Raw genomic sequence first — 142,691 nt, 5'->3', positions numbered from 1 at the left:
CATGCCTTACAGCTGGAGATTTCAATCACATTCTCTGGGGGGTTTGCTCATAGCTTGCTGGGAGGCCGGCTCAGAGCCTGGGGAGGGTGACGTTGGGACACAATGACACATGTCAGATGAAGGATGACAGAGATGCTCAAGGTAACCCTGTACTGTACAGAGAGACAAACCTTGGAAGCTTTTGTTATAAAGCTGGAGGGCAACAAAGAGGATGGTGGATAGTTTTCTGAACTAGCCTTGCACTTGCTCCGGAATAGGCTTGCTGGCCTGCAACTCTGGTTGCATGTGGCATGGGGGAGAACCCTTACTCAGTTGTCTCTCCAGCAGTGAACAATGATGCATAGAGTCATTTAATGTATCTTATTTTCTAGTCTTCTGCCTTTTTAGAGAATTCTTCTCAAAATGCTTTTACTATTATATTTCTTTCTTCCCTTTCTCTCCTTTTTCCAACACACTCCGCTGCTTACTGAAGCATAGACAAATTGAGCTGGAAGGGATCTCAAAAAAGAATCAAAGTTAATCTTCTGACTCGGAGCAGGCTCAGATTTCCCAGTGCCACTCCTGGGAGATGTCCAGCCTGTTCTTAGAGCTCTCCAGACTGTCTCCTGACAGTCCAGTCCTACTGCTTCATTATTCCTTACCATAAGAAATAGCTTCTTGGTATCTTACCTGAACTGTCCTTGGTTCATTTTACATCCACTTTTGTTACATCCACCACAGACTTGGAGAATAGATTTCTTCATCCCATTGCCATATCCATTTCTGTGCTTGAGTGCTTCTGTCGTATTTCTCTGTCAAGTTGTCTTATTCCTCAATAGTATAAACTGAACAACCTCAATTGCTGTAATTTTTGCTTGTAAAACAGATTTTCTTAAGCTCTCATCATTCTCATTGCTCTCTTCTGGGCTCATTAGTAGAGGAGGATGGACATCAAACTTTGGTTAGTTAAACTATGTTTGCATAAGAACTTAGCTAGCCTCCCTGGCTCAACAGAGAGTAGTAGACTGACAGTCCCAGTTCTGTCAGTTCTAGGTATTTTTATGGACAGTCTTGCCTTGAATCAGAAAAGAGATGTGTAAAAAATGCAGAGGAATTATGTGCACAACTGTGCAAAATTAGGAAAACCAGTTTTTGCTAGAACCAGCTTTGAATATCTTTGAGAATGCCCTATGTGTCAAATTTAGTTGAAATTGGCCAATGAGTTATAACTAATAAACAATATGTAGTGTATGGCATTGCAATAAATATTAATAAATCACAAAATTATTAATGGAGAGACTTGCACAAACATGTACTTACATGTAGAGCAGGATTGTGTAAGACTTGTTTTCTCAGGAAACCAGCCGATAAAGTAATGGATGGTTTGGAAAGAAAGACCTGAACCTTTTTAAACTTCCAAGAACTGTTTGCTTAAAAATAGACATTAGAAATGCTTTAAAAACATTTTTATCAAATATCTTTCTTATCTTGCCTATTCATACACCGGAAATTAGTGATTTATTTTTCAGGATTCCAGGTCACAGAATTCTAATTAGGAATTTTGAATACCGTTAGGTTAAAGGGATGTTTGCATCCAGAGCACTGGATGAAGCCCATCTTCAGTGTGGAATAGAATTGGCACCTACTAGAAGGAAATGAATGTATTGAAATCTAGTGCAAACCATTATAAGCAAAGCAGCTGGTGGTCTTGTTTCAGCAAATTCCATTAGCTTGCAAAATAGAAGGAGATCTGTCCAAAAATCCTTTTCACATTTTTTCTTGCCATCCACAAACAACTTCAAAAGCAGATTAAATTCAGTCTCCTTGGACCTGTCCACCACATTTCACTTTCATATTTTCCCGGAAAAAAATCCTACAACAAAATATGGAGATGATTGTTTCATTTTCTCAACCTGTCACTCACAGCGTTTGATCTGCCTGTTCAAAGTGCAGACAGTTGCAGTCAGCATGTTTCCATTACTGACAGGAGGAGAGCCTGGTCCAGACCATCTAGAACTTCTCCGATGGTGGGATTCAGAGCAAATGGAACATTTTGTTGTTTTCCATCTGTTGAGATGAGAAGAGTGATAGGCAGAGAAATAAATAAATAGAAGGAAACAAATTCTCTAATGGCCAAAACAAGATATTCTCATAAATCACAGAATACTTTGAGTTAGGGGAAACTGCTGAAGGTCATTTTGTCCAATCTTATGCTCAAATTCCTCATCAAACATATCTGAATTTTGATATACTAGATCTCACTGTTATATTCCTACACCGTTTGGTTTTTTTAAGATCTACTGAAGTCCCATGGGTAGCTTTCTTCTAAGTGCAGTTCTGCTTAAAGCATCTTACGTTCTTGATACTTCTCTTTATTGCAAATAGCAAGAAACAATCCTCAGATGCAAAGTTTGGATCTACATTCAGAATCATAATTGCAGGAAAAGTCTGCTATAGATGGAGCTAAAGTTGAGACTATATATCAATAATTTAGGAGTAAAATATTGCATTATGTGTCATTCCAGAATTTTGCATTATGTACCCAGTGAATTACGAACAGAGATAAAACTTTAAAGGAATCCAAAAAAGGAAGGAACGAAAAACCATCCAAAAATACCTAAGTCTGCCTTGTAAAGATACAGATTTGTTACTATCATAGAGATGTCGTAGTGCTTTTGGTTGAAATTAAACAGATTTATGCATTAAATTTTTTTTTTTTTTTAAACTAGGATCATTTGGAACATGCTGATGATAGAGACAGGTACCACATTTCTTAATGCACCTCAATCTTAATTTTCCTTCATGAGCCAAATAGTAAAATATATTTGTAAATTTACCAGTAATTCCTACTGTAAAATCAGAGTTCAAAGGTTTTATTCCAAAACAACAGCAAACTTTTTCTTATGAAACAAAGATTTTAGGGAAGTCTGTTTAACAACAACTCTGCTCTGAACTTGTGTACCTGGCACATGAATGGGGTGCATGTGAATTCATATATGGAGAGAAAAGCAAAGTCTGTAATTGGATTTGTTGTTTTGCAAGTGTGGTGGTCACAGACCTGATGACAGCTTGGCTGTACCTTAATCATAACTGAGAATAGGCACAGAGTGATCACGCTTCAATTTTTGATTTTTTAATGGCAAAATGTGTGAGTCACAAGCAGGACATGACCCCAGTGCTCAGGTACTGAACTGGCTTATGTGTGACTTTTTCTTACCTCATCCCTGCCTCCAGCTAGAGTCTTGCAGATCTGCTTATGTCCTATCAAAGTCAATAGGAAAGTTGTTCCTGAAAGCAGGCTTTTGCTCTTTCCTTTGTTTTGGGGGGTGGTGGAAGAGGAAGAGATCTGTAGCAGTGCCACTTCCAAGCTTTCTGGCACAGAAAACAGTTGCTGCATCACACCAGATACCATTTTGACTACTGCAAGGGAAAGGCGCATGCTGAAATCTGTTGCTGCCTTCTGGAGGCCAAATAAATCCGAGCAAAGACAGATAAATTAGAAATGCGACAACTGCATTCCCTGGCAAAAGGCTACTGTAGTTAAATGTGTAGAAGCAGTGGGCTTGGGGGCTGAAAAGGGGAGCCGCAATGAGAAGATGCAACCTGTAAAGGTCCATTACCCTTCCTTCTAGCCTCAGGTTGGCAGTGAATGAGACTTTAATTCTCCCATGCCTGCTGCAGAGTGCTTGTTCTTTGGCCATGTTACCACCTTGTTGTGCCTAGCACAGAAGCTGCTTCCTAACAGAAGATGCAGCGCTTGTTCCTCCTTTTCCCAGAGGATTAGTGGAGGCAAACTCTGTATGTCAAACCCACCTGTCCTAAATCTCATGCTCCACACCCAGGCCATTTTCTTGTGAGAGGGAAGTACCCACTTTGGCTTCCTTGAGCCAGAGCCCTAGTGTGTGAGACCGGCATCGGCACCATCTGATCATGGAGTCTGTGTAGAGCCCCCAACTCAGGTGTCTCTGCTATTGCCTTGGGCATGGCAGTTCCCTTGTTTTCCTTTTAGAGGCCCAAAATTGCTAAGGGCTTGGCACAGATGGGGAGTTGTGGTCATTGAAACAACTCAGGAGGTCTGGTTCCCAGCTTCTGCTTACAGCTCCCTGCCAGGGCCTCCAGCTGAGCTGCTGGTAGAGGGGAATGAAAAGCTGGAAGCCCAAGGTTTCCCAAGGCTCCTGCCCAGTAATTGTTCTGGCAAATGAAGCCTTGTCACTGAAATACACTTCCAGCCTCATGTCTGGAAAGATGGCAAGGCCCTTTTGCAATGTGCGGATCTCCCTCTCTCTCATATTATCCAGTCAGCATGTTTGGGGGCTCTATGCGTTAAACAGATTTATGTGTTTAATAATTATTAGTTTCAAAGATTTACAGTGCCCTGCTGCTGTTTCTGTGACTCTGCCTCCCCAGGGGGTTAAGAAAGTGAAAATCCTTCATCAAGGGAAAGGAAAAAATTAGAAACTTTAAATCTTCCATCATTTGGAAAATAGGTTGTGGTGAGAATAAACACACATCCTCTGAATGTCACTGTGCTAGGTGAGTGCGTGCATATATCTTGGGGTTGCACATTACACACGTGTTGAGGGAATGTGTAAAGGTCTGGATATGTTTATCTCCTCCCTCTTTGCTTTAAAAGAGACATTTAGACAAGTTAGGGGGCATAACAGGAACATAAAAGGAAGTTTTACAGCTGTTCTGCCACTGTTTTGTTGTGCAGTGATGATTTCATACAAAGAAGCAGCCCTCCTTTATCAAGAAGAAGGGAGTGGGATCTACCAAGAAGATACAGCTACTTCTAATACAGCCTAATTGTTTTATGTCGTCTTCAAAGCTGTCTCTTGGTCTGTGCTCATATCATCTCCAAAGCTGGCTCATGCCAGAGCAAGTCCCATTGTGTGAACTAGCCATTTTAGTCTCTTTTTCATGTAGAGTGTTTATAGTCACTATGAAAGCAAAAGGAAACACAAAGGGGAATTTGAGAACTGAAATGCTTGTACGTGAAGGTTATTAGCATACTTCTATCTGGATTTGGTGCAAAACCAATGCAGATTCTTTAGATAATAATACTAGAGACATGAGGAGTTTGGACTGCAATTTACAGAAACCGAATTTGAGTGACCCATTTTGAAATTACAGATTTGGAAAGCAAAATAAAACCACTTTTGATGACATAGTTATTTATAATAGTGAAAGCATTAATGAATTTTGTGCTAATGCTGATTGCCTACAAAAATTAGAGGTTGCCCAGTAGAACTTAAGAAGAAGTAGCATGAAACAGGAAAGTGTGTGATGCTTTTGGGAAGAGAAGATACAGGGAAAACGTATGTTGTGAAAGATGAGAATTACACAGTAAAGGGTGATATTTCCAGAGTTTCCTAAGGCCTTGGCATTTCCAGGGTCCCAGAATGATGACAGACGTGTAGGAAGCACCGAAGTTCCTGCTGTAAAACAAGTCCCAAAATCACAGGAATAATGGGGTTGTATGGAGAACGTAAGTGGAAGTACGAGAGCATAGCTCTCTTCTGGTAAATCGTTATGCAGAACTGCTCTTTAATTTGGAACTAACATTTGTGAGTGCTGAGAACATGAACTGCATGGTGAAATGGCAGAGCTCTGAGAGGCAAGCAAGCAAGCAAGCTATATGTCATTTGAACATTGAACTCTGGGCACATACATACCCCAGCTCACAGCCTCCACCTTCTCACAAGAAGTTTCTGTCTTCTTCCCACCCCTGACCTGAGTAGTGGCCTTGGTAGGAAGAACTGAGCTGTCTGCCCTGATTTGTACACCGAGGCATACAGACTGCAGTCTTGCTACCAGGCTCATACTGAAATTAAGGGGTCTGTGGAACAGGAGTTTATCTTGAAATTTGGCAGCACAGAGAGGTAAATAATATTTGAGTGAAGTTGTGAAGAGTTTGCCAAAATGCCCTCAGGGCCTTAGCAAATTGCAGCTTTTGAAGGACTAAGCTGCATTTTTTGCTTGTGATTTAATTTTAAGAAACCGTGTGGAAAAATCCCTTTGTAATTTGCCTTGCAACCTGAGGTTGCTAATTCAGATCTGATCAGCATGGTCAAGACAGACTTCCAAACTTTGGTTCATGCTCAGCTGTCTGGAGGAGCAGATAACAAACAACCTGCAAAACAGACCCTTTATATGCAGGAGATTGAGTACAGCATGCTTCAAGCTCACGAGTGTCAGTAACGCAGCATCTCTGCCACCTTTTCCTGCAGTAGCAGCTTCTGGTCTGGCATCAGTAAGTCCAAGGAGTGGCCATTGTCTGGTCTCTGGCTGGCAGCTGCAGGGGCACCCTGAGCCCCAACAGGCAAAGAAATTCAATTCCTACTTCTGGTGCAGATGAAGAAAAACCCCTCATGGACACTACAATAGATGAGTTCACTGTGTTGAGGGTGTTTAGCAGGGGCTGCGTACGAAGGTTTCACGTGGTACAAGTGGTTTGCAAGGTTCAGGGCTTCGTGTGTGCTGGTTACAGAAGAAAGCTGCTCTTATGTTTGAGTGATGAAGAATCTGGAGGGCTGTTTCTAAATTTGGAGTAATCTCTAATCTGACTGCAACCAGTTTGCTTTCCTACTGCAGTCATAGCAATGGGGTCTTGCACTCAGACAACCAACTCAAAGCAAGTTGGTGCTGTTGTACTGCGAGTACCTGACGTATTCTGTGCATAATTACAGAGAGTGACAAGCTTTCCCACACTACAGCCTCTTGCTTGTAACTGCAGGGGTATGCAGGACTGGAAAACCCCCTTTTCTCCTTCACCAGCTTTTACAAGTGTCAGTGCCCTGTTCTCATGTGAGCTGAACCCCTTCTTGCATCTGTTACATTTTAACACCTTTAAGGAGTAAAACATCACACCGTAGGGAGGTGCTCTGGTCTGAAATGGCCATTTGCTAAACTGTGTTTGCAATCCCAAGAAGAACAAGAGTGAGAAAAGGACAAATGGAGAAGAAAGTGTTTTCTATTAATGGCGGGGTGGTATGCATGTGTGTGGCAGTGAAGATGCGTTTGTGCACTAACATGCTTGAAGGTCTTCGTTGTGTCTGTTTGAATATTTGTATTTATTATGCTGGAGCTAAACATTTATTTTCTCCTGCTGCTGTTAGCTCTACTTGTGTTTTGTGCGTGCTTTGTGACATTAACATGCTTGGTGTCGAATGCATAGACACCTTTATGTGCCTACAGCCTTCAAGGGACATATGAGGACATAGGACTTTTCAGTATCTTACATATATGAAATTCTTGCTTCAATCTTTTTTTTTTCCTCTAAAGGATAATTTTTTTGTTTCCCACCCCCTTCCTGACTGGTGCTTATTGGCCAAAGGGGTTTCAACCCTCTGCAGCTGTAATCTGTCCTACTCATAGCAGACGCGTTCAGGAGAGTGGAGAAGGAGATGAATTGTTGTGTTACCATTGTTGGAGCCAGAGTGCTGCAGTCTGTGTCCCTGCCCTGGCTCCCAAATGAGTGGTGGACAGACTGATTTTTCTTCCAGACTGATTTCCAAAAGCCTCAAAATGCTGGGAGCAGAGGGGAGGAGATGCTTCTCGGCATAGTATTACTTAGGAAGAGCAGATTTTTGAGTCAGCTCCTCCTCTTGTGTTTTCATATCCTTTTTGACTTCAGTCCAGAGGTGCTATATCTGTGCCAGACACCCAGTTCCTTGGTAACCCAAGGGTGGCTTGGATCAGCCCCTCAGGGACAGTCTCCTGAGAGCCTGTCTTCTCGCACCTTTAAAACAGAAGGCAGTTTTTCATATGTGGTTGGAGGATGATCAGAATTGCCTTCTGGCTCAGCTGTGTGTGATGTGTACAGGACCCAATCTCAGTAAGACCTGGATTGAAAACTTGGCCCTGTTGAAGTCAGTGGGATTGTTTCACTTGAGTTACTTCATTGTTTCAACCCATCTCTGGCAAACACTGAAGATTTATAGTTGTCTTTTCAGCATACTCTTAACACATTTGCAACACACTTGTAGTAAGACTACTGTTTTATTATCATCCTTCTATAGTCAGTACAATTGTTCTACTTTTAAGATAACAAAAAGCTATGATTTAGTATTTTTAAATGGATTCAATTAAAATGGGAGTGTCGCATTATGGGCATTATGTCAAGATATGCTTAAAAGCATGTCGCTGCATTTATACGTTTCTGCATGTGAAATGCAACTTCATTCTTTCAGTCCCAAATAAGAACATGTAAGGAATATAAGGACAAACAATCATGTCTTCTCATAAGAATGGAGCTCTGTAGTATGTTTTTCAGCCTGCTAGGCTGACTTGAGAACAAGACAGTTGCTGTTTATGCAGAGTTCATTCATAGAAATGTAAAGGCACAATGAACAGCAAAGGAAGGGGACAGTGATAAACTGTCTGTGCCACTTAGGTGCTGCTGAATGAGTTTCTGCATCCTCAGCCTCTGTGAGAACCCAGGATCTCTGGCACTTGCCATTTACAGCACCATCTTGTATAGTGACCTGGTGACTCCATGCTGGAAGAGAGCACTCAGAGGATTAAAAAGGTCTCTCTTGGCTTCTTCTACCTTTCTTTGATAGCTTTGCATAGAAAAATGTACCTATACCTGAAGAGGATTAGCCTGCTATGTATCTGTATGGGTTATTACTCTGTCACTCTAGATGGAGAACTGCATGCCAGCAGTTTACTGAATTCTTCTGCCGGGCAGTTGTGACAGTGTTAAAAAGTAGGTCATTTGAATGCATTGCTGATAACAGTAATGGATTCGCACATCAGCTGGCTGCTCCATACACATGTAACCCCTGCCCAATGTCACCTCCAGAGTGGTTCACTCCCACGCAGTGCAATGTGCCATTTTGCTAATGCACATATGCATACTTTGCATTTCAAACTAAGGAGAGCTGAGAGCTTAGAAAATGCTAGTAATAGCTATTCCCTAGAAAAAAAAAATTTTAGAGCTGGATTCTGCCACCAGCCATTCAGGAAGGCTGCATGGCTGGGATATATGGATAATCAGGATTAGAACTTGTTTAAAAAGTTACATCTTGCAGGGAGGCTGTTGTTTTGTTTTGTTTTGTTTTGTTTTTTAAAAAAAAGAGTAAAAATAAAATAATCCCCCTCTTGCTATCTTTCTGAAGTACACACACTAGAGGATGCATGTTCAATAATGTCTGTAGTCTGCCCAGTCTCTGCGGCATCCTTTGGAGCATCTTTCTGTGTCCCAGCTGTGCTGCGGGGTGCGCTGGTGAGAGGGGGGTGCGCTGGTGAGAGGGGGGTGCGCTGGTGAGAGGGGGTGTGTGCTGGTGAGAGGGGGGTGCGCTGGTGAGAGGGGGGTGCGCTGGTGAGAGGGGGTGTGTGCTGGTGAGAGGGGAGTGCACTGGTGAGAGGGGGGGTGTGCTGGTGAGAGGGGGGTGTGCTGGTGAGAGGGGGGTGCGCTGGTGAGAGGGGGGGTGTGCTGGTGAGAGGGGAGTGCACTGGTGAGAGGGGGTGTGTGCTGGTGAGAGGGGAGTGCGCTGGTGAGAGGGGGGGTGTGCTGGTGAGAGGGGGTGTGTGCTGGTGAGAGGGGAGTGCGCTGGTGAGAGGGGGGGTGTGCTGGTGAGAGGGGGGGTGTGCTGGTGAGAGGGGGGTGCGCTGGTGAGAGGGGGGGTGTGCTGGTGAGAGGGGAGTGCACTGGTGAGAGGGGGTGTGTGCTGGTGAGAGGGGAGTGCGCTGGTGAGAGGGGGGGTGTGCTGGTGAGAGGGGGGGTGTGCTGGTGAGAGGGGGGTGCGCTGGTGAGAGGGGGGGTGTGCTGGTGAGAGGGGGGTGCGCTGGTGAGAGGGGGGTGCGCTGGTGAGAGGGGGGGTGTGCTGGTGAGAGGGGGGTGCGCTGGTGAGAGGGGGGTGTGCTGGTGAGAGGGGGGTGCGCTGGTGAGAGGGGGGGTGTGCTGGTGAGAGGGGGGGTGTGCTGGTGAGAGGGGGGGTGTGCTGGTGAGAGGGGGGTGTGGCTAACACTGAGCCATCTCCACTGTCAGCATGGGCTGAAGTGACTGGGATGCTCAGTGCCTGTGGGGTGCAGACTCTGTAATCAACAGCTCTGCATCACTTTGCATGAGTAGTTGTTTCTTTCTACTTTCAGGATAGCTTGAAACTAACTTCTGAAGGCTGAAATCTTAAGTACTATATATACTTTCTTCTGCTGTCCCCCAAACAGCCTAACGTGATGGTAACAACCAAGAGCAGCCAGGCGCCATGTGTTACATTTGCGTGTCCTGTTGGAGCTATAGTTGAGCCACAGGAAGCAGCAATAAGCCTCTGCCCATCCCAGGCAGCCTCTGCTCCTCGACAGGCAGCACTGAGTTAGGGAGCAACTGCAAATGCAGTTACGCTAGCAGATGAGAAAGGCAGCGGCAGAGCTCGGGCTAGGGAATTAGCATCATCATCTCGCTGCTGCATGTGGAGCAAGAGGTGTGACCAGAGATTAGTGGAGACATTTCTAGCCACTGCATTTGTTTTTAAACTGGAAGAAGAAAAACAAAGCCAAAGCAAGTCTAATCTCTTTTTAGAACCCACTTGTTCATGTAAAACACCAGGGCTGGGATACGTGTACTTTGAAGTGCAAGTTAGGAAAGCCTAAGAGGTGAGCTAAAAACCTGCCAAAATATGGTAGAGGCACAAAACACCGAGCTGATTGTTTTCTAATTGACTGTGCCAGGAAATGGAAGAGGGCATTACTGAGTCTGTAGAGCCATATCTTTCAGTAGTACTGCTGGATACTACAAAATCTTGCTCGATAGGTAGAAGTAGCCTGGTTAAGGTCACATACAGCCTCTGATTCGCCCCTAGTTGTGCTACAGTCAAGAATTGTGTGTGTCTCAGCTACTTAAAAATATTTTCTTGTTGGATTTGCTTTTCTTGTATAAAGATTCAGGAATTGCTGATGAGACCAAAACCTGCAGCTTTAGGCAGAATGTATCTGAAGAGTCAGTAGCGATACAGCACCACAGGCTGTTTCTGTGCATGCCTGTGGTAGGAGGTTAGCTTTTCTAGCACAGTGTAACGCAGCGAGTTGATGGAAAGCTGAGTGTGATGCAGGCTTGGCTAATTGGAGCACTCCTGGGAGGATGTGAATTGCACAGCTTCCATAATAAGTGGAGAGAAAAGATAGTTTACATCCCCTAATGTAACAGCGTCAGGACAAGATTAATAGCAGAACCACAGCAGTGGTGTCTATCAGACACTTCATTATTAAAAGGGACTGAGTTTTGCTAATGGTATTTTGCTGGTGATGGGTGCTGTGAGTCAGTAGGCAAAATGCCTTCCCTGGGTCTCCCCCAACTTTCTTATCACCAAAGCCCAAGCTTATAATGGATACATGAACACAGAGATTTTCCTGTTATGAGATACAATTAAATTGTGGTTCAGCTTCCAAACTACACTGGAAATAGAGTCATCTGAATGCACGATTGTCCATAGATCTTTTTATTCTGCCGTTGCTTTATACGGGGTCATCTCTGGAAAGTTAATGAAGAGTCATTAATTTGAGCTTAGGGAGATGGACTGGATTTGTGTAAACATGTCATTTTCCTTTGTGGTTTAAGCACACTATACACTCTGGACAGGTTCTCAGTGATATTAAGCTGTATCTCAGCCTAGAGAATGCTTGTGCAGACAACTTGGGCAGCACAAATTTGGAAAAGACTTAACTTTGTTGGCAATTGTTGCAGTGGAATGAGGTGGCAGGGAGTGTCACAAATCAGCATGCAGGCACCTGACTTGACTGAGGGGCCTTTGCTCTGAGAAGCATTGTAGGGTTAGAAACCAAGAGGTCATTTTTGCCATCATTTCAGATACTTGATAGAATACAAGCTGGTGTTGTTTACAACCACAGAGGGAAAAGACCTTTGAGTCCCCACTGCTCTAGGTAAAATGTATGCCTTTTTGCTACTGGTTTTGGGGAAAATCACAATCAGAAATTTCTTATGATCTGTGCTGGCAAAAAGTCTCTGCATTTTTCATCCTGTATCCTGTTTGCAGGAGGTGCGTTTTTGACACAATAGTAGTTGGGTTAACACTAGATAAGTGTCTCTAATCCCAGTGTGTGATAGGCAAAACCTAATCCCATAGTGGTGAAGTGAAAGTTAGTGCAAATTTAGATCAGTTTTGTATGTACATCTGTATCCCCTTCCTGGACAGATTTGTGTGTCTGTGGGCACTTGCACCCTCAGCTTCTGCAAGACATGGTGCTGACTGCCCAGATTCAACATCCTTACTGGCTCAAGAGCAACTCTCTTATTTCCAGGGTTTGATATGGTCATAGCTCTGATAAACTTGGAGGCCCCTTGTTGCTTTGTCTTGTCCTGTTGTAGAGGCTTGACATGCTCCAGTCTTGGCTTGAAAAGAAGCAGAAGGTGAACCTAGCAGTAACTGTTTCTGAACAAATCCCTGTAAATACTCTGTCGTTATGTGGGGAGAGTGCAATGCCAGTTCTGTGTTCTGTCTGGTAACTGAGGGGTGAAACTTTTGAAGCCAAAATTATAAAAAGCCCTGAGTCTGCCATAAACAATGTACATGCAATTGTCTGAAGAATTTTGCTCTGCAGTTACCATGATTACACACCTATGGAGCAAAGTCTGGGGGTGCTCTGGGCATGCAGACCTCTTTCCTCGTGGAGTCCATGTGTGCGTCCAAAGATGGTCACTTAACCACCTGCCTGGCCTGCTCCTCTGAGTTTGTTTGTTTCTTACAGCGATTCCCCGGGTCATCTTAGAGTGCTTGTAAACAGAGCATATCTCCTTCTCTCTCTCTTTTTTCTTTTTTTTCTTTTTTTTCTTTTTTTTTGTTAAATGGAGTTAACCACAATTCAACATTCGTATCATTCAAGCTCAATTAAAAGCACATACAAAAAAGTTCATGAATAGTCTGCTTCTAATGAAGAGGCATACTTTCATAACAGCCGATGTTCAAAGATACTTTTAACAACAAGAGTGAAGGATTTACGATGTAAGTATTTTAGTCATTAGAAAATTGGAATTGTTTCTTTGGAGAAAACAAACAGGCTTTGGGCTCTTCCTAAGAGCAGTATGAACTCAGCGGCTGGCAGCTAGTTAGCCCCCCTGCAGTATGAATTAATGATAAAACTGCTTTCGTTCAGAAGGGAATTTTATTGGGCAGGATGCCGGGTACCAACACAATGAGGTCTCCAGGCGCCCCTCCCTCTAGGGGTCTTCAATTACACTTCGTAATGAGCACTGTTTCATTAGTGAGGAAAGCAAAAGTCGGCACTAATTAAAATTAAATTAGGACACACTCAAGTTGTGTCACACAGTGTGCTGAGATATTAATAAAAAAGAAGCTGCCTCGAACATGCATGGACCAAAGGGTCAAGTGATAACAATTAAAATATTGGATGTGATGTCAATGCTGAATTTTTAACACTCCAGTTTTGGCTTTGTGTATGGAAAGATGATGTCTGGACTGGTTTCTGTAAGTTGGAAGAGGCAATGCATCTACATCTGTCAACATAATGTCTGACAGAACATTTTCCTAAAGCTTGCATACTTGCCAGAGTATTTCACAAGAACACATGCATGTGCACATGTGCCTGCAATCTGGTGTTCACGCACGCTGTTGAGCTGACGTGTGAAAATAAGATGTACATGTCACGTGAAAACCCTGCATAAACTCCTGCTGACATGCAAAAGGTGTCTTGCGTGAGCACTCATGTAGCGAAGCAGTGCATACATATGTATACCATGAGATGAGCATATATTTTTCTGTGTATATATTTCACATGAAGGTGGTATCTTCTAAGAACAACTGAGTTCCAGTCTCAGTTCTTGGCTCCCTTCCTGGGAGCACTAATACTCCATTCACCTTAATACTTGGGTGATGCTCTTGACAGTGATTCTCAGATATTTTGTAGATGCGCTGCCCTTAGGTTTAGAGCATTGCTAAGTTGCTTGGTTGGTTCCTTTTTTAAATTTTCCAGCTTTTACTTCTTTTGCTGTGCTATGCCTCGGTGCCTTCTGCTGTTGTTCCTTGTCACCCCAGTTGCGTAGTGCGCTTCCAGGAGTGCAGCACAGGCACCCACGCTGATCCTGCTCAGAGCCAGCGCAGGTCTGGCAGAGCACAGTCACCCCAGCTCCAGTTCTCCAGCTGCATCGGTCTGAGCCTGTAGCTAATTGTTCAGGTTAGTCGTTGTAAGCATTTTTGAGGCAAACATACTGCCCAATTTAACTGTGGTGTTTAATTAAGTTGGTTCCAAAGGCATTTGCCAAAATATTAAAATACATTTGACCTTCCAAATGGATTAAATAGACATGATGTTCAGCAAGGCAAATTACAGTGAACATCTGTACATTTTGTGTTTAAATATACACACGTGGAGCTTGCTGGGCTGGTGAATGGATATGGAATATTCAGCACATACAGATTGTAATCTGGAAAAGAATTTGTTCTTCTCAGTGAATATATTCTTGCACATTAGTAAAATTGTGGCCAAGGAACTTCACGCAGTGTGCATCTGTTTGCCTGTGTAATAATTACTGATGCTTGCTATATGGTACAGCAGTTGATCGTGCATGAGTCTTGGGTAGAAAATGAAGCAGAAATAACATCCTGGTGTTACATAAGAATCCTTGGAGGTTCAGGCATCTGACCAGAAGCCCACCCAAATGCCCACATCTGTATGAATGTATTTCAAAGAATGGACTAGGCCTCATGACTGGAACATCTGTCTTTTTGTGCGTAAGTCCTCTTTCCTAAGTGTTAAGACAGTTGGTTCCTTTAAGCTTGCTGCTTCCTTAAATACCTGCTGCCCTTTCTGGTTGTTTCCTATTGTGGCAACTTCAAAGAAAGCTCTTCTGAGGTAAAACTGGCAAATATTTAGGGCCCAGCACTGAAAACTGGCTGCTTACATTTCCTTAATATGTATTTACAAGACAGATCATGAAGCCTGTAAATATGTGTTATAATAAAAACATCCCTAATGTGTAACTGAATGCTCTGCCATAACCATTCCACACGGGCTGTTACTCTCTGTGAGGGCAATAACCTGCGTTGCAATGATTTCCTAGTGTCTGGCTTAACAAAGACCCTGACTTCACTAGGTCATTTATTTACAATTCTATAAATGCTCTACCTTTTTAGTACAGACAAAACATGCGGGTTTGGATCTTGTGGGGGTTTTGTTTCTTTTCTGGTTGTATTTAGTTATAATGACATACATTTATACTGTGCTTTCCATTCAGGAGGCAGAGATATAGCTCAGATAAAATGCGTGTGACTTCACCTCCAACACATAAGTTGCTCAGAGGTGGAGCACAGCATCTGCTGAATGCTACACACAGACCATTTCAAAGAGTTTTAAGAGATGCTTAAAATCTCTTGGTCTGCCCAGAAAATCTGAGCTAACAATCCAGTTGTTGAAAGTGAGTGTTAAATCTGCTAAGCAGAGCACTGGTCACCTAGGGAAAGATGCAAAGGGGAAAAGGAATCAAACAGAACATTTGAGCATTCCTTAGCACCTTAGCTTTCCTCGATGCCTCCAGTCATATGAGACCTAATTCTGATCAGCTTTGAGGCACAACAGTCTGTGAGGCTAATGGTTTTTGCTCAGCACTTCAAACTATTATTTAACTCTTTTTAAAATTTGTACATGCCTGGAGTCAAGTACCAGCCCCAGTGCTACTAAGATGAATCCCAGGCTGCAGACTACGAGCATTATAAAGATCAACAGTCCTGAGATAAAGTAGTTAGCAATAAGAAGGCACAGAGACCTCAGTGTGGTTGGTCGCCTTAAAGGAAGTGAGCTTGGAAGGTCTCAGACTTCCACATCCCAAAATCTGTGGAGAGACCAGCCTGGTATTAGCAATCTCGGGAGATAACCCCCCGAGAGGAGCCCAGCAGTCCCAGGTAGATCTATCCCATGAAGGTGGCAGCACATGCCAGAGACCTGCTGCTCCTGTTACCTGCAGCATGCAGTGGATGGCTGAGATTTCAGTCTATAGAGCCAGCAGCCTGGTGCTAAAGCTATAAGAAAAAAAAAAAAAAAAAAAAAGGGGGGGGGGGGAGAGCGTGCTCTTCCTGAATACATTTCTAGTCACCGTTACTCCTTGTCCTTTCAATCTGCACTTAGGAAATGTACAAGCAGGCTGACTGTGGGTAAGTAGGCAGTACACCAACATGCACACACAGCACTATTATACTGGCATGCCTTGTACGGTCATTTTCTTGCTAGTTCCTCTTGCCTTTCACTTAACTTGCTGGGGATTGCAAAGGAACACCCTTCTGTATTTGCTTATATTGAATCACTGGATGATACAGATCTTTGCTCTGTTACCTAAGACTGCCTGGTCCCATTCAGGAGCAGAGCTGTTTCTTTTTGTTGTACAGAGGTACTTGCTTTTGCCTGCTGCAGCCCTTTCTCAATGGTGAATGGAGAGTGAGTGTGTGTGTGTGTGTGTGTGTGTGAGCGAGCTTTACAAATCCCCTTATACACACCCCTTTGGCAACCTCTTTTATGAAATTTTTATTAGTATGTTCAGCAATGTGCATGTCCTCAGGAATAACAAACAGCATAGAGAGAATATATAGCCACTCAAATGGTCCAGGGGCTTCAGAAGGGAGGTGAACAATGCTACTTTAAATATTGCAGGATGGTTTACAACCCTGAGGGAGGAGGTGTGGGGGAGGAGAGGGGAAGAGCAGATGGGCACAGTGTCCATTTAAGGTGGTCTGGCACAATTATTGGTCAGCAACAATGTGATTTATATTTGGAGGCTCCTTCCAGCCCCAGTTTTTCTCCTGGGTGTGCATATATGTCTGTCTCGGAAAATGTTACCTTGGATTTCAGAGGGTTCTCCAGCTAAGCTGCACCATAGTGAGTAGGTTTAAAGACTGACAGAACATTTCAGTGATCGTTTTCTTTAGACCAGATGGATGCCTGACATGGCTGACGTGCCCTGTGTTAGGGGGCTGACATGGCAGATAATGCTGCCTGCCTTAGCTGCAGTAAGCCAGACTCAAATCACAAGATGTGTGCCTGTCACGGGGATCTGCTGAGCTCAAAACCTCTGGTAGGACCTGAAAAACATTCAGAAACATCACTGGCCATTATCCCAGACACCAGACTGGCTCCAGGTTGTTCAACATGGGGAATGAAAATCCTACGTTATTCTGGGCTTTTGCCTACAGGAACTTTGGAACCCCACAAGATCCCTGCATTGACTGAAGGCCTCGGTGTCAGAGTAATCCTTAACAAAGAGCCTCATACTGCAGGGTTCTTACTGTGTGCAGTTTCTGCCCTGTCAGTGGGAACTGAGGGTGCTCTTGCATCAGGGTTCGAGCTGGGGAGGTTATGCTCATTCTGGCAGCCTGGCTTGGAAAGAAATCATTACACACTGCTGTTTGTGTATACCCAAATCATATTTGTGCATTCCTTCCTCCATTTTGAGGGCAGGAGCTCTAAGGCTGGTGCGCACAGAGCTGTTAGTTTCCTTGGGAGAAAAGGGACCTGCTATCTACAGCAATACAGGTATCTCTCTACAGTTAGGGCCTCACTTGTCTGCTAGGTAAATTTTGCTGAATAAGATTGTATTTATATTTGCCAGTTCTCCTCCCCAAGTGACTCATTAAATCACATTAATCCTTCCATTCCAGTCAGTTCTTCTACTAAAATCCATGTTTTCCTGTAACTTGCTCCTCATAATCAGCCCATAAGCCTGTGCTCCCGTCTGAGGTAGAGGACGTTTAGCCCAGTGGTCAGCAAATGGAGTTTATAGACTAGCAACAGGTAGGTCTTCTTGGCTTCAGTTTTCACTCACTCTGTGATCTCCTGAGAGGGGTGACTTTTTGATTTTTTTTTTTTGCCTCAGTTTCCCCATCTGCAAAACTGTTTATTGCACTGCAGGCTTAATGCAGTAAGGTCATTGAGGAAGCTGATACATAAAGGCTGAGGAAGAGCATTTATACTCATATGAACCTTTATATTGGTAACAAAATCAGCCTCATTCCCCTGGTTTACTACCAACAGTGATATCAGACTCTATAATAAACTGCCTGTGTAAGAGTTCTGGTTTATGTGCTTGCACTAGGATGGTTCTGTTAATTGTCATGGCAGCATGGTGCAATATTACATAAGAGCACTAGAGGTGAACTGGTTTTTTAACTTCAGGGTTTTCAGGTGTGTGTTGTGTATGGAGAGACAAGCAATGATTGGTCAATGACATATGGAAGCACCAGTATTTGTGAGATGTTAATCTTAATTTTAAGTGTGAGAAGATAGTATATTATCTTTAGCTTTTCATGATGCTACAAGAATACAAAAGGAACATGATATGCTGAACAGAGACTGTGAACTTATTGGGTCAGGAACCATCACTTTTTACAATGTATGCAGTATCTCTAGCATGGTGATGAGTCCCTGAGATTATTAAGCATTCCATCAGAAAAATGTAATTATTATCACCAAAGATTTGCCTCTGTGATGAGATTTGCAAAGAACAGTCTGGTGTTTTAGGGATATACAGGCAAAATATTCAACAGTTGGCTGTCTGCTGCTTGGAAACCCAATTTCATCCTATGTGTTGACTTGCTTCAGCTGTTCTGGGGTCCTGAGGCCTGTGACAGGAAGGGCTGTATGACCTTACTCAGTTTTCTGATGTCTGGGGCATACAGACACAATTAATCCAATGGAGTTTTAAGGATATGGCCAGGCATGTACAGTACCCAGCCACTAGTCAAAATGGGTGTGACCCAACAGGATGCTGGAAAACCGCCTGACACACTTGGCAAGTGATGTAATCCTCCATTCTCAGGAGGAAATTCTTTATTGAACCCCTCTAGCAATGAACTTTTGGCCTGAAGCTGGAGTTTGGATTGCACAAGCTCAATAAATGCATAATTATAAATACCAGAGACACACCAAGCCCCCCCACCCCCTACAAGTAAGACCTGTTTCAGAAGTCAGGAAGAAGCAAACATCTAGGTAGTGAACCCATTGCAGGAGCCAGCTGCTCTGAAGGAAAGCAGCCTCTGCTCAGGGTGTGGGCCCTGCAGGAGATGGCTCCTGCCCAAGAAAGTGTCATCGGTCATCCTGGGCATCATGGCAGCCAATCAAGCCAGCAAAGCCATCAAACTTTCAGCCTCCTCCTCCTCAGGTCTTGCTGCTTTGAATTGGCTGCTTGACAAGTGTGTGGTAATTCTGCTTTTACCTGAAGTCATTGCCTAATTTAGAGTTTGTTTGCAGCTTTGCCATTTAGGAGCCAGAGCTGGATGGGAAGCCCACGGCTATTGGGCTTTCTCTGATGTGGCAGATGGTATCATGCAGAGGGGGAGAATCTCAACTTTCATAAAACATCAGTCTCCAATCTTTTTTTTCCCTTCCTCTCTTCTTAAATTAGAGTGACTACAATGCAATGCAGAGATACCAGAACCACTTTGATGGTAGAAATCTACCTGCAGCAGCATGAAATTCAGCATTGGTAGACCTACCTCACTCCAAGGGAAGGATGCAGAGTTCGTGGTCCAGTGACACTTCCACACCTGTAATACAGTGCTTTGAGTGGCAGCAGAAAGCAACGGGAGGGTCCCTCAGGCATGAATCCTTACTAGGTGATTTCAGGGCAAACTGCATTTATGATGTTCCAGGCTAAGTGTATATGTGCCCACCAGTTCCAAAATGAACACTCTGATTTTCAGTCTTACGACTTGAACTGTCAGTGTTTCACACAGATCTGTGCTGAATGGGGTGAGGCTGGGATGGACAAAAATTGTTTACATCTTCATTTCAACTATGATGGTGTGGGGTGGTAGAGGAAGAGTCATCGCTCTTCTTGAGAAGCTGAAGATGTTGGTTTTGTGGGGTTAACCAAAACCATGTTAACTGTAGCTCTGCCTACATGTAAGGCTTCTGCACAAACCTCGGCTAGTTTGAATGATGGCTTGCTGAGCCTTTCATGTATAGGGTGGATCCAGCAGTGAAATAAGCAAATTAAAAGGCTGTTGAACGAAGAGTTAGGAGTGGAACCAGAGATGGCATATTCAGTCCTTTCTGTAGGCCAGGAAGACCTGTCCAGCCTGCTCACTGCAATTATTAGATTACCAGAAGAACTCAACACCCTTTGGAAAAGTCTGCTGTACATCTAACTGCAAACATTAGAATTGACTGTCATTGATCAGAATCAGGCAGGGGCAAAAGCCAAATACGGCTACTCATATGTTAGGTGGGAGAGTGGGATTGCCCCAAAGCTGCGATGCCCTGTGCAGCAACACCATGTTTGGAAAGCATTATGAGAAAGTAGTGTGGGGTGTGCACAGGTGTGTTTGTGCACATGTACATGCATTTTAGGGTTAGCAAATGGAAATGTTTTCATTTCTACCTGAATATGGATTTAACCTCCTGCTTTAACATACCTACTACATGACTGTTTCAAAACTCTACAACCCATGACAGGGTTAGCCAGGGCACCTTAGTGATGATCTAGGTGTGAGGGGCTTTACTATGGCTATTTAATGTTCTCATCATGTTTCTTGAAGCTCCAAAAGCTAGTAGAAGAGGTTGTGGAATAGTCTGAACGTTCCCCCGCAGCACGCAGCAGATCATAGTACAGCTATGATGCTTTTTGCTATTATAGCAGGAACAGCAGAGTAGTTCTATTATGGAGATTTATTTAGTGTGATCTTCAGATGTATGTGTATTAAACAAATGTGACCAAATAATTTGTCACTGCATGTGTGCAGTTTGCTTATTTTGTTAATCCTATATAGGAAAGGGAAATGAAACATTTTTGTGACCATTTTAACCATGTTGTTTTATAACCCTCCCAATGTTCTTTTCCTTCAAATTCTGTAAAGTGATTCCCTTTGCCAGTCTTTTTTTCTTTTTGAAGACTGCTGGTCATGTAACCTTCTGTTTCCTTTTGTTCTGCCTGTGGACGTCAGTTTGTTTTGGCACTTTCAGCAATTGTGAAACTTGAAATTAAGCTAAGATTTTTATATATGCTAAATTAGTTGCATCAGTTCAACATAATATTTGTTTTAGCTGTGATTATATTACAGTATTATAATATCAAGGTAGAGTTTATTACGGTGTATTATTGCAGTTAGTAAACAATGCTATGCGGTGTAATTGTTATATCATTATGACTGTTTCAAGGATCTACCAATGTTTGTACTAGAAAACGAGATTTCAAGGGTTTATAATTCATCCATTACATATTGCCTGAAGGTGGAACTTAACATAGTATGATGTACCAGTATTGGGGAAATCCCTGCTCTCTTTGTACTATCCACTGGATTGAGGCCTATCATGCTTGGAGGAAGATCTAACCTCCTAGAGCTACGTCTGTGGAAGCTTATCTTTATGGGTAGGAATCCGTGCCAATCCCTGCAACTGAAGCTAGATATTTATTCTCTCCAGCTTCTAATAAACTTCTTTTTCTTTTTTGATTTGCCATCCAATTGTCTCATTTTACACTTCCAGAGGAAGGGAGTGATAGAGGAAGAAAGCGGGAGATGTTTAAGAAAGGAATTTTTTCACAGACAGCAAAGAGATGAGAAATTCCTGGATATGAAGTCCCTGTCCCAAACTGCTATCTGGTCCTGGACAGTCAATGTTTATTCTTTATTTTCCAGAGGGAGGAAGGTATGATGTACTAGAATTAGTCATACTCCTATCTCCCTAACCCTAGGGTGTGTTCTGGGGAGCATTCTCCTGCCTTAACCCCAGGGAACCCAAATGGTGTATCTGTAGGAGATTTTGAGTTTTCTTTTCACAGATTGTCCTCTAGAAGACTATCTTTTTCTCCTCCTCCTTAGAGCCTCTTCTCATTTTAGTTAAGATGAGGCTATCTATATCAACATCAATCTTTGCCCCTTGATAAGGGAGCCTAAACCCACTGTTCCTTTCTTGATGCCTGTCACCATCATGATATCAGATCCATGTTTGGGGTATTTGAGTATGGGTGCGTACATATATTTATTACTGCTGAAATGCTTACAAAGAACCAGATGCAATCATGAAAACAGACAGTGAGTCATAGAGGACACGAGTGAGCAATGAGACTCCTGATGCAAGGTGCTGATGTCAGTGTTGCAAATGCCGTGATCCAGAGACAGTGTGCTGCATGCACTGGGGAGCTCTGTGCTGGAGGTGCCCATTAGTCCAGGGAGGTGAAGGGAGCTATGGTCCGTTTGTGCAGAGGCACTAGAGGTGAGGTGGACCTGTGAGTTAGCAGTGGTATGTCCTGCAAACCTGTTAAGATAGTGATAGTAATAGTAATGATGATGATACTTAGCAGCATTCACAGTGGAAGTATTTCAGGGAGATCTGCTATGAATTGCTTACTCATGCTATGTATTGTGCGTGTGTGTTCATATGCAGGTGAGAGTGTAAATCCAGGCACAAAAACTAGAGACATATCTTTTCCCCACTCCAAAGCAGAAGGCAACAAGGCTAAGATTCCAGAACAGGAGCAAAACGAACAAGCTTTCTGGCCTGCGGTGGACCCTGGGAGAAGCAAGCTCTGCACCTCCTTGCGAGTGCAGGAGTAGGGAGGGCCAGTATGTGTAGGGGTGAGCTGAAACCAGCTCTTCCCAGGTTGATTCAGGGCAGTCTTTTCATGACTCTCCTTTCACCCATCCTCCTTCCCACAGGTTTCATGTGGGAGGGTGAAACCCAGCTTTGCCGTCAGAACATCGTCAAATTAGTAATTGGCAATTCAATAAATAATCTGCAATAATAGGAACAAGTGCTAGGGGGAGCAGAAGAGCTATTGGTAGGACACCATCATTTAAACAGTAGGTGTTGCTGGTGGCTTGCTGCAGTGGTTAGTAAAAAGTCTTTGAATCTATAAAACGTAGAACTAGATGCATTTAAAAGAGATGTGAATGTGTTTTCAAGCTTCCCGGGTGATTGACCGTGTCTCGTAGAATTCTACCTAATCAGTTGCACTTACCTTCAGTTATAATAGGCTGTGTTCTCTGTAGCACTGGTCTCTGTAGGAAGCAACACAGTGTAACGGATTAACTCAGAGAGTTATTCACTCTCTAGTCTAATGCCGCTGCCTCTTGGGTGAAATACAAAAGTTAGTTAACCAACAAGACTTCACAGCAGAGTTTGGGAGGGGCATGAAATGCTGAGATTTTATATCAGCTGTCCCAGTCAAATCTGGAATAATTCTGCCAGCTGTCAATGGAATTGTTTGATTTACACCCATGTACAAAATCTAGCCTTAAAAATGTCTCCAGCAGAAACTAGTTCAAAATGTTAACAATAATCTGGCCAGAAAATGGAGTCTAAGGCAATTTCTGCTGGGAATGTAGTTCACAGATGTATTTAAGCCAGCTGCATACAGTGGTTTGGACTCACATATGTATCTGGGTTGCACTCACAGGAGAGAGGATAGTATACGTATAAGCTATACTACTACACTGAAAAGCATTATGGAACCCCAAAGCAGACAGGACAAAGCCTTCCTATCTCATCCCAACACCATGTGAGACTTGCCTGTACTCACCCAAGAGTCATTCTCCTTTGCTGGTCTGGCTGGTTTTACCACAATAGTGCTATGATACTAGCAATTTGATTATGGTGCAAGTGGGGGATTATTAAGAATTTAAGTTTCCTGTGGTTATGATTCTGTGTGCCGAATTACTTTGATATTACTAGATCTGTCTATAGAAATGACATTTTAATATTAAAATTTTGGCAACGCTTGTTTTTTCCTCTTCTTTAGGAAGAGTTCCTTCTACTGCAGTCTATCATTGGTTTGTTGCCTAGGAGCTTGCTGAAGAGAAGTACTAGGTCTCTCCTCTTGTCTGGAAGATAATTCTTCTTCATTCTGCCAAGTGCCTTTTCTTTTCTCTTTCAAATGGCTCTCAGTACCATTCACCTTATTCTTCTTTTCCTTCTGTGTGCTAATATCTACCTGTTGCTTCAGTAATCACTACCATGTTGATAGTACGTTGTAGATTTGTCTTCATGTGAATATTTATTCTGTTGCAAAGCACTGCATAGCAATAGAGCATTCATTCATTTAATGGATGTATAAGGTACCTCTTCAGCACTGTCCTTTTAGCACGTCACAGATCTGAAAGCAAAGCTGCTCCACTCAAACATTGAGGCTGGACAAGTAGAGACCAGTGTATGGCAAAATCAAATGTAAAACCCATTAGACAAATCTTCCCTCAGTAAAAGTCCGGCAAAGTGGAGGCTGAGAGAAATTCTATAAATACACCAGGACAGGAGGAAAAAGGGAGGTAAATGCCCGGGAGGGAGAACAACTGCTTAAACTAAAGGCAACATTGGCACAGAAACAAATGGGTATCCTCTAGCCAATAGTAACTTTAGGCTGGTAATTAGAAGGTTCCTAACCATCACAGGAGAGAGATTCTGGAGCAGATTCCCAGCAAAAAGTGATGCTTTTTTGCTGTTGTGTTTTTTGTTGTTTTTTTTTTTTTTTTTTTTTTTTTTTTCTGTGAGCTGAGTTTAAGACAGAATGCAGTAGGCTGGCATGTAGGGTTATATTATCTGATGTACAGGCTGTGCTTGCACATGTCCTTCCTCCTGTGCCCCTGGAGCTCCCAGTGAGTGGAAGGGTGGGGGAGAGAATAGCATGCAAGTAAATGTTAGCATCTACACAGTGTGAGTTCATCCAGAGTGTTTTCATCCTTCTCTTCCTTCCTTGGGCTGTAGGAGAGGAAGTAGCTCTCTCTTCAGTCCTTGTGGCACAAATGATCTGTCCCAGAACCGTGATTCCTGGTGTAAAGGCCTGAAGATATGAGGAGGCAGAAAAACTCACCTTGGGGAGTCTGTCCCTCTACAAAGGATTGTGGAGTGGTCCTCCCTAGCACTGGAGAAGACAGGCCTGGACCAGAATGTCAGAATGTTTTGCAGCCTGTCAACTCTATGTCTGAGTTCTGTAGCATGAACCTATTTTCAATAGTATCTCACTGAATCTGAATCACTTCTGCTGCTAATGTACAACAGGCAGATGCGTATTCTCACACCCACTGATCACCTGTGATTCTGTTTTTCTCTTTAGTAATTGTGCAAGTCACCTGATAATTCAGCTAAAAGCCCTTACGAGACATTACATAATGTCCTCAGAGAAACCCTGTCTGCTGTAACATTGGATAGATTATTATGTAAAACTTTCTCTCTTTTTCTCAGTTGTTTGTTTTTGGGTGGGGAGTCAGGCTGGATTTCCACTTGGCTGAATCTAAAAGGTTTCAGGTTTACACTGGATTGCTCCACTATTTTATTAATCTCTGGAGACTGTGCTGGAATTGGCCTTAGCATCACAAGTGAAATGAGTTTGGCAGGGTGCTCTGGAGTCTAGGCAGCACACCTGGCCATGATCTGAGGTGCAATTCAGCTCAAGTGGTAACACTTACTCAAGAAAGCCCCCAGCTCTAATGTGATGATTTAATTAGCATCACTGGACTAGCTCCATGGGATAAAACCTTCCCTCAGTACTCCCTCAGGACTGCAGAGCTTTCTGTGTGCACAAGTAATGCTGAGGGGATCGTGCATTGCTTGCAAACATGGGCAGGAGAGCTGTGGGCAGGCCTCTGCTGAGCTGGGTGAGGACAGAGAGGCAGATCCCAGCTTCCACTGAAACCTCTGTCTGTGGCTGTTGAAGGATTGAGCAGAAGGACTGGTTCCCTTACTTTTCCCTTTTTTGCTCAAGACCTGGAGGCCCTGTCTGCCTGGTGGCCCATGGGTGACATCAAGCTCCTGTGGAGGTCTGAAGGAAGGTTAGAAGTTAACAACTAGAGCAGTGAGGCATCCAGCCATCCCTCAGCATCCTGCTTCTGTCTGCATCTTGAAAAATCTCCATCCCCAGCTGCTAGGGTGGAGGGGAGCAAGCAGACCTCTGCTAGCAGTTTCCCCCAGCTGAGACAGCAGCAGAGTGACCAGGCGTTAACAGCCATTGTCACCACCACTTCATTGTGTGAGTGCTGGAGGAGCTGATTCATTTCTGTGGATCTCCAGCCCTTCATTCTTACACTGGTGTCCTGTCTACTGCCTGGCATCCAGTGCAGCATAGTTCCTTGTCTGTCCCAGCAGAGACCAGGAGCTTGTCAGGACTGTGGTTTAGGCAGCATTTTTTTAAGGGAGTGGATAGGAGACCAGGGGTGAGAGCAGTGAGGTGATGTCCTGGGCAGAGGACATGCCAAGGGACTCTGCTCCCTGAGCCCCAGCAGGGTGTTCACACAAGGGAGGGGGAAACCGCACCAAAACTCAGGTCAATAGATCTCATCGAGAACTGTTTTCTGTTCTGTCCAGAAGTTCTGAATGGAAATGCATTCTCTGAAACACTGCTTTTGGCTGGATATTTCAAAGCAGAATGAAAAATTTCGTTTCAGCTCAAAGTATTTGCTTTGAACTGAGATTTTGAGAGAACTTTTTCTCTCCAAAACTGAGATTAAAGAAAATAATCAACTGCAGAAGAATTTCAGTTGAACAATTTATCAAAAAGTGCAAAATATTAGTTAAAAAAATTCCTCTATTGAGGGGGAGAAAAAACCCAATTACTTTTAACAGCTACATTTTTAAAAGGGAAATTTTTCCATTCAGAAAAATATCAAACAGCTCTATCAAAACTGTGTTTCCTTCTGCTTGTTCACTTTTCTCCCCCCCCCCCGCAATTTGGGACATCCTGTAACAACTGAGAATCCAGAAAGTCTTTTTTTCCCCCAAAGGTTTGCAAACCTCCTTGATGAACAAGCTTCAGGCTTGTCATGAAACCTGAACCCAAGGAAGGTTTCCTGGCTTCAACTTTCAGTCTGATGTTGCACATGGCTCTGGCTCAGAGGATTGCTTTAGTACTGGAGCAGGGATGGGAAATCCACTTGTGCAGAGGAAAAAAAAGATGGAAAGTGTATGGATTGCAGTGTGGAAAATCCAGCTGCAGGGCAGCCTCTCTGTCCATGCTCCTAAACCCCGGGGCTGGTGTTATGCTGCAGTTCTCACCAGCTTTGGCAGCTGAGCTGGATCGCTGTGGACCACCTTAAATGTTTTCCATGCCAGCTGAGCACAGAAAGCTGCTGAAATGGGTCTCTGCTGTGTAGTGCGCACTCTCTCTTAGCAATGCCCTCATGGTGACTCAGTCCCATTCCCCGCTTCTTTTAACCCACAGCAGGTCAAGAGTTTAACAAAGTGACTGGGGCTGGGAGCCAAGTCCCCAGAGTTGCAATCTGCAGCCAGCATGCCAGCATCTGGAAAGCGTTTGTGACCAATAAAAAATGAATGTGCAGACTCCGCCAAAGCAGCAATCATTTGGCATCTCAAGCCCAGATCTTTACAAGATGATTCTTCTGAGGCTTGGAAAGGCTTGCCTTAGTGTTTTCTAATAAAAACAGTCCTGGGCTGGGCCAATAGTCGGGTGAATAGTGCTATGCATCGCCACATGGGAGACAGCCAGCCGGGAATGGGAAGACGTTGCTGGAGTCTAACCTCTTGGGCTGGCTGGGGCTGGCAGCCTCATGCCTTGTGCCATGCTCTCGCTCAGGCTAGTGACAGGGCACTGTGGGTGCTAAAACAGCTGCCATTCGGAGCACACTCTGACCTTGGTCTGTTTTACCTGGTGCCACAGGATTCTTGAGGAAGGGCATGCAGAGGAGCGAAGGGTAGAAAATACCCGACTATTAAGGCATGAAGCTCTTGTCAGAACTGCCTTAGACTAAACCCATGGATAAAGCAGTTTCCAGTATCTGGCAGTCACTTTTCCAGCTAGTGCAGATTAAATGTGCCAGGCTGTCTCTGGAGGGTACAGTTCCATTCCCACCTTTTTGTCAGTTCCTGACTGCGAGAGATCGGTGGAATTGTAGGGAGCAGCTCCTAGGCTTTCTCAGCTACAGGTAACAGTATATGTCCATGTCCAGCCTTGAAGAGACCAAAGAGAAGAGGTTTGGTGTATGTATGTGCTTGGTATCTTGGACTGGGCTGAGCCTGCTAAGGGCATTCAGAAAATGGGAAAGAGAAACCTAACATGTGAATGCTGCCATTGATCGCCCTTGCCAGCAGCTAGCTCATACTGCTGTTGTTGAGCACATCCAAGAGTCCTTCCCATTGTTTTCAAGCTCTGGCCCTAAGGATGTGTTGAACTCTGCACCCTGCTCCTCCTTGTAATGCTCAGTGGGATGGGTTTGTCCGTATGCATGTTCCTTCCCTCAGCTGGATTCCTTCCTTTCTATTGCTTTATCTCTTCTCTGGAGTGACCATGACTGGCAGTCATGTACAAGCCTCTAGAGCTGTTTGGACTCCATCACCACATACCCGGAATTCCACTGTAAGGAAGCAAACACAAATGAGTGGAAGCTTAGTAATTGTCTTGCAAGCTGCCAGAGTATTTTTTGCTGGAGTTAGATGGATGTTGTTCCTATAGTGTCATCCTTTTGACCACAGAATCAGTACAGTGCCATGGCTAAAGCAGTGCAGCTGGGGTGCAAGAAACCCCACAGCTAAATCCCAACTCTGAAGATAATGAAAAGAAACTCACAGTAGGTTGTTCCCCTGATTCTGGGCATGATTTGCAGAGGGACTGCCACCACAGAAGAGGAAGCTAGCATCTAACCTGCAGGATTAGTCCAGATACAATCCAGATGCCCCAGCTTCCTGCATTTGATCTTGCCTTTGAGGGGCATCAAAACTGATGATTGGGAGGATGTTGGGAGGATGAGGAATCCCGTAAGTGAAAGAATTTTATTTTATTAGTTTACATTTCAAAGTGCAGATATTTGAAGTGAGGTCCTCTGGGACTGCCAGGGCAATGCATAACACCCATTTTACTAAGTTTGGTTTTGACTCAGCACCGTTTGTTCTCACCTCAGTCCTGCTTGCATTAGGAGAATGAGATGGAGTTAGCCAGTGTCAGCTACTGCATGTCAGTATGCGGCTTCTTATGTTCCCAAAGGGTAGGTTAGGGTAGCTGACCCAGGGTAGGTAAAAACAGCATCATTTGAAGAAATGTTACTGGTTTGGGTGAACCTACAGCATTGCTAAAATTCCCCCTTGTGTTGCTAGTCTTGGCAGGAATAACAAAACAAAACCAACCTTTCCCCCCAACTCACTTTTGCTTTGAGTTTGTGTCACACATGCAAAATCCTTCCAAAGGAGACTCTGCCAAATCCACTTTATTTGCCCTGGTTTGGAAACTTTCGGTTGGACAAAGTTGGCTTTCAAAGTTGAGTGACTCTTGGCCAAAACCGGCCTGAGTTCAAATCTCAGAACAAAGAGAAATCCAGATGCATATTTAGTTTTGCTTCAGGACACTTCTTAGAACCCCAAAGTTGTCACTTAGTTCTGCTGTCAGTTAAAAATCAGTCCTTGGGAGATGGCTGGTTCATGACAGCCATGTTCTCCAGAAATGCCAGTTCTTTTTCCTTTTGTTACTTTTCATGCTGTTTTTTATGAGAGGTGCCTTATTAGCCCTAGTAAGAGATTATTTAGAGCTTGCAAAATACGTCTTGTGACTACTCAGCACTTTCCATGCATCCCTGAACACCGCTTCTATTTCCTCTTGATGGACATGGCCTGGTCTCTTTGCTTCTGTAGTCCATGCAGCAGTTTCCTCACAGCATTAAAAATGTTGCACTTCCTACAGATGCTTAGATACGCTGTACTGGGGTTGTGTTAACCCTAGCAGTGCTGCACCACTGACGGGGCCTGGTGAGCCTCCCAGTGATAAGAAGCTGCTTTGTTAACAGAACAGGCTAAAGCCCCAGCTGCCCCTGGGGGGTGGTGAGGCGCTACAGGGGCAGATCCATAATGAAAGAACAAGGAGGTGTGTAGGGCTGTGGCATGTCCTGAGCACCTGGGCAGTGCAGCTAGCATTGGTTGGATGCTGCATCTGTAGGATGGCAGCTGGAAGGATGGAGGTGTAGAGGGTTGCAGAGACAGATGACAGTCTAGACAGCCGCGGGATGCAGGAGAGCTGTGCGGTAATGCAGAACGTACGTGTCAGGAGGGAGGTACTGTGCATGCTGGTGAGCCACAAGCAGATAGTGTGCATGCATCACAAAGTGACAGTGATACCTGAATGAGACAGCTCTTCTTGTGATGTTTCTGGGGCTGGAAATCTTTCACCATTTTGATTTCCAGTGGTTTAAGATCATTACCCTTTTGCACACAAGCTGCTGTCTGAGTGGTCACAGAATACTTCTGTTGTTTATCCTTAAACATGTTCAAACAAAGGCTGCTGCATTATATCTAAGCATTCTCCAGGGTTGTTGCACTGTTTTCCTCTTCTCTGCCTCTATGACAGTGAAGGGTTAAATCCCACTTTTCCCATGTGCCTGCTGATGAACTGTGAATATGTAGCTAGGACCTGTTTTCACGCATAGGTCCCTTTCTATAATCCAATCTTCTTCTCCACTGTGGCACAGACCTGGAGGCTCTTCTGCAGCCTAGTATGGCAGGTCTGCTGCTATAGGATAAGAAGCAGTGGGTTTATTTACATAATCACATATGCAAATAAGCCAAATCAGGGTCCAGCTTTGGTTTTACTGGGACTATGACCATGGGCTGAGAGCAAAAGGATTTGAAAGGGTGGTTTTCTTCTCTTGAGCTCTTGGGAAAAAGAGCATACCCTCAGAAAAGTACTGCTGTTACCAGACATGTACAGCCCAATGGGCATAAATTATTAATTGTGCAAAACCACCTGATAACCCATCCCATGCAAATATACCCTTACCCTTTAGGCCTACATCATCTGTTCCCTCTACTGTAAGTGTGGACTGCATCCTTATGCAGGAAATGAAAGAAACTCCATCTCCGAGGAACAAAGGGAATTCATCTCTTCATCTGGTGGAACATTTAAAAGATGTTAAGAGCAGCAACAGCCTCACACCTGTGGCATACCAGATGAGCACTGGTGGAGACACATGGGGAGGTCATTTCAATGTGTGCCCTTAAAAAGGCTACAGAGAATAAATCAGAGCACGTCAGTGTCTGTCAGGACTCAGAACAAGGACTCCAAACATTTGTGCTTCTACTTGGTTCAGTTTCTTTTGGTCCTGTATATTACCTCCGTCCTGCTGGGATGCTGGCCAGCCTGGTGAGGGCTTCAGGAAAGCTCCCAGAGTGCCACAAGCGAACGGTGTGAGCCATCCATGACATATTCATTGATCAGTTCAGTGATCTTGCTTCCAGCAGTGACCCGTGTAGGGGTTCCCAAGGAAAACTTCAAAATGAATGAGGCTAATGAGTTATCTGTTAAGGCAGTATCTGTTCTTGACTTGTGAGGATAGGACAGGTACCAGCAGCATTGCCTGTTTTAGCCTGGCTGATGGAGTGCTCTAAAGATCTAATGAACAAATGATTGAAAGATGCTGTCTTTAATCAAATTTCTTTAATCCTTAAAAAAAAAAAAAAACAGAGTAAGCTATAGTGCAACAGTGGGACTGGAGGTACACTGGATGTGTTAATTAAACACTGAATAAAAAACAATGACCTTTTGTCAATTTTAAGTGGTTTGCCTTTAGAATTCCACTGACTCTAAGGGAATGTGTTGTTGTACCTGAGTGATCCACTCTTGCTTGAACATACATGGAACTTTCCAATTGCTTTGAAGGTTTAGATGAGGGAAAATATGGCCAGGTGCCCTAGCTAAATGCCATGGATTAAGAAAAAAAAAAAACTCAAGAGATGCAGTAGTTGGGTGCTGTTGACTCTTATGTTCATTACAAATTCTGATGGCATGAGGTATAATGGGGTATTCAGAGGTAGGTAGAGCTGTGTCTTTAGCTTTAGGCGTTCTCCTCAGTGAGGGAAAAATATTTTGATCTATGTCTGCTAAACAGCTTCATCATCCTGGAGTTTATAGCTGCAGACTCTAGGCTGCTCTAGGGGCGCAGTGCAGTGGCCCTTGTCATACCCTGCTACCTGGAGGTTGGCAGAGCTCTGTAAATAGCTACTGCCACATACACAATGCCAAGAGCTCACAAAGTGAATGAAAAAGTGCCAAATGGATTGCTTTGGTGGTGTTAGGAGATTCCCTCTGACATCTAGTTAAGTCACCTCTGCAGTCTTTACCCCTGGAGCAACACAAAGTTGCCACAGATAGGATCAGAGCTGGCTCATTAGGAGTGTGTAAGCTGTTCCTGCCCGACTGTGCCCTGACTCTGCCTTCCTTGCACACTCCATTGTACCCAGCAGGTCTCTCAGTTCTTCTAAATCAGTACCTACTGCAGGGGTACTAACAGCATCATCTATAGTATGAGGACATCTCAGAAGAGCAAAGAACCAAAACTCTCATGGTTCTTCTAAGAATTAGCTAGTACCGAAGAGAAATACATCTTCTCTGCATTCCTGAGATTACTGTTGATGTAGGTAGTAACGAAGCTGTGTCCACGTTTTGCATCTGTAATGCTTACACAGCAATAGTGTTAAGGCTATGGCATGTTCTGAGGCTTACTCCCAAATGGAGCTGAGCTTAGGAAACAGTGCTACGGTTAGTGCTTGATCTGAGTCCAGACTCCAAAGACCAAGAGATAGGCACTTACTACTGAGATGCGTTGAATTTGTACAGCATTTTGCAGCACCAGTGCACACTTGGTAGAACTAGTTAAGTCAGGGTGTGTTCTGCTTGAATTGGTGCATCACAGACAAGAAACTAGTACAATCTCTTCTTGTCAATGAGTGGATAAACTCAGGTGGTAGCTACTGCCACCACTGCCTTTCTTCAGCAAGCCTGTTAGCAGCTGAGGCAGGAAAAGTAGGGGATTAAGGGAGGACTAGTGGCTTTTTTTCTTGAAAGGTGAGCTTTTGAAAGCTAAACTGAGTTTGCATGTCAGGCAGAAACTGGGTGTGCCTGACACAGCCTCTCCTGTGGTCTCATGGAGAGTCTGGGGCTGGAAGGCTGGGGCTGCAGCAGCTTTTAAAAGTGCTCATCCCTGTAATTCGATTCTGTGTTTTGCTTCTACAGTCAGTAAGGATGTCTTTGCCATCTCTTGATCCTTATCCCAATGATAAGCCTGACCTGGACCACAGGTGTCACCCATCATCCAGTTTCTCAGTTCTGACCAAATCCACGTTGGGTGGGATGGGAGGCACACTGGCCAGCCCTGCTTTTACATGCAGAGAATCTTGCAAGTGTGAGTGTGTGTATTTATAGGGAGGCAGATGTAAACCACATTTGTCCTGTGTTTCTGGCAAAGAGAGAGCGTGAAATATTTGTGACCCGAGTCATTGGCTTTCCTGCCATTTGTATAAAAATTTCCAGATGTGATTGTTGATGCCTCACCTGGGACCAATTAAAGAAAGAAGGAATATCCAGAACCAACTGTGTTCATGTGGATACATGACTTGTTTGTGTGTGTGCGTGCATGTGCGCATCTCAGTGCAATGTGTGTGTTTTAAAGTAAAGCAGAATTTCAGTTCAAAGAACTTGTATTCTCTCCTTCCAGGGCCTTCCTTTTGTCTACATGATCTCTTCCTCCTCAGACTGCCCCTGTCCCACAAACCAGGATCAGTTTGGATTCCTCAGACACTTTCTTTCCTCATATTCATCCTCACACCTTTTCTGTTATACCTCCCAATAGCTGCTGTGGCTCACCTTGGTCACAGTGCTCTTCCATGCAGGTATGGAAAATTTCCTGGAGAAGGTGGCTCTTGAATGCTATAAACTTCTAGAAAGACAGTGTGAAATCCCTAGTAACACAACAGCAGCTAACCAAAACAGGGTCCAGCGCAACATTTGGACTGCTCACCACTAAGTGAGCCCTGTTCTCTGGTCTGCCTCCTGTCCTCGCTTTTCTCACCTATTATTTCAGCTGCCAGTCTGCTGGGTCCATATTAGACTCTGCCTGGAGATGAAACTCCTGTCTCTCCCCTTCCAGGCTGTGTCCATAAAAACTTTCTCCTGATGACCCATTTTGTCTCCATTTTCTTCACTCTGCTAATGACTGGAAACTTCTATCCCTCTTGCTTCTTTTCTCTTGAGTTTCTCCAAACATTCTTTGTCCCTCCCCAACGTCCTCCCTGAGTGTATTTACCAAGCTACCTCCCTGCCTTAGTCATACTCTGCTGGAAAGCAAATCTCATGTCATCCAATCTTCTTCCCTTCTCTTATTGTTGTTTTTGCAAGGGGAGTTCAAACAAACAAACACCCCCCCACCCCCACCCCCTAACATCTGGTGCCTTTCAGGAGCCTTAAACTCATGGCCAGAATGAGTGTGTGGAAGGAAGGACAGGATGGGAATCCAGCTAGCTTGCAAAAACTAGGCATGGACCCAAAGACGCAGACTTATTCTAATTTAAAGTAACCAAGAAAAAAATTTGTACTTTTCTGATTAGCAGTCATCCCCTTTAGCCATGATCAAACCCATTTTCTGTACATCCCATCATGCCTGCTGGTGTCACCCACTTTGCTGTGTGGGCACAAGGCCTTCCCTGTGCAAGCATTTATTCTAAAAGGGGAAGAATGCAGAGTCCCATCTGCATCAGGATTCATTGGACAAAAGGTCTGGAACCAGAACTGTTGCTGGAGGGGCTGTTCCTGTGTAACTTCAAACCTAGCGTGGCAAGTATCAGGTCCAAAGTGAACTTTGCTTTCTTCTGTCTCATTTTTTAGCATTCCTCAAGTGGATTTGGATATGTTTATGCTTCTTTTCAACACAGGATAATTAAAATACAATTGTGAATGCTGGTTTATGTTTTACATAGTCATTTGTTCATTAACAAGACGTTTCCAGGGTAGTTATGTTTTAGCTCTAGACTTTCAGGTAGGATTTTATTCCTCTAGCAACAGCTATTCATAGCTAGACTAGAATTGACAGTCTTATTAGATGACGTGTTAAAACAGGACTATAACTCTTGTAGATTTATCTTTTCTATGTCTGTTGGGGAGAGAGATACATGTGCTCTAACCAGCTGATTATAGTCTTTCTAAAGGGGTTATTTTTATTTCCATGAAATAGAGTGAAGGGAAATTATTCAGTGTATTGCTGTGCCCTGGAAAATATCTTTAACAGTTAAATTTGTTCTGCTTCATTTTTTATGATTTCAAAAGGGACAAACACATTCAGAAAATAAGGACATGGCTGTCATTTGCACAGTGAAGCTTTTAGGTGTCCATATGTATAGTGGTATTGTTCTCTTTTTGAAGTTCTAGCTGGCATGGGTGTAAACCTCTCAGATTTTCCCCATAGGTTTGCTGACACCACCAACCCTTGACACAGTCAACTTTCTGCAGTACGGCTAGATTGCTGTATTGTGGGTGTCCAGTGCTCCATCTGCCTAGTATTGAGTCTCCCACTCTCCTCCTGTGTTGCAAGCAAGCAAATAAATACAGTGCTCTAATATTACCCTAACTGCTGTTTCCTTGCAAACAGTCCAGCTGCCTGGGCTTTATACCAGACTGCACCATGAGGTGTGCTACATACAGCTAGTCCTGGAGAGGAAGGGTAAAGACAAACTGAAGCGATGAGTTTAACAATGAGTCAGCCAGGTTATCTCAGCTTCCTGCATGGTGCCAAAATTTCCCCGAGTTGGCTCTTTGATGCTTGGGCTCTTTGTCTTTAACTGTAGGAAGACCACAGCGGTAGTTTTCACCCTTCCACGTGCTACGAGCAGTGGCCTCTCAAAAGAGGGGGTGGGAAAGCAGTGCCCAAGGGCAAGTGCGGGAGGAATGAGGGTGGGCAGCTGGGAGCCAGGGGGATGGGACACCGGCTGCTCTTGGTGCAGAAAGCACTGCAGTGGCCCCAGGGCAGCACAGGAAGACTGGGGTTAGAGGGAAGCTGTCTAAAAAAGATCAAATGGAAGATAGAAGTGGATGAAGAAGATTCATGGCTGTATTAGAGCAGGGGAGCAGAGTGCTAATATACTGGTGGCACGATCAGGTATCTGGCAGGGTTTGTTTGCAGCCAGGCCAAGCTGAATATTCTGCTGCAGAAATGATTCCTTGCTTTGCAGGGGAATTGCTGCCAAGTCCCTTCCTCTTCTGGCTCCCAGGTCTGGGTGTCTTGCTCAAGTCATGGGGCTTCCAACCAGTTTCCTGGCCGCTGCAGACTAAGGTGGTGCCAGTACTTCTAAAAACAGCCTGTGCTCTCTTCTCCTCCTCTTCACTTTGGTGAATTCGTGCCTCCTCCCTTTCAAGCAATGCTTATTCAGCTTTCCTTGCTAGATTCTCGCCTGCTCTAGAGCATACTGAGCCCTGACCTGAGGAGTGAGTAGGTAATGCAGGAGGGGCAGTTTTAGGAAATATTCAGCCTTCCCTGCTATTACAAGACAGGTCTGACTGCTTTGGGCTGCTTTCTACCTTCAGCACTTGCTTCTTTGTCCCAGCAATGTTTAAATGAACTCTTCTAAAGCTTTGGGGTTTTTTTCTCCTATCTGAAGGGAAACTTGGATTGTTGAGGATCTGGCCCAGTTCCTGGGCTGTGCTTTAAAATTAAGGACTGGGGTGCAAAGACTCCCCCAGGTACATAGCACTGATGGCTGCCGGTACAGAGGGTGTTAGAGCAAGGGAAGCTGCATGGTGGCTGCACACAGGAAAGGGCTTATGCCCCCCTGCAGCCGGACCATCAGTGGCCTCTTCCCCAAGACGAGCAGAGCTATTGCACTGGGGCAGCGAAGGTCGCGGGGGCCCTCCGGGCTGGTGGGAGGAAGGGGGTTCACCTCTCCCTCCCAGGGGATGCCTGACCTGAGGTAGGCGCTGGCCAGGAGGGAGCCGGGCTCAGGGGCAGGCTGCCGCAGGAGGCAGGGATGGTGCTGGGGGCTGGCGTGAGCTCTTTCAGCAAGACAGTGCCCGTCTGGGGCGGGGGGCGGGGGGGAGGCCTGTGGGTGAGGAGGAGAGGCGGGGGGTGCCTAAGGCAAGTGGCTGTCCGCCTTGTCTTGTATGTCAGGCTTCATTAGATGTGGCTGGCGCTGGGGTGAAGGCCTCCACGCTGCGAGGGGTGGGGTCTGGCTGGAGGGGCAGAGCCAGGCCCTCCTTTTATGTGCTGCTGAAAAGTGGCCTTTGTTATGGGGTTTGCAGGCTTTGTCCTCTCCTGGAAGCGGTGCCCCTTTCTCCGGGCTTCAGCCCCCGAGAGAGGTGAGCAACCCTGTCTTTTTGAGTCAGATCTGAGCTCTGCCTTGCGCCTGTGCTTGGGTGTCGAACTGACCCCCTGAGGGTCGAGAGAAGCATTTTTCCTGCTAGTTTGGAGTTGTTAATTTGAAACTGCATTTGGCGAGGATCCAGCAAGGTGTTAAGCTACTTTCAGTCAGGACTCCCCCCCAACTCCCTCCCCTGTTTCTTCAACCCTTTGTGAAAGGGTTAGAAGAACAACTGGAGATAGAAACTCAAATAAAATCTGCTGTTCCGGGCTTTTCTGCAAATGTGTCCCCCTCAGCTTGAGTGATCTGCAGTCAGCGATTTCCCATAGAGGTTTCCATCTTAAGGTTTTGTCATGATAGTATTAATCTTGAGCAACATAACAGACTGGGAGTATGCAGCCCTTAGTTGACTTTATGGACCCTCCTGAGCTCAGGGATGGATAATTGTCCAGTCCCCACAAACTGCATACCAAAATCTTCCTGTGTCAGAGCCGCAAGGTGTAATATCCCACAAGCCAGAGAGCTCAGTGGGTGGGAATGCAAAAGGTGGGTGTTCCAGGGAGCGCTTTTCAGACAGTGGGTTCCAGGGGTCTTGCCTCTTTACTGTGGGGTAGAGCTGGACTGAACGTGTCCAAGGATGTGCAGTGGTATTGCTGGAGGCTTGGGGTGCCCAGTGGGCCTTGTACCCCTACAGCCCTCTTGCTGTAAGTTATCTGAGCTATGCATGAACTGCTTTTGGAGCATGTGCTGCTTGGAAGTGCCACAGTTTATCTGCTTATGCTCTAGTGTATATGTTGCTGCATGCAGTAGATGCTTTATTTTCAAAGCTGTGGAGAAGATAAACCCCTTCAGGTCACTTTTGGAACATAACCTGCATGGTGGCACAAAATACTGGGACTCAAGGCTGAAGCAGGGAACCAACCCTTCCTAAGGCTTCCCATGCTGGCCATCCACACTCACCAGGGCAGCACCGGAACAGCTACCTGCAGCCTCCAGAGAGGAGTTGGTAGGTTGCTGTCATCTTGCCTGTTGCACCTGCACACATTGGTCCCTATGCTATGCTCTTCGGAAGGTTTTCAAGCATAATTTTAGCTTGTCCAAGGCCAGGTAACAAAAGGGCAATGAAAGAATTTTCAGATGACAGTTGGTTTTATGATATTTACCATGTTTTTTCATTGCTTTGGTTAAATAATTTTCAGAGTACAGTAGCTAGAGTGCTCGCTATCAGTCTTAGGCAATGGGTCTTTAATATGATCTATCCCTCCTGTGGTGCCTTTGGGAATCTGGGAATGATGATTTCTTCTCTGTAGACTAATGCTCTCATTGCCCTGGGCATGCATAAAGGTTTGGCACTGCAGGGGTTAAATAGCTTGAGAAGGGTGGAGGATTCTTCAGCCAAACCCAAACCGATTGCACCTGGTTTGCTCAACCTGTGTGTAAATGACACCATGGTCTTCCCACCCCCACCCCAGCAAATGCCACAGGGGCTGCCAAGGTATACGTGCAGGTAGGGCTGTGCGAGCAGGTGTGGGGCCTGCAGCGGTAGGAGGCTCCTCGCCCCAGCCCGGGAGCAGCCGTGCCAGTCACACGCACACAGGAGCCTTGTAAACTGTAATCGCCATAAGCCACTGAAATGACAGGGAGTCAAAGTAAAACGTCCCTTTTGTTAAAATTTGCAGCCTCCTGTTAAACATACATGTCGATTACTGACAGGTCTGTTCCTCTCGAGCAGGAAAGTGCAAATTTTGCTAAGCGTGGGTTGGGCAGCCTGCTCAGGCCGTGGGTGGCTCTGACTGCTCTATCTCTGTGCACTGCACGTGGCTTGGAGTTCCAGCCAGGCTGGTCTACGCAAGACCCGCTCCTGCTTTTGCTCAGCTGTCTCTCTGGGACAGTGCTAGCTGAACATGTGGAAGAATTGGAAGCAAGGAGGTTGCTCATTCATGTGAGCATTGTTTTGCTGTCCTTAGGGAGGTAATGAAGCATTTGGGGCCCTAGACTCAGGACTTGGAATTTAGTCTTTGGGTATTTAGAGGAATTTAGAGTCATAGGGAATTGCTAAGGAGGCCATGAATTCCTCACAGGAAACTAGTCTGGAAGTGTGTTCTGGGAAACTGCTTCTTTTAGTGTGGGTGCCTCATGTAGCTCTGAAAATTATCACTATCGTGCAGTAGAGAGGATGAAATTGTTCACATTTATTCTTTCTTCCCCCACCCTGACTCCAGCCAGAGTCAGTCCTTCCTTCTCCAGTCCATGCACACAAAGACAATTGTCACTGGGGTCATCCTGCTCCACAGTAGCCCATGGTTTTTTACATGTCAGCCAAGAAATTGTTCATTTCTTGCCTCTGTGTCCACCATTAAGACCTAGGATAAATCTGTGGCTGTAAATGATGCTGTTCTGCTGATTTCAGGAAAGCCCTACTGCGCTCCAGTGCAGGGGGTTTGGACCAGAGCTCCTGAAGGCTGACCTGCATATGGGTTTTCTTTGGCATTGTATAAAGGCTCTGAGGTGAGTGGTAAGGGCTGAGGAGATTCCATGTTGTGGCCCAGCTGGCGTGTGCAGCCACAAATAATAATTAATTGGCTCTTTAAGAAGTCTTGCAAACTTTTTTTTTTGTCTGTCTGTCTTAAGCTCCTTTTAATTAACTTCAGTCATGTCCCAACACATCATCTTGGCTGAATCATAGACCTCACTGTGCCAGTTTTTCACATTCCTGAAATACACAGGCCGCCAGTGTTGCGAATGCAGCTCGGAGACAACGGCTCAGAGGAAGTCGGGCAGCTCTCCTGGAACTCAGAAATTTTCAGGAACTGTTGTGACATCGAGAGGCTAAGCAGACCAGCCTCTTTGCTTCAGATTCCCGTGCTGCCCAATTCCCAGCAGTGTTGCTGCCTTGCACTTTACCCACTGACTCAAGGAGCAGCAATTGTAGCAGGCACCTGTGTACAAGCATCTTTGTTCCTTTAGAAAGCACCTTTATTCGGGTTACAGTGCTTGGGGCATACAGCCCTTTTTTCCCCCATTCAAGAGCTTGTTTCTTTGTCACACTTCTTATTGCAAAGGGTCAGCTTTCAAGATCGTAGGGCATGTTAACAAGATACTCAGGCATACTTAGTCACCAAACAGAGTCTGTGTGGCAACAGGACAAACTTTTGTGACTCTTCATTAGAAAGCTTCAAGTCTGGTCTAAGGACTGTTTCCTAAGGAATTTGGGGTTCAGGGGTGTCTCTACTGCATTATAACCTGGCTGGGCTCTCACCAACACTGGTGGAAATAATCCCAGTTTTTCTGTTGACTCAAAACTGTATCAACACTTGTCCCTTGGTCTATGTGTTTTGAGCTGGGGACTTCTGTATTTGATAACTTGGAATCAATTTTAGCACCTCATTTAACAATATGTTTAATTTACTGAAAGAAAGGAGGCCTTATTGTAATCTCTTGGTACTTGTTTAGAGAGTGCAGCTTTGATAACACAGTTGTCCAACTAGGGAAAAAAAAAATGTATTAATATTCAGTGGTTAAAAACTGAAGCCCAATAAATTTATGGGAGAAAGAGGGTGCAGCATTACAATGGTGAGGATCTTCATTCATTTGAATAATGTACCACTGTATTCTTCATTCCTATTTTTTAAATCAAGTTTGGAAGTAGTCTCAAAATAATGAACATATTTTTTTAAAAAGGAATTTATTCAGGATATGCCTGTGCTCCATGCTGAGGAATAAATGATTACAGTTCACCTTCTGCCCTTAATGAGATAGGAAACAGGGTGTTGGGATAGCAGCTTCAGGTGGTGTGCCCCCAGGCTGCAGGTGAGGAGCCATGAGTTGCCCAGAAACCTTTTTTTCAGCAATGGTTATGTTTCCATAGCAGCTTCAGGATGACTGCTCAGAGATTGTTGCTGTGACATGGACAGTGGTAGCATGTTGGATCGTTATGGTGGTGAATTTTGAATAGGTGTGAGTAAAACGCATGTGAGAGCTGAGAAATAGCAAAGACGAAAAAGTGCCTCAACCTTTTGCGAAAAGGATATGAAACCCAGGAAAGGTAATTACAAGCAAGCACCAGGTTGGAGCACAGGAGCAACACCTGGATTGCTGGGGACTGTACAGAAGCTCTAAAGACATAAGCACATTGCAAATGGATAAGAAGTAGGAGCAGCATTTGATAATGAACAATAGTAAAACAAAACTACCCCTCATGAATTCATCATTCATGTGGAACTCAAGTTAATTCGTTCTGCATCTGGTATATGACACTTTGCTACATGTACAGACTCTGACCTAGCTGCACCAGCCACTAATATGATGTGGAAGTTGCTTGTGTTGGGGAGAAAACTTTTTAGTAGTCAAATAACAAAACATACTGACAGTGAAAAGGAGAGAGTGAGAACTTCATTAACTGTTAGGGGTGACACTCAACTCTGTTGTCTGTTCAGGAATTAGGTGTCTGCTGAGGCACAAAGGATTTGGGTCTTTCCAGTTCCAGCCTTAAGGAAAGACCAAGTATGCTACAGTGGGTAAGTTAAGGAACATACTTCCTCTGACATACTTTAGTTCTAACTACTTGGCTTTAAGGATCCTGTTAATCACTGCTTCCCAGTGTCCCAGAGAGAACACTGCCATGATCTGGGTGCTACCAGACCTGAGGCACCAGTTGCAGAGAAAACTGCAACCTAGGGTGGCTTGGACCCCAAAAGAGGGGCATTTCAGAAGGCTGGCATGCCAAAAGTGCACATCTGTAACAAGAGCGATAAAAAAACCCGTCATGGATGTTATGATGGTATTTTTCCTGAAATTCTTCCTCTTGTGAATAGTAAACACTGGTTTCTAAAGCACTTACTGGGCACCTGTCCCGGAAGAAGTGCTCAAACAGCAAAATTGAAGTGTGCTGTCAGAGTGAGAGAGCCAGACTTGGCCTTGAGCCACTGACAGTCTGTTTAATTCACTGAGTGAGGTGCAGGAGGATAAAGGAAAACAGAGTCACTGGTGATTAGAAATGATGAAAACAACTATCAGGACCTGCTCAGAAAGATCCATTGGTAGGTAGCATGTCTTTTCTCTGAGTAGAGGCAAGGCTTTAGAAGATCACTGAGTATGCGTAAACAAATCATATGGTGATGTAATATTTTCAGCTATGAATGTCTTTCAACAGACCATTTTTGCCTAGGAAAACTATGAATCTTCAAGTGCTGATAGTAAGACTGTTTGTCCTGAGGACCTGGTGTCATACATATGTTTATAAGCAAAAATATGTGCATGTTTGTAGCAGCTCATACACTACCCATCACTGCTTTTTGCAAGTGAAGGAGTTAATATAGTTCTCCTTCACACCAGGTGAAGACCCCATGCCTCTCACTGATGCAGGAAGAGAAAAAGTTCCTTGTATAAAAGTTTGGGATTACATAATGTGAAAAGTAACTAGTGGTAGGGAAAAAAGAAAACGGCTCAGATAGCAGCACTCAAAACTGTGGTCTGCTGACTAGCCACTAGTTGCCTTCGGAGAGCTGACAGGGCAGCTACTGGCTTGCTGACCTCTTCCATCAAGCCTCTTCCATAAAATAGTTATTTGCTTTGCTTCCCTGTGTTCCCCATGGCTGTAGCTCCCATAGGGATTCCCCAGCAATGTGTGTGTATGCTGTGACTCACCGTACAGAAAAGGCTGGGAAGCTCTGCTTTCCAGTGTTATTCTGTCTGCTTCCATCTCGGAAGGGTGGTTCTCGGATGTTCTGCATGGTTGTGTACCCGGCATTTTCAGCCCACGTTTCCAGTTCCAACGGACTTCAAAAGAGGAAGATACTCCCATTAATGTTTTGCATGATAACAAGTTAGGCAAGCATCATTTTTGGAGGCAGTTGATGGAAGACTGGTTACTGCCAGTGCCAAGTGGGTGTCTTAGTTGAGACTATCAAATGATGTCTGTTGTATTAAACGCTTTGTTGGATTTCCTGCTTGGAAAGTGATGCATGTGCCAGACAGACAGTTTTCTGTTTTGGCATTAAAGCCATCTTGGCGCCCAGTGCAAACTGTTTATTTTAAAAGCTTAATTTTAAATATAGTTTTGGAACACATTTGGAAATGTCTGCAAATCAACAGTAACAGAGAAGAGACTAGAGCATCATTTCCTTAACTCCTGTGTCCTTTTGAAACACCTTAATCTGCTTTGCTTTATGTGAGCTGCTTCTGGTTTGTGTGTGATTTATTTGCACATTGTTTCTTGCTGAATTGGACAGTAGCTGAAAGACAGGTAGGAACTGAGAGCACAAAAGAACTAATGCACAGCAACACTTAAAGTCCTTTTAGTATAATTTAACCCTTTCTTGCAATCTAGCACTGGTGGAAGGAGAACATATTCCATCTTGCCGAGCAGTCAACAGAAATAGCCTGTGTTAGGATCTTGAAGGGCACTCTCCAGTCTGCTGCAAAGCCAGTGGACATGCTGACATGTAGTGCCATTAATTTCCACCTAGCAGAAAGGTTCTTTAGAGTGCCAAGCGTGACGCCAGAATACAAAACACTTCATTCATCAAAGCCATAAGTAAGAAACTCTGTGTTTTTGGTTTTAGAAGTAACTTTTGTACATTTATGACTTTTTCCACATTAAACATCATTTATGGTTTGGAAATTGTTCAGGCAAGAGGCATGTGGTTTCTGCTCCCGAATATCAGCAGCAGTTTTGCTAGGTTCAGTCTCTATTTTATGTTGACGTTTTTTTGGCTTTTCATTTATCTTTTGGGTGGACTTCTTTGGAGCAAGCTACCTCAAGGAGAACCCATAACAACCATTTTTCTAAATGAAGACTAAGTGATCTGCTTAAGGTGAAGAAGATGACACTGGTATAGGGAATTTGGGTTTGGAGCCAGACTTCTGCAAAGTACCTGGTGAAGAAATACTTTTTCTGGGATGTTCCCTCATCAGAGCAATTGCTGGAACAAATTGAGAAGTAGGAATTTCACACCTGGACTTTGAGACATGAGTTGATAGGTTTTTCCATAGGCAACGTGAGAAGTTATGGAGTAGCTGTTGAATTTTCGGCTAATTCTATTCATGCTGAATAAACGGTAAAGGCCTGATGCAAGATCTTGGTTTATGATATAGGAAATCCATTTTACAAATTTTACTGAGATTTCAAGGACCTCCTTTTGCAGGCCTTTCTCTGCATAAGTGCCATATTTCAAGTGAGAGTGGATGGAATTACGTAAATATGTTCTCTGTGTGTATCAAAGCAGAGGAGACTGTATGGGTTGGATGTGCTTTTGTTCCTGCAGCATTTTGGATTCTAGTACTAATTCTTTCTTTAGCTGACCAGGCAGGAGAGGATTTAGAAACGAGTGCTGGTTTTTGCCTTTCTGTATTCAGTACTCTGTATGAGAAGAGCAAAGTTTCTTTCCACTGCCTAAATGCTCTGCGAGGGCCCAGTTCTGGTCCGTGCTCAGTCCAATTACTTCATTGACTTACTCATGACAAATAAATCCTGTGGGGTGTCTGAATGCAGTGATGGGTATTGCAGTGCACAATATTTGAGAGGTGCTAAAAGCTCTCAATGCCTTTGTGATTCTGGGGTTTGTAAGAATGTAAAAATTGCCCTGCTGGGCCACACCACTGGGCTGGTTCCATTCAGCCAAGGGTTTTGTCTCTGGCAGTGGTAGAAGGAGATGCTATTTTGAGGCAGCTTTCAAGTCTGGCCACTGCCAGGGCTATATTCACCTTAGACTCCCCAGACACCGACTTACAGCTGTCCTGAGGAGCACTTGCTGTCTTCTCCCCAGAATCTCTGCTCTGGACCTCTGTGCTCCACCTGCCCCCAAGGATTAGAGACCCATTTTCTGTGAGGAAACAAGTGCCATCGGGTGGGATTCATCCTGCAGATCTAGCAGTGCAGAAGGAACCCCTGCCATCCTTTCCTGAGGTGTGCTATCAAGAAAAATAGCACTGAATAGAAGTCTTGTTTCACTTCCTGAATAAGGAATGGATAAAGACATGCCCTGCAATGTGTTAGGGGAGTTTCTTTCACTCTTTGGCCCTTTGCTTCATGGCCCAGCCACTTTTGGTGCTGGGTACCTCTGTCTGTCTCTTCTCTGGTGTGGTGATCTTTGACACTGAAGTTTGCAAAGGTTCCCTCCAGCAATAGCCCATGTAAAGTTCTCTGGAGCACAGAAAATAATGCCTAGTGCCTCTGGAATTTGGAATAGAAACCCACTTGGAGGGGAAGGGTGTTGCTGGTATATTTTCACATTTGTTTCCTCTTTCATGTTTGATTGTATTCTTCCATTACCTGACCATGTTTATCTGTCTGTATTGGGCAAATAGCAGTGCTAAATTTCAAGAAGAGAAAACAAATTCTTTGTTTTGTTTCATTTCCCTTGCTTGCCTAAAACTTTTTGCATGTGCCTCCTTTGTATCCCAGCTGCTTCTGCAAGTCTAATATGCCTCTATTTCTAAACCGGGTTTCTGGTTCCTGGTGCCCTGGGCTAGGGGCTTGGAGCGCTTGTCTCTGGCGTCCCATAGCAGGACAGTGTGTAACAGTGGGTTTCATTTCCGGCCTCCCCAGGTCAGGACCACAAGCCTACGCTTGGTGGTGCAAGCTCTCCTAGCTCCATCTGCAGCTTGATTTGTGATGGTTTCCCAATAATGGGAAGAGATGATGAAAGCAAAGAAAGACACACAGATGGGGAAAGATATCTCCGGGCTGCCAGGGCAGCTGTTTGAGATCTCTGAATCAGATGGAGACAGAACTCCACCACCCTCAGCTTCCCCACCCTCAAACAAGCCATCTCCCATGTGCAACGCAAAACCAGCCCCACCCCAGCCGTGCCATTTTAGCTAATGGCCTAGTTAATAAACAGCAAATTCCATGGGTAATCCTGTCAAAAGCCTTCCTGACGTCCCCATTGATAATATTAATCACAAAGTGCTCCCCTGATCATCTGATTAATACCAGAAGAATTCTACTTGATTGGATCATTAGTTGAGGGAAAATGTAGGAAAGGCAAATATTCCAGGGAAAATCAGGCTTTAGACGAGGGGGACAAAGGACAAGGGAAAGGTCACAAGTGTTTTGTAAAGTTTTTCACCTGATGGAGAGGGAGAGGTTTGTGATCATCCTCCACTCTCTGACAACAAGGGTATGCATGTCCCAGCCTTTCTTTGCTTGATATTCATTCATACTATATTGACATGAACAGCTACAAGTCAAGCATTTTCGAAGGGTTGGAGACTTTCAGTGTAAAGTCCCAAGGGCAGAGACCCATGTAATTGTTTCCTTGAAAAGTCTGGCAAGATCAAATTAGTGCAATTTGGGATCTTGGCACACCACTGATAGCAGAGGGAGGAGCAGAGTTTCTTTCTCTATCTTCACCCTACCGTGCCCCTTCCCTGGAAAAGCCAGGATAGTAGTTTGGAGGCTGGGTAAGAAATCCAGTGTTTTCAGAAGGATACTGGGCAGCTGCTCTTATCCTTTCCTACTCTTTACAGAACTGTGGTTCTTAGTTATCTTATGTTGAGATAAGTGACAGCTATTCATGCTTCTCAGGCTGCCTGCAGATCCAGGCAGGCATCACAAAATTCCTTACACATGGGCTTTTAACTATTTATCACCCCACAGGCTTCTAGACATGATTGATACAGAAGACGAGTAGAGCAGTTCTTCAACCCTGTCTTCTGATGCTGGCTTTGATACCTGTGGTGCCAGAATCCTTGTTTCTTTGTCACTGTGAAGTACAGCAAGGTTTGCCAATGCAGATATGGTCAGAACAAGAGCAAACCAACATTTGGGAACACCTGAGAGGTTTTAGTTGTGTGTGTCACCCTGGCAGCTCCCTAAAACTGGAATCTGCTTTACTGACCAGAGCAAGTATTAACGGGAAAAAGATGTGTGGAGGATAGAAAAGAACAGGTTTTTGGAGCTGGATATGATTAGCTCATGTGTGTGAATACTTGATGGGAGGGAATAGAGGATGGAGCCAAACTCTTAGTGATTTCTAGTGTAAGGGTGTTTGAACATTGGAACAGGTTGCCCAGAGAGGGTGTGGAGTGTCCATCCGCGGAGATAATTCAAAACACAACTGGACATGTCCCAGGCAACCTGCTGTAGTTGATTCTGCCTTGAGAAAAGGTATTGGACTAGGTGATCCCCAGAGGTGCCTCCAACCTCAGCGATTCTTTGATTCTGTAACTACACTTGCAAAATACCTGTTAGAGGGTAGTTGCGATAAGATGGCTTGGGAGGTGAGAAGAGAAGTTCTCATAGATCCCTGAAAGTATCCCAGTTAAAAACAACCCTACATATTTTTTTTTAAGTTGTTATTTTCCAGGTTGTGGGGGAACATAACCTGCAGACTAATTGATAACCACAACCACAAATGAGGAAAGGTGTGAACTACAGTACCGCAGCAAAACCAGTAGAAAGAAGACATTTTTAAGCTGTCTCAGTTATTTGAGACAATCTGGCATGTAGCTACGCTTCAGTCCCTGCCCCCAAAGTGTGGGGCTATGCCATTCTTTGCTAAGATAGCAAGCTTGGCATTTGCTGTAAGGTATGAGAAGAGGATCTAGGAGGTCTAGAAGAGAACTGAGAGAGCCTGAGGCTCTTAAACAAGAATGAAGGAGAAATGTGATAACATCATGAAGTAGTAAAGGGCTGGAGGGACAATACAAGAAGAATGGGTATAATTTGTTCTGCATATCCAGGGTATATAGGACAAAATGCCAAGGTTTTTAACTACAGCAAGACATTAGGAAAAAAGTCTTTATAGCTGTAAAGCAAATGAAGCCCTGAAATAAAGTGCAAAGGTGTCTGTGGTGTCTGTGAAGGAAGTGCTTAAAACACAATAAAAAAATTCAGTGAAGGATGGCAGACTGAGCTGACCTGCCTTGGAGCAAGCAGATGGACGGACCAGAAGGTCCCTTTCTGTCCTCAGTTTCTGTGACTCCCTGGACAATGAGAACTAAAATGCAGCTGAGAGCTTGCCTGTAAAAAGAGGCTCCTCTTTCCTTCACTTAGAATCTAACTCAGAGGGGAAAGTAACAGAGATCTATTCTACCCTGTGGTTTTCTTACCTTTAGACCTTCTCAAAACATGACATGTACCGTCTTGTTTGACTTTTCACATCTCATGATGTCACCAAGTTCAGAGTTAGTACTGAGTCTAGCTCCCCTCTTTGCAGAGAAGTTCAATACCAGAATTGGCCTTTTTGTTGTGCTGAATGCTGGTTGTTCTCCTTCCCAGTTGATAGTCTTCCTAGAAGACCTGTGCACGGAGTAGTTTGAAGGCCAGCAATCATGTAACTTGCTGATAATGTCAGCCTTGGTAAAAATGTCATTATACACTATGGTGGCTCCTAACACAGAGCAACTCCTGAGGAGAGGGAGTATGACGGAAAGGCAGGCAATCTGCCTGGAGTGAGAGAGGCAACCACTGCTTGTTAACTGATCTTGTGGGAGGAGGGGAAGTAAATTAATAAAAATAATAAAAGATCATAATGCAGAGTAATTTGGGCATCAATTCCTGTACAAGAAGCATCTCTAATCCAGTGAAGGACTTTCAATCCCGATCTGACACATTCACAGGGAATTCCCCATGAAATATGTCATATTCCCCTCCTGTTTGCGCCTTCCCACACCCCATCCCAGACCACAGATAACATTTAGGCATGCTCTGAGTAAGCACAAAGGACTGGATCCCACTGGTAAAGCAGGCAGTTGGGGAGATGAAGTTGCTTGCTTTGAAATGTCTTCTCCAGAACCTTCCTGGCTTCAAAACTGGTGCTGGGAATTCACTGGCAGCTGAGCAGGGATTTTCAGGCTTTCACTGGGTTCTAAGTGGGGAAACCAAAATCCCTGCAGAAAAGACGTGTCCAAGCTCCTCTGAGGCTCCAGGTCATAGTACCTTTTCAGACTGTCTCCCATTTGTCCCTTAGTGGAGGGCACTGGCCTCTGCTGTCTTATGCTTTTTGCAGCCAGTGATTTAGAGGGGGCTTCTCAAATGTGGGCTAGTGTCATGCTGCCCTGAAGAGTCAAAGCCCTATAACGTGCTGAGAGAGCAGACTCTGCAGTCCTGGCATTTCTTTATATTCCAGCCCACAACCATTCCCTTTCTCAGAAACCTAACCACTTTGTCTCCTTTATTCCCTCCCTCTCAGCTCCCTGGACACGTCTACTGACATGAGATGTCTCAGCCAAGGATTTTGAGCCAAGATATGAGGGAAATGGTTTAACCAGATGTGTGCCCATGCCTGCAACACTGAACTTTGAGATGCTGATATTTTGAAAGTTTGCCATCTCCCCTGCCTCCCAGCAGCAAGGTGAGCAATGGGTGGGACAGCAGCATATCCAGAAAAACACCTCTTTTTCAAGGGGAAAGAGAGGAGGTTATAATTCGACTGTAAAAATTTGCTGCAGGCTGAAAACTTGGCAAACAAAAGCTTAGCTTAGGAGTGATTTAAAAGGAAGCAACAAAAAAGCATAAAATAAATCAGGGCAGTCATTTTGGGTGGAGATGAGGGTCCAGAGCTTAAAGATCATTCTTTAGTGGAGGAGGAGAAGGAACGGCTCAAGACATAGTTGCATTTGGCTCTTAGCCCTACTATAAGTAAGCCTTTCAAAGCCAGGAGAACAAACTGAACACATGTCCAGTCCCTGGCCTCTCCCTTCACCCATTTGTCAGAGGAAAGCAAGGTCCTATGTACTCTTAAAGCAGGGTGGATGCAGATATGGTGGCATTAACTGAATTCCTCCTATTGCCACTTTCTAAATATGGATTTCTGTGTACCTTAAATTGTAAAAGCACATAAAGTCACTAAGGCTTAACTGGCCTAAGAGATGAAGAGGGGCGTCTGTTGCTTTCAGCATTACAGATCTCCTCAGGCCCCTCCTGCTCTGTGCCATACCACATCTGCTGTTCAGGATCTGTGCCCTGCTCCTGCCTTCAGCATTGCACACTGCCACTCCTTAACAAGCTGAAGAGTTGAACAAGAGGATGACCACTCCTTGCAGCCCTTGCATGGGCTGACTCTTCCACAGTCCCAGGCTCACAAAGCTAAGGAAGAGGGAGGAGCTGGCATAGCAGCAAAGACCACGAACATGGAACGTACCTCTAGAGGGAAGGCTTTTCTAGACCTTTACCTGATATGCACAGCACACATGGATGGCAGCACAGTTGGCACAGGCCTTGAGAAAAGGCCCAGGCAGTTACCGTGTCTTTTGTCACGTCCAGACCTCTGGGCCTCTGCAGCCTGTGTGCCCATACGTAATTACATGGCAGGCTCCTTTTGTAATGCTGTCACTGTGTGATCTTCCTGATGGCTTGGAGCCTCAGAAGAAAGTATAATGCTGGCATTTTAGACAAACCCCTCAGCCTACTGAATTGCCTATCCAGTTGGAAATACAGAAAAATACTTCACAGTGAGAGTGGGTTAAGCACTGGAACAGGTAGCCCAGCAAGTGTATGACAGCTCCAACTTTGGAGATTTTCAGAACTCAATTGGATAAGGCCTAGAGCAACCTGACATAGCTTTGCTAACTCTCCTTATTGCTATGCACACTTCTATAATAGCCATCCCCTTGGCTGCCTGATGGGGTGCTTTGACTGTAGTGGGTACCAAAGAACAAAAGGCTAAATGAATGATCAAAGGCTTGTAGATGTAAAGGACCCTTTCTGAAATTTTCCCTCCCACTGCATGGCGCATACATGTTCAGTTTCGCCAGCTTAAGTGACATGGGCAGTTGGTTTAGATGGGATGTTACCTAATTCTGCTCAGAACAGGCCTCCTATGAAGGGCAGCACAGCTTAAACCTTTCTGGCTTTTGTAACAGGCTTCATAGTTTGCTTGCACGTATTTTTTTATGTGTTCACAGATCCTCCCTTCAAGCACCTCAAGGCTGTTGAAGAACTTAGTGCTCTCTAGCAGCAGACAGTGCCAGGCTTTGCTTCATATAAAAGAAATGCACTTTAATGCTGTCTTTTCTCCAGGTTTAATGAGGCAGGTACAGCCAGATAATACAGAAACTTTTAGGCCTAGGTCTGTGTGTTAAAAAGGCTTGGAGAAGCTTTGCTTTGTGCTTCTGGCACTGTTGTTTCTGCAGTATTGAGAGATCTCTTATATATATATACTGGTATACTGCATCATTTGAGATCAGGTTGTCAAAGCATCACCTTTCTGAATATCTTGGTAGAGTCAACTCTACTGAGATGTTGAAGAAGGCTGTTCAAAAGATCCTGTTAAAGGGAAAGCAGGCTCATCTTTTAGTCTGCTCTTACGTTCCAGTGCTGATGCTTTCACATATTGTCATTTCTAGGGAAGACTGAAGCCTCTGAGCATGGAATCCAGCCCATCCTCTAGCTCACCAAGTGCAGCAAAAACATTTACGGACTGATCTTCTACAGCTCCTCTCAAGCACTAGAATTTCCAGGTCTATATGTTTTCAGGGCACAAGCAACCCCAGGAAAGCTGCTTTTCAAAAGGTATGTAATCTCTTGTTTAGACTGCAAAAACTGAAAAGGGAAAAAAAAAATAATTTAAAATTACCTTTGGCATCAAAACAAAGCAAGTCTTTCTTTTCCTTAAGCTTTAACTGTGCCTTGCACAAAAAAAAATGAACACGTAAAAATGACAACAAAATGTGGATGAAGGTAAAGGCAAGGTACTGGCGTTGGAGATAAGGTTAAATCAGAGCCCAGCAAAAAGAACATGGTAGTGGAAGAAGTTTAACAAGTTCGTTTTATGTGCCACTGTGTCATGCTTCCCTTTGTTGCTCAAGAATGTTGCTTCACTGGTTCCTAGGGTGTGAAAGGGCCATGCTGCTGGGAGGATGTGCCCCACAGACCATGCATGAGCCGCTGTTGGGCTACCTGACGCCGACAGAAAGGGTGATCCGTCTGAAAATTGTTGTTTTACTTGTATTACAGTTTTGCTACGGACCAGGAACTGGTCTGGACTTTGTGGTCAGAGGTCTTCTGTAGTATGATAGTTTGCAGAACAGTACTCTATAGGGTGAAAGTGTAATGAGAGTAGGCAGGTACTCCAACCAAATCAAGGGAAGTTAGTATGCCTCTGTAGAAAGTATTCACAGTGGCCAGGAGGCTTGGGAGATACCCATCTTGTAAGGAGTTCATGAGATTAAGCTAAATGCTTTCTAAAATAATGGAGATCCCTCTCACCTTTGCTGCCTTCAAAGGAAAGAGGCAGGACAAAGCACTCATAGAATGTGTTGTGCTTGCACTTAGAAAGCAAAGCACAGGAGGAGCCTGACAGACCTTGTCGGGAAGAGTAGAGTGCACTGTGAGTGCGTGACAAGCCCTGGCATATATTCACCTCACCACTGCTATCAGTGGCTTGAAGCCAGGCTGGGTCAGAGTTTACACCAAGGACTGACATCTCTCCCTCCTGTCAGTTTTTGTACACATCCTAAACTGCTATTGCACAATCTGGTGTGAGTGGCACGCTCTGCTCAGGAGAGACCTGAGACTGGAAGAGCAGGCTACATCTGTCTGTTGGGCAGGACTGCAATGCACTGCTAGAGACATCTGAGCCTGTTTGCTTTCCTTCCCCTCCTCCAGTTCCCACCTGAACCCCGAGCCCTGAAACAAAAGACTCCCACTAAAAGCAAAGAAGTAGCTGTAGTGGAAGATTCCCTAGTTGCTGCCCACATGTCAACTGCTGCTGCAGGCTGTGGCTTGTGTGATGACAGCAATGATTCAATTAAGTGATTTTTGAATCCTTCCTCTTATGGCAGAAAGTCCTTTGTGTGGACACTCTTAAAGCAGTTAGAGTGGCCAGGAACTGATCGACTGTAAATTTGTAAAAGAAAAGGAGGTGGAACTCTGCTTCACTTCTCTTTTTCTGTCTGTTGTCTCTATCTAGATGCATAGCCAGGCAGTTTGATGACAGTGCCCAGCTGGTTTTTAGCTCTGCCCCTCTGGGGGAAAAAAAAGAGAAAAAGTGATCAGCCTCCTTCACCATTTGTTCTGCCCTTGGTGATCTCAAAGCCTGCTCCAGAGCACATCTTTGTGAGCTCCAAGGCTGTTCGTTGAAACTGCCCCTTCTACCCATTCCAACCTAAAAGACACTTCATAAGCCTTGTAAAGGACCACACTTTACATGTGGAGGACTCAGAAAAGCCAGGGTATGACTCCTGTAACAGCTGTAACTCTCAACTTTTTGCACGCATATTATTTTTAGCTAATATAGATGGTGTTAACATTAATGCCTTAACCCTTGAGGAAGCTAGCTAATTTCCAGGTCGATATGACCAGGGAGCTGGCTAATTTCCAGTGTTTTGGAGCCAAGAAGTGCAATGCCAGGGTGTTTCTGGCTGCTGGTGTTCCTGAGTGGAGCACATCTGGGTCTGCACTTCATCCTGGGCTTCCTCCCACCGTCTGCCACCCCACCATCCTCTCTCTACTTGTGCCGTGGCCCAAGTGTCTTTAATGGCAGGGCTACAAGTTAGCAAGACACAGCTGCATGTCGTGGTACCGCCAGCCAAACTTAGAAGGGGACAAACTGGCAGCTTATTAACTTACAAGGCTGGTGGCTTGAGAGACAACCACCTTGGCCTTGGAGTTTTGCGTGAGTAAGATGTAGCAAAAAACTGACAGCATCAACCATGCACCTACTATTGTTACTGAAAAGTGGCTCTAACTAGGAAAAGGCTGTGGCAAGCGGGCAAAAGAGGAAAAGGGAGGGGGGATTTCAAACGCCACAGCCCAGAGAAAGAAAACCCTGCGTTCGTGCTTGCGTCAGTAGCCTGTCTGTGTGCTGACCCCAGGCTCACCTGAGCCTTGGCAAAGCTCTCCTTTGTTCTGTGTTGGCGTTCAGAATCCAGAGTTATCCCACAGCCACTTTGTGACCCATTCCACCCAGACAGCCTGCCCATGATTGCTTCATAAAGCAAGACCCAGGAATCAAAAACAGAGCATGTTTCCTGAGCAGAGATGGAAAACAGCTGTGCTGGAAAAAAGGAGGGGTTTGCTGGCTGAGCAGTGGAAAATACAGATCAAGGCCTGGTTGTGCAATCTTCCCTGGCTGGCCTTTGGCTGCTATTGTGGCAAGGGGACCAGCTGGAGTTGGTAGGAGGCTGCTGCCGGGCGATGGGGGTAGCAAGAGCTTCTGGTGACAAGGCTAGAAACCCAGAGCTTAGTTCTGCACGTTTTCTGCACGTTTTACAGATGCCTGGGAGGCTGATAAGTGACATCTGGTGATGCTGCTCTCTCCAAGTGTCCTGTGGTCAGATCTGTCTGGCCAGTCCCAGATGGCATTTGAAAGGCCAGGCCTGTTACTCTAAAGGCGCACAGATCTGTAGGGTTACAGAGAAGCAGCATCTGCCCAGGTGTGGAGCTTGATTCCTGCCTAGTGCTCATAAAGTGCTCGCTGTGCGGCCACAGCCAGGGGATGTGGTTATGTAGTCTGGCCAGGTTCCTGCGTCTGAATCCTCGGTGCCCGTACTGGGGAGTAGGTGCACACCAAACAACTAGACAGTGCACACACATGCGGTGCAGGGAGGCTGACCAAAAACTCTTAGAACTAGCATCTGCCACCACCGTCCTCTGAAATCAAGGGAAGGCTAGGAAGGCTACATCACGTTTTTACTAGCCTTAAGTGCTGCTTGCTTCAGGTCAGACTTATGGAAGTGTTCTTGATTTTTATCAAATTCAAAACCTCTAACCAAAAATAAATGAAGCGGCTGAGTCTGAATCCAGAGGGAAGGGGTGCAGGATTCTGTCTGGATTTTTAAATCTAATTATTATGTACAAGGAGAGGATGGACAAGGACAGAGAGGGAGAATTAGGCCTTTTGCTTCAGAGCCAAATTATCAAACAAAAGTTACCCTCTGCTGCTGAGAGAGCCCTGCAACATCTCTCCCGGTACTCTCTGTAACTAAGCAAGAAGCTAAGGTAAGGGGCAAAATGGTGAGAAGGCAGAAAGCAAAGGAAGTAGGCAGGACCATCAATCACATCCTAGGCTGATACATACCAGCTACATTGGCTTCTCTTCTTAGCACCTGGAACAGCAGAAGACAGTATGATGAATGTTTTTCACTCTACAGTATTGGAGCTATGGATGCACTGTAATTGCAGGGAGATCGTGCTTTTTTACAACTGGCTCAGCCTACCAAGCTGAAACATATGGATTCAGACCTTGCTCTGCAGCAGTTTCCAATAGTGTTCATCACTAAGACAGCACAACTGCAGAGGAAAAAAAAAAACAAAACAACAAAACCGATCACTGCTACAGAGCCCATGAGGGAAAGAAGGAAGATGCGGTGTGGTGACCTGTAGGAGGGAGGAAACTGCAGAATTGCAACAAAAGCAGTGCCCAGAGAAGTTGTAGAGGGAAGCAATTTTGGTCCAATTAGTAAACTTTGGCATATTTTTGCCGTCTGTGACAAGTTTTGTAAATCCAGGTACCTCAAGGTGAGGGGTAAGATGGGTGTTGGCTTCAGATGCTGTAAGAAGAGAGTCTTAGTGAAATGAACACCAAGAAACAGTGGTGTTACCAGAAGCACACTGTGCCCTGGAGCAAACAGTAATGTGCAGGGATGGATGAAAGCAGCATTACATTTGCAGTCTAGGGGCTGGCCTCCCAACCAGATGCAACCACTGCATTGTTTGCTTCCTGCCATAAAGGATCCAATAGTCCTGAGTTGGGAGCTGAAGAGTATATATACACCACATGGAAGGAGTGAGGGACTGAATGGCTCTGCTGACAGCAGCCAGACTCTCCTGTGGGAACCCCTTCAGTTGGATTCTCAAGATGCAGCTTACAGGGGGCTGCAGGAGGTGGCTCCCACTGTGCAAGAAAAGAACAAGACAAAGAAAAATGAGTTTTGCTAAGGCAAATGCACTAGCTTTAGCTATTATAAGCCGGGTCACACTAAACTTGGCACACAGCAGGCTTCGCACAAGTGCACAGTAAAATCAATTTGCTTAAACCTGGGCAACTTTGTAGTGCATCCAGACAAACAAAACCCAGCTAGATACATAAAATTAATAGTTGGTAACAGCTTCAGCCTTTGAAAGCTGTTGAAAATTTAGCATTACTTGCAGATAAAATCTCCAGTGCTTCGAAGTTTATTTTCAATACAAAACAGGACAAAGGCCTATTTTAGAAATAATTTTAAAAGTGAGGTGCTAGTCTTTTGGCTTTTACTGACCTGAAATTATTATTTTTAAAAAAACCCGTCCTTCCCTTTTAACTTCTTAATGTGATATCAGTCATCAGAGTTCTCATGAAACAAACGAGCATTCGGCATCTGTATCTACTCAGCAGGGTCCAAATGGGACCTCAAGCAGAGACTGAAACAAAATTTCATTTAAAAAAAATTATGTTTGTTCCCATAGAAAAGTTCCAGTTTTGATCAATTTATATTGCCCCTAGAAAAGCAAAACCCAAACCTATCATTCAAAGGTTTGACCTGATGTCTGACTGCTCTTCAAGAGGGAGAAGTGTAATAGAGAGAAAGCAAGTGTAGGTTTGGGAGAAAAGTCCTACCAATAAATAGGGGCAATGAAAGCAGAGGGAAAAAAGTACAAATTCCCAGGCATTCCAGACATATCTGGTATCCTTTACATCCTGCGCGCTGCACTTCAGTTGTACATATTTCAGTGTTCCACCGCAGAGGCAGCTGCATTTCAGTTGTGAGTTATTATATGAAGAGTTTTGTATAGTTGTCACAGGATCTTATGAGATGAAAAGGAGCTGACCACGGCAAAGAAAGTAAAATAGAACATGCAATCTATTAACTATGCTGGAAACCACTTATGCCACAGAGAAATTGGTGCCAAGAAGCAAGAACTTCCAGAAGAAATTAGAAATAAAGGGGAAAAAAAAGGAAAAGTCACTGGTAGCTGGGAGAAGAGGACAGGCTCATTACCACATCTGAGCTGCTGAAAAACAGTCCCTGGTTTTCTGTAGCTCTTCATCTGTTTTTCTGTTCATTTTTGTCCTTCTCTTTAACCTTGCTGGGTAAAACACATCTCCAAGGACAAATAAAAATGATTTTCTTACCAGTGCTGCTGACTTTGCAACCTGTCAGAAAACTGACTAAACTTGAAGCTCCTTCAGTCAGTCACTTTAAAATATAGTCAGCATTGTGTTTAAAAAAAAAAAAGGGGGGGGGGGGAGAAAAAAAAAAAAAAAATATTAATTCTACACCAGGGTTACTCTGCTGCATATTAAGGCATTCCAACAGGCTCTGGGAGAAACAGCAAAACTGTGGTGATGAGTAGTGTGCAAAGGGAGACATTGCAAAATACTAGGCTTGGCTCCTGCATTGTGGTGAAGATACTTAGTTTGTCTCCATTAAATAGGTATTTTATTGAAGGATCCTTAGATCCAAAAAGCTGGCCTAGGAACCAGAAAACACTATTAAGAACCGAGGTCAAGGAAATGTTAATTAATTTTTCTAGGGTCACACTTAACCTGCCCAAGGAAAAATGTCTGGATCTTAACATTTGAGTGGTTGGAATCTGCAGTGGGTGCTTTTGTCATTAGTTACAGTCATCTTCTCTGGAAGCATTTCCCCTTTTTACCTGCACCACAGGTGGATGGAGAACCATAATTTCTTTTAGGAAACTTTTCCGCCTCAGCTGCTTCTCTGCTCCTCAGAGATGTGCCCAGGGAGTTAGACTTACAGCCCAAATAGACTGAAGGGATTTATGGATTGGCATGTCCAGCTACCATCTACTGTCCCTGGCAAACACTGCTTTCATACTGGGGTTAGGACAAAGCAAGGGTAACTTGTCAAAAACAGCCCTGAATTGCTCAGGGTCACACAACAAAAAAGGTGAAATTAGGATTCCTCCATTATCCATGGCCTGCACATTTACTGTATGCCAGACTGGCCCATGCAATTCATTCTTTCTTATATTCTAACAAGGGTCAGATTTTGGCTTATGAGCAAAGTGCTTAGGTGCATAAAATGATAAGTAGTGTGTGGCTCTTTAGGCTGGGAGTGGGGGGTGTGTCTGCTTGGTGAAGTAGGTGGTTTGGATCCCTGGGCAAGAATAAATGAGGGAGGAAAAAACATGGAGATAGCTATAGGAACAAGGTGAACTCTAGAGCAAAAGATGTAATTTTTCAATCAAGCTTTTAATGAAAAGATCATAAAATAACAGTTTCTCATCACTGTACATTAAGACTGCAAATTTCTGAATGCTGAGATCATATTATAATTTCTGTATCTTTTCATATGACACTTGAGTTGAAGCCACAACTATGTGTGGCTCTGACCTGAATTCAAGCTCTTGAAGGAAATGAACAGAACATTGCAGCAGGAATGTCGGCCTTTCCCTTGCCCTTCCCTCCTCTCCCCCTCCCCAGGAAACATCCAGGGCTCCTAGGCTGACTGATAGTTAAGGCTTAAAATTAAAAATGAGAGAGATGCAACATCCCTTTTTCAGTTGTATTTAAAATACTAAAATAAAACAGGGAAAAATATCCAGCCAGCCAGAACAAGATCCTCTCCTCACAGAAAAGTTATCCCCAGCCAGTCAAAACTCCTGTGGAAGTTAGAGCAACAGCTGTGCTAGGTGCTCTGATTGATAACTCGTGAATGAGAAAGTTTAAAAAGTTCCACTCCTCAGGGAAAGTGAGCACTGTGAAATGTGTCCCCTAACTGCCAACAAATGTAGCATGAAGTATTCTGTTTTAGACCTTCCCTACTGCATCCCACAGGTTCTGCTCTGTTCAAAAACCACTGATCCACTGACCCCTATTCAACATGGGGCTTCAAAAGGCTTAGGAAAATTGGGGCAGGAGGGGAAGAAGAGGATGGTGGTAGGAGACAACTGGAAAAAAAAATGCACTTCTAGCTCTAAACTTATGTTTCAGCATTTTTGAGTCCAGTTAGTTACAACAAGGAAAGCAGAATAAATAGCAATTCTATTGTGGCACAGAGATGAACGAGTACTGAAATGAAGACTTCTGACTAGGAGGTCCAGCTAGGACTCTTACAGTAGAGCTGGAACTGCCTCACAAGGGGTCCCAAATTTTTTCCTTTTTACAAGGAAAGCAGCAAATTTATTGAGTCTGATGGGGAATCATCAAAGGTGAAATTTCTTACCCTACTTTGAAAAAAAAGCAAAATACAAGGAGTGGAAACGGGCTGAGAATCAGCTACTGATTGCCTGCTTGTCTCCTGCATAAAGTACCAAGGGACTTAAAACACTGCAACAAGCTACTTTCAGCTATTGAAAGCAACCCACAGATTTTTCAAGAATATGGCCGGTTCTGGAGTGCAAGAGTAAGCTCATGAAAAGAAAGGGGTTTACAATAAATTTGCTGATGTCGAGCAAATCCTTAGGTTTAAACAAAAACTAAGAAAAAATGCTAGAAGTCTATTTAATTATTCCAGAATTACAGCTCAGAGCTCATTTAGATTTTAAACTCTTACTTAAACAAATGTTTATTCAATCATGCCGTCTCAATGATGAGCATTTCTACTGTCTGGGGAGAGCTAAATGTTTACTATCTAGAGCCTCTCAAACCCATTTAAAATGTAGGGAGATTTTGTCTCTTTGTTTTTTATTTGCTTTTCCCTTAACTCCAGCACAGCTGATTGGAAAGGTTTCTGAATTTGGCAAATATCCAGAAATCAATAAACATCCTTTCTTCATGCTAATTTTTAAGGCTGTAGCAGGTCCATAACTGTTAACTCCATCAATACTGGAACAAGAGGCTTTGTGAAGCACAGCTCTTCCCAGGGACTCTAACCACCTTACACTACAGGGAATCCGATGCGTCAGCATAGCTTGCAAGGCCCATCACAAGATGGCACAGAGGCTGTTGGGTTTGGCACAAAGCTTCCTCTAGTTTTCTTAGGCATCGACTCCCTACTCGAGATCCTTACTGCTACCACAGGGAACAGTAAGTGGGGGATGAGGGGAACTTTAGCAAAGGAGCAATGTCCTGTCCTTCAGGGAGGACAATAGACTTGTCTCAGTCACAAGCTGCAATCGGAAGCACACAGCAGTTCCTCTGATGACTTTTACCTTCTCCGGGTTTTGCCAGCAGTCACCTTGGAATTTGTTTTGTTTCACTGAGTGCACTGGATGTTTCCCTGGTCAAGACCCATACTCCTGCTTTTCAGAACTGAAGCGACACGGTAAAATACTGCTAACCCAGACTTTGAACCTGCACTGCTTGAAAACAATGCTTTCCACACACACGAGAGAGAGGAAAAAAAAAACAAAAACCAAAACAGGAATCTTAAAAGAGTGACACTGTAAATGGAAACATTTAAATACAGCAAAACATAAATTCCTCTTCTATGCAAAGCTACAAAAGTCCAGTCTTTGTATTGTCTTCACAGGTTATGGTTTATGGCTATGCTGAGAGTCTCTGAGATTCTTTTTTTTTTTTTTTTAATATATTTTTTTCATTTTTTTGAAATCCTGTAGAGAAGACCCTGCGGACACATCTTTGTGTTTGCAACTTTCTGAATTACATTGCAAAACTGTGCATACAGAATCTGAGAAATAAATACATTCATTACTGCACATACATATTGATACAAAAACAACACTGTCAAATAGTGTTTGCACCATCTTTGTTAGATATTAAGACCAGGCAAAATTAATATTTCATTTTCCATCAGCCCCCCCTCAAATGTTTGAGGTGGCTTTGGTGTAGAAGGTAAAAGCTACAAAGGGTCAAGACTAATGACGGGGAGCTTTTTTTTAAACCTGTTTTTTTTGGCTTCAGCGGTATTTTAGCAAACCATCTTCATTGGTCATCTTTAGACTGTTCTAACATGCAAATCAAGCTTAGGTTTCCATCTAGAAAGCCTTAGGAGTTTTGGTTGGGCTCTTTGCACATGACTGTAAGGTCTGGAGTGAATCAATCCAGCTGTTTAATTAAAAGGTGGCTCAGATGCTCTGAACAGCACAGCTCAGGCCCCAGCACAGCTCCAAACAGGAGGCAGCTGGGCGCCCATGCTCTCATCCTCACGCCAGACCATTAAAGCTACCCAAGTCACCGCAGGGAGATCAGCCACCTCTGCCACAGCCTCTGCCCGGCGCAGAGGAGCGGTTCAGAGTTGTGCGTGCTTTTCCATGTCAGCAGCCACAAAGCCTCACAGAAGCTGCATGTCAATAGCTCTTTGGTGTCTTCTGTGATCTTTGTGGCTCCTGATAACTCCCCCAAATGCACAGAGCTGGGCTTTTGGGGTTTTTGCCAGGAAATTGTTTTTGGAGGTTTTTCAATAAAGGATCAGAAAACAGCTCAGCCCAGCTCCCCATGCCTAACGTTGAGGAGATGTACTGGGCATAGCAGCTCCCACCATCTTCTGACAACATCCTTCTCTATCTCTAGAGCTTCTTGCGTCTCTTTCTTTAACCTCTTATTACCCTCAGACTCCTCTGAGGACGAGGTAGGCTGGAATGCCTCCGCAATAGTGCCTGGGTCTCACTCCCAGCAATATCTCTGATGGGTTGAAGACAAAAAAAAAAAATCTACATGCCATATTTCTAATTGCCCTCCCTCGCCCCACCCTCCCCAAGCTGGAATGCAGGCTGGGACATGGACCTCCCCTCCCAAGCTGGGGAACGCTGCGTAGCCTTCAGAGACAAACCAATGGAAAAAGCAAAGATTAATTTTGACTGGCCCCTAGATCTGTTGAGGTCTGAAACTGTAAAAGTTTATGTAAACAATGAGATAAATATATTAGTACTTTTCTGAGCCAAGTGAGGTTCCATACTCATTCAAATGTGCTTTGGTTTAAAAAATAGTTTTGTGAATTTGGGTATGAGCTTCTTTATTCTTTTATACAACTTTTGCTATTTTATCTTTTTTTTTTTCCTGTTATTCCGAAAACATTCTGGAACTAAGTGACTAAAGCATATACTTAAGCTGCCTGGCCTCTTTTTTTTTTTTATTTTTGTTTTTTTTGTTTGTTTTTAAATTGTTTTATTCCTCTTGAGGCTCTTTGTGTATTTAAAAAAAAATTAAAATAAAATAAACAAAAAACAAAAAAATGCAACTCCCTCCCCCCCACCCTAAAACTCTTAAAATCTTAAATATGAAACTAGTGTTTTGCTTTCTCATTAAAATACAGAAAAATGTTTGATACAATACTATGTCGTACAAATGCAGTTGAGTGTTTAGGCCCCAAGCAGGCCTGAAACAGTCCCTGAAGTTTTGAGTATTATTAGTTATTCATTATTACTGTCACAATTTGGAAAATGTTGTTTATACTCAATCTATGGAACACAACTTTACACAGCTACTTGAAAAAAGAACAAAATTTCCTTTTGTACAATACTCTTGCTGTACACAGACTTTATGTCGTATTGTTTAAGTGCTGGGGAAGGGATGAAATAAAAAAAAAAAAAGACGCTCCGAAAAAAAATGTTTAAAAATAGCATTGGGTCCTGAAACTTCAACAAGATTCTCAAGGCTTAAGAAACAAATGAACAGGGGGCCTGGGGCGGGAGAGGCTACATCACCCACACGCAATTATAAAAATGGAATTAAGTGAGGGGGAGCAGGTTATTTGCCTGCTGAGGAGCTCACGGCTTCCTCGTGCCTTGGGCTGCTCTGTGGCTTGGCTCAGTCAGTCACAGCTTGAGCTGCTGTCCCAAGGGTGGCTTCTGCACAGCCACCCGCCTGCTGTCCCCATCACTGGCTGTGTGCCACAACGGTGGCGGACCCATCTCAGCAAACTGCAGGGCCACAGGCAAATGGGGGAAACCTGCATCCAAAACCCACAGGGGGGGACGGGGCTCATCCCTGGCCGTGCCCTTCTCACTAAGGGAGCTAAAAATTGTTTTGAAAATCTGGACTTGATGGGTCCTTAGCCAGCTGACAGCAAGGGGAGCCTGCTCTGGCTGCAGCCTAAGCCAGTGTGGGCTTGAGCTCAGCTTTGGGATGGTTGGAGGGAAGGTAAAGGCACGGTGAAAGTGCCTAGGAACTCATCTTGCACGGCTGTCCCTGGGCCCTGCTGAGACTTGCTCTGAGAAAAAGGTAGATGGCAAGGCCTTCCCTGTCCTCCCCAAAGACTATTTTGGGGACATTCTAAGGGGAGTTTGGCAAGGAATCAAGGAGAAAAGTATTCAATATATATTCAAAATGTGGAAGTGCTAAAGACACTAAAAACCCACCTAACACCCACCCCCCCAAAAAAAAGAAAACAGCGCATCTCAGCACAATTAGAAAAAAACCAAAAGTCCATGCTCCCCTCTCACGCTCCACAGCTCGAAGGTGTCTGGGAGCAAGCAGACAATGGCACTGGGAGAAGCACACTGGAGCGAGACCGGCGAGAGGGGCGAGCGTGTTCCCTGTAACGTGACACCAGGCCAAGGCTCAGCGCCTTTGGGTTGTCTATTGCTTGGAGCCTGGATTCCAGTTTCCTCAGTTCAATCAATTGACCCAAAAACTTCTTATGGACTAGTCTACCTTAACAAAAAAACAAACCAACAAAAACAAAAAAAAACAAACAAAAAAATCCCAATAGAAAATGAAGCTTATATATTTTTGTTTTAGTCGAACATGCTCACTTTTTTCTTTTTTTTTTTTGGTCGAAACGTAAAAAAATTGGTTTTGTTTTTTAAAAAAGACAAAATGTGAGGTTTGGTAAACCTTACGCATAGTGACTATACTGGTTTGAGTGGAAAAAAAAAAAAAAAGAAAAAACACAAGTGTAAACCTTAATTCAGAAGGGATGATTCTACTGGCTGTGAATTTTTACCACCACAGTCACGGGAGGCTTGAAATAAGCCATAGCTTTCCACAAGGTCACGCCAACAAAGTCAAGGGGGCCAAGAATCGGTGGGCTAAGTTCTCTGTCTTCTCTCCTAAACCAATAGCAGCTGTTGGCTGTGATGTCTTATGCAGATGTTGCGAGAACATTTTGTTTCTTTTTCTTTTCATTTTTCTTTTTTTTTTTTTTTTGTGTGCGTGTGTTAAATTGTCTAAAAGGGAGGATATGAAACACTTTGGTTTGCTTTTTCCTCCTCTCCCCCACCTTATTGCACTCTGGATTCTAGTAAATTATAGGCTGCTATGCCCTCACCCTCTGTCCTGCCAGGTGTTTACAGACTGACCCAGATGTGCTGGGGGAGTGGAAGATGAGGGGGACATTTTCCCCTCCCCATAGTATCCAGATTCAATAAACAAAGCTGGAAAGGGCCCAAAAAGCTCAGAGAAGTTTTCTTCTTTTATCTAAAAGTGACTACAAACAGCCAAGAGACTGCGAATGAGCCAGTCCAAGCAGCCAGCACAGCCTCTGGCTCAATGTATTTTTTGCTTTGTCTTTGGCCAAGCTTTGCTTTAATATTTCTCTAGCTGACTTTTGATGGAAGGACAGGGTGGTAAAAATCCCTTAACTTTAATTTAGCCTCTACTTTTATACATTTAATTACTTACAATAAGAGAAAAAAAATGCCTAATCTTTCACTAACCATCTTATTGTTCTCATGAATTCAAGAGGTAGCAAAGGTAACAAGTCTGTCCACACAGACTCGCTCTTTAGTGAGGGAGGAAAGCTAAAAACATACACACACACAAAAAATAAAATAAAAAATAATAAAAAAGTACCTAAGGAACTTGTAGCAAGTCCAGCCTACATCAAACCCCCTCCCCACCCACCCACCCTAGAATTAACCTCAGACCTTCCAGTTCAAACATTCACATAAACGTTACAATGGTTTTTCCTTTAATAAAACAAGTACCTCTAAGCAAAGAATATTCATACGAAACTACTAGAAAAGTAAAGACGACCCCCTGCTCACTGAAAGAAATTCCCAGGGCATCCAGTCCCTGTTCAGTCATGGGTAAGGCAGAAGAGGTTTGTGTGTTTTGTGGGAAAAGGTGGCGTGTGGTTACGTGTGCCAAGGATAAAGATCAAAACCAAAAGAGAGAGAGAGAGATGGTGAGGGAGGCATCACCATTTCTTTAAGTGAAGTATTGGGCTGGCGCACACTTAGGTAGACTGCTCTCCCCACCATCACCAGCCCAGGAGAAGGGTGGTGGGTTCCACCACTGCTGTGGCTTTCCCACAGTATCTGAAGGGGCTGCCAACCCTGTGAGATGGTCCACAGACACAGCTTCTGCGCTTGTGAATTCAACTCTATGTTTTTTCACAGCTACTTAGGCCACTGAAAAGGTGTACTATTTTAATGGCAAGAAATGCCCCTGCTGAGTTTGGTTTTAAGAGAGCTGAGTAGGGTGACAGTAACATAAAGGAAAGAGGCAGGGAGGGGGGATCCAGCAGAGGCTGAAAGTTCCCCATGGTCCCCCTACCTGCTCCAGATAATCAATATGGCAATGAAGTCAATGTGAGCAAAAAGAAGTGGCATTTCTTGCCAGATCACCAAGATTTGGAGGGAGAGTTGGACTAAATGCATCAGCTTGGCTGTGGACCTTTCTTTTTTTAAAAAAAGGGAAAAAAGGAACTTTTTTTTTTTTAAATGTTAAAGCTACATTTGTTTAGGCCTCCCATGACTGAACAGAGTATGGGGAGTTGCCCCCTTTTTTCTTTTTTTTCTTTTTTCTTTTTTTTTTAAGCAGCAAGTCTACAGAAAGGTAAATCACTGCGGATGGGCTCGAAGCTCATTCTGGAGTCTTTGGCTTATGTGGGAGAGGTATGCATTCGCAGGTGGCTGATCAGATTGCGCTGCTGGGTGAATTTCCCACCACACAGTTGACATTCGTAAGGTTTTTCTCCTGAGTGGACACGCATATGCTCTGTCAGTCGGTACTGCCGGGTAAAGCGCATCCCGCATTCCTCGCAAGCAAAGGGCTTGAGCCCTAAGTGGCTGCGCATGTGCCGTGTCATGGTGCCCCTCTGCGTGAACATCTTGCCACAGATGTTGCAAGGGAAGGGCCGCGTCAGCCAGTGAGTCTTCTCATGCTGCCGCAGCGTGGCTGGATCCTTGTAGCTCTTCTCACACACTGAACACTTGAAGGGTCGGGACTCCGCGGCATAGGACTGGTTGGGGTTGGACAAATCCTCGGCTTCATCCTTGCCGCCGTACGTGCCTTCCTCCTTGATGTAAAGGTCTTCCTCGGTGTGCGTCTCCACATGGGCATTGAGCTGCTCGGAGCTGGGGAAGCCTTTGCCACAGGGAATACAGACATACAGGTTGTCACCGTAGGCCACTGGCTCAAACCCCTCCTGCCGGTAGACATAGTTGGCACTAGTATGCCCACCACTCTCGCTCTCACTCTGGCCACTGTCGTCACTGTTCTCCTTACCATTTTCCACCTCCTCCTTACACGGGTAGGGTAGGTCTGCACCATAGGCCCCAGCCAGACTCCGCTCCACAGACTTGGACAAGGGACCCAGCAAGATACCATTGGGCAGCCCTTCGCCCTCGTCCCTATCTTTGCCCCCCTCCTTTCGGTCAAAGGCGTTGTCTTTCTTGATCCACTCCTTCTTGCGGGACGAGTGCCGAAGGCCCTTGCGCTGGCTGCTCTCCGTCAATGAGTGGTGGCACTCTTCACTCAGATCCATCTCCATGGGGTCGCTGCTGTCCGCCATGCTGTGAGGGGCTCCGACTCCAGACTCGTCAAACGATGAGGCACTGTTGGCTGCGGGGGCTGAGGCAGATTGGGGAGAGCCATGCTGGCTTTCACTGTGCTGCGTGTCATCGTGGGAGGCTGCAACAGGGAGCGACGGGCTTTTTTTGGACAGGTCGAGGCCTAGCTCCTGATCACCGGTGCTCCCATTTGCACTGCTGCCCCCACCGCCATTCTTACTGGCTCCCCTGCTTAAGGAGTGACAGTTCTCTTGGTTGGAGCTGCTGATGAAGACCTCGTCATCAGAAAGCTTTCCCTTTGACAGCTCCTTTGAGTGCGAGCCCTTCAGCCCCTCATTTGACCCTGAATAGCGAGCTTGGATGACCGAAGCAGTGGAAAGTCTCTGACTCCTGGCAGATCTCCCAACACCAAGGCCACCGGCCTTGCCAGCAAAGGACTTGCCGTTCCGCTTCAGCTTCTTTCTGCAGAGAGCTGCCAGGTCGTGCAGTTGGAGGTAGCTTGCTGCGGTGAGGAGAGCATTAAAGTTCTGTTCACCGGGCTGGTCAGTCGTTAAGAGCTTACCAGTATAAATAAAGTCCAAGATCTGCCGGAACACGGTGGGGTTCACCATGTCCGTGTCTAAGTTAATCAGGTTGTCATGCAGGACAAGGGATTTGAAATACATGCTGCTGGCTGCCAGGATGTTCTTATGGGCACGAAACAGGGCATTTTCTACCACAATGATCACATCACAGAGGAAACCTTTGGCTCGTTGCTGGTTCAGCTGCAGTAGCAGTTGTTTGGCATGATTTGGCAGTTCCATCTCCACCTTCTCTTCCTTTCACCTTCACCTTACCACCTGCAAAACAGGAGGATGAGAGGTGTGAACCTGCTGTTTCCACTTGAACAGGTCTACATTTAATAGACTGGCTTAACACGGTACAATCTATGTTAGGCTTGACACTGACTAAGGAGCTCTGGGTACATTCAGCCCTGCAAGCTGTGATCCTGCTTGGAATACAGAGAGAAGTATTTCTCATGCGAAGATTTGATTCAAGTCTCAAAAATGAGATTTGTAAATATGTTTTTACAAAAGCAATCGTCGTTGGATGGAATTACTATTCAAAAGATAATAGCAGGAAAACAATAGCTAGGTACAGGGGAAAGCATTTTCCCTCTTCTGACACAAATCTGAAGGGAGTATGAGGAGCAAAAAAAAAGAGAAGAAAAAAAGCGCATCTACTTCACTGCCATTTACATATCTGAGCATGTAAAATAATTATCATAAGCTGCAGCTTCCCTGCTTTAACATATAGTTTGGTTTTTGGCTCTTACATGTTGAAATCTTAAAACACCCAGCTGTTCTGAGGTTGAGAAAATGGCATGTAGCAACTAAATCCATTGAAGATGGAATTAATCACACTGAGGTGTGAATGGGAAATCTCCTTAAGAGTATGAAAGGCTGCTTTAAAAACCACCCCCCTGCAATGTCCACATCCCAGTCCATTTACATGAAGGGCTAGAATCAACCCTGAACTGGCTGAAATTCAGGATGATGAGCTAGCTAAATGCCACCAAATGTATTCAACAATCTGAAACTATTTTCTTAAATTAATTCTGACCTGCCTTTTGTTTTGAAGGGATGTTGTTTAAACTGATAGACTCAAGTAATCATGTCAAGTCTCTCTACCTTGAAGTACTGGGAAAAGATGAAAATTGTGGTTACCTCTGTGTAGTTTATGTATTTCACAAACAATATTCACTACGTATTTTAGTTTAGATATTTATATTGACTTTTCCAGTACTATGGACTGTAAAAAATACGTAGTTTGAGGCGTATCAGAACTAATTGCAGTTGCACATTTGGTAGGTATGACAATACCTAAAAACTAGAACTTAAATCAGGGGCTGCATTCAGGAATCCAAGATCAATTTTTAAACCTTTTTTCTTGAGTTTTTTGTTTGAAAGTGCCAACTACTACTTGTAAGGGGCATTTATCTGTTAAAGTAGATTTTAAATAGTTTCTGAGGTTCAAATGTAAGAATTAAATATCAAACATACAACAGCCACCTTTAGCCTTCCACTTCCTTCCTTCCTTACCCAAGTTCACTGTGGTATTGAAACAGATTTGTCTTACTGAAGGAGAGGCAGGCCATAAGTCCATAGAAATTAAAAGCTTAAATTCTCTCTTAAAATCATCATTAGTTAATGTTTTTATTGCTTGTGAGTCCCTTTATCACATTCCATCCCATCAGATTTCAAATGATGAAGCATTAGACTGTATTATCTTCCCTCTGTGTCAAGTATATGTGTATATAAGAAAAAGAACTAAGGAGTGATGCTGTCAATATTAAAAAGAACCTCCTTCAAAACTTATTCTTACTAACTGGCAATAAATAGAAAGATTTAATTTGGCAGAAAGGTGATAAATTTACATCATCCATTTCTGCACAACAAAAAGACTTTGCGTTATGAAAAAAGCTACCAAAAAGTAAACAAATGCAATTTTTTCTTCAATGCTGATGCTTGACTAGCCTGGTACTTATACTTTTACCAACAGATCTGCCAAGCAGGTGCCTCCCTTCTTCAACAGGACACATTTCTTCAACTGGTTAGCTGGTCAGCCTGGTACTTGGATATGCATTTGGTAGAATTTTGTGGCCCCTGTTCTGTGCACCAGCACCTAATTTTGCATCCACACAGATATCAGTGGCTTGTCGCCTTGACCCACAGCTAAAATGGCTGCTCTGCTTTTCTGTTCTATATTGTTTTAGTAATGGATGGGACACAAGAAGACGGTGGAGCTACCACTGTGCCTTTTTATGCACATGAATGTTGTTCCCAGAGGTGACTGGCTTTAGAATGGGTGGCAGCCAAAAGGAGGAAATACAGGCTTGCCATGGTGCTAGCCAGTTATTTCTTCTCCATCTATAGTATTTCTGTCATAGAAATTCACCCTGCAGCATCACAAAAACGTGATAAGAGACAGGGATTACCACCACTGAACAGTGTTGAGCACTTTAAAAACAAGTTTTGCTGTAATTAGTTACATCAGAGTTGCAGCATGCAGGCAATGTGTCTGGTTCTAGTGGCTTGCTTCCAGAATTGCTGATTAAGAGGAAGAAGCAACAGCACAGAGGCACCAAATACTCACTTTTATCTAGCCAGGCCAGTAAAAGCACTTACTTCTGGGTCACTGAGATATATTGATAGGGAAGGACAAAAACATGGCTTGCAATGTAACACAGCATCTATATATAAATGCATCCTGCTCAAGAATAAGCAAGAGACAGACTACTGCGACGCTATTTCACTACAAACATAATGGTGCTTCTCCATGCATAGAACACACAAAATCCCTGGATACAATTTTGAAGTGTTCCATAAAGGACAAATATGGGAAAGGAAACAGCAGTCGGTATTTTTCGCCTAAACAGACTAATAAAAAAAAAGTATGTTACTGAAGTAAAAGCAAACTTATTTCCTATTCATGTGGCACTTGAAGCAGAGGTCTAGAAATCTCTGTATACGTGTTTGTCTAAGCCTTTGCAAGAGTCAAGGCTTGCTGCAGCTAGTAAAGGGAAATATTTTTAGATTTTTCTTTTTTTTTTTCTTTCTGCCTTAAATGATATTGAAACCAGGTAATGAGCCTGCAGGGAAAGCCCTGAAAACAGGGGTAGAATTATAGTTCTGCTTTTTACTGACCTTCATGAGGAAGATAATGTTATTATTAAACCTCAGTAGGTTCTGCAGCATAAAAATTAGCATAGTACAAGTTGTTTAAATTACCTCTATTTATCTCACATGTCAAATTTTACGGAAGTATTCATGTTCGGTAGGACATAAGTATACAGTAGGTTATTACCTTTAGTAGATTTTAAAAGCAGTGGTCAGGTTTAAGCACTATAACACTGCGTATCGAACTTGAATTTGTTAGCTGAAGTCTAACATGGATTTAGCAACCCCAACAAAATGAATGTAATGGAACAAGGCAGCAAAACCTTCAGCCAAGTTTACAGCCTCGTGTTTAAAATTTTGGCAGAATTGCCCACTGAGGGCTTTTACCAGGACAGCAACACGGGTCAGGGGAACACACCTTTGACTGACGTACCTTTGTTGACAAAAGCTTTATAGCATCAACCTGGCTAGTTTATCTTGTAGCAGTCCTAAACAAAAACAAATCTATTCCAGATATTTTCCAGAGCTGACCAGTTACAAACCCTTCTTCAGCAATGATGCATTTCAGAGGTAGAGGAAGAGGGGTGTGTTGGAAAACTTGTTAGCAAAAGACAAGCAGGCATTATTCCTTAATCTATGGCATTCCTAAAATCTCACTTCTAGCTGAAAGCATGGGACCAAATACAGCTATGAGGTTAAGTCCGGTATAAAAGTTAGCAGATCATCCGAAACAAATGGCAGGTGCAGCCTTACAGAGGCCTTGCTATCCATTAGTTTGCAGAGACTGGCTCTTTAACAAACCCTGAACGTTTGGATAACATCACTGCCACCAATAGTAACAACAAAAACCCCATAAAACCTTGGAAAATCACAGTGGTTTATGTTTCTTGTATCTCAGCATCATTTTTAAGAACCGTTCCTTTTCTGTTTTCTGCCAAAAGATAGAAAATACATACTCCCAGTTCAGAGGAGCCCTGGCTCAGAAAAGCCTCAGATGCTCTTCCAGTAAAAAAGCCCCAAATCCCAGACCTCAAGAATATGTAGATGTCTCACTGGGGCCACAGTCTTTTATAACTGAATTTGGTGTGCAACATTTCACTTCTTTGCATTTAAAACAGGATCACAGAAGGCTTTGGACAAATAGCATTAGAGATGGGGCTTTTTTTCAGATTCAGGTTGCTTCCTAGTCATTTAAGACACATAGTTTTCAGAGCAATTGAACCTGCTCAAATATTCTTGTGCAAGTACAGAATGAAGCAAGACTGAGGCTCTCCACTACCTCCACCATATCCATGACACTGAGACACAGCACATGCAAAGACATGAAAAATACAGGGCACAAATCACAGAATACAGTAATGCTGCAAGCAGATGCCACACATCAAACAAAGCTTCGCAAGCTAAAAGCCGATAGCGTTTTCATAAGCAATACTGCCCAAAGGAGCTGAGTAACTGTGAGCTGCTGTGCCCAGCCTGGGGCACACTGTGATCCCCTGGGCATGAAGACTGTGCAGAACACACAGACTGCTCCAGGAGCTGTGCTGCTCTCACTACAAAGCAGGAAAAACTTAATTTTCTCTCAATTTCCACAAAGACTCTGAATGTCACAGAAAATTAGATTGCCCAAGTACAGGAGAAGAGGAATCCCTTCACCCCTTTAAATAGTATAAAATCTACATATTCACTACAGATTTGATTCTCTTTAATATCACTAAATCTCTTCCTCAAAGTAATTGCTTGAATGAATGCTAAATGTGTTATCTTAGCAACCTCTGGCAGGAGATGCTATTTGATTTCATCTTTGAGTAATAGATTGCAGCATATGAATATTGTTTACCTTTTAAGAAGCAACACCAGTGAAGCAAAGAATCAATCAAAAACAGATCTAAGGAATCACTCATTTCACGTAGAGGATTTGTGGATGGATGAGAAGGCTAGACACCGAGCACCTGAACAGTGAGCTAACAGTACTGCAGATAAAAACCAACAAACAGATTAGATGTGATGTATCAAATTAGATGCTGTTAAAGCATTAGCCTACTGTGCATGTTATAATAACACCTAAAAAAGATAATGGCCTGCTTACTTATTTCTCCACCTTCCCAAGCAGTTGTGCTGCACTGAGCAGACACTGCAGCAGTGAGCGTGGGGAAGAACAAGACAAAATTAAACCAATTGTTTCCTGCATTGCTCTTTCCCATCAATTTACTTCTGACATTAAAAATGCTGTGTCCAGCTGCTACTGGATCTGGGTGAAACTGAAACAGATGACTTCTGCACCCTTCAGTTTCAGATGAACTAACTTTTTTAGAGCATTTGGGAGACACTGGGAAGAGAGCTTTCCTGTTGCTCACTGGCTCCTCTGATCGTCCTCTCCCCACATCCCAACAGAACCTGTTTCCAGGACTCTCCCAAGGTATCAAGTGGGCTTTCATGGCCGCTAACCTTCGCCCCAGGAGCTGCAGTTGGCAGGTCATTAGCCCATGCCTTGTAAAGGTATTCACATTCCAGAGCAGCAGAGGCACAGGGAGGAATGCAGGAACTGTGTTAGCCCAAATGGTTCCCTATCCCCAGCCCCTGTGAGCAGGCAGACAGCAGAACTCGGAAGCAGAGGCAAGAACATGCATTTTCATCATTGGCAGTGGAGCAGCAAAAGCTCTGTGAAGTGGGCTCAAGCAGAAAACAGGATGCAGCACCCTTGTTTTTCGCACAGGAGTATCTCTCACTTCAAAATAGGTAAGACCAGAATGCCGAGTTACTTGGGGAGAGATCTGTGGAGCTGGGGAAGGGAGAGAAAGCGACATGCAGGACAGAGCAGGATGTGCGGCTGATGTTGCAGGTGTGTACATGGAAAGGAGAAGGAGAATGGACAATCATTTTGCAGAGGATACCACATCAGCAAACTTAAAAGTGGCCCTTGTTTAGTTTGTTACATTCCAATCAGTGCCAGGCCGAGCTGCCCTCCCAGGTCCCTGAAGCAGCTCCTGCAGGACTCCGGCAGAAAGGGTATAGCTTTGCTTATGGACACAAGCACCAGTTCGGTACCTCTGTGCGGCAACATTTGGACATTAGGAACATGGGCAATACACCCTCAACTGCTACCAGCTCCTGGCTCAAAAAGGAGAGAAGAAAAAGAGTCAGATGATTTCCCAGTCCCTTCTCTTTCCTGTTCTAGAATAACAAGGAGAGCCTGACATGGCTAGGACCTTCTCTACTGCATGGCAAACTGCCCAGAGAAGGGGAATCTCCATGGGTGCAAAGGGTAGGGGCCCTGTGTATATGAAAGCACTAACATCAGGAGAGCAAAGTGATTTCCAGTCAGTGCAAGGCTGCAGCAAAGCAGGAACACCTTGCTATACAAGCTGAGACTACGAGCAGTAGAATGCAGATTAACCACTTGGTTGCCGCTTACCATGCCAGGTACATTGGGCTAAAGGCACCTCCATCCAGTGCTGCCCGACGTGCCAGGTACATCCCATGATGTTCCATTGAAATCACAACAGGCCATCAATAGAACGTGGCTGCACGGATGCAGAATGGAGAACCAGCAGGGACGCTGTTAAATGCAATTAAAAAACTGCAATCAAAATTGAAACGTACATTTTAAAACGGCCACCTGCCTTAAATATGTAACTACTAGAACAACCTCCCCTCCACCCATCTCCCCAGAACTGCTGAACTGTGACGGAAGGCCTCTGCAAGTTTCTTGATGACTCTCTCTGGCCACCTCCATTCAGGACTCCCAACAGCACTGAGCTTCAGGGGGACCAGTCCATATATATCCAAGAGCAGCAGATCCCAGGATGTCCGAACCAGCTTAATTCTGCCCAGAAACTAAATACCACCATTTAGAAATGCCTCAACAATTAGAAACGTCTGGCGCCAGAGCTTCATGGTCTCATTCCCCACACAGTACAAGGCAGTGGAAGAAACACTTAAATGATGATCCTCTGTGTTGTCCCCATTTTCCTGTCCCTCTTCCCAAGCCTTTGAAATCCTGCTCTTCTAGAGATGTTATGGCATTGAGTCAGGCTGGATCCTTTGGCCTTTGTTACGTATGTGGTGCAAGACAGGAAAGGAAAATGGTGTATACCCTCTCCTATTTACAATGATGCTTAACTGATAATTTAATCTACATTCTCGGAGACTTGAGATCAAGCTGATTCATGGTGAATGGCCGTTAGTATAAGAGTCACAAAACGTAAGATCTGTAATTCCACCCTTCCCCGCCCAAAGGAAAAAGCAAATCTTTTCCATGTCAGGGAAAGGCACGTCCCACAGATACACTCAGCTTGTCAAGCCTAGGGTATCCTCTGCAGTGTGTATCCTCCCCCCAGAGTTCCTGTAATCACCTCCACAGGATTATCAAGGAGGACAGTCTTAGGGTAGATGCTAAGCACAGGTCCCTTTCCGCCCTTCTACGCTTTCTAAGTGGTGATGCTGCCCCAGTGAAAAAAAAGTCAAAAAACCACACAAAAACACAGAACAGAAATAAGCCTGCGACCTCACAGGAATTTAAAATAGGTTTATAGACCCTCATGGCAAAGTTAAACTTCTGCATAGCTCTTGTCACATTGATAGCAGCATGTCTCCAGCTGTGCTTCTGGAGATAGAAATCTTACATTTTAAAAAGTTAGAAGAATACTGATTATCATTTCAACCTTCAAAGATAAGAGGCCAAATGAAAAAGACTTACAATAATTAACGTAATTGGATGAGAGACAATGTAAAGGAGGACACTGGCCTGGGAAATAGAAAGTGCCTTTGCGAAAAAGACACTGAATGTAAGGAGATAGTTATTCATTCTTCCTGGACATCTGCTGGGCTCAGGCCCAGGACAGTGTTCCCATCATTCCCACCTGCATGCTTTATCCCGACAATTCTGTAACTAAATCCCTTTCACACTGAACTAATAGGTCTTTTGTATTCAGATCGCCCTGTTTTGACTGCTATAGACTGAAGATTTTTAAATCTTGTCAATACAATGAAGAAGTGAAATGTAAGCAAGTGTTTGCTTACTGACCTGGGCTCTGCTGAGCCAAGAGCATTTGCTGAACTAGTCTGAACGGACCACTGCCAGCACGAACAGGCCAACCCACATTTAAATAACATGCAACTTTAAGCATAACGGGCTGGAGCCCCAGGGATTTGGAGCTCCCCCCTCTCCAAGAGATCACACACTCTAGACTGCATATGAGCAACATACTAATGGCTGCATCTGCCAGCATCAGGACAACACGCAGCAATACTCAGTTTAAGAGAGGCTGAATGCTTCATAAAGGTATTTATCGGACAGCAGCTCAAATGCAGATTTACACTCAGATTACAACAATTTGCTTCTTGCTCCTGTGAAGCACGAAACTCTTCTCCATATTTGTATTTCCCCTCTAGGCCAGAGATTAGCAGAGTACTGCTTAAAACAAAGGTGTTTCCTACTGTTAGAACATCACACTGCAGTCAGAAATGAAGCTTCCTGCCAATTCTTAAACAGAGCCCTTGTATATTATACATTTATTTTCACTGCTGACATGGAGGGAGCCTAAGACTACCCAAACCCTTTAGTGGGAGGAGAATGTGAGAGGCATGGACATTGCAGATCTTGTCAAGCAGAGGCAGGCACTAAAAATTCCTGCATATCTGCAGAGCACAGTTGATCTCAGGAACACAGCAGTGGCACAAAATAAATAAAGCCTCAGAACCTAGTGAGCAGCAATAGATGTTGGGCTCTTCTGCAGCCCTGCAAACAACTGAGCAAGCTCCGTTCCAACTGGACCTGCAATGCAAGTAGTAAAGGCAGCTCTGATGTCCCATGCTAATATAACGATTCTTTATTGCACTAAAATACCCACATATTCAGTGGAGTAGCTCAACCCATACAGGAGGAAGGATGCTCATCCACCAGTTAAGGCCCCTTTGGTATGCAGAATTCCTCTTGTTTCCCAGCTACCTTTGAGCCTTGATGTACAGAATTCTCTCTTTACAATGCAAGAATTTAGGACATGACTAAAGGATTGTTGCGACCTCCCAGCTAATCCTAGAGAGTGTTGACAGAATCAACAAACCTACGAATTACATGGAGCAAGAAGATGCTTCTGGTCCTAAAAACTTGGGCCCTGTTCTTCAGTATAGTAGACCACAGATGGCCAGGGGTGCACAGGGTGGCAGCTTCGTGCTGAGCACTGCTCTGGGGCCAAAAGCACACAGCATGGTGAAAAAGAAACGTCATGACCCTTTTCCAACCGACAGATTTACAGCACCCTCCCAGTTGCAGCACTGCTTTAGGGCTCTGAGTCACCACAGGTACAAGCTGATAGCCTGGTTGTGAAATGCAGCAATACTGGAGCAAATGCATGGCCCTTTCAACTGTCACTGCAACGGGGGAGGGATCTCCAGGAGAGGGATGAGGCAGAGCAGACGGCTGGGAGTGTTAAATCCACTGGTGACTGTGACTCAGACACCTTAGTTACAGGGTTTGTTAGAGCAAACAAGGCCTCAGAGTACTGGGAGAAGTGGGAGAGGGCTTGATAAAGATCCTTGCAACTGGCCTGCTTATTTTTATTTCTTGTGTGGACTCAGCAAACTTTTCTGCAGATACAAGCAGTTTGCAGAGGAGCAACTGCATACAGAATACTGGTAATATCATGAACTTGTTGCAATAGTTAACACTGAGCCCCATACTGAGGGGTGCAGGAAGGACATGGGTAGTAACAGCCTTGGACCAAAATGTCATCTCTCTCACCACATGCCAGATACCAGTGGGCACAGAAACAAACTTCGCTATCTCATTTTCTTCTACAAGACCAAATCTCATTCCCTTATCTCATCCATACCTACAGATGCAGCAGCAACAGTTCTCCTTAACATAAATAAAACAATGCCTTAAATACAGCACTTTTTGCACGTTATCCAGCATTTTTATTTTATTCTCCCCAAGAACTGTCCAGATACTCTGTCCTGTACTTCCCAGAGAAATCTTTGTCTCTAAGCTTCTAAAGACTTTAGTGAAGTCTTTCAAGCAAACCACTGTTTAAAAGTTGGTCCTGGCGGTATCAAGTATCAAGACTGCCAAACATCCCTCCAAATTGTATGCTTAACTGAACACCCTGAACCCTCATATATTTGGTTCTTTGCAACTACCAAAAAGTTCTTCTGCAAGTCTGAGCTTGGCAAATGAGAGGATGCCAGAAAGTCACTGTTGCTTGTAAAAGCAGAAGGCCTAACAGACTCAAAGTTTTGCAAACTGTCTGCATTGTATCCAAATCTATCCAAGTTGATGATAACCTAAGGGGAAAGCAGGGTTTACTCATTTTCAAAATTCTTTGTTTCCTTGGCTGCCTTCTCCTCAACCACTACTTCTCATTTTGACTGTTTCATTCCCCTGTCTTCTTCACTTAAGACTTCCTTTAAACTCAACTCACAGGCTACAAGGGTCACTCCACATATGCTTCCAAAATCCACCTCTTCCCAGCAAGACTCCCATCCTGCCATCCTTATCCTGCAGCACTGCACAACAGTGGTGCAGGGCTGCAGATATCTCATGTGCATTTGGCCAGCCTTCTCTGTCAGACAGTTGCTCAGCTTTGGGGATTACAGCCCCAGGCACGTTATGAAAGGCAGCCCAGCAAGGTCATGGGGTGTTGAAAACTTTGCTACAATCCAAAGCACAGGATCTTCCTCCTTTCCTTCCCTACACACTATTCTTGTCAAGGTCAAGGATTTTCTGGCAGTCCTCAAAACACACAAATTACAGGCTCTTGTCATAAATCAAGACTTAAAATATCTCTCCATTTAAAAAAAGCGGAAGGAGAAGAGCAATACAGAGGGGAAGGTACTTTTGCCGAAGATTTGGTTTTGAAAAGGGAATTAGCAGCCTATGCATGTGCTGTACCCTGTAATCTGAAAGCTCCTCAGGACAGGACCCCTAGAAGCATTTTATACTGAACATATATACACCCCAGAGCAAAAGAACCCGCGGCTCCCCGCATCCGTTCCAGTCTGCTCAGCTTCTCCTAAATCAACACTGCCAGAAGGCAAGACAGCACTATAACAAATTAGCACCACTCACAATTTGTTGAAGTTGCTGTTCTATTGTTTGTTTATTTAAAACACGCGCGCACGCACACACACACACACACACACACACAAACCTCTCAAACTTGCTCTCTGCTGCCATCACCCAAACTCCAGATTTGTAGTCTCAGAGAGAGGCAAGCAAGGGCGGTGGATTAAACCCACACAGAGCAACAGTCACTGCACTGGGACTCTGCTTGGATTGTGCTCTTTCACTACAAGCAGAATGCCCACACTGTTCCAGCCTGGAAGATCACGGTGTCGAAATCCGTATTTCGGCACTTGACTAGGAAAGTGTCGTTAAGAAAAAGAGCCACAGGCTTGAACGGACACAGCACTAATAAAACTCTTAGTGGTAATGCTATTTATGAACATCCAAGGGATAATCTGCACCCCTTATCAGCCCACAAGATTATAAGATACTTAAAATAGGAAACATGCCTTACTTCATAAAGCAATGTATAAGTTTACAAAGCACAATATTAGCGGTAATAAATAATTGTCAAAGTCAAGCAAAGAGGTGGCTATAAAACCTGAAAAAGTACTGCTGTTCTCATTTCATTCTAAGCTTTGGGTGGTAATACTGTAGGCTGACTGGTTGTTCTGACTTGGTTTACTCTTACGCACCAACCTGCTTTTACTGTAAGAGATTATTTGGGAAATGTGCTATGCCTTTATTTACACTGGAGAAATTAATGTTTTATCATGAGGTGATCACAGCAAGGGTGATTTTAAAGAGCTGTAGTAGATTCTTATCCTTCCACCAAATACAGTCTAATTTGCCAGCATGCATCAGTGTGCTAGCAATGATTCCTTTACACAGCATTTCTATCTGTAGGCACTTACTGAACACAGAGCACCCTGCTATCTGAGCAATTGCTCACCAGTTGCATCATGTAGCCTACAGAGACAGCTTCTCTTTCATTTCTCTTGGATGATACAACACAAAGCTCTGGGCTGCTGCAGACATAGTTTAAAGGACAGTAAAATCAGCATCATCACCTGAAATCCTTACATGCTTTCATTTAGTTATTTTTTTCATTTTAAGATAATTTTTTCTGGTTTATGAATGCTCTAAACATTTGCATCTTCTGGCTACTGTGTCATGTGCTGACAGATAGCTGCATCATCCAAAGCATCTCTGGTAGCCTGGGCTGAGCATGGTTTTGGTTTCTGGACAGATGAACACTAGATACCACAGTCACCTCCACCACTCTAACAACAATTAAGGAAATTACTATATTTTATACTCAGATTGAGACCTTTGCATGGAACTCTGGGGGTGCCAGAACAATTACAGTTTTATTCTTCAGATAACCCATAGTTTATCAAATATTTAAATAAAGTTTAATTACTTTAGAAGCTACTCACTTTACATTTGTCACCTAAGGAAATTGCTAAGCAATTTGTGCATTTATTTCCTGTCAGAAAAATGTCTCAAAGAGCACAGCAGAACGGATTAGCCTCCTTCTTTCAGCACTATTAAAACCATCTCATTGGTAATTATTCTTCTCAAGATGGGTGTGGGGGAGTGAAAAGCTGGAGCAGCTTCTATTTATAGAAGATAACCTTGGGAAAAACAGGAGGTACCAGAGAAACAGGCATGAGGGGTGAAGTTGTGACAGTACTGAAACTAGCAGGAGACACAGGTGTACCAGGTGTCTGTGCCAGAGAGCTCTGAGAACACAAATGTGGCCGCACCTCCTGCAAGATTTAGGCTTGGCTGGCAGGTTTCATAGGCACTCAGATGAGAATTCACAGAGACATATTTAAAAGCTTGAGCAAGAGTTAAAAAAAAAACACGCTAAAAGGCTATTTTAAAAGTCTGCTGGATCACTTCCCATAGAGCTCTCCCCTCTCAGCAAGGAAAGCGGTTAACGAAAAAACAAAAAAACAAACAGAACCAAAACAGAAAAACCAAAACAGCCAGAGAGACTGAAACCTCTGTTACACAGATGAAACAACTCAGCAGTTTTATAGCTACATAAATAGGATCAGAATCTGGCCAAAGGAGTAATACATGTACAAACTACTGCTAACAGCCACAACAAACACTGATCCTACACCTTGGACTGGAAGGAAAAAATAAAATTCTTAGATCCTTACCACTTCCAGCAGAGCCCACTAATATAACAGCATCAAGAGACTTCCAGATGATGCCAGAAGTACGTTTAGTGAGGGTATGTTTGGACTAAAACCTCTCTCTCAGCCTTGTGCATTCCCAAACAGCTGTATCTCGTATCTAGCATCTAACTGCTTTCAGTCCCTGGCCCTTGGCTGCATATTATTCAGCCACACACAGTTCTGTCACAGAGAAGGGCTGAATAAATTGTAGCATTGTTATGCCACAGTGCAGGTGCTCCTGAACATGCACATCCAGGGGCTCATGAACTTGTGAAGAGATAGGCTGCCTTATCAGTCATAGGGATGTTCTGATGCCATCCAGCTTTCTCTGACCCATCAAGTCAGTCCATCTAGAATTAATCTATTCCCTTCTCCAGGCATTTTCTTGGCAGGCACCTCACTCAAATAATGTGTTTTAACAGCAGGAAAACCACCCCAAAATCCAAAACTGAACAGTCAACTCCTGTAAAGAACCTGAATTAATGGCATAGGTGGCATCCTTCTTACCACGAGGTATCCTCCATCATGGATGCTAACATGGCTTTCACACACCTTCCTTCTCTGCTACCACAGTGTAAGAAGCCTGACAATCCCAAATCCCCAGACCCTTCCAGGACCAGTCACTGCACACACAGACCCATTCCAGACAATTAAAGTCTTATAACAGGGTATGTAATGTAAAAGCCCGTTTAATCTTGTGCAGGCAAGAAATAGCAGGGACCTGTCTGTAAAAAAATTAAAAAGTATATAGTAATTCATCAAATTGATTTAATACAGCCAGCTGCATGTGAGAATGCTGGCCCAGGCAGAAATAGTCCCTACAGTATGCATTTGCTTACAAATAGGCAAGGTGCTTTGGCACAGCTACTGCATCCTTTGAAAAAGTCGGTTTTGACATGTTGGGAAAGGACTTGTATTTTCCAGCTGCTCTCTAAGCAGGAGGTAATTCGGTGAACACACCCAAGACCTGCAGCAGACACCACTCTAAAATTTGTCTTCATTATGTTCTAATTTTCACACAACTTTCTATTATTTGCAATAGCCAGGGAAAAAAAGTGCTGATTAAATTTTTCATGTTTCTAAAAACAGAGGAAAGGTCATGAAAACACTGTTACACATGATTTGTTCTTTTTCTAGCAATAGCCAGAGAGTGCTGGGCCAGGTTTTACCGCTCACATTTTCCCTGTTATTCTCAAGCCAATAAATCAAATATGGGTGTTGGGTTTGGTGGGTTTCAAAACAAAAGGTGTGCTGGAAAGGGGGATTTCTGTGGGGGTTTTTAAAGAGAGTTTAGTGTCTTTAATGAATATTTAGTGAAATTACTGAGAAAATAAATTGTACTTTGCCAATATCACAAATATTACTTCTTCCCTCTAGAAGAGACTGTATGTCACAGAGATATTCAAAGCTTCAGACAGGACTAACAACTAGTGCTGAAATTTACTGATGTGCCCAGAAATGACCAGTGAGTTTGGGTCCTTCAGTGGAATGAATGGCACAGCAGAAATTCTCGGTCATGCTAGCTTTCTTCATATGTATTTTTTATTATTACTTGTTTGAAACTTTAATTATAAAAAAGACAAAAGTATAGTTATTAGAAGATATAGAAGGCCCATTAGAACTTCAGAAAGGAGCTATCTCTCCTGTGAAAGAACAGATGATCAATACAATCCTCTTTTTTCTTTAATTTTTATTTTCCTGGGATGTATGAAAAAGCTTTTTTATTAATTTTGGTTTAATTGATGATGAATGAGGAATCTAAGAATCTGCAGATTTGGGGGGGGGAGGGGGGGGGCCGGGATTAGAAAGAGAAAAGCCTCATAAAAAGAACCCCGCCCCCTCCAAACACAGGGTTTGTTCCCGTGCTGCACAAGCACACTAATGCCCTTTTGCTGCCCCATGAGACACACAAATCCAAAAGATCTGGCATAAAAGGCTTGGAAGACACTGCATTCAGTTGGACACATGGTGGGGTGGTGCTGGGAAGCAAAGCAGCAGCTGAAATTATATGGGAATAACAACAACATTCACAGAAGTTCCCCTTGGATACATGTCAGCATGTGGATTAAGATTGAGTATTTGCATTTCCTAGTCAGATGCCAAGATATCAAAGCTGGCATGCTAAGGTGTTCTGCCGTTCCTTGAAGAGAGTCTCCAGCTGTCAACACTGCATGTGTACAGAGCTCTTCTGCTTGCAAGTATCTCTCTCTAATAGCACATGCATTTTTAATTTTTAAAAATATGTGATCTAGGTTAATGCTCATAAAAGTGAAGGATTAACAGCTACAACGTAGCCCAGGCAGCTAGGCCAGCTCTGCTGACAGATCCCTGCCAATGCCATCAACCCCAAATTAATCCTGCACTGTGCTCCCACCCAAACACAGCGAGCAGGTAGTGCCATGGTGCCAACTTCTTCAGTCAACATACAGGGGCAAAGATGTGCCATGTTACTACCTCTTCTTCTAAAGGCCACAGTACAGCATTTTGATCTTTGCATACAATAGGCCCATAGACACCTGAACAATTAGAGTGCTGGACAGAATCCCCTGTCAGACAAGATTTTTAAAATAAGATGTAGCACTTCTACATCACTGCCCTCTACAACAGACTGCAGTGCTTTTATGTTTCTTCTTTTTTAAAGCCAGGATTAACATTGTCGGTGGTACATTATTTTCCCAGCTGAAAAAAAGAAAACAAAAAACACCAGAAAACAAACCAAATAAAAAAACAAACCACAGAGAAATAGATCCATCATTACAGATGATGAGACATCATGATCTGTTTTAGCCCATCCAAGTCAGGGTCACCACTGAAAAGGTTAGGTCCTGCCCTCTTCCCGCATCAGCCCTGGTCTGGGCTCAGCCTTACAGCCTCATGGTCTTCGGGGGTAGTGCAACAGAGCAGGCAGGAAAGCAGAGCCAAGGACCAGGAACGCTCCTGAGCAAAGCTGGCTGTAAAGCTAAATCCCATGTGTCAGAGGTCACAGCAGTAATTGAGAATTGTGCTTCAAACTCCGAAACATCCTCCCGTACCCAGGAAGGCTGCTGGCAATTGGTGAAAGATGGTGGTGAAACAAAGGAACAGTGAAAAAAAAGTTCTCGCAAATTATTGCTGCCACTGCATGGTGCATGTGCGATGAGAAGACAAGAGCAGAGCAGCACTCGGACCAGGAGGAGCTTCTCTCCCATAGAGAGAGGGACAGAAGGGAATAGTCCTGCCTGCCTTTGGGCCTGAAATTCTCCTCACTCACACCCGTTTACACAGTCAGAAGTGAGATCAATGCCTAACTACATGAGATGCTTCCACCTCGTAATGATCTTAATTTCTAGATGCTTAATAGTTGTTGACTTCCTCCCTTGGAATTTTGTAACAACCCAGCAAGAACAAAAGTTTAGAGGTACTCTCAAGTCCCCAAAATGCATCAGAAACTGGAATCCGCTGCAGGGCTGCAGTACGTTGTCTCAGCAGATTCAGTGCGTAACAAGGTCTTCTGAAACAAGGTATAATAAGTGTTTCTGCCTCGACTTGCCGAAAGACCTTAATGCAAATACAACTCCAGGAAAATGAGGGTGGACTCTAGTGGCTGCCTCTCCCTCAGGGTTTTTGTTGGGGGTTTTTTTTGGTGTTTTTTTTTTTTTTTTCTTCAATCCTGATGAAATTCATTACAGTTGCATTTAAACTGAGGTTGTGATTTAAATTTTCAAAAGCAGGCAGGGCAGGTTTGAAAGCCTGATGTATCTGAGGTTTTGTGCTTCCTGAAGAACTAGGGTAGTTGCAGAGCCTTCCCCAAAGGGTGCCTGGTTGGTCCCCTCACCCCCTTGACATGTTTGCTGTCACACAGGCCACTGGATTCCTGGCAAGTCGAGCAGGCTTGCTCCTTACAACCAAGCAGCCCCACATTCAAGCATGCCAGTACTTTCCTTGAAGGTATTTACAGTTTACTTTTTAGTGCTACTTTAAGTTCAAAGGGGCTAGTAAAGCCCCATTAAGCCATTTACATCAAACTGGTTAGTTAATTATCCTGTTGCAGGCTTTAAATTAGCAATTTATAACCCCTTCCCTAGAGATGCCAGTGTTTGGAAACAACTCAGCCAGGACATTTTGCAGGGTGCAGTTAAGGAACAAAAAACCCCACTAAACCCAACACCACCACCACAAGCCCCCACAAAACACCCAGAATAAATATCTTCAGTTTTTGTTTGAAAATCGATTAACTCTGAGAGAATCCAGTAGGGACAGCGGTGGGAGCGAGCCCACCATTACCAGCTAGCAAGGACAGTGAGGCCATGTCTACCTTAGGCTGTGCCCGTGCAGCAAAACGCAGTCATGTGCAGATACAAAGCTAGCCTGGGAGGCACCACAGCTAGATGAGGATGATGCTTCCTTTTCCAAGAAGCAGGATATCTCACTGTATCATCATCACACATTCATGCGTACAAAAAAAGGGTCTGCCCACAAGGAAGCCTTTGGGGCTGGTCAAACTGCGACTAGCAGCATACAGGGACTGAAGAGGACCATCGGTTTTGGTCAGTACCTCTGCTCACCCATGCAGATGAGGAGGCTCTTCTCACACTGCAGCCATCTCTCAGGTTAGGATTAACAAGATTCAGATGTATATATCCCCTTGCCATAAGGGTCAGTGACCTGCTCATAGTAAGCCTACTCCATAGGACAGGTGAGGCTGGAGCCAAGGAGTCTCCATTCCCAGAACCTTCTCCCCTACCAACAATGTTTCATTTCTGAGAAGGAGAATCTGTTGTCCCCTCAGGGTCTGGTTATTCCATTCCACCCCACTCAGAATTCAGAGCTGTTACAGAAAGTAATAATAACCACCTTCCCCCCATAATACCTAACTACCCAAACTAACCTGATCCTGAAATAAAACATGCCTCTCACACCCTCTTCTTTATGTCCACCAGCCATTATTAGTCCTACAAAAAATTGGCATACTGGATGTTTATTGGCAAATTTTATTTAAAATAGAGATGGGAGGGAAAGACTGTCCAGTCAGTATTATTTTCACACAACAGTCTATCAGGTACAGGAGAAATCTTGGCCCCAGTCCTGGAAGCTGTCCCAGACCAAGCAGCACCTAAAATCTCACCAAGATTAGGAATCCATGGAAAGAAGGGGCATATGGAGTGAGACAGAGGCAAACTAGGAGATTCCACATTAACATCAAAAAAAGGCACGTAAAGAAGTTTGAGATAAATTTTCCATTTTCCTTGCAAGACAAGACAGACAGATGGACTCTGTGATTTTTTTCCTCCATCTTAATACATCTCCTTTTCAATGGGGAAAAAAAAAAAAAATCTGCCAGACAAGTGCCAGATTAAATTAAAGAGAGATAAAAATCTAAGCAAATGAATTTCTTTATACTACACAATCATGAGATTTATTTTTCACTTGCTGGCTTTTTCATCTGTATGGAAAGTAGCCATTTCACAAAGTTTTTGGGATGGGGGGACAGAAGGGGAGAGAGAAAGACATTCAGATTTCAAACTAAAGGGACAAAATATTTTTGTACAAGATTTGGTAAAATGATATCACTTTTATGTGATTCACTGTTCCAAATTGCAAGACAGAGGCCTTATAATAAAAATATACAGGTAAACACAACATAAAATCTAAATTATCTAAAGGACTAAAAAACCCAACCCCGCACATAGATGACATTCTCTGAATTCTCTGCCCTTTCTTGGGAGCAGTTACACCCAAAACCATCCCTCAGTCCCAGAAGCCATTCTCTCCTGCTAATCACTCTGGAATCACCCACTAAGGTAAAAAAAGTTCAAATGCAAACACTAGCCTGGCCTTTGAAACAGTCTGGTGCTAACAGGCCACAGGATTGCATAATATTAGGGAATTATAAAATAATGTGAAACTGGGGAGAAAGAAGAAAGCAAAGCCCTCCTGTGGATGAAATGAGAGTCTTTGCTGCTCCACCAAACCCTTCCGTTTCCAAGGCATGCAGTGCCCGGGCCTGTGCCTAGAACAGGTGTGTCTCCTTAAATACCTCACATGTCACACTTGTGTCTCATGGATACAGTCCTGCGGGATTATATTAGTACCAGTGCATACCAGCTGTAGCTACCCCCAGCAGTATCCTGTAACTCCTTGCACGGGGGGAGCTGCTCTCCACAGCATGCAGAGCCCCTTGCCACATGACTTTCTGGAGACAGACAGCGACCATGCGACTGCAGCTTTGGAGCATTTGTGCTCTGGAGGCTGAACCAATTCTGGGAGAAGTGAAAGACTTCCCAGAGCAGGAACAAGGCACTGCCAAGAGAAAGGGACTGGAGGGCTCCAAGCACTCTTTTCTTTCCCTCCTCTGCACTTATTACCAGCAAATTATCAACTGATTTATGGCAAATAGATACTCTGAAGGATCTCCTTTAAATAAAAAAAAAAAAAGATACACGCCTAACAGAGCAAAGCCCACTCAGCCATTCCCAAGCAGAAAATGCTGACAGGGCACAAGGCAGATATGGCTCGTGCAGGATGAAGGAAGGACAAAAAAGAGCGAGCCTCATACATCTCGAAGTCAGTGCAGGAAGAGACACTCCTTGGCAATTTCAACCTAATTCCTCACTAAGCCTTGGAGGATACTAGCTGCTAGCCTAAGCAGCTGAAAGAGCCAACAAGAAAATTTTTAGGGCAGCAAATGCATTAATGGCATTTTTTGTGTCATCTCTTTGTGACTCACACAGATAATAAAAAGAGAAGAATTACTTTGTTGAGCTATAACTCTGCATCACAATATAAAGGTACTCTTCAGCATGAAGAGCTGCCCCCATGCACCCATCTCATGAAAGGGATCTTGTAGTACTTAACAGGGAGCCAGAGCACCGACGGATGTGAGAAGATGCTGGCCAGGCTCAGAGATGGAGGACCATAGGGCCCTGTAGGATCCTCCTGTCTTATTGCTCCTCAGTAGCATGAGTGCCTTCATTTTCCAGCAAGTGATTCTTGCAACAGCTTTTAGGAGAGAGTACATGATTGAGAATGCACACACCAATCTTGATGAAACGTCTAATTTATGAGGAATCTACCACATCCATAAGTTATTCCACTGGTTAATTCAGATTTCCAGGTTTGAGCACACATCAGGTTTGTCTGCTCATCCCTACGGTAAGTAGCTCCAGGCATCACAAGCAGCCCTCAGGGATGAAGGCAGTGCCAAGCTAAACCTTCTTCTGAAGTGGCACAGCTAGAGCTTTTTCAATCCACCTCAGCTTTGTAACTCCTCGAAGGCTGGGTGATACAGTGGATTCAATGAACCCAACTCATCAGTCCAGCACTAGTCAGAAACAAAGGGAAATTCTCACATACTCTACATCCCAGTCACCTCTTTATCTCACTGGCTATCTCTGTTCAAATGAATCCAGAATAAGGCTATTCCATGATACTTCATTCTCAAACAAATGAGCAGGACCCCAAAGCCTCCAAATCCATCTACCCCTAGAAACCCTTCTTACTCTCATTTTCCAGAGATCTCAAGTCCATAGCCATAAAAATCAGCATTAACCGCCAGGTGAACTCTTACTCTAACAAACTATTTACTACACTGGGTCTTTAATTGCCAGGCAAACATCTGTTGCAAATGCCACCCCATGTTCTCAGACATCAGGAGTTTAAATATTGAACAATCTCCCACAACCAAGATTTAGCATCTTTATGCTTTCTTTATTCTTCGCCAGCCACAGTGTTAGTGGCTTCCTGGCCAGTTAGCAGCCAGCCTGGTAAGAGCATTGAACTTCACACATGTGTCATGAGACCTTGGAATATACTCTGTCACATTTTTCTCAAGCAGCTTGAAACCAAATCACAAGAGCAGATCTGTGTCTCCAACAGGCAAATGCAGGCCCAGATGCATTTCATAACTGCAATACACAGGACATGCACATCCAGAAACCTTGATACTTAGTGACATAATGCAGAAACAATTATTTAAGAAGCCGTTTCAAGAAAATCCCCACATTTAGTACAGGAGTGCAATCGTTCACTTCATTTTTCCACAAACAGAAATTGAAGACTTTGGAAAAAACAGTCCTTATGAGCAACCTCTCCATATACTCAGGCAGAGCTGTGTGTTCCCATAGGCAGACAGACAGCAGCACATGCATTTTCTTTGAAGACTTAGAAAGTCTGAACTTCTAGGTGAGAGCTAAACAAAATAACTCATTTCGAGTAGGAGTAGCTGAGAACAGAGCTGTCCATTAGCCTCTGTACAGGCCTCCATCCAAATACTTAACTCCCACTCTTGTCAGTACTTGCAAGCATTTAATCCAATTGAGGTTCTTCACCAACCTCCAGCTATTTCCTGACATGCCTGTCTTGGGGCATAAAATCCTAGAGAGCATCCCCTTAAATCAAATGCATTCGTTATATAATTGAAGAAGTTTTATGGGGGAAAATGGTAAAAATCCTACTGTCATTAAGAAAAAAAATAGTGATCTAGTGCATAGCAATGATTAGCCAGATAGCTATCCTTTTTTATTAAGGAACCAGACTCATAATTAAGGTGTGGTTTTTTTTCTTAAAATAATATATAAACAAATTATGGGCAAGTTTTACACATTTTTAACCAGTGGAATTTCAGAGTTCAAATAAATTACAAGCTATTTCACTGTTGGACTGTCTGCCTCTAAGGTCATAATTAATTTTAATTTTCGGAAGTTATAGTATCAAACATGTGACCAGGAGTAAAATAAGAAAAACCTCTTTAAGGCTCTCCTGCAGTTTGTATCAAATATAGAGAAGACAAGAAAACAAGAGGCCAAGTGTACGTATCTTCAGAGGCTGCTCACACACCTTGAGAAGTATGTAAAACATGACAAATTCAAAATTCACTTGCCATTTAAATTTGGGGGGAAGGTAATGGAGATGAGAGACAGAGGAACTGGAGGAAGGAAAAAGGGACCAAGTGTTAATGTCAGTGACTTCATATATGAACATAGGGAAGGAGTTTCCTTTGTGTATCACATCACAGCAAATACAGGAAAAGCCATGGCAATGCCATGCCAGCAGCTAAATGTGCTTTTGCTTATTTATTTATTCAGACATCATTCAATAGTAGAGGAAGGGCAGACTTAAATCAAAGTAATTTAAAGCTACCAGTTTTAATCTTGTTTTACATTTACACTCTAGTTATTTTCATAAAGGATGATCAGTGGCTGGTAACTACTAAGCCATATTGATTTGCAACTAAATATAGTCTGCTCTCAATTTGGTATTATTTTTTACTAAGCAGAGAGCAGCAATATCTTCAGTTGAAACATTTATTCTATCTTACAGGTATTTATCCAGCTGACATATTTTCAACTTTTATTATTTTAATAAACAGCCAATGACTTTTATTAGACATTATTTCTCCTCATTTGAATCATACTGCCTGAAAATTCAAAAAGTAACCATTGAGAATTTTTACTTCATTTTCTTATCAAGCATACTAAACATTTAAGTCCAAAAATGTTTATAATTTACAACAGACTCTTTAATAAAGTGAGATGTAGCTGATGATTTAAAACTGAATTCTTATTGTTTTGTCCTTCAAAATCCAGAGCTACCAGGTATTTGCCTCCAATTATATCTAGTTCTTATTCACCAGCTTAGAAAAGGAAAGCAAGCATCCCAAGTTTAAGCTTTCACTGTTTTCTCAACTGAAATCCTTTACTGCATTAAATAAACTAAAAAAAAAAAAAATATATCAGCAAAACCATCCTCAAAGTCTCCCTGCAAAAGCAGCTACATCTATCAAAAGCCCAGTACTTTCTAACAACTCTTGTTCCTCATGCTTAAGAACAGACTCTCTCTGCAGCTGAGAGTTCTGTCTTTCCTTAAACCTCTGGCAGAAGACAAGGAGTGTCTGAATAAAGTCATACCTAAACTCACTAGTATCTATGAAAATTAAGGCAGCGATTGTAATTTCAAGCAAGTATTTTTTCTTAGATATCAAAAATATTGTTCAATTCAGTAGCTTTTAGCCACTAAATCTATGATGCACTTGACTTTTGCTTAATATCCCACAAATTCCTAACAAAGACTACTAAAACACAAATTGAAATAACAATGGGAAAAGATAAATACTTGCACACCATGAAAGCAAGAGGTATGTATCCATTTCCTACAATATGCATTTTGCTTCCCTCTCTGTGGCATACCTACTGAGACGACGTGATTGTGTCTGTCCACATTTTGTTTAGCAATTTATATTAGATGGAAACTCCCCCCCCCCCCCAAAAAAAAAAAAAAAAAAAAAAAAAAAAAAAAACAAAAAACACAAAACACCTTAACACACATACCAGGTATAAAAAGATAAAGCTCAATTTTCTATCAGGAAGATGGCAGAGGAACAGAAGACAGATCACCTGATCAGACACACTGTTATGTGAAAAATGCAGAATAAACAGGTACTCATGAAACCCTGCCATGCTACTTCCAAATTCACGCTTGTCTTCACAACACATGACATTTCTCAAACCATTTCTGCACTGTTCCTTATTTGTTTATTCCTTCCCAAGGTAGCACTTCCATTTATAAAATTCACACCTTAATCGCTAGCACAGGCCTGGCTGCCTGTCAAACTTAAGAAACCTGTAATGAAGTCTTTCCTTTTGCCTGCTGGGGCTCAGACCTGGGCAGCCTAGCTACTGCTTCTACAGCCTCCACAGAAGGTCCATGTAATTTCTTTAAAGCAAACACTTCATTAAGTGATGAGGCACAGCTATGAGCTCACATACTGCTTTCTTATAATAATGTGTGTACACTTACATGAAAAAGTAGAAAAAAAATTAAAAGTCAATACATTTACTGCGTCCCTGTGACTGCATGAACGTCAAAGCAAAATGGACCATTTGTTCTTCAAGTCAGGAGACACTCATCCTGTGAGGAGGTCTGCCTAACAGTTTTCAGAATGTGAAATAAATGCAAATTTCCCCTGAGTATCCAATGGTTGCTAGTAGGCTAATGTTGACTCAGCGCCACTGACAGAACACACCTCAGTTACATTCTGAGCAAGACCTGTTGCATTTCAGCCAATCCTACAGCAGTCTTAACCAGTAGAGGTGCATCATGTGTGTAGCTACTGGTTTCTGAATGGTGGAGGATCCTGTTCAAGCTCACCCATGACCACAGATTAACCAGTCAGTAATCTGACTGATGTGATCACAACAGGAAAAGTAGTAGTGTGTTAGACACAGTGCCCTGGTCCTACATCATGCTGGACAATCCTTCTGTATGTAGCTTGGATGTTGAGAGAATCTCCCTGGATAATTTACCAGTATTGCTGGATTCATTGCAGAATGAATCGTTGCATTCTTACAGGTTTCTGGAAAAAAAAAAGTCTGGATGCATTGAAGGGATAAAGCCACTGAAACCTTTTTGCTCCTTGCTATAAATAGCCGCTTTGCTGGTGTGGGGGAAGAAGGATGCAGGGGGACTAAAACTACACATCCCTTCTTTAAAAGGAAGATGACTTGGTACCTCAGTCTAGTAAGAACACTATTTCCCTTACCTAATAAAAGTTACTTGTCTCGTATTAAAAGGAATCTTTCAGTAGCATTTCAGCCACCTCAAAGGGCAATTTAAAAAATAATGTAGGGTTTTGATGTTTAAACAAGCTTTTCCAGCAATTACTTGTTAATAGCATCCAGAGGCTCCAAGTAAGAAACAGGACCCATCATTCCAAGCAATTTATAGTAGCAATACGTAGAATGAGGCAGAGGATTTGAAGGGAAGGAAAACGCTGGGGGCAGGGAGAGGGGGGAGGGTTAAAAACCACAAGTAAGATTGCTAAGTATATCCAGCATCTAAAAACTGGAATAAAAGCCAATGCCATGCACCAAAGCCCTCTGGAAATACAAACTATTACAAGAAAGAAAGAAAGAAAAAAAAAAGGGCCAATTGTTTGCCCAATCAGATCAGACCCAGCAGCTTTCCTGCAGCCTGTGCTTCAGAGAGCTCCAGCCTTTTGCTACCTCTCTGGCAGCCTTGTGCCCTTGAGTACTGAGGTGTGCCAGGCAATGACAGCTGACAGGTACAAGCTCATTTGCCCCAGGGCTGCCTGGCATGTGAACTTGGAAGGTCTCTGCGAGCTGGAAGAGAAATCTCCCAAGAGAAGAAAGAAACTCTCACTATTTTGCCTAGAAAAGCCTCTTGTAGCCCTCCTCCAGAGAGCTGAGCTGTGTTGTTTGTAAGGTGCATTGTTCATGCTTGTGCTGCAGTCCATACTCCTCCTCAGGGCTGGGGAATGCCACGCTGCAGCAAGCTTGCTTGCTCCCAGGTTCACGTGGAAGCATTCCAAGCTACTCAGCTTCTGACAGCTCTCCAACTGCTCTTCCACGCTGTATTGCTTTACATTACATTGCTTTCCCTGCCAGGAGGCACTGCTGTATTACAGTACAATCGTCTAGCAAAATGTAAAACTGATTTTTTCACCTCCCAAATACCAACTGACTGTTACCACTGCAGTCACAACTATAAGCCCTGCTCTGTATTAGACTCTCCTGCTTTTAGGCATATAGAAGAGATTTTAGTATCTCGCCTTCTCTTCAGCCTCCTTCCCAACTTGCTGCTTCTTCCCTCCCTGTCCTGCTCCCCAGACCTTTCCGCAGTGGGCAGCCATCCTCAGCTTCCAGCCCAAGGTGTTACTACTACTCGAGTTAAAATGCCAAAGCCAGCTCATTAGGTGCATTATCAGGCAACTCAACTGGCTGTAGCACCAAACACAGAAAGTGAGAAAAATAACTAACAGTGTAGTGACTCACAGCTTCATTAACAAGCTCAGCTTTATGTTAAGTCAGAATTTTAACGAAGAAAGCAGGCTACAGAGGCATTTTATAACACACACATTTTTTACTTTAAGGTAATAGGAGGCATTTGGCTCCTAATTCTCTTCATTTCAGTGTGCTTTACATTACTTGTGGGCTGCAAGGCAAAACTAGTTCCCCGTACTGCAGCGTAGCTAGTTTCCTTTCTAGTTTTGAACTATAAAAATAGCCATATTAGGAGAGCAAAGGTCTTGCTCTCTCTGTTCTTCAGGAGTAGCCAGAATAGGGCCAAAAAAAAAAAAAAAAAGTGCGGGGGGCAGGCTGGGAGGAAAAGCAGTGAAATAGAGTACACGCAGTCTTTTCTCTTCTTACACCCTGTGCAATTGTTAAAGATCTCCTAATCCAGAGGCTGTATCCAGGCCATCACTTTTAATAAGTTCTTATCTGTCCTTCATTGATTTTTCAATCTGTTTAGACTTCTGCTATCCATAACACCCTGTGGCAATGAGTTTCACATGGTAACTGCTGCATGACAGAGTGCCTCCTCTTTGCCTGCTTTGAATCAATTGAGTTAACACAAGAACCGTGAAGAAATCACTCCCTACTCCCTTTCCCCACCCCATTCATGAACATATAAAACATCTGCAATTTCTGTAATAAGCCATCTCTCTAGCAAAGACAGAAATCACATTGACTGCCTTGAGACCCATCTTTGATGAAGGTCTTCTCTGGACTTACCCTAGCCTTCCACTAACTTTGAGAGATGGTAATCAGAACTGCATAATGTTTAAGATACTGTCACACCATGAATTTACATAGCAGCATATTGATAATTTCTGTTTGGTTTACCAGCTTGGGTAGACATTCAGAGAGTTTGTTGATTCTTCAGGGAGTAACAGCATTTCTTCCCAGTTGGCCATTAGTCTCTGCAAGAACTTTTTGGGAACTCATTTCAGATAGTGCTCTTAAGTAGACTGCTGAGGCAACAGGTGAAATTTTTCATCTCCCTACACCGATGCCACAGATCTCTCAATTTTTCCACCCAGTTCAAGGCAGTCAAACTCACAGCTTTCAAATCCCTGCCATTCCCCCCCCCCAAGTCTTCCCAAAAGCATATCAGTTTGCAGCCACTCAAAGCTCACACCTACTTTCTTTCACCTGTACACCCAGCGAGAAGTCCCACAAACCACAAAGAAGCAGCAAGTTCATGGTTCTCCCCAGCAAGCAGGGCGGAAGCACTATCACATTAAAATCTACACCAACCAACCAAAGAAAAACTTTCGTAAGCTTATCCCAGCAAATATCCAAGCCTTAAGAAATTTCCCAGGTGTCCACATAAAATGAGTGACTGACTGTCCTGAAGGATCAGTCAGACTTGGCACTGCAATGCACAATTCACTACCCTGCCTCATGAGCCCCTGCTACTCGCAAGAAATGTGCTTCACCAAACATAGCTGCTCCATATAATTGCTTGGCTTATCTCCCCTCTTTTAGCTGAACTACCATGGTTCCAAAAGCCCTTAAAATTAATGACAGATATGCTTGCAGATTAAAATCCATCTACCTGTGTAGTGCTATGTGCATCACTTGTTCTTAACAGCACTGTCAGTCACAGTGCTCAGCTGCAGTTTCTCTATGCTTCTTGGTAGCAGCTCAAATACTGCCAAATTAGCAAATGTCAGGAGAAACATCAGAAGAGTTTGTTTGACCCCAATTTCAGAATTTCTGGGAGGCAGTTGTAACACACCATGAGAAAGATAACACAAAACAAAGTTATGAGCTGAAACACTGCATCTCAGCGTACCTGACCAGAAACCTGAGCAGGTAATTTGAGCAAACACAGATTCCCATGAACATGCGGTTAACCGAAGTACCTCAAGACAGCTTAAACAAAATAACAGCACAGACACATTCTACTTCCATACTTACAAAATGTCTGAATTTGAATGAGCAAACTATAGAAATAACAACCTTTGTACATCAACAAAACTACTACTACCCACAAGCGTAAGATAGTATGCAAAAGCTAGACTAATAATGTAAGCCAGTTCAAAATACTAAAATCTAAACCTCCTGGATATCTCATTTTCTGAACATTTTGCATACAGTGTCTGCAAAAATAACACTGGGTGTGTTAACTGCTGGGGAGAAGAGTCCCTTTCCTTCTGTTTCCTAAGGAAATGTGGGCTAGAACATCACTTTTACTCAATAGGATGAGAAATTCCACCAAATCCCTTGCTGGAGCTCCAACATAAAGGCAATTCAGAAAGTCAGCCAGAGACCTGCCCACACCCATCAACATTACTTTCCAAGACTAGCATGAAAAAATGTTGTGTTTAAGTTCTGCACTCAGCCTCAAATGTTAGTCACCTCAATTTTCTCTTTGGAAATATACACACACACACACACACAAATGACTTCTGGCATTTCTTCTGAAATCCCTACTCTGACTGATCTTAACGTGCTGAATCTAATAGATGGCTTCCCCAGTTATTTTACCCCCTGTATTATAAAATGCTGCCATCCAACGAGGGATCTGAACCAGCTATGAGCTTGAATACAGAAAACACAACAGTCTGCTCACAATGAGCAGAAGAGTTATCATTGTAAAGCAGCTTACAAAAAGTGTCTTGAACACTACTGCAAGAAAGTGGCAGTCTGTTCAGAGCTACACCAGGCAGGGAAAAAAGTTTGAGGCATAGGGCTAGTTACTTGTGGCTGTCCAGGAAGGTGTGCACAAATGGGTAAGGAAGCAGTTAACATCTCCTGCCTCACACTAGATTCCTGTCCAGGACTTGAGCTGCGAAAAGTCAGCATGTACTGTTTGCTCACATCCCCTTTCTTTGGTAACCAATTGAGAAAATGTTACTTAGCTTTAGCGTGAGCCAAGAAAATGCATTGCTTCTCAGTCTAGAAATATCCAGATCCAGCTCAACTGGCTTCAGAGAAGATTGAGCTGAGAAGAATGAGGATGCCCTCCTTGAGATAGATGATCTGGCCTCTTGTGGGCATAACTCTCCCAGCAGATTTGACAGTTGATAATGTTACTGCAGAAAATACATTTAAGCTCAGTTGTGTTAATATGGTCCTCTCCTAGTTGAGACTAGAGGAGACCTTTGTTGAACTGGTATCTTCTGCATTTAGCCTGCCATTGTTCCAGAAGCAGAACTATTACTAATGAGGAAAAGTTACCCATAGTAAGGGAATGGGCTCTTCTTCTAAGCCACAGAAAGGGAACAATGGGTTAATTTACTCTGCAATTTGGGAAGAGTACTTCTTATCATGTAGGACATTTGTGTAAAACAGCTTCCTCAGCTCTTGATGTAATGAATAAAGGAATCAAATCTTTCAATGCATATTGCAAATAACCATAAAGATTTGCCATTTGAAACAACTATACACGGTGCACCCTCTGTATCCACCATCTACAAGCAAACATTTCTCAAGTGATCATCTGGGAGAGCTGGAAGTAGGTAGAGCTCAACGCCTAGACAATTCAAGGAAAAATCTGGACAACACAATGCTGAAAGGTCTTGGAGATGCTTTGCAGTGTCTTCACTATGTTCAGTTTTTCCTCCACAAATATGCTTAAGATTTTCTAGCAAGCTGGTAATTCTCCTGCTGTATCAAATTTCTCAGTAACTACTTGGGAGAAAATGTAGTTGATACATTAACATTTGCATGGCATATTTCTTTGTGTTGTGAAGAAAGTCAAGTGAAAAGGTGAAGAAACTTGCCCGAAAGTCAAAATGGCAGCTGCAGAGCTGAGCGGGGACCCCATCCTCACTCCTTTAACTCCTTGTCACTTTGCAGCCAAAGAATAGCATCGCCAACAGGCAGTCAGATGAATGACAAACCTGCACAGTGATCTGGCTTCAACTGCTTCAGCTAAAGCTGCTTCTTGCAGTCAGTAGAAGAATCATATCCATCTCCTCTCGGGGGCAAGCCCTGAGAGCCACCTAGCAGGCATACCCTGGTGATACACTATACCCCATGATCTATCCATGGGGTAGGCAGAAAGTAGTATCCAAGGTACCTATCATGGCAACATCTAAATGCGAGTATCAGAGCACTTTGCAGACAAAAAGGTCTCTCCCCCAGGCTGTTTAAAATTTGCATGTTCCTGTGTAGCACTGAAGATAGCAGCAATGGTGATTCATTAAGATAATGATTTAAGTAGGAGGCTTAAGAAAGTCAGGGTGGATTAACATCCAAAGGGCTGCAGTTGGAGCTACTCCACTCCAGGCTGCCACCTTCCTTTTAAGGGAAGAGATGAATTTCGAAAGTCAGAAGAACTATGAATTAACAGCAGCTATATCACAACTACAATGCAATAAAGAATAAGAGCACCATCTACTCCAGCCCATCCTTGGCAAGGTCAAGGACAAAATTTTATGCTGCAGGAAAATTTCCATGGCATTATAAATTATTGGCTTTTCCTTTATTTGATTAGTGTAGGTTCTCCTCAAAAAAAATATTGTGCAAATTTCTTTTGAACTGATTTTCTGTCCACCTGAGAAACCATACAAGTTCTCCTCTGACCAGCTGTTTTTCCCCACTACTGAATTATCAGATGGGTTTAATAAATTGATTGCTCCCCACATAATAATGTAAATACACATTGAAAAAAAGCACACAAGTCCTTTCCATGCCCCAACATTTAATCAAATTGTAATCAGGTACAAGTTGATACATGCATTCTGTCCGTAACAGGGCGTTAATGCTCAGACAGTAACAGGTAGCTCATACTTCATCCCTGCTAAAAGAGGCCTTTTTTACAGTGATTTTGATATAATACTTTCTGTTGCCTTCTAGAGAGATGCACAGGCAACCAATTTTGCTATTCTTCTGCTCACTCATAATAGTTGCAATAGGGCATCCCGGTGTATATATTGCCCCACTCACCGCTAGCTGTGCTTGGTCTGAACGTCTTCTAGGCACTCTATCCCATGCTGATTCAGTACAGAATAGCTTCCTAGAATGCAATTATAGAAAGAGTAAGGGTTTGTCTTAAAAAGGGATTATTCCAGAACAGCTATTCCTTATTAACTATTCCCAACCACCTCTTTGTTAGGATGAAGAAGTTAATTGGGAATAGCTCTTCTGCTCAGATTTGTAACTTACCTTGGTCTGAATCAATGACCCTGTTTAGACGAGCCCTTAGCACAGCGTCATACAACCACAGCAATAGCTTAATCAATAAAAATAGACTCATAGTTGCAGTGAAAGTAGAGCTGCTGCGTGGACACGTCAGCTGAGTTTGTTGCAAGTTGGGCAGATGACAGGATCAAAAAATATGTAAAAAAATAGTTGTTCCTATAAAGTTAGATCTCATCAGTATTGCATGTGACACTATTTTATAAGTCTCTGGATCTGTTTTGTTCAAACTTGGTTTATTCCTTAGATATATGGAGACTTAACAGCGGGGAAGTTTTGAGTTCTGTAGCTTCTTTGTTTATTAGGTTCTTAGCTTGCAAGATTTCTCATCCAAAAAGGGCTGAGAAAGTACCTGGCACATCTTGGATGCTTATTGAATACATTAAATAAATCAAACGTTTTATGATAAAATTCCACTCCCCCACACCAAACAGATGTAGGTGCAAGTCAAAGAGGCTTGAAAAATTGCACTAAAATTGTTTTTGCTCCAGTTTTCCCCAAAGGAAAAAATTTGTGTGTGGGTTGAGACAAAAACATGAAAAATTTCAGCTATCATGAACAACTGAAAAGAGAAATGGAGGAAAGACAGAAGCCAAAACTGAACTTCACATTCAGAGTGCATAATTTATATTCTCTACAGGCATTCCTGGACTTATGTGTAAAGTGAAAGTCTTTTCCTCAGGCTCATCACACTTCTAGAGAAAAATGCCAGATAGCTTAATGCTGGAGTCTCCTAGCCTACTCAGGGGAAATCACAGACCATAGAGAAGGTTCTTGGGTTGATTTCAGATTCTGAGAGGCTAGAAAAGATAGGACCCAACATCACCAAGGACATCTGTCACAAAACTGGGGGGAGAGTTACTTATAGATACTTGTCAAGTCCTGCAGCACAAAAACCTGAGAAAAATCTTGAACACCTACAACTTAAAATATATACCAAACCATCTCATGTTGCAGAAGTTACAGGGAGGGAACAGAAACAAAATATACTCTGTTAAGGTTGCTTCTAGGCTGTTATCAAGTATGACTTGATTTGGTATACCTGACTGTTAAATATCACCATCTGCATGATTTTCTGTGCCTGAGGTCTGTGCCCAGGCAGCTGGGTTCTGGTGAGAGGCAGAAAGTTTCAGTGGACATAGTTCAGTCATTTCCAAGGATGATACTGGCATCTCAAAGGTACTTTTTGACAAAGACAGCACATAACTCAGTATTTTGGGACAGCATTCAACTGTCAGACCCACAAGACCATTTCTTGTGTCCCTGCAATTCCTTATTCATACCACACCTCCCACATTCACACTGACAAAGCTGGTCCATCCCGTACACTGAATGAATCAAGGATTGTGTGTCAAAAAAATAGCAGGGTGATCCAGCCTGTCATTACTTGATCGCAGTAGCAGTATCTGTGTAACTATCTGTCTCCCTTGGCATATAGGCAATCTTAGTCCATATATGTAATCTTTTATAAGCAACTTTTATGGGCTCTTTTCCCCATAGAAGAGAAAGTTAAGAGAGACCTGATAGAAAGGGGAAAGGGCAATTACAAATATATGCAAGTCAAATCAGGAAAAAAAAGAAAGAAAGAAAGAAACTGAAGCCACTTCCAGTATCTCTCTCCAACAAATTCCACTCATGGTCTCTGGCATCACTTCACAGTAACCCCAAAAAATGTTCACCTGCTCCCACAGCACTAAGAAACAAACAGTGAAACAGGAACAAAGAAGATCCCACCTCGGATGACCAACGTAATCCCCTGACAGCACATCATGAAGGGAAAACCTTATCATTAAAGCAGAAGAAAAACAAACACGCATACACACACACAGAGCTCTATTGCTGCGTGCTATTAGCATCCTCCCCATTTTCTATACGCATCTAATATCAGGAGATTTATATTCAGGCCAAAAGCTCACGCTGGCAGGAGGAAAGTACTTTGGAGAAGAGAGGGGAAGGAAAAAAAAAAAGCCTACAGTTTCTTGGCTTGTGATCAGCAGGCTGGATGCATTCTGTGGAACTAGGCCAAAGCGTTAGTTATTATATTCAAGAGAACATCTGAATCCCAGCTCAAGGGAGCCGAGTTTGCGGCTCTCATTTATGCTGTATATCAATTGAATATCAAACCACATTTTCCGCCTTCTGAATAATAAAGCTTAATAGTTTGGGACTCCCATATGGTCTATTGTTAAAATATTTCCAAACACTGGCTGCTGTTTTATTTCTGAAGAAAGATTTCTTTCCTCGTCAAGCTTTACTTGTTTAAAAGGTGCTTGTAGGAAAAGCAAAATATATTCATCTTTTAAATATTTTTAGAGTTTTAAGAAGGGCTGAAAAATGAGGGGATAAGGAAAATCAAATACATTTTGAAATTGGCTTTTTTTTTTTTTTTTAATGTCACATGCAAATGTTTGTTCCAGGCAGAAGCAGCTGGTGCCACCAGGCTCTGCTGTTCAGAACAGGGGGTGCAGAAGCTTTCAGAAACCATGAGCTGCTCTAACAAAGGAAGACCACACAGACTCAAACCATTCACAAAAGGACCCAGGCCGATTATTTGACTATTACTTACAAGGAAGCTTGGCCAGTAACGTAGGCAATAAATACTGGAGAAACCTGTTCTGTGCATAACCCGGGTTTGTCTTTTCACAAGTCCTGCTCTCTAATTAGCTACTCATTCCTGGAGGGCATTGCTGATGGATGGAGTGTATCAATTTGGTATATTTAAAAAAAAAAAAAGTTAAGAAACCTGATAAATAATAAAAGCATCAGCATAATAAACACTCCGCAGAGTGTTAGGAACAGCCACTAATGCTCCTTTCCCAGTCACATGAGAAAAGAGTATTCCTGTTCTTTCTGCTTTGCACAAAAAGACTTAGTGGCGGAGAGATTCTCTAACCTGCAAGAGCTGCAGTGCTCTCTGCTCAGAGCCCGGGTGAGAGCTGGAAAATGCTCATCTTTTGGTCCTGCATTCACCCTCCGTTCGATTAGCCCGGAAGGACTCAACTGTTCAGTGAGCAGAAGTGAAACCATGCAGCACTGCCTGGTTGTGCACTGGTGTGAACCTCCAGCTCCACCTCACCCAGCTCTTGCCCTCTCTCTGAAGTGCTTCAAACTCCCTCTGACAGGAGCTCTCGGTGCAGCACCAGCTTGCACGTCTGCCGGTCACTCAGCAAAGCTGAAGGTGCTGAGCTAGGCACAGGCAACAGCATAACACAGCACAAAAATGTAGCAGTTCCTACAGCACAGGGAGCCAGGTAGAAACTTCTCCTCTCTCCTTACTCTTCTGTTCTAACCATCATTGCTGCTTCTCATTCCTGCCAGCTACTTTCCTCCTTCTGCCTGTTGTGTTCCCCTCCCCTCCATCACCTATCTGCCCCACCATCACCTGCTCTATAGGTCTTCAGTCAGCTCTCCCAACCCTGAAACTTGTTGCTCATACTCATCAGCTGCCTCCTCCCCAGAAAGGAAGACATTCCAGTATTTCAACATTTGCTCTCATCTTAATTCAGGGAGAAAAACTGAAATTAGAGACTCTTTGTAGAACGGAAGTTCACAAGTTTAAAAGGAAAAAAAAAAAGAAACCCATTTGTGAACACAAGTGCATTTTGTGTCATTTGAAATGGAATATTTTTACATTACTGAAACCAAAGTTAGCCATTTTGGTTTGGTGACCTGACCTGAGAAATTTTGTTCTGAGTCAGTAGACTATTGAACCGCTTTTATTCCCACAGTGTTGCATTGCTTCAGACACTGCACTTTGGCAGCCTGATAACCCTGGTTTGACTTCTGGATCAGACTCCCTGGGTGGAAGGCAGCTCCCAGAGACACTGAGATGTCCCGTGGCACAGCATGGTCTCCAGGAGAGCTGTAAAGTCATATGGCAAGGCCAAGGCCCTTGGAAAAGGAGACAGGTACATTAGACAACAGCTCTCTGAGCAGCCCAGGACTACCTGGACTCCAACACAATGTTTTGAACCAATTCTGAGTGAGCCCTTTCAGACCAGTTAAAGAAAAGCCAAGAGGTATTTACCCATTCAGGTAGTACAGATTGGTCAATATAGTATTTCTAGTAAAAAGCTAGTTTATTAGTTTTACAGGTGATCATAAATGTAGAATTGGGCTTTTTTAGAGAAAAAAAGTTTCTATTTTAAGAAACTATTTTTCCCTGAAAAAGCCACTCCAAAGAAAAATTCAAATCAGTCTCTTACTGACCGCAGGAGCATTCTTACAAACTGTCTTAAAAATAATATAGTGAACGAAGCTCACTCTTCCAGAGACTTCCCCAGCAGGGAACTTAAGTTATAGCAATAATCAGCACCCCTCTGCCTCCTACAGAGCTCCTGTTGTGACCCAAGGACTGCAGGACTGAGTTCATCAACTGAGTATAACAACTAGTTTAAAGAGACTCTGACAAGTATTCAACTAGAGGTCTTGCAACAGATGACTGAATGGTCAATCCCTTGCTGCTTCCAGCCAAGGCACAGACACCGCTTTTATGATAGCTGGCTAGCAACAAGTGCTGGTGGAGCCGCTGACGGCTCCAAGTTCTGCCCTAGACAGCGGTGCCACCAACTCACGCTCAACAAATACCTCTTAAAACAAGCAGAGAGGACTCAGTGGATTAGTATATATTCACAGAAAGCTATTTTAGTAGTTTTCCTGTAGACTCTATGCTTCTCTTATAATATGTGTTCTTACCCCTAGGTCTGTGTATTTGAGAAAAGGTAGTGTATGTCCATGTATGGTTTTCATTTACTTTAGAAAAAAAGAAAGAGACACTTAGCCTGTAGTTTCAGTGTTGGAAACTGCAATAAACCTCTCTTTTTAAACCCCATAACCTTGTGACTGTTTTATAGTTATAAGGAATCATAACCCGAGAAAGATTTAGCCTAACAGTGATCTCCCCTCAAAGACATTAATCTGTCACATCTAATAGAAGGGGAATAAGGAGACAAACCTTTCCTCTAAGTAATTTAAACAGATGGCGTATGGCTTTGGTGGGAACTTACTGTAAATTGCCCCTGTAACAAGGGTAAATTTGGCAATGCTGCACACCCAAAGATGCTGTTTACACATCAGTGTGAAAAATATCTCTGCATGATTTCCTTGTGTTTTAAAACCTGCATTTTCTATGATCATATCTCACCGCTTTTGTGGTTGACACATCCAACCAACTTTCCACCCACTTTTTCACCCCCTTTATGCCAGTATGATTCTTTATTTTGTTTGCAATTTTTTTCCTCTTCTCAAAGTAATTATTTACTTTTGAGGGATCAGCAAAAGATAATCACGTGTATCGTGCCAACATGTTAAAGCACAGTTTTCTATCAGTATTTCAAATATAACTTTGTTTGTTTGGGCTTCTAGTAGCTTCTTGCTTACTCCATAAAGCACATAAAAGTCTTCAAGGTTACTTTCTCTTTTCTTTCCTTCTCCATGCCTTATATGGGAAATAAAAGGTTTATTTTCTCTCCTCCTATGTTCTTCCCCCAAACCTCAGTCCCCAAATTATCTTTTCTAGTTTTATCATATGAGTTGTCTCCCTCCTGCTTTTATCCACCGTTGTTTCTCCAGACTCACAGTAAAAAGCATTTCTGGACCGCCTTGCTCTGGGTTCCTTCCTCTCCTCTAGAGAAGCAACAAATGACTCCTGGGACACTTTGCTCCGTTTCCTCTCTTGGAAGAAAGCCAAAGCTTACTCAATTCTCTTTTCCTCAGGTCTGCCACTCAGCCCACTAACCTATCCCCATTTTCCACCCCTACCAAACGAGTCGTAAGGTTTCCAAACTTGTCGGAAGAGCTTAATCCTAAATTCAGCTTGTTGTCCTATAAGAGACCAGTCATGAAACCAATACCAACGCTTAAGAGTTCTCATGATATCTCAAAGCAGGTGAAGACCATTATTGTCAGATTCCTAGCATGCAACAAGGCTGATAGGGAGCACTGAAAGATACAGGGCAGCAAGAGACCAAATTCACATGCAGTGGCAGTCCAGAAGAGTATACTGAATTCAGAGGAGCAGTAAACTCAGACACGGGATTTCCAGACTGGTCAGGGGAGAATTGGTATTAGAGGACCCGAGGGTAATCCCCAGATTACCCTTCAACATGCTCACAGGGAGCAAACGTCACTTTACACAGTGAAGCACGCCAGCCAGGGAGCATGCTTTATGTTTCATGTTAATGAGCATTAGCATGGAACCCAACTTCCTCCCCCTCCCTATTTTTGATATAATTAAGGACAAAAATGAGCATTTTATTTCAGTCTACAACAGCAACAGATGACAGTACAGCAGAATTACAGGAAAGGGAGAGAATGAAGAAAAAAAATAATCCAGGTGGTAGACACTTACTGCTCTGGCCACTGCATGCAATGAAGGCTTGAGTGCACATTTTTGCCTGATTGCATAGCTGTCTCTGCTACCCATCTAATCTGCTTAGAAAACTGGTTTTGAAGGATATGGTTCAGACATACCACTCGCATGGTGGGGGGGTGGTGATGAGGGGGGAAAAAAAAAGTGCTGCAGCTGCAAAAGATAAAATAGAGACAACTAATTTTCTCAGGGGTTGCAACACAACCTCTCCCCCTCCTCCACATGCAGTCACTGCACTGGCAGGATAAGCTGGAGATTCTCCAGCGTAAGCAAGAAGGCACAATAAGGTGTGCGGGCCCTTCTCCACCCTGATACCCACAGCCCTTGGGGGTACCACAGAACGCAAAGGCTGACAGCCCAGCCACTCAAAGGGAGGTGGTGACATTCCTCCGCCTGCTCATTTCAATTGCGTTACCATTTTTCAGAGGGGGACGTGAGAAACACGCATTGCTAGATGTTATGCCGAGACAATAACGGGTGTAGGGGAGTTGCAGACTCCTGTTGTACCAATTGGTGGCTGGGTTCTGAACTCTCATTGTGTGATCCGATTTCTCCTGTCATCCAAGCCATTTTGCAAACTCCAAGCATACGTTCATTTAATCCATGTGTCTTGAAATCTAAACAGCTGAAGGGGATGGGAGGGGTAGGGAGAGAGGAGAACCACTGGATTTCTGGTGACAGTGTCTAAAATACACATTTGCACAAGGAAGTCTCACTTTAGATAGTCACTTAGCAAAACAACTCCAGCTGCTGACAGGCAAGAGGTACAGTTTCAAGTGACCATCAGACACAGAATAGGCCAAATAAATTACTGCAGTCTAAAGGGAGTGGGTGTGTGTGCTCCCACAAATGTAACAGAGATAACAAATGGATTACCAATGAGTGACCCAATGTCAAGATTAGCAGACCCAGTTCTCATTTCAGTTACACCGTAGCAATGACATTACCTAAGATCTAGCAGAAGTGAAACTGAAATCAGAGTCCAACCCAGGATGTCAGGGAGGCAGCTGCTTTAGTTTTTTAATGCCTAGAATTTCAACCCAGTTTGCTTTGTTTCAGGAGTCTTAAGCTGTCTTTGGCAGAAGGGCTAGCAGCCTTTGCCAGCTGTCACGTGATCTGCAAAGATTTTTTCTAAATGGAATTGTTGGGGGTTTCTTTTAGGTGGGGAAGAGGTGGGGGTTGCCAGTGATGAAGGCAGACAGCATGAGAAGTATATTGGCATATTTTGTCCCTGTCCTCAAACATATTTTTTCCTTTATTTGTGTTCCCTGCCCATATATACGCTTACTCTCTCTTCTGTGCTCTCCTACACATAGGCCCATCTGTTCTTTGAAAATAACAAGAATGCCAGTTCTGGTCTTTGAGGGGTCTTTGAGGAGACATTGTGTGAGTGTTTACTCCCTGACTGAAGTAAGACACAAGGGTTTTTTACATGTATATAAATAATTTTTAAGCTTTTCAAATATTAATTGCTTACGGAAATTAAACATCTGCTAACAATAAACTCCCCATACAAATGAGAAGATAGTTTCAGTCTGACTAAAATGCTTTCCCTTGCTAATTGCTAAGAATACCATTTTCTTGTCTTTCACAATGGCAATTTCATTAGTTCTGCAATTATCAAAATATTTTAGTCCTTTCTCTTTCATGACAGAAAAGGTCCAATTCCCATCTCCAACTCAGTTTCAGGGCCCTGAAAAAGTGAGAAACCGGCAACTATGACTAGCCATGAGAAGTCCTTGGGGCAGAGATCAACTACACAGCTTGCAGAGTCCACCTGCACACCTTCTCTCCCCACATCGCCCACAGGCCCCCAGAAATCTGCCAAATTTTCACAAGTATTATGCTACAGACTACTTCTGAGTGTGGCAACTAGGTACTGCAAGTGCAAAGAGGAGCTGAAATGCTGATAACGCAAGAATGCTCAGAATAGCTGATGCCAGGGGAGAGAAGGGACCATGAGCTGAATTTGCATCACACAAGGAAATAAGTCAGTTGGGTAAGAGCCCCCATATGGCTCCTAGGAACATAGAGCTAAAAGGGCTTTCACTGCTTGGAGAACTGCAGATCTCCTCCAGCTTCTCATCTCACTCTGTACAACCTGGTGCAGAAACATAAAGAAAATATTCCAAAACCCTACAGTATTTTATTATACAAGGAAAAGCAAGTATGTTTTCTGCATTCAAGAATCTCAAAGCACTTAGCTACAGTACTTGCCCTCTATCCACTTAAGGGATGAAAGACCAGGCCTAGCTCACTCAAGGTCAAATAGCAAGTTCAGCAGCAAAAGATGGCTAGGACTCAGTTATATCCAAATCCCATTCAACTGTTCTACCCATTAGATTGAAGAGACGTTAAACACCCTCATAGCGTCAAGAATGACTAATGCCCTCCCAGGTCAGCCTGTGATAGAGAACTGGGAACTCGCACATCTTCCTCTGCCTCCCACTCTATTCCCACTCCCAATATTGTACCAAAGCCCACGATGAGATTTTCCTAATCAGCAATTAAATAGTTAATGCTTACATTACAGCAGATGGAACAAGAGTTGCTGCAGGGAAGGTATGCAGAAGGAAGGAGGAGAAAAGAGACAGCAAGGAGGAAAAAGCAAGCAGAGAATAATCCTGAAGGAAAGCAGTTTTCCCACTAAAAGGAGCGATTAGTTGACTAGACAACGTAACCCTTAAGACTTCGTCTAGACTAGGATAAAATGCTATATTGTTGCAGGCATTTGAGAAGCATAGTAGGTAAAGGCTCACAGCCTTTGAGCATGTAGCAGTCAAGGTAGAGTCTAATTAGGACACATTTGCTAACACATCTTAATGTTCCATTTTTAAATCCTTGCCTAAGAACTCAAGGCTATGCAAAGCAAAGGTCTCTGATGTTGTCCTACTGATTATAAAAGCAAAGCGATGTCATCGTGCAAAGAAATCAGAATGTCAAGGAATCACTGATGTCTCTCTCACATACAGCATTTTCCACATGCTCATTGAATGCCTATGAATATTTGCATCTCAAAATATTCACCAACTTTTACTGGACAACCTACTATGATATTGTCCTTCTAAAAATCTAATCAAAGCTCCAAATGCCAATAGGAAAAGATACCACAGGCTTACAGCCTACACTCTTGTGAAACTTCTCATTTTGCTCCAGTGTTTGCTTGGGCAGATTTGGGAAGGAGGGGGTGGGGGGAAAAGAAGAGAGGACTAAGAAAAGTGTGCCCAGGGCCTTAGCAACACCATCATTTTGATAATCCATTACCAGATTTGTAATTAAAATCAAGTCCCACCTCACTAGGGCAGCCAGATGCATCCACAGACAACTTGTTCAGAGGGTTCTTACAATAAATACCAGGAGAATTACGAATGTTGTAGCTTCTTCTTAACCCTTCCAGCAGTATTTCAGGAACTGCCTGTCAGTTTGAAAGACTGATCGTTTTTCTCTCAGCTTGTTGCAGGCTCTAGGTGTGCCCCTAACCAAATAGGCTTACCACTTAAAAGCTTAATTGCACCTGTGGCTTAAACCTTATCCCAGACAGCACTCGGGAGCATTTGGATTTGGGCGTTTCAGGTGTGGGACTGGGGCCTGCACTCACACACGCATCTGGGCAAGTCAGAATAGGAGCCCCTGGTAAAAGCAGACTCTGTATGCCAGGGAGCAAGGGATGGGGAAGAAAGAAGTGCTTTTTCCATTTTGATCAATTCAACTGTATTTACATTTCCACAGTCAGGTTTGAGTAATGTCCTTCTTGTTTGTGACTGAGGGCAGGTTTCACAGTCTCAGATTTCTTTTCCACAACAAAAAGATCAAAGTTTGAGCCACTTGTGCAACTTAGGTGTTTACAGTGAACTGGTCTAATCGCATGGCAAGCCCTCCCTCCCGTTATCAGTCTCACACAGAGCCAAGCTCCTTCATTCCATATGCACCAAGGACTGAGAGGAGAGAGCCCACGTCTGATGTGGATTATAACCCACCATCCCTTCTGTCTACTTTTACACGGGAACTAAAATACAGCGTGCTAGGGAAGGGTTTAACATGTTCAGGTAAAGATTTGTTCAGGGTCTTTTCTGCAGGGCTGACAAGCTGTTGCATTTTTAAAGAGGCTTTTGAAAAAGCAAGCAACTACTGTGTGAAGAACCACAGTGAAAGAGTAAGTTCCCTTTACTCACCTTCTCAGTATTGCCTAGGTAGTACAGGTTCATAGAGCATCTTATTGCCAAAGGAAACCTGTGCTGCCTTTTCAAAAGTTACTGGTGAAAGAAAGATAAGGAAATATGGCATAATAGGAGTCCATGCAAGCTTCCATGCTCCTTATCTCATTCAGTCTCATGCAAGGACGCACAAACTTTCTGGGTCTCAGTTTTGTAAGCCATGAAATGGAGCTAAATTTCAGGGTTTTGTGAAATTATTTTAATTAATAATTCCAAAGCGCACATCTTCAGATGGAAGGTATCATATAAATATTAATGAGCTCTGACTACTGGCAGTATGTGTGTCTCTCAGGAATAGTAAGCACCATGGATGGATCAAAGAGGACATGTAGCTCTCAGAGACAGAGTGGTGGGAGTTGGCTCTGTGTTTAACTATATTTTAAAGTAGATCCTCAAGACTGTTGTGGATATTCCCTATCAAGTTACAGCAGCTTTCAATTAAAATTACATTTTATCCTTAGGCAAAACTCTGCAGTGTACCTTTTAATATTAGCAGGACACATTTTCACTCATGTAGCTATTTCTTCTACATACATGCATTACTAGATCTTTGTAAATAGAGGTCAAACCAAGTGGGAAATAGGGATTTTACCTTCATTTTCATCTAAATACCCCTTACCTAGTTACATTATCGAAAAACTTCCTGCTCTGCTGGTGATGCCATGACAAGAAGTAGGTTGAGGACGTGGCAGCTGTTTGTTTCACAGTGTTCATAGATCAGTCTGGCAACACTTCAGACGTGGAGCTGTCCTTATGGCAGAAGATGCCGCATGGTAAAGATGCTGTTTCCATTCTCCTGAGCAGTCATCTCCCAAGCACAAGCAGTACAAAACATGGCTATGGACAAGCTTGAGAGAGGTCCAAGCCCCGAATTGGGCTCCGAGTGGGTATGCTGGTGCAGGGAGAGGGGCGGCATTGCAGCGTGGCCTGCAGAGCCCTGCTGGGCAGGCAGCTGGGGAGGAGGCTTGCAGCCTCCTCAGGAATGCAGGATGGCCGCAGGCTTCAGGAGTGTTTTCCAAAGAGGTGCTTACATTTGTTTCTCCTAGGGTCCAGCAAACCTGTGCTTTTTTGTTGGTGGGGGGGGTGGGGAATGAGGAAGAGTTGCTTTGTTGGGTTTTTTAAAAAACATTTGAAGACAACAGGGAGCAGGGACTAAAGATCTTTCTCTCCCTGAGGAAAATTCAGTCTCATCAGCTGCCTTCTTACCTCTCTCAAGCTGTAAGACCCCATGGCCAGCTTTCTGCCCACCTCTCAGCAGCCAGGGCTTCCTAGATGCTTTGTGAGCCTGACATGTGGCCAGCCAACGGGTCTTCAGCAACTTGCCTCCTTCATGGGGCCTTCATTTCCTCAGCCGAGTCAGACTGACGGCCCTCTGTCCTGCTCACCTCAGTCACGTCTCCATAAGCTCTGCTTTCTGCAGTTGCTGCTAAGGCAGGGCTGTACTTGCCTCCAGTTTTGTCTACACTGGGGCAACTGGGACTGATTGCTTAGTGCTAGGAGCAAGAACAAAAATCAAATGGCACAGGCACACTTGAGGTGGATGTAACTGCGTCCCTGAGCTGCTCGGAGAGAGTACGGCAAAGAGATGGCATTAACAATCCTTACCACTTCTTTGGCAAAAGAGGGAGAAATTTGGAAAATGCTCAGGACAGACAACATCTTAATGTCTAGAAAAAAAAATGCCCCAGAAATTTATTTCCTCCTTTGGTGCCAATAAAAGATGGGATGTTCACAACATACAGTGAGTGGTGGCCAAAACAATGGTCTAATAACTTGGATCTACTTGCTGTGTTCAGTGCTAAAAGGTAAGACAGAAAACATAACTGTTTTGATACTAAATAATATAAATCTGGCCACAGTATCAACAGTTTTAGGCAAGGAACCATGAACCTAAACCAGATGGATGGGAGGTTAATTTCTTCCCCCAGCCACACGGGGAATTTTACACCTCTCTATGAATAATGTTTTTATAGCAAACCCAGGCATCAGTCCTAGCAAATACCCCTCTGTAAACTCTAGCCCAAAAGAATCACTTTGGAAAAGGTCATACCACCTCCTGTTCCCAGAATTAAGTTAATTAGCACTTGTCTCTCTCTGTATAAGGTCAGGGATCCTCCCACAAAGGAGGTACACAACCAGATTGTTAAAAGATGTACATATGCCCTCTTAAGCAAACAGGCTTCTTTGTACTATCACTAAGATTCCCTCTGGTCATCCCTGTGGAAGAACTCTCAATTGGAAGGGAAGCAGACTGGGAGATTAGCGTAACCAGTGCTTTGCCAGGTACAAGGAGCACAGTACAGGTCAATTGGCATGCTGGTATTTTAGCAGTAGGTAGCAATCTCTCCATCCTGATGACTTCTATCAGGTTCAGCATCAGTCTTTCATGCAGAATTAAATACCTGAACTATGGAAATGTTTTTGTATTGAATTTGAAAGATTTGCAGTGCATTTTCCCCTCTGACAAACTTTGTTTCTTCTTATTCCATCGAGGTATTTGTGGTATATATATTATTTAAGTAATTCACTTCCTCTCCATGTGACCAGCTACGTGCATTGAAAGAAAGTAAATCCAGGTAAGACCTGCTATCAGTTATATCTGGACGCAACTGAAGTTTGATCAGCAGTGAAGGTCAACATGATGTTCTGCATTTTCTGTCCGCAAAAAAGTTACACAGTTCCTGAAAGAAGGAAAAAAATAGCCTAGCCCATACAGTTCTTGGGCATAGAAACATTGTCAAAGGTTGCCTGCCACAGTACTTACTGCTGGTTTACAACAGTAGTTTAAAAACATAAATTCAAACCCAAGTGCTTAATTACAGAGATGTCCATCCTAAACTATGTAGGATGCTCAACTCTACTTCTTAAGCCAGGAGCCTTTCCAACAGACAGCCATGACTGCTCAGTCTGAGCACAGCCTCGAACCTGCTAAGCAAGAAAGGATTACACCAAGGAGGACACGCTCCGGTTCCCCAGGCAGAACATTGCTTTGCAGGCCCATAAAAAAGGGTCCAGAGACTATTTGTGTCAACTCCCTAAACCACAAACCACAGCTAGCCCTCCCCCTGAAGCACTTGCTCCTTGCAAAGCTGGAGCAAGATATTTTGGCATCCAGATCGCAGCCTTTGGGGCCCACCCATCCCTTTTGGTCTCTTTCCATTCCTTATCACACACTTGCAGACCCTCTCTCCCTGGGCAGCAGCAGAAACTGGGGCATATTTACGTCCACATTTGGCATCCTTCTGTTTCACCATCATACTGTTCTTCTGACCCGGGGTACAGCTTACCCACCCTGCTGGATTCTCTGATACCAAGAGCGGGGTAATATGAAGAGAATCACATGTAAGAAATGTGAAACTGGCAACTGGCATTTGAAACAGAATGGGAATTCAGGATGCACTTGGCATTTCAGCTTTAAACTTCAAAATAAACACAGCAAAACTGAACTGTAGCAAAGGAATGGCTTATGGGCAGCTCAGACTTGTCCTAGACTTTCAAGCCAGTCATTTCCTATAAATACTCATAATTTTAAACATAAAAAAGGGGGAGAGGAGACAAAACAAACTGAGTCAGCTGTTTAGTGCCTTTCTGAGTCCTCAGCACATGTAAGACAGAAAATCATTCTATGAAAAAGTTCCTTTTTATGTATCTGGGACAGCCCCCAAAATTTTTACCAGAGGGGAAGAAGAGGACAAGAACTAAACTGCGAACTTGTCCGCACCCTAGCAAGAATTCACCCATTTTTCACCTCCCACAGGTATCATTAGCATGCTACTGAGAGCAGAAAAAAAAAAAGCAGCTAAGATCAAACACAAGCTAGTAACAAAGCTCTTCCTCTTGTCTTCCTGCGATGGGCCAGAATTTCTGGCTGCAGCTAGTCTTTTCCTGAAAGGCTGGCTTAGTTCAGAGTCCCTTTTAAAAGAAGTGCCACACTATGAACGTGCTACAGCTGCGACACAGAAAGTGCAGAAGGCAGGAAGTCTGACGTTCACACCAACCTCAGCCCCTTCACTCACACCTCTTTTCAAATAGCTTTAGCACATGGAGCCCACATTTTCACATTCTCAGAACTAGCTTTATCTATCGCATTGCAAGTTTAAGAGAATTTTTCGAAATTGTACAAGTCCCTCTTTTCCCATTCTAAGACTCACTCCACTGAGAAAAACTTTTAAATTGTTTTTATAAACTATTCTCCTCTTTGATTTCTGCAGTAAGTTGCTACACTCCCTTTTAAAATAATAGATATAATTTTAAAAAAACTAAAATATGGATTGAAACACCATACCAACTGTTGTCACAGTCCAAAAATGTCCGGATTTTCAAACTTAAGTCCACCCCTGTGTAAAAGGGCCACACACATGTAGGTGTCAATCAGACTCGGTGGCAAAACAGAGGGACCCAGGCTGAGATTTCAGAATGGCACAGACTTTCCTGGACAGAAACAAAGTGCCAGTCCTCACCCATCTGGAATAATTCCTGTATTTTTCAATGCAGGCTTCTGGAATTTGACCTCAAGAAGCCAAGTGCTTGATTTCTGCATCTCCTGCTTTGCAGTGTTTTAGTGATAAAAGCAGGAAGAGAGGGAAATAAAGAAAAATGTATTACCTGCAAGGCTACACCATAATTATACCTAATATTACCTTTGTCACTGTTTTTGCAGGCAACTCAAGAGGTCTGTTCTGTGCCCAGAAATTCTGTAGCTGATCCTGTGCATTTTTATTCCATTCTTTTAAAGAAACATTATCTCCATTCCCCTCCTCTCAGCAGCAGGATTAAAATAAAATAACAAAGTATTTGTGGGAAATGGCAAATAAATGGGTAGTAAAGCCTAGAGATTGCCTGGCAGCAGAAAGCCACATGCAGAAATTAGCTATGGCAAGTAACTCAGTAAGGACAACAAAACCCAGCATTGTCCAGCATTTGGACATTCTGCAAAAGATTGATAGATTGAGTGGAAAGAGCCATCCCCCACATGATACTGCAAAGTCTCAAGTACTATTTTGAATCAGGTAAACTAATATCTCCTGTACCTGTTCCAAACCACACAGTAATACATGGTCTCTGTTTCAACAAAGTCTGCTAGCTGCCCTCTTCGAAGTAGCATCTATCTTGGAGGAGATCTTGTATTTTCTCTTGGTCTCTGAAAAAGGATCCCTAACAAGTGGCAGGGACACACGGTTTTGGAAGCCCTTGCCTGTTTATCTTTACTGATAAGCCTGCAATCTTTGCTGCAAGCACATCAGCGTCTGCAGCAAAACCTTATTCCAGTCAGTGCCCTCCTTGGAACAGGCTTCCTCAGAACTGGGCAATGCATTTAACCCCTTAGCAGCCAATCTAAAGAGGCCTTGGTGTAGAAGACTTCTTTTTCCTGCTCGAAGATGCAGCATGTTTACGTACATCTTTAAAAAACAAGCAAGTAAACCAGCCCTGCTTTGAGACAACAGCAGTGCAGATTATATACCTACACAGATACTATCAGGGAAATTTACCCTAAGAGAGTTGCATCTCCCCAAACAGCCTCTGGTTCTGTGCAGATCAAAAGTATTGTCCATTTAAAATAAAGGGAGGCAGCTACCTAAATTGAGGGTTGAACACATGAAAATTCATTAAGAGGACTTGTTGAAATTATTCTGTCTAATTGATTGGAGACTGTCAGCAGGAGCTATTTGGATTCCTAGAACTGGAGAATCAACCATAATTCCAAGACACCTGATCCTTTTCTAGTAGGTTGACTAAACCTGCTCATGCAGCTTTTTTAACACTTGAATTCTCAGTTCATGCACACACATGCATGCCAAGGGCAAATATCCAGAAAGTCACTAGGGATCTCCCAAAGCTGACATGCCAAGAGCTTGGACAGCCTGAAAATTACAAACAAGTGGCTTTTCTCTGACAGCAGGTTCCATTTATTTCCTCCCACTTGCTCTTTCCCCGTCTCCTTCCTACACCCCTGAGTCAACCTTCACCAGGCGAGTTTCAGTTAAGCATGTGCTTTGCCAGAGGTGTTTTTAAATTATGTTTTTAAAAGTTTATTTATAGTACACACGCACAGCGCACGATGTTTTCAGGGCTTCTGGAGACTTCAACACGCGAGGCATGACTTTGCCAGGTGGAAGGAACATGAATTCATCAACTGACCCATAGGAAACCACCTCCCCTGTGTCTGTCTCTGTACTCCAACTCAAAATTGGAGTAAAAGAAAATAAGTTTTGCTCTGTTATCTCCTACCCATTATTCGTATCATCCATGATCAACATACTGGAAATTCCAACCGAAAAATTTTAGAGGAAACCAACTGATTCCACCCCCCCCCAGCTGATCTTTTGGCAAAAACAGCAGCCCCTGAGACAACACAACGATTCTATGAAAAATCTCCCATTAGGGCAAGAGTCAGAAACCAGTCCAATAAACAGAACTGGGTGAAACTTGCAGTCAAAGTTCACATGGTCCAGCACTCCTTGCATCTGGCAAGCAGCAAGTTTCATTAAGCCATGTTTGTCCTAAACTTGACCCATGTGACCAGTTTCTCCTTTCCTAAGAAAACTGTAATATGACCACAAGATCATTTCCAAGCAGAAGAGCACCTATTCCCAGGAGCAAATCTCTAAGCTCAAGTTCTGACCCTAAAAGATAGTTGTGCTAATGGTTTGGCTTTCCCATCTAAATGCAACGCAAGTCGGGCTTTACTGCACAAACCTTTGCTATTGTAGAGAGATCCCACATTCTGTTCCCTGCTCTGTATATGGCCTGGGCAGTGAACATCCGCTGGACAGGCCTTTCAAATCAAAGGGTATGTTCATGGCTGGTTTTAGGATGAGTTTAACTTTCCCTGTTCTGAAATGATGCAAGTTGCTGAAATATTGTTTCCTCAGCTGCACAGCAAATAAAACCAGAGCAAGTTACTCAGAGTAATGGCTCCAAAACCTCAGTATTAGGAGGTGGCACATAGACGTTCTGAGAGGAGAAGAAAAGGATGTGGTAGACAATTTGCTAATGCCCAGAAATTCTCTCTGAAAAATCTAGCTGCACGCCAGAATGCCTCAGGACAGGGCTGAGTCCATTGCTCTTTCCACAAGAGCAGCTTTTTCTGAATAAAGAGGTCTTTACACGCAGGACTTGGGAAACTTAATTCAGATTAACTAAAGTTGTGAATTTAAAGTAAATTAGCTAAACCACATTATATCTTTGTACAGACACACTCATTCAATATTAAAAGGAACTTTAATTTGGTTTATCTCATTTTACTGAATTAAGAGCTTTTTAATTCTAAGAATGCCCATGCAGGGATTAGTGGGTTGAACAAAGGATGAAGTTACATGCTATGCTGGAGTTAAATGTGGCATAGGAAGTCTCCCCCCTTCCATGCTAAAGAACATCCACCACCACCCCCCCACTTAAAAATAAGCTAACTAAAATTATAAGTTAAATTTTACTTATTATCCATGCCTACAAATCTCAAGCTACATTTAAAAAAAAAAACCAAACGCACCAACAAACAAACCACCTCTGTCTCTGCATTTGCCTTTTGTTTCAATCTACCAGAGCATACGTGTTGTATAATAATGAAAATATCAGAAAGAAAAAGGACATTGTTATCATAAAAAAACGGGAAAAGACAACAGCACATAAGAAACATTCATGACATTGCTTCACATACAGAAAAGACAAAACACCAGATCCCAGCCATATCTGTGCAACAGTCTGCTTATGGACCTGGATCTAGATTTGACCTCCACCATTTCCATGAGATACTAATCTGATCACCTAACAGAGAGAATAGCTCTCAAGTTTTAGAAGTGAGATTTTTCTGCTGTTTGTAAGCAACTGGGTATATGTTTCCAGCTTACCTAAGCAGTACAGACCTCTTACAGCTTCATTAAGGGCCATGCAACACCCCAACTCAGCTAGCTGCACAGATACTACTACATTTTTTCATCAAAAGGGCTCAGCAAAAATAATTTCACAGAGGAGAAATGGCAAGTAATGGTAAATTTTGAGCTGCCATTTAGTAAAAGAGGCTTAACCTCTCCTCTTCAGTTTACCTAGGATTGCTAGGAGAGCTTGCTGCAAATCAGAACCATAGACTAGAGAAGTCCATCTAGTGCAAGGGAGACTGACTAACTGCTTGAAGTGAATGCAGTCTGGTAACTGTGGTTACTAATCAGCCTGAACCCAAAAGATGCTCCCCCACAGAATACATGCTGCTTTCCATGCCACCTGTTTTTGAGGAGAGAAAGGAAAAAAGGATAAAGAATTTTTATTATAGATTATAAGTAAACAACACTGGATCCAGCGCAATCTTCCACAAGAAGGAAAACCAACTTCTCAAGCAAGTCAAGATGGTTAAACAGGAGACAGATGAAAGCATTGCCTCAGAATGCAAGGAAATCCCAGGCTGGCTGGTTGGGAAGGAATTAGCAATACATAATTAAAAAAGCACTCTCCCCTTCCTTGTCCCCGAGGTGAACACAGGTCCTGCATAATACTGACTTCTGCATCAGCACCGGAAAATGAAGCTATCGCTTGAAGTCCTTCTCATTTCTAGCCAGGCCTCTTCTTGCTTTCAGTTGCTGGAGGCTATTTCACACCAGTTACCAGCAATGTTCCTATGCGGCAGGACACGCTGTTCATACGTGCAGCTTGTGATGAAAGACTTAGCCACTGGAGAACACCAGGAGGGAGGGAACTAGACAGTAGTTCTTATCTTGCCTTGCAATAGAGGTTCAGTGGTCCCTTAGTGGTGGCTTTGATTGAGAACCAGTGGAGCCAACCCTCCTGCTCTTGTGTTTAGAAGGGAGGAGTAGGGAAGAGCTCAGATCACATTAGTGAACAGACTAAATCCTGACATTTGGTAATATCTCTTGGAACACAGTCTCTCAGGATCCTCTTAAGGAAGAGCTACTGAAAGACCAAGAACAGCTAGTAGATTCATCAGGCCTAACACACACGGAAGACATGAGACACAGCACAAAGCCATGCACAGCACAGAAAGATTTCTGTACAGGTAGAGGTAGAAGGGACTGACAGCAGAGGACAGAGGTATACAAAATGGAGCACTACAGAAAAAGCACACAGGCAAACACAGTTTATGCCTTTAGCACAAGAGACAGGGGCTGCTGACAACAGACGGTCGAGAAAAGCCAGCAGACAATCAAAACTAGCAAACAAAATAAACAGATGTGAATGACAGCTGCCCAGAGTCATTGCTGGTCTACAGTCAGCAATATCAGCGACACACTATGGAGTGGTATCGCACTTTGCTATCTCTGTCCCTCTAAAGGTTTGAGACAGGGGACCACTCAAACACAGTGCGCAGTGATGGAGCTGACCTGTGGAGTTCCTTGGTCCCCAATTCAAGAGACAGGGAGTCAGCAAGAGTGGCTTAAGTGACAGTATGCTGTATATGATAGGGAACACCCAGCTACACAGAACACTCACGTAAAGGCTAGAAACCCTCTCGCCTTAGGGTATAAGCCAACCACTAACTTCCTCTCTGGGCAAGTTATTATTCCATAGTTGTTTGTTTTAGGAGTTCTTGTACCTTCCCCTCAAGCATCTGGTGTTTGCCTCTCTTGGAGAAAGGATGCCAGACTAGACAGGCAGATCATGGCTTCTTTCTGGTATGGCAATTACTGCATTCCACCCTGGAAGGGGGAGAACACACTGGGGAAAGCAAGGAATGTTAGATGGCAAGTTCCAATAACACACAGCCCTGTTAAATAGCCTTCCCTCTCCATCTGGCCCTGCACCGTCATGCCAGCAGCACACCAGGAGCACACAGCAGCACAACTTGGCCCTTTGCATTCTCAAAGATTTCTGTGTCCCACTGCAGAATTTGGGAACAAAGCTGAGCAGGGCTCAGCTCTTATCCTGGAAGTCCTCACACATTCAAGAAGCAGGATGTTCCCATGCAAGTAAATGTATTACAAAACCAGGAGACAGAGCAGAATTGTGGACTCCAGCCCAAGTTAATACAAAATGCAATATCTAAAAAAAAAGAAAAAAGATCTCACTAGACACAATGGTAACACAGCATCAAGCTAAATCAGTCATTTTCCTATAGGATCTGTGCCTCTAAAGCCGAAAAAAAAAAAAAAAAAAAAAAAAGCAAAACACATCAAAGTTTACCTACAAAACCAATTCCCTGCAACCTTTGAGTAAGTGAACCCACTTCCAGCAGAACAGTAAATACCTGTATCAGCCTATGAACTAGGGGCTTGGGGATAGCATTTATACTTCAAAAGGGCATTTGGCAAGGCCTCTTTCTTCCTTCTCTGGAGCCAGAATGCTTCCAAGCTCCCCAAGACAACTATAATCTGGGGAAATTTAGACCTGCCTTTCTACGTAAAAATTCTCGCTGTTGGCTTTGGCTCTGTGCCAGTTTAGCCTTCAATTCCAGGTCTCCCAATCTGTGTGTCAGCAGAAATTGCTGGTAGATACCTATCTGTCCAGATTAGCTGCCCAGACACTATCTCACTTGTGACCTGCTTCATGGATACTGCTCTTGAAAGCAGCTGCTGGTGCTGGTGCTGCTGCATTTATCCACTGGAGCTCTCATTTCCTTACTGCCCATCTGCTGCAGGGGAGACAGAGCCACACAGACAAGACACAAATAACTGACAGGGAAGACCTTGCCACGCCAAACAATAAAAGCCAGGATATCCAAAGCCTATACCTACATAGTGAATTTGTGCAGTTTTTAAAGACAGAAGAAGAATGTGGATAAGCAAACACAGATACAGTTGAATGACTTATCTAAGTTTAGACAAGTGGTATCTAAATAATGCTATTTTAACTTATTACTGTAACAAATACAAGAATTGATTTAATAACCTAATGTTGTTTTTGGACAGTAGAGGTCTGCATCAATGGACCAAGACACTAATTATATTATCTTATCAAATCAGTGTATAATAATAGAACTTTTCTATGCATTGATGGAACTAGGCTTAGCTCTGCATCAGAAAATAATCCCTGAAAGACAGAGAATGAGATAGTACTTAGCAGGAACTCCTTGTGAATGGGTACATAGTCGTTATTTTCTTTTCTTTTCAAAATATTACTAAGTATTATCTTTATGGTATCACACAACAAGAAATTTCCTCTGATAATCTTTTATTGCTTGTTATTTAACCTCCCTCTATCTTTCTGAGAGGCAGTCAATATAATTCTCCAAAAGACTTAAGTAAAAGGGAAAGAACTACTGGTGCATATGCAGATCCATTCATTGTAAGCCTACAATAAAGCTTTTTCCATCAAGGTACAAGCAAAATGACTTGCTGACATTAACTGGCAAGTACTTTGCATTCATATGATATCTTTCATCTACAGACTTCAAAGCATCTGACAGGAGGCAGGCAGGCGTTGTTCTTCATCCATCCAAGGAAGAAGCTGAAGCACAAAGTGGCAAGGTCTCCCAGAGAAGGTAAAGCCATTAGCACAAATCTAAATTAACTGATTCCCAGTCCTTAAAAATTAACTACTTTGATTGCAGTATAAATTATATGTGCACCAAAGAGCAGAACCACCACTCACCCACACCCCTCTCAGAATTGCTAGGGATTCTTTAAGAATTTAAATTTCATTCATGAGAAACTAAACAAACACAGAACACAAGAATACTCTTTTACACACAGGGAAATGATGGGGACCTGAAACCAGTCCAGATCTTAAGTTCTGTAGTACTCTGAAGAGGAGCGCTCCTCGAGTGAACCTGCAGAAGCACAGGTCTCCATTCATGAGGAGAGGAGGGAAATCCTGCTACATAATCTAGCAAGTGTTTAAATAAACCTGTTCAGATGAAGATCTCTCCTCTCCAGAGAAAAACTAGGCCTGTAAGAAAGGTTATGAAAATAATTTTTTAAATGCCATCTTAAAGAGAATAGGCCTTGTTTCAGCTCTTCACCTTATTCTTATAACTGAAGAAATGCTGACTGCCTAGGGCACTGAAATGGTCAGCAAAAACTTTTAAACATAAATAGGGGGGGAAAATCCCTGCACAGGGCTATTTTAAAAGAAGTGTATGGATTCCTGTAAGTTTGAAAACAACAGACAAAAAATGATGCTGAGGCAATCTCTGGAGCAAGCAGTCTTTTAGCATTGGTCAAAGAGACTGCAATAGAAATATTTAAAAATGCACTCTCTAGTTATGAGATCTCTCATGGCCTGTGGAGGTGGATAATATTAGAGGCCACTAAATCCTAAAGTTTATTTTTCTTAAAGTTTTCACTTCAAATAAAGCTTTGTTTTAAAATGTATGGGGCCAACTGTTAGAGCATTGAGGTCCTGGTTATTAGCCAGCTAGAGCCCATGAATTATGTTTAGTGAGAAGTTTATTGGCTCAGTAAACACCATTCCAGTTCCCCTCACCCCTGAACTGTGGAAGCCAAACCAAGAGATATTCAATGCCATGTTACTGCTAGCACCAGAGCAACCATTATCTGATTACAGGCATTTTATTTTTTGTAAGGAATTTGCTATTGCATCATTTAATACACGGAAGTCTTTAAATTTACCAAGGCAACACACAAAGAGTAAGTAACTGTTTGGTCCTGTCTACCATCTTCTGGAGCAGGAGTATTTGTTTCCATCTTGTAGCCTTCAGAGTCCAAGCACTACAGAAATGCAATCCCTCCAATTCTTAGTAAGGTAGGAATCTGGCCAGGAATTTAAAACACTAGCAAGATTAGAGTGGGCAACCACAGGAGCTTTCTGATGAAACCAACCTATGGAGCCAGGGCAGAGTACAGGGCAATAAGAAGTTGCGTTTGTTTCCTCTCACTGGCACTTTGAGACTTGTGAAAATTCCATTCTGTGTTCTTCTGAGAGTAGGTGGCCAGAGGTCACACTTAGTCTGGTCAGACTTAAATGTTCCTCTTTCTAAGTTACACAGTCAAAACCAACTTACACCATTATGACTTAATGGGAGAGCCAGCTACAGCTCAGACACGGTCCAGGTAGAGCAGAGTGAGGTGGCATCAGCACTGCCTGGCCTTACACCTGTTTGTGCGCAGCACCAGGCACCCAGAGGCCTAAACAGAAGGTAGGCTTCTCCAGAACTAGCAAGACTGACATGTAACTGTGCAAATCCAGAAGCAGCTTCTGCTTGTGTGGCTGGCTTTGTCCTGGGCACAAAGCTGTTCTATCTGGTTACCTTTCACTGCCACGAGCTAAAGCCTCACGTACAGGGTAAGCGATGATCAGTCAGTGTGCAGTAACTTGTTTGTGTGCTTGTTGTTCCAGTTCTCTGGAATAGCTAAAATACACCAGAAGACTGTACAGGGACTGTGTCAGTCCTTGAGGCAAGGAAAGTTAATTTAGTTGGAAGAGTTAGGATGCAAAAAAGAGTGCTGTAATAACAGTAGTCTGTTCTGGTAGCAAAGTAAACTGGAATTGAAGGAATTTAGGTTCTCCTAGTTCTCTCCATTTGTCACACCACCTTGGCTGAATAATGCATCTCTTCATGTCCCTGCTTCCTTTCTCACCTTTTGCCTATACTGTCCATTTAGACTGTGACAGTCTTCAGGGAAGAGATTGTGCTTGTACAGCACCCAGTGACAGCCTTAGGGCTCTGCAGTCCCTAAGCCAAACAATGCCTTTATATAAAGACTTTGCTCTAGATCAATTTACATAACACCAACTATGAAATCCCTTATTCTCATGTAACTGTTTTTTTCTGGTGTCCTGAGAATCACAGTGCCAGAATCTGTCCATATGACAAGGAAGAACCTTGGCAGTACAGATCCTTAATGTCCACCCTATCCCACAAGGACATGCCAAGGCCATATCATCACACCCATAACGAAGCACCTCTAGGGAGCAGGCACAGTTAAAATCTTTCCACCCCAGTAGTGGTGAAAGACAAGATACCCTTCTCTTTAAACTTAACCCTCTCCCTTCCAAGGAATGCCTGGAATTTCTACTATTTCCCAGCAGAGACTGGAAAGCAAAGACTTGGCATGGGGCAAGACAGATAAGAGCAGTTGCCTTCTCTAGGTTTTGTTAAGTCTGCATAATTGCTTAGGGCATGTGATGGTTAGAGAGAGACACATACACATCTGTCAGAGACAGACTACAAATCACTAGTATAATTCCAAGCAAACAAAATCTAGTTTACAATGTGGCTGTGGTATATAAAACACCTCTGTAAAACTACAGTATAATTCAACTGCTGCAGGTTTCATTTACAAAGTAATGATATAGTTTTCCCTCTCAAAGACTGCCATTTAGGATCACTAAGGTGTTGAAGTCCTTGCTGTCTTCTGGGACACATGGTGAAGGTTGATTGTTGTTGGAAGCTTCTCTAAGCAAGACAGATTTAAATACCATGTTTTGCAAAAGGGCCCATATTGTCTTGCATGTGAATTCAGGTTCCTTTACCAGTTTAAAATCTGGGTCAGAGCAATTTGCTTACATTTGGAGTCCTTTTCCAAAATTAATGGTATGTGGGATTTAGAGTTGTAGATATAAGACAACCAGATAAACTGCTATTATCTGCTCTGCATCATGCATGTACCATCTACAGTTTTCCTGCTAAGCTTTGTTCACATGTACAACCCACTTCTTCAGCAGTTGCACATTCAGCATACTAATGATATTATTCTTGGCCATCCTGTTAAACTCACAGTGTAAGTTAAATGCACAGTAGGGGGCCCTGCTGGATTCTCAACAGTTTTTAGATGGCTATAGATTATAGCTGGCCAAGGGTGGAAGTTTTGATAAGCAGTCATGAAGTTGAGAGCTTTTCTATTCAAATAGGATGTTGGCTAGTGCTGACTATCTCTGTCACTTCTCTGGTGATAACTAGATTACCCAAATGTACATGCTTTGGGCTACATCAGACCACCACTTGGAAGCTCCAGCTAGTACTACATAGAGCTGCCAAACTGCTTAGCTAAATTTCACACAGGGATCACACACACAGAACAACACTGATGGTTGATGTTTGTTTCACACTGCCATCCAAGGAGGTACTTTTGGATTACTAATACCTTGTATGACTTGACTGCTGGCTATTTCAGAGATTATTTATTTCATTGTATCCTGACAGGCAGTTTTTAGCTGGATCCTAAATCCTCAGCACACATGTTTAAGTCTCTGATTTGGAAATACTGGTGGCATAGTATCTGCTCAGGAGTCCCACCCAGAGCTAGGATCCTGCCCAAATTTATTTTGGTGCTTCTTGAAAGAAGAAAGACAGAAGGGAAGGAAATAAGAAAGAAGCCTGAAACCACAACACAAATTTGCAAGTTAAACTTACTGACAGAACTGACCTGCAAAGTGCAAAACAGTACCAGAGAATTATGATATTCACACATTGTCATAGTATTCCTCCAGGTACAGAATATCATATTTTCTTAGTACAAGCCACTCTGGAGTGACAATCAATGAAAGACATTAAGTACAATAAAAATATTGGGTTTAGGATAAAAATGTGGTTCCTACCTATGGGCTTGTAAAGGAAAACTCAGCAGTCTTACACTTCTTGTAGGTAAATTCTGAATTTTCATCCCCTTGTTCACAAGCCAGGCAGAATAAAAATATCCACCTACACTAAACCAAAGGGAGCCACTCGTAACCCAGACACAACCACAACAGACATTCTCGACAGTCCTTGGCTTAATAGAACACTGCTTTGTGGTTATACCCACCACTAGGATTTCATCTTGCAAGTTCTAGCACGTTTAATTTATTCCAGGTCATACATCAAATATAATATTAAAATTTAAGATGGCATTTGAGATTGAGACTTTCTTTTGCAGTGCAAGTAGAAAGAACACAGTTGGGACTGCGGGTGCATGAGCATATTAATACATAAACACAAACTTGTAGCCATCACTCAAGAAAAACAATTGGTCTTTAAGAGGGGAAAAAAGTTGTAAAAAGAATCAATTCCATTAAATAGCTCTATAAATCAATTCCACCAAAAATCAATGGGAAACTACATCCACAAGGTGCCAAGTAACTCCCACACATCAGGTGCAACTGTCTGTGACGGTGGCCAGCTCTGCCTGCTGGGGATTCAAGCAGCCAAGGGCTGGAGCAAGAACCCCTGCATTGCCCACGCTGCCCTCCAGCTCCCTCCTACAGCGCTTTGTGCTGGCTCACTCAGAGTGAGCTGCATGCTGAGGCCTCCAGGGAAAGCAACAACATCACTCACTTCCAAGGCTTGTGTATCTCTATGATGGAGCCAAAAACCCAGGCTGTTCCTCACACAGGCCATGCAGACCCTTGCCTCCAGACACAGAGGTGGGCAATCCCTCTTAAAAGGCAGCAGAGGTTACTCAGGTTACTTGTTAGAACATCCCACATGCCCAGGTCTGAAATGAAGAATGACTTTGGGGTTTTCCAGCAGGCTTCGTGCCACATCAGGTGTACCCAAAGGGGAGCTGACATGCACAGACATGGGGAAGGTGGTAGAGGAACATTTGGGACGGTTGTGCCCCACACTCCATGCCCCCAGCACGCAGTAAGTCCCGTACTGGTTAAACAAGTGACTTCTTTAAGCAGAAGTTCATGAGTTGACTGACATACTGTGTCAGTCTTGACTGTTCTGTGACTCCCCAGTGACCGTGCCAGGCCACTGTCCTCTCACTTTCAAAGTGCAGCTCAGTTGCATTTTCACATTTATAGGCTGTGGATGCCCCTTCAACAACTGGAGAAACCCTTGGGGCTTTCATTTTGTGCTGGCAGCTCTCAGATGACTTTAGAAACAAACCCCCTGGGGCTTTTATTCTGTGTGGCAGAGCAGAGAGGGCATAGAAGATTGTGGCTTTGTTAAAACCTGCAGAAAAATTCATGTCCTATGTCTTCCCCTTCATGTGCTCCACGTGTGCTGTCATGTCTCTGGGCCTATTATAGACACACACTATTTAAGAAATTCAGACATAGCATTTTTGCAACAGAAAAACTTGATGAGTTGGCCTCTGCTATTCAGCACTAAGAACCAAAACCCATTTTTTCCTGTTGTAACTGAACACCAAGCGTAACTGAGTTCAGTCATTCCACACAGGACACTCATATCTGATATTATTCATATGTATTTAACTTAGAGAAAGAGTGCACATGTGTGTGTATAACAGATAATGATCAATTTAATAAGGCGGCTTAAGACTGTCCATGGCAGAGAATGAGACTGTCTACTGCTTCTCTCAGACTCTGTAACCCAACTGCAGAAGGGATCTGATCTGCAAATTGCACCTTAGCCGTTGGGCCTGATCTTAGCAATGACCAGCCTCAACCTACTGATTTCAAGAGGATTTGAGTGCATTTGATATCAAACCTTCCATCAGTCACAAGTTTCCCCTAGACATAAGGGTATGCAGTTCTGGAAAGCAAGACTTAGACATAGGCTGGAGGTTTGATGTCAAGAACAAGTGGGAATTGTAAAACCATAGGCTTCAATCTAACCACTGGTATCTAGGAAGACAAAGCAGCAACACATTCAAGTTCGCTCTTTTGGAATATTCGTTAGAACTTTGTCATATGACTCTTCTGCTCCAGAAGAATTAATCAAACATTAAGAATTATACTAAGGGAAGCAGCAGGACTTCATCAGTAGAACAGCCAGAAGATTTTCCTGCAAGTCACAGTAGATGTTACTCATTTTCCCTGTCCCTAAAAGCATCTGCAATGATACTTTCTTATTTACTGGGATATCAGTTTCATACAAGTCAGGAGAAAAAGATTTGTGCCAAGTATTATAATAGAGAGGATGTTTGCAGAATTTTGAAACACAGATCTTAGTCTAAAGAGAGCCTTCATGCACAAACAGATGCTACACAAATACTTGCATGGACGTAACCCTAGACTATTTGGTGACCCTCTGAAGTTCTGGAGTAGCTTACAGTGAACAAATTACTGTTACGTTTATGAAGGATGGCCCAAAACATGGTACAAAGTTTGTATGGAAAGACACAAGAGAAAATAGACAGGAATAGGCACAGCCCAGAGAATGAAGAGACTGCAGTGATACAGCAAATACATAGAAATGGTTGGAAAAAGAAAATACATGCACAACTGAGGATTCTGGAGGAAGCAAAGAATCCATCAGGTTAGACAACCAAGGCATAAAAATCGAAATAAGCAGACACTATGGACTAAGAGTTGAAGCCAGCACAGGTATCTGAAGTGTCAACTTCTATTTAGAGATTATCATGGTTAAAATCATACACCAAATTGCATAATAGGCAAATGAGATGAATTGAAAGATTACTTTATGGAAACAGACTCAGAGAGAGGATTGTAAGGATTTTTTCTTTTAAATCCTGCTCCTAAACTCTTCTGTGCTCAAGAAAAAAAAATCTTAAATCCCATTTCCTGCCACTATAGGCCTAAAAAGTTAACACTGTATTTCATAGCAGTTAACATGAAACAGGATTACTGTGCTGACTTGTTCTTAAAGAGCAAATACATTCTAAAAACTAGATTGGGAAGGAGGTAGATTTCTTTCTGTCAAATCCTCTAACAAGAGGCAGGAGGGAGAAAACATTCTTCTTTCAGACTTTTGGGGATGAACAGACTTTAAAAGTCTGTTGCCCTCAGAACTGATGTACTCTTCCAGTTGGACATTTTTGTTCACTCATTCACTGTAGAGACCGATTTCATATGAATAATTGTCCTTTTCTTTCCTACTCAGATGAAGTGCTTACACTCTTTTCAGTGAAAGCAAAAGAAATGCTTTGTCTATCCCTTAAACATTAAGTTTTAAAAACAAAGCATCTTATGAAGAAAATTCAGTGACTCATCAGAAGGAATAACTTTTTTATGCCAGCCAGCGAACTGCCTCCTAAGAAAGATTCAAAGCCCTAGCCTATCAGACATCCCAGACAGAGCCTTCTCTGACACTGTAGTACCACAGTCTATCTGGGACTTCACTTTGTCAAAGCCTTTTTACATGGAGAGCACCTGGGCAGTGAGCGTGTGACATATCCAGCAAGACTCGTAATGTCTTGCCTGTTTTCTCCTGAGCCTCTGACCTGTGACCTCAAAGCAAATGAATCTGAGAAGAAAATACATTAATCAGGCATCCACTCAGCCAGGCTCACGATTTTTAAACCAGGGATCTGAATCAGCTCTATCGCCTCCCACTTCTTTCCTGATACAATTAGTCAGCATCTGCCCTGGCAGCCAACCCGCTCCCTCTCAGAGGGGGGGAAAAGCAGCTGCAACTCACTTGCCCACTGCCTACTTCCTAATAGGCTGCAGAAAAGTGGAAAACAGCTTACTGAACTCTGCCTGGCGAAGGTTAGCATCCCTCCCCTGCGCTCAGGGGAATGAGAGGAGCTGAGAACAGCTACCACTTACAGCCTCTTTGATTCCCTGCTGCAGCCCAAGTGCAGGTTCAGACGCATCCCAGCCACACCTCTCCCCACTTTGGGCCGAGGCCATGCCAGCTCCACACACCTGTTGGAGGCTTCCCCACATTTTAAGGGAATCCCCAGAAGGGGATGTGCAGGTGCTCCGCTCCCTTCAAAGAGCTTAGGCAACAAATCAGCCTGGGAAATTGGACCCGTAGCATTCAATGTGGCCCTCTGACCTTTTTCAAAATGTTCTCAGCCCACCAGGACGGCAGGACTGAACTTCATAGCTTAGCTTTTGAAAGAAGCATGTGCTTTTAAAATCCAGTTGAATTTTTGCTAGGAAAACTTTACAAAGGCATCACTGGTATATCCACAGGAGTTTTGCAATTCCAGGTTACAGGTGATTACAGCAAATAAACAGGCATGCAAGTCAGGGTCGGAAGCGGGCATTTACTTAAAGCCTGCCTCACCAAGCACTTGAAAAATAAATAAAACCCCCAAGCAGTTCTGTTTTACCCAACAGCTAGCTATAAGGCTCCAGCCCCACTCCTGAGGCTGGATTGTGCAAGCTCTTACTCCAGCAGTCACGCTGAGTTCAAGCAAAGTGCCTGAGTAAGCATTTGCAGAATCTGACCCCCCCCCAGTCAGTTATCTATACTGCACCTATTTGTGCCTTGCATTGCAAACTCTTTAGCCAGGGACACGGTCTGGAAGTATATTGTCAGCTGCAATGTGCTTTATCTCCATTTATGGCATTAAATCTAATTTTTGGTGCCAAGTGTAGCATTACCCTTACAATGACATCTATTAGAGACAGTTTCCTCTGAAGACTGTGATGTGACCAACAACCAGTTTGCACTGTTCATTTTTTTATTTTATTGCAAAACCACCATGTTCATACTACCTCTCCACTTCTTTAATTTCAAGCATTTTATTGAAAAATACTAAGACAGGCACTGAATTATGGAAACCCCACACCCTGACATTACACTGACTTCCCTTGAGATGCTGCCATCCTTTCTTTCCTGAAGATTGAAAAACCAGGATCTGAAAACAAAATTAAGGCAACAAACTTGACTGATTAGTCTCTAGTAAGTTTAGTAGAGGCAGACTTGCTTTCCCCATGCCAGTGCAAGCATTCCTGATGGGCACCCAGCCGCTTCCCTCCCCTCAAAGTAGAAGAGGGAGGGGTGGAACAGCAGCATGGCACAGCATGGAGCAGTTCTTACGGGAAAAAAATCTGCAAGTTCCCCTGAAATGCTGCGTCCTGCATGCCACAAAGGACAGCTGCTACCTTCTCACTTACAAAAACGTGACCCCAGCCAGTCAATCTACAGAGCTAACGCTGTCAGATACCCTCCCACTCGCCACTTTTGATGGTCAAAGCCATTGTAATGAAGCAGCTTCCCCTCCACCTCAAAAGGGGATGTGCTTTGCTTTTGCTCCAATAAGGTTTGGGGGGGGTGTGCTTTGGGGTCGGGTTTTTTTTAGCTTTTTGGTGAGGGTACAACCCAAGCTGTTTTAGACAAACACAGAGGTAGCGTGGGTCCATGTGTACCCGCAGAGGAAGCGAGCACAAATAGGCAAATGTTCTGAATAATGGCAGAGCAGATGCACATGGAAACTTGCTTGGACTCACCTGGACTCCTTTCCCCCTTTCTTGTCCAACCAGTTCATGGACGGGGAACATCCCAAGCCTCTGGCATATGGTATTAGATGCTCTGGGTACTAGGTAGAAAATTACTGATAAGTCTTTTGAAACAGTACAGCTGGCGTCATGTAGCCCAGGTCCCATTTCATATGAACTCTCAATATTTGGAAGGGAGAGGGACATTTTGAATATTTATTACAAGTGAAAGAGAGAAACTGGGGTGCTTAATCAGTCATTTGCGTCTACTGGGAGTGAAAGCAGGTTTTTCTAGCTACAGCCATGGCTTCTGTTGTGTTAGGGAAGAACCCTTGTGCAGCTTTCAGAAAGTCATATAAACATCTCAAAAAAGGTTACATGAAGATACCAGAGACACAGCTGTCACAGATTACTAATTATTAAAGCATTTTGAGACCCTTGGGTGGAAAGGATCTCTTTGCTGGATAGGCAAGTATTTTAATTCCATACTCCAGTGACCACTGTTCCAGCAGGACCCTTAAAATATATTTTCCTTCCATGACTATACTCTGTTGTTAGTTATACCTCCATGCAGCTTTTAAATAACAGCATGATTCCCAGTACTACAGCACTATCAAATGTACTAGCTTTCTCTGCATTTGGTTCCACTTACAAAACACTGAATTATTAGCACAGCATTCAGCTTGAAATCCTCTTGCACAATTAACAGGGTGAAATATTAGACAATAGCGGGTACTACTGTTATTTACTGTTGAATAAATGCTAATGGAAATTCAGCCCATCTTCAAAATGTCATGCCCTTACACAGGTAGAGATAGAGAGATACAGACAGATTCAATGATTTTTCCAGAATCAAACAACAAATCAGTGGCAAACAAATTCTCATACTCAACTCTTTGATTTAGCCACCAACACAGAGATTGTCAGAATGAACATAATGGCTTACAGCCCTCTCTCCCCACTCAGGTCACTTTTCCCCTCACTCAGGAACTAAGGAATATCACTATGGCAATTAAACCCATCACTTAAAAGTAGCAACCAGAAACTGGGAGACCCAGCATGACTGGGATAAGCAACTGACTACAACTACTAAAAAGAGGTCCACACTTGGGGAAATACTCAAGACATTCCTTCTCCAGAGGCACCACCCATAATAACAGGCCAACAGTCTCAAACACCTCTGCATCTTGGATGGATATGCAGAACCGCATACATTAAACTGCTTTTCTTGGAGTTCACTTAAGAATGCTGCCAGCTTATGAACAGCAGAGTCAGTTTTGCTGCCAACACAATTTTTACCTAGAGCAAACGGAAGTGCTTTTCCAAGAATTTCCAAGACTGTTGCGTCACGCAGTACGCTGGCACTGCACCATGCAAGCCGGGAGGAAAGACAAAAAAATACAAGCTGCTGCTCTGCGCATCCTGAAAGGGGTTATTTAGAGGCATTTATTTATTCCCAGGAAGAGACTGGCAGTGCAAAACAGACCTTCCAAAAAACCCCAGTGTTCACTGCAGGGGCATACAGTCTCGTTAATATTTTCAATGGTGTAGCAAAAAGTGAATAATTTTTATAGCTGGCATGTTTCAATTTTCACTACAATTTTGAAAGCCTTGTTTGATAAAGTGCAGTGGAGACTAAGAAATGTAGCATTCCTGAAGGACTGGAGAGCCATCTTCCCTATTCTTCCTCCCCCACCATGGGTTTTGCATAATACTGAAACATTAGTCCTTTGGCAACTTTACCATTTTGAAGTTTTATTGGAATTATGTGTATGATGACAGCATTTACAGTCCCTTGCTAAGGTCAGGGTCTCGTTGTGCAAACTTTTAAATATGATGAGCATTTATAAGATAAATATACAAGACAAACCAAGGACATTGTATTCTCCATACTTTAAAGATGAAGAATACTTAAGTTGCTTAATTTCCTTCATGACCATAGCATGGAAAATTTAAATCAGTGATAGAAACTGAACCCAGAGTTCCCTAGACCAGAAGCTCACTCAGAAGAATTAAATGCATGCATACATTCAATCACTCCACAAATTCATAACAGTAAGTACTTATGACCAAGTTTTCTGGGTAAAACTTTTGGAGTCCTAAGTGATATTACTTTTAAACCAGGCTCAGCCAAACATCAACCTGCTGACATCTGAAGAAGTACAAGTCTCACTCTCATGCCATTAGTACTTTTATTGAGCATTTTGGTACTACAGTTCTGGCTATGTACACTTCATAGATGTGCACGCACATTTATATCTTTTAGTGGATTCTCTGCCATCTACAACTTTGGTAGGTATTTTTCCTGCCTAGAAGAACATCCTCATTTTTCTTTGAGGACTGGGCATAATCATGTCACTAATATCACATTATCAAAGAGCATTTGAACTGCCTAGAAAATGAACAAAGAGCCTTTTTCAAGGACTTGAGAAGTTTGATTCAAAAAGTTCCACATGAGGACCATTCTGAATACTTTATAAGGATAAACAGAAACTAGGAATAACAAAGCACCTCACCCTTCCAGGAGCAGGGGAAGCAACATTAAATAAAACCAGCACAAGTTCAAGCCTCACTATACACCGCATCATTTCAAACCTTCTTTTAAATAGTTGGGGGTTTTTTGGTGGTTTTTTGTTTTTGTTTTTTTTTAAAAAAAAAAAAAGTCAGTCTGCAATTGTATGTGCTTGCTAGTGAAGTTCTGAGGAAAGTCAATCCCTAAACAGAGAAAGCCACTACTTTATTGTTTCATCCAATCCTGGGCAGTTAACTAACCTTTCGCATCAGGAGCCTCTTGTAAAGGGACAGAGAGGATGTTTTTTTCAGTTTTAGTTCAATAACTAGTTCTTTCAGACTGGAGAAAGCAATTGAGATTTGAGGAGGGGCAGGAGGGCAGGAAAGCTTACTTCCTTCCAAATTAAAACTAGGTGTTAGAGACTAATATGTGCTAGTTCTAAACTCATAAAAGAGCAGCATAATCAGAAAATAATCAATTTCCTTTTGCTTGAAGAACTTTTCGTTTGCTTTGCATTTAAAATAGATCTGAATAAGAATCACTGATAAGTCACATAGGAGGTTGTCAGAAAGTATTTTGATAAGAAAATATTTTGCAAATATTTGTATTCAACACTTCAAAATACTCAGGTTTAGCATTTCATTTAATTTAATGTTATGTAAGAAGTTGCTTGATACATGTCTCAGAAACAATAGCATAGTAAATAGTTTCTGATTCGCATGTTAAATAATGGCTTGAATGTGTTAAACCCTGTCCTCCTGCTTAACAGAAAGTAATACCAAATTTACTTTAAAGTTATTTTTAGTTGTGTGAACTATAGGTACAAACCAATGAGATCCAGTCTTTCCACTGGAGAGTAACTAACATGTAGACAAACAAGCAAGCCTTAAAATAAGGTTTCTTGTCAGCTGATTTTAATTCTCAGTTAAAATTGGCAATGTAAATTACTCTATTCTGTTCTTTATCGGACAAGAGAAAAGATTTCCAAACTGTCAAACTGGCTGGTGGCATCTTGACAGCAGAGAGAAATAGAGTAAGTGGAGTCCTACATGGCAGTGCCTTTATGTGACTCCTGGAAAACCGAATGGTTCTTTATACAACGGGAAATGAACACACATTTAGGGGAAGGAATCTGCTGTACACCTCTGTCATCTTAAACCAGTCCAGGAATGAATGGGACTAACCCAGCATGAAGAGCAGAGTAAGGTTGTTTACCATATGAGGCCTCTTCCCCCAGTCAGTCCGTCATGTATCTCTTTTAAAACTCACGGCAAAAGACTGATTTGAAGACAATTTTATCTTGCATAGTGTTTGGTTCAGTGGGGGAAGGGAGTGGATAGGGCAAACTGATATATTATTGAAAGCTACCCCCTCTTCCTTTACCCAAGAGACTGAAGGCCAGCGAATGCCTCGGGCCAGCACACTGACATGAAATGCCTTCCACCTCCCATCCAGAACCTGGGTGAGGACAACATTGGCAAGTTTTCCCATCCAGTATCTAAAGCTGCAGAAACAAGAGGGAGTCGTTCCTAGCTCCTGCATAGATCTCTCAGAACATTTAGCAACAGAAGCAAGAAGCACTCCCTGTCTTCAGGGCCATTTTTATTGGGAGAGCAGCCCCTGATGACAGTTTTGAGCAGGAAATTCCCTGCACTTCTCTGAACACTTCTTATTGCCAGCTGAAGACAAGGACCCTTCCTCTCCCAGCTTAGCTGTCAGTGCACGTGTCTTCTGACACTTTCTGCAGGAGAGATGAGCGGTTTTGTCCTTTCTGCATTAGCAAGAGAGCCAGTGCTGAAGGAAGTTTCCCACAATAGGTCCATCTCTGAACATATGCTTGAGGTTTTCAGTTTAAAAGATGACTCTTCAGCCCCTTCAAATCCACAGTGTGCACATCAGAAAATGTGATATAGTACATATGTAATCCTGGATAAACTAGATTCCCCACCCCTTTTCATTAAGTAAAATCAGTAACTAGAATCCTTGTTTAGGATTTGTGATTACAAGGATCACCTTCCGCCCTGCCCTGGTCAAACAATACGGGCTCTAGGAAAGCATGAGAGCCGTCATTTCAATAATGCAAAACCCTGTTGCTTCCACTCCAGAACAGCTGACTTGAAGTGCATGCTAGGCTGTGCTTATTAACAAAATGAGAAATCTGATATACAGAAAGAAAACACTATGTGAGGATTAATCCTGGATTGCAGTTTGTGGCCAGCACTGGGCCGTCATCCAAACACAGATGAAAAAGAACAAAATTTCTCCCACCTGTCACTTACAGCAGGTACAGCTATTGCAGTGTTGTAGTCTCCTCCTTACAGCTATTGTAACAATCATTTTATATCAGCTTAAAATCCAGGATTGACCTCACTGTTTCATTTCTTCCTTGTTTTGTGGGAGCCAGCACTGGAGGGTGAATTTTCTTTCCAGGAATTACAAACAAGAAGCGTGAGTAACTTGCAAGTTTGGACAGCTAGCTTGTAATACCCGTACACTTCAAGGAAAGAAACCCAGTTTAAAATTGGCATCCTGTTGGAACCTGGAGATGCTAACTGAACAAGAAAATACAACTCTCAGGAACACTTTTTTTTTTTTTTTACATTGTTTCTGCTGTCTTTGAGAGAAGTAAGCACACTGTCACCGCTGATTAAAAAAAGACCTAAACAAACCAATGCAGTTGCTTTGCCAATGAGCTACTGCACAGCAGAGTGAAATCTCTATTGCAATGCATTGTCCTTGTTCCCAATACTACAGCAAGACAAAAACCAATTTAAGCAGCCCTAGTGGTTTAATCACTGGTGTTCATTCCACACCAAACCAAAGGAGAAGTCATCTCTATTTTTTAAAAGATATTCTTCTGCTTATGGTTGGGTCGACACTGCTGTTGCAATCCCACAGCTGAGCCCTGTTAATTTTTCTCCAAGCCCAGCAGGGTAGGCATGTCTGCTGATGCTGAAATGGTCCCTCTTCCCATTGAGCTTTCCCTGTCACAATACAGCCAATATAATGGCCATGTCACAAATGTGATTCTGCTTTCTCCCACTCCAAGACCACATTTGCTGCTGCACTGAAATGCCGCTTTGTGGCAACATTCTTCCCTGGATGTTGTCAAAAACTGCAATTTTGTTCATACACTTCATCAGTCAGATTTGGCATGGGGATGGGAAACTTGGTTTTCTGTAGAGAAAACATGACAACCTTGTCATACCAATACCACTACCTATCAAGCAAACGATATGTTCATCAGACTGGATGAGGGTTAAATGCTGCGGTCAGCACAAACAGGACTTCTGATACGAAGGCAAATGCGCCTCAGTTTTCAAACATTATCCTATTTCCCTGCATCTATCATCAAAGAAGGTAGCAGAAGCTCAAAGAACAGGCACATACTATTTTCTATACAAGGTCAAAGGAATGCACAACATACAGTTTATGTTTGACAGTTCTTAATTACTATGGGCTGTAAAGGTGCTAGAAAAATGAGAACTCTTATTGCAAGATCTGCTGTTCACAACTTCAAATTTCATGCTGTGTCCACCAATTTTGGGCTGTGGTGGCTGTTTTAGGGAGTTTCAATCCATTACACAGCCAAACTGATTAGCATTAGGTTGTGTTCTAGTTGTTTTCAACGACTGATCAAAATAAATTGAACATGTACCCTCCTGGAATAAGGCCTCTCACCTTCTCTTTCTCTCTTTCTCTCTCCCCCCACCCCTTGTCACACGTTGGCTTCTGCCAAACAATTCAGCACTGACACTACAGCCTATCACGTGATACCAAGTGCTTCAAGCGTCTTGCGATACTTATTACTATCTACACATCCATAAGTCATTCTGCTCTGCAACGTATATGAATACAAACGTGAGCTATTTCTTTATGCATTAAAGATTTAGAGCTCTCGCAGATCCTTGGAAGAAGCTTTTCCCCCAAACACTGAAAAAACATCCCTTTTATGTATGTGCATCTCGTCTGCATTTCACGTAGATTAGGAAGCATGACATAAGAAAAACCTGCTATATCCTCGGATTCTCCCATTCCTCCTGCTCACACCCCTGCGGCCACACAAGTCTGCTGTGATTAAGCAATGGATTTTAGACGCAAAAGAACAGGGCGCTTATGCGGGGTTTCCTTACCCGTGTTAGAATGGAAAGTAACAAATGTAAGAGGTTGCTTATTCTTAATGCTGATCTCCTCCAGAGCTAAAATGATATGTCAGTAGCAGGTGGCAAGTTTGAAGACCCCCCCTCCCCTCCTTTTTCTTTTTTTTTTTTAATAAATATAACAAAGGGCACACAGATTTGACCTAATGGGTCAACCATCAAAAGTTAAACTGATTTAAATAATTAGACCTAGAATGTCAGGCACCACTGCAAATAATTGCTCCTAATGCTTTTAGAATTAGATTGCTAATGAAAAGGCGCAAAAAGGAGGCCACTTGCAGTTGTGGAAATAAGTCAATTTTCTTTCCATATGTCATTTTCTCCATGTAGATTTGCTGTGAAATCCGAAGGAGTCATTTACAGCTTTCTCTCCAGAGCTGCTCTAGTATATACAATAGTTCTGAGTCATAAAAAATAGTAATAAGTCATCTTGAAATACTAGTTGTTTATACACTGTATTTATCAAGCACAGCAAACATCTGCTCATAGTTCTGACATTTTCCAATGAAAGTGACTATTGCATATTGTTTTCCCCTTTAATTTGTGGAAAAACATGGGAGCCATTCAAATATAAACAGCATTCCGCAATAAATTTAAACCAGTTTTGGTCAAAGGACAGTTTATTAGCAGAATGGAATTGTGATGCTCTTAACTGGCTGCTCTCTCGGATTTATTCTAACAGCTAAATAACACGCGGGGTGATTTCGGTAACCGTCTGCTAAAACACTTAGTTCCATATATAATTCATTAATTTGATGTAAAGGTATACACCCGCCCCACTCGCAGCTCCTGAACGCGAAGTTACCCGCCTCTCCAAGCGCCGAGGCATCCCGAGTTTTCCACGGCTGCGGGTTTCGAGGCAGAAAGTTTCGAGTCACCGAATCCCCGCGTGTAAATACGCGTCCCCCCGGCGGCGGGCCCGGGCGCGGTGGCCGGCGGCCCCGGGAGGAGCGCGGCTGGCGGCCGCGATAACGGGGAGCGCGGGGGGCGCGCCGGGAGCCGCGGTGCCCACTTCCACCTGGGACCGCTCCAAGCAGAAGTCAATAATTGACTTCTCCCGCCCCATACAAAGGGGCCGGAGCGGGCAGGGAGCAGGCTGGGCGCTGCGGGCACCGCGGCCGCCCTGCGAGCCCGCGGGGCTCCGCGCACCGCGCAAGGGGCCGCGCACCACGCAGGGGGCCGCGCACGCAGCCTCCCCCCACCCCCCCTCCCCCCGCCGGCTTGGCTTTGCTTTTAAATGCAAGCAGCAAAACAACAACAACAAAACCCGCCCGGCTCCCCCCGCCGCCGAGCTGCCAGCGGCACCGGTGCGCCGGGGGATGTGGAGCCCGGCCCGGCTCCGCGGCGCCGCTCGCCCGGGACCGGGCAGCGACCAGCCCTCCCGACTCCCTGAATGACAATGTTCCGCGCCTCGGCAACGATATTGCCAGCCCGGGCGTACAGTTTAATTTATTCCCCCCCGCCCCCCAAACTGGGTGGACAGCTCTGCGCCGGGCTGGCGGGGCCGGGGAAGCGCGCATTTCCTCCGGGGGCACAAAGCCGGGCGGGCAGGGTCCTGCGAGCCCCCGGCCGCGGGAGGGTGCGCGATCCTGCGCTCCGTCCATTGCGTCCGAGACGGTGCCGTAACAAAAGCCAGAGACCCGCAGCCACGGGCAAGAGCGAGCGGAGCCGGCGGGTCCTTCCCTCCGCGATCCCGAGCGGGCGAGGGGGGCGGCGGGGAAGGGGGGAGCCAGGGCAAAAGTTCACCGCGGTCCCGGTAGGGCAGGGGGTGCTCGGTGGGGCAGGGGCCGGCGCTGGGGCCGGGGGATGCCGGCCTGGCTCGTCGCCTTGCGGCCCCGCGGACGGACTGCGGGGGGGAAAGGAGGCGATGCGAGTCCCGGGAGCCCCTTCCCTGCCCTCTCCTCCACAATGCGGCCGGATCCCCGGCACAAACACGCCCCCCGGCACCCCGACGCTCCGCTCCCTCCTTTCGCGGGGGGTGGGGGTGGGGGGAAATACAAAAAAAATACGGTTCGGTTGCAAGGGGCGAGTGGGGATGGGGAGCCGGCTGCTGCTCCGGGGCTGCCTGCCCGCCCCGCCGGTCACCCCCACGCCGGCCGGCCCCGGCGGGCAGCAGCTGCGGCCCCCCGCCCCGATCCCACCGCCGCCGGGGAAGGGGCAGCGCACACCCGTGCGCACACACACACACAAATGGCACGGGAGGAGGGGGAAAGTTTCCAGCCGCTTCAACCAAATCGCCAACATTTGCAATCCCCAGACAGGCACGGTGGCGAATACACCCTGTGCACGCCCCGGCCCCGCAAGCAACGGGGCAGCGCGCCGGGCGAGCGAGGGGAGGGGGCCCGGGGCACGGAGGGAGGGGGGCAAGGGGAAAAGAAATTGAGCTGGGTTTTTTTTGTTTTTTTTTTTTTTTCAATGGAACTACCACTGGTGCCGGGCACGGCTGCTGCAGGGCAGGGAACAAGGGGACACCCCCGCCACCCCGGCGACTCTCCCGAGCGGACCCGTGCAGATGGGCAAATCCCCGGGGCTGCAAATAAAGAGCGGGGGAGCGGGGCTGGGCTGCACCGCGGAGCCCGGCAGCGCCCGCCCGGCCGCCCGAGCGGGACGCGCGGCCCCGCGCCCCCGCCCGCGCCCGCGCCCCGCTCCGCGTTACCTTCTTATTGCATCTGGAGCAGCAGCTTTTCTTCCCCTTCCCCTCTCCTCCTCCTCCTCCTCTCCCTCTCCTGTCCTCTCGGTTTATACCAGCCTGTTCCTCATCTCACAGCCTTCCTCCCAGCGCCATCTTGCAAGCTTGTGACGTTGGGAGCCGCTCACCCCTGACCCACATTTGAATAGAAGCCAAAATGAAAAAAAGAAGAGGAGAGAGAGAGGGAGAGAGGAGAGAAAGAGGGGGAAGAAGAAGAAGAAAGAGCGGAACAAGGAGAGGCAGGGAGAGCAGCAGCTAAGCAAGTGCTGTGCCAGTGTGGAACAGCATCGGCTCCCGCTCCCTTGCCAGCTAGTTTAGTAATAAGCAATTTCCTGCTTTTGCAATAAATGTTGCCGCGGCGGGGCTGGGAGAGGGACGGGGAGCTGGGTAATTCCCACCGAGGGACCAGGGCTTCCCCCACTCGGAGCCGCCCCCCCTTCCCTGCCACCCACACCCCGAAACCCAGCCCGGAGCCCGACCACTGCCTCCCCGTGACCCAAATACTGCTGCTCCCTCCCAGGTTTTGAGCAATGAAAAAGGCATTTGTTAAGGTTATTTCTCCCATCACTGATGAGGTCTCAAGTGTGTGTTAAGAGAAATTATATAGATGATAGTTTGTACATGCATTGGAATCTGAAATGAGCTTTATACACTAATTAAGAAAACATCCTCGTGTATAACGCAATTTGCATATTAGCTTTTTATCACTCCTGTCTATTTGCTAAGGACTGACAGTGCATTTTGCACCATCCAAGACACAGATGAAGACATGGCCTTTGCACCCATAGAATCCGTAGAAATCTGAAGTTTTGTTTTGTGCAATTTTTTTTAGTTATTTACCTATTGGAAGCGTATCGAGGGGAAAAGTTATTTGTGTTTTGCATCCCTGATCCTGCAAAGACTTTCATGCGTGCTTAACTTTAAGCACATCAGTAATCACACTGAGCAAGCAGGGGCTATTCAGGTGCTTACACTAAGCATGTGCACAGCCTGCAAGCTCAAGCTATTATTTTGTAAAGTGTTAAGTGAACTGATATCATCTGCATTTTACTGACCATTGCCACAAAGTACAATTGTGAAGAAATCTGAATTATACCTTTGTAGCACTTTCCCCCTTCAGTAGCTAATTAATCTGTAATAACAGGAGCAATGCATATAAACATTTTTTATTCTAATCATGCACAGGAGTTCTTCCACTGTCCCATGTAGGAATCATCATATTAGCTGCAAGTGTGAGATGGTATTTTCTTTTCTTCTGTGCCCTCACAGCCACCCATAACCAAACTTCTCTGTAGCCTGAGCAAGGTGATTCATTAGTGAAGCTGAGCCTACCATTTAACACATCTCTAAGAATTCTCTAACAGCCTCAATGCCAGCGACTCTCTCAGCCACTTCCTGTGCAGATCCCCGCAGTTTGCATGCACTTCAGCTGGACCCCAGCTGCAGCCTAAGCTCTCCTTCCCCCATAATAAAGATATTTTCTAGTTGCTCATCCAGAGTTCAAAGTTTTTGCAGGAGATGGTTTCTTCAGCCCTACCAAAGTGGCTTGAGGAGCAAATAAAGATAAGGCAAATCACAACAGCCGTATCAGAAAGGTCTGGACTGGTGGTTTGTTCACAGTACACCCAATAAAGAGCAGAACACTTTAACAGTGGTGAGAACAGCAAACCTAACTGTCAGCACAAGACCCAGTGAAGTAGATAAGGATCAGTTCAAGACTCTTCCCCCACCGGGAAAGTTAATTTAAGATTGGTGGTGCTGCTCTTAGCTGTATTTTAAAGGTAAGTGGCCTTGCAAATAGCCAGGGAGGTGTAGGTAGCCATTTGCTTCATGCTGTGCCCAGAGGAATTGGTAGGCAAATACACAGAAGACCTTGTGCTGTGTTATCTAAATGGAGAAAATGCATCATGGAGTTATTTCAGGCAAGTTTAAACATTTGGGTTTAGAAAGACCCACTTCTGTGAATCTCTGTGTGGCATCTCAAGACCTCAACAATGCCACCGCCTGCCCTCAATCTTCCTTCCTTCTGCTGAAGCTTACCGCTCCAGAAACAGTCAGCATAATGGTCTGTGTGCCCCTGCCAATTGACAGACCAACATCTTAGTTGAAACCCACTTTTATCAGACATTTGAACAAAGGTGCCAGGCTTTGCACAGGAATGGCTTGAGGCACAAGCATTTCAGTCTGTCTGCCAACTTTACGAGGCGGGGGATAACTTTTGAGAGTGAAGGGAGTGAAGAAGGTTGGCGAGAAGGGGAGAAACATCCTAAAATGCGACCACAAGATTTAGTCTGGAAAAAGCTTTACTTGTATTTTAATATTCTATACGTTTGGGGACCATCAATTCCAAGCATCCAAGGAAGTGGAGAGAGAGACACATTCTCAGTGGAGAGGAGACAAAAAAGATAGAAATTAGGTGTCTGGCACCTAGAAATGATACGGTAGGATGCAGCACTGCATTCAGCTTCATATAGACGTGATAATTATAAGGTTGAAAAAGAATTAATGAGAAAGCTAGTGCTGGTGCTGTCACTAGAACCATGGACATCTGTGGAGAATCTGATGAGCCAAGTAGAAGTATGACCACACCTACCTGGAAAACATCTACAGGCATGCAGAGCAGATACCATGATACCTATAATGTCTGCAAGCAACCACAGCCAGGGAACTTGCCATCCAAACAGAGGGTACACCCTCAAGTTCCAAGAAATCACACCCACTGGCACTGGGTGAAACATGTGCCTGTGTACGTGAAAAGCAAACGTGTTACTCAGGTGCAGAGAACAGCATTCACAGGTGAAAGACCGGGCTAGAAGGGTAATGGTGGCACTCTGGTTACAGACACTGTGGCACAATGACCATATTCTGAAGGATGCTTTTCATTGAAGAAAGAGGCTCCTCTATTTCCAGCCAGATACTTGTGATTAACTTTGTTTTCAAATTTTGTTTGACTGTGGTTTTTTTAACATTTATTTTGGAAAGAGCAGTCAGGACAGCAGCAGTGGATTGTGCTGAGTGCTCTGCAGACACAAAAGAAAGCTTCAACTTCCTCCTCGGTGTGTTGACGAATATGTTGAATACAACGCATCCAAGGTAGCTATGATGAGCAGATTTTTTTTCCTAACAGGATACAAAGAATTCAGAGCAGAATCCAAAGAACAAGCCGATTTCACACCATCCTTGTATGTTAGCCCTTAGTATGGGTTCACAAATAGCTCTGTAATGCTGCTTTCAGGCAGAAAAGTTTAAATAATAGTATTCACACACCACCCCCTCCCCCAATAAGTTATTGTTTGCAAAATACTTCGACTCAAATCAAGTCAGTGGCTGAAACCCAGAGGAATTTCAGGGCTTCGGTTTGGTTTTTGTCATTTGCAACCAACTGATGGGTTCAGAAGCGGCTTGAGCCGTTTGTAATGGTGCTAATAGCAAGCTTTTACTCATCATAAAACAGGAAGAGGACACGAGTAGAATTGTTGTAGTGGCAAGCCAGTGCACTGCGTGAGGAATGAAGTAATCTGAGCAAAGAAAATGCCATTGCAGAAAGTAAATAGAATAACGACCAAAGGGTGGCCATGTGCCCTTAC

The 142,691-nt window shown here is 43.6% G+C and overlaps 1 protein-coding gene across 1 annotated transcript; it reads right to left on the bottom strand.

Moving 5' to 3' along the window:
* Positions 1 to 62,010: 62,010 nt before the first annotated feature.
* Positions 62,011 to 139,178, bottom strand: HIC2 (HIC ZBTB transcriptional repressor 2). The gene is made up of 3 exons (XM_074921516.1): positions 139,072 to 139,178; positions 73,523 to 73,666; positions 62,011 to 67,290 (listed from the first exon to the last, which is right to left on the bottom strand). The coding sequence occupies exon 3, from the start codon at positions 67,252 to 67,254 to the stop codon at positions 65,542 to 65,544; it is 1,713 nt and encodes a 570-aa protein (XP_074777617.1). The 5' UTR covers positions 67,255 to 67,290; positions 73,523 to 73,666; positions 139,072 to 139,178; the 3' UTR covers positions 62,011 to 65,541.
* Between the last annotated feature and the right edge of the window lie 3,513 nt (positions 139,179 to 142,691).

Source organism: Athene noctua, chromosome 17 (genome assembly GCF_965140245.1).
Source record: "Athene noctua chromosome 17, bAthNoc1.hap1.1, whole genome shotgun sequence".
In the NCBI taxonomy this organism is placed as follows: domain Eukaryota; kingdom Metazoa; phylum Chordata; class Aves; order Strigiformes; family Strigidae; genus Athene; species Athene noctua.
Note: the sequence above shows the minus strand (reverse complement) of the source record. Positions and strands in the feature narration are given on the sequence as shown.

Coding starts and splice junctions, on each gene's coding strand:
- HIC2 (XM_074921516.1), bottom strand. CDS start 67,254: ATGGAACTGCCAAATCATGCCAAACAACTGCTACTGCAGCTGAACCAG.